Genomic DNA, 140,840 nt, shown 5'->3' with positions numbered 1-140,840 from the left:
AAATGAAGCGAAAAAGAAGCAAAGAAGGGAAAATGGTACTAGAATTACCAACAGTACGAAGCTTGTGCTCGACAACCCATTCTCTGATGGATTCAAAGGAGGATTTAGTGGCAGTTTTAGAGTCAGCAACAGCCATGTCTTCCCTTCTGTTGTTGAACAAGAGATGGCTAATCTGGCTGTTGAGAATTGGGAATCTCTGGTTTGGTGAGCATTTTTATATAGCGGGAAATGGGAAGAAAGAGAAGGCCAAGGCGGATTTCGCAAGCTCTGCCTCTCAGAAACAGTTGGCGCTTATGTATTCCGTGTGAAACTGCTTCCTACGCCGCCAATGTCGATTCCCAATTTAGTACAACTTGCTTATTTGACCATGCATTCAAATTTTGAGAAAAAAAATAAAAGAAGAATAGTAGGAACAATTTTTTTGCATATAAAAAAGAGTAACATCATTGAATGTACAATTGCATTATGTTAACTAATTTGTTAAAAATATTAATATATATAAATAATATATTTTGCATATATTCAATATCTAGCAGTCGGTGAGAGGCACACTTTATATGTATGCATATTTTAGGAAAAAGATAAATAATAAAATAACTATATTGATGTGAAGGTTTAGATAAATATGAAGAAATCAAATGAAAGCAACTCCAGATTTCATATTTTACTTTCTAGACCTCAGTTTTACTAAACTGAATATTTAGTAAGAATGGATCATTTTGCTTACGAAATATTTGAATCTCGTTGCTAACGTGAGGATTGTGTTGGTGGATAATTTGTAAAAACTTCAACGTATAACATTGCTCTGATTTATGGTGGTGATCGAAGCACAACCCACATAAACTTTTCTTTTACCAAAAAAAAATAAAAATAAAAATCTATCTGAGGCATGACACCACCATGCATAATGATACTTATCATGCACCTGTGTTAGCTAAAGTGTGTTTAAGAAATGTGAAAATTACAATAGATTTTGACAACAAAATTAAGGGCATGCGTCTATCAAATTAATGGAGTCCTAAAAATGAGGAGAACAAGGGGTTGAGACGTTTTCTCATCTTATATTTACACTTCAATCTCATAGTCATGCATTACAAACTTCGTCATTTTTCATCAAATTATCACTATCATTTGCACTAAGATGTTCTAAAACGATTCAAGATCTCAATTTGATGGCAGAGCTTACAATTTTAGAGTTGCTAGCAATTTATTTGAGTGCGTCCGAGTGATTTGATATGAGCATCCACATCTTTTGGTAGGAGAAAAGAAGTATTGTGTGTAACATCTATTTTACTATCATACTCTTGAGAATTTACAGCCTAGTTTCTCTTTTTTGGAGCAAGTGATCAAAGTCAAACCAATCTAGCCATGCATGCTCGCACTTCCTGGAAGCAATTTTCAATGCTTTGTGCTAATTCAAAAAGGGGTACCGGCTTGGCATCAAAGCGTGTGTTGCAAATGAGTGTTGAGCAACAGCAAGAAAATTTCTCTATTTGGCAGTACAAGATTGACTTCAAGTTGTAGAGTAGAAAGGAAAGCGGGAATACCAAAAGGTCAGATTAGGCATGTTATGGTGCTCGAGACGATTTTTCATTTTTTTTATGATAACAATAACATTTCTATAACCTAATTTGGAGGGAGGAAATCTAAAAAAGCTATGCATAAGATGGTAATAGGTATGAGAATCTAACTAAAGCAAAATGGTACCTGACACCTCCTCTAGATTTTTTTCACTACAGATAGGTTCAAACCTCCGATCTACAAGTCAAAAAGGGATTTTTAATCCGTTTTTGGTAACCACTGAACTTTGGTTCCGAGATGATTTTTCAAGCCAATATGGATTTAAGGAAGGACAAAGAAGTTGGTCAATTCTGCTATAGTCCATAGTCCAAATCGGTGTGGAACAAATTAGCATTAAAATTCTTTTACATTTTTATAGATTAAATGAGATATGTACGTTAACTTGTTTGGAAAGGTATTTACCTAAAAAATTTCTACATTTTCTATGAGCGCATCTTTCAATTATCTTTTTAACTCACATATATTAAATTATTATAATATATTTTTCTACAAAAACTCTAACAAATAGCAATCCAAACAAGATTGTACTGACAGTGTACACACTTTTACCATTAAATACGTTACACATAATTCGAATTTGATTTTGAAATTTAAATTTTGTGTATCCGTGATTGTGTCTACACTATCAATGTATATAAAATTAACTCATTAAGATAATAAATAACAAAAATTATATCATAAATTTTGTCACTTATTAAAAAATTGCGTCAGCAATCAATCACATTCATCTAAACATCAACCTCATCCAAATCATTATTTGTAATTTTCACTATTTTTTGAGGTTGTAATTTACCCTTAATTTTTCAATTAAAGGGAAGCCTAACCCAATTGCATACTTCAATAAATTTGCAAGTGCATGTCACTGCTAAAATTTTGGTTGGAAAGGTCTGTTATAAACCAGATTTATAAATGTATCAAAATACAAATATGTGGGACTTACAAAAAAAAAGAAGTGTACATGTCTGTATCCAAGTACATCCGTGTATCGAGCCTATAACACAAAAAATCATCTTAGACCAGATCGAATTGTGAAAGATACCCCATGTGTTGCAACTACTGTGGTATCTCATAAATACTTGGGAAATGAGATGACCCGACAAGCAGTGTGATCTGTAATTACCTGTGATTTGTAGAAATTTGATGGTGGAAATTGAATAGATTTCAAATTGGATGAGTCTATAGAGCAGAATTTCTAATGCATTTTCAAATTTTATCCCGTTATTGCACGTTGTGTTGTTGTCTTGACATTTGTTATTTTAATGTGTGAGAAGTTGCATTGCATAGTACACGTAATTGTGTTAAATATTTAATTGATATATTGCATGAATAATTGACATTATTGAAGCCTAAATCTTATATTAGTAATGTACCATTTGGTGCTTGGGATTATGTTACTTTTGCAAAACAAGGAGTGTGTTTGGATGTCAATTATTTTACTTTATTTACACCTTATTTACACACACTGATTTGCTTGCATCATCAACACATTTTTCATCACCTTTTTATCTCACATACATCATATCAAAAAAATATTACAGTACTTTTTCACAAAATTATCTCAAATAATTTTTATTTTGGATGATGAAAGCACTTTCTTTTAAGTATTTGGTAAGTATTATTTTAAAAATTTAGAAGTATAGCACACTTTTAGCACATGCTCATCACTAATGCTTTTAAAATTGACAATATAAATAGAAAATATTGCAACAATGATAATATAAATCGACACCTGCATATCAAGAGCAGAATACTTGTGCTAAATTGCTTGCTTAAACAACCATGATAGAGATAGAGGTTATATACACTGTAGTGGAAAAAGTAGCCCTCATTTCTGGCTACTTTAACATTGAAATGGTTTGTTAGCAATCGAAACTTTTGGCCTCTGGAAGCAACACCAGTCCTAGCCATTAGTAGTCTCTTGGCGTCTGAAAAAAGCAAACATTGATACGGCCAAATATTGATATAATCCATGACTACTATAATAAAAAAAGCAAATTACTTCCTTTTTTGCAAAATACCAGCCAAATCCTCGATAAGCCCCAAGAGCAACAACCAGCTGAGACATTCAGGCAAAACCACAACCAACAATGACAATATAAATAGAAACTATTGCAACACAAATTCACGATTCTTTAGAAGAATGCATTCTCACTAAAAGTTTAATAAATGTATTCTCGTTAAAAGAAATAGAAAAATGTATTCTCGCTAAAAGCCTAAAACAAGCCAAAGAGAAAGGTAGCTCTTTTGAATTGTAATAGTCCTTTCTAGCTTCAAAGGTAAGACAAGAATTCAACCAATTGTGGATTTCAAAAACACAAAACAAAGGAACCAAGCCATCAGCTTCAACATTGAAACACCAAGGCACCACCACTTTCCTCCTCCTTGCAGACCTACGCAGCCTTCATGAACATCAAAAATTCGATGGTGACGTCAAAAAATATAGTCCACAATTGCCTTGGAAAGTTCTTACACAAATATAGTCAGCAAATGCACCAGCAACCTTCCTTTTCCCTGTATGAAATACTCCTGATTTTTTAGGGGGTTTAAGACACAGATGCCCATGCCAGTTCACAATGTTTCCATGTCAGGCAAGGGTGACTGTAAAACTACATAAGCTTAATGCTAAATTAAGACCATTTTCCTTTGACAAATAATCCTTGAATAAGGACACAATGACCATTTTGCTTTAGCTGTAGAGCAAATGTACCGTTTTCACAAGAAAGGAAGCACCTGCCTCTTGCTTCTTAATATCATTCTCATCTAATATTTAGCGCCTTCCAAGAAATTTGACTGGGTCACTAATTTGCTACAACAAGTATACAATAATCTCACATCCTTTAAAGAACAAGACACTGCACCTGGTGTGAAAAGTTAACAAAATAAGAAAGTAGAATTAATAGGCTTAATCATGGGAAATTGCAGTTATATCCAAGGCTTATTTACAGATGTTACTCTACAAGCAATTAGTTTAAGTTCTTGTTCAAGTAGACCAGGCTCTGCTTCATTTAATTGGAGAAAACCTCTCTCCACTACCCTGTAATAAATTCAATCGTGGGATTATTTGTAAAAGTCATTACCGTTTATACCATACCTCGTCGCTAATTTTATCATACACCAACATCGAAATTAAGTTTAAGCTTTGGCATTTATAACATATATACTTCATTGCTCGAGTTTAACTACTATTATACACAAAAGTGAAATTAAGTTGACTAATTTTTACAAAATTTGCCGTAAACTTGACAAGTTTTTCACCATTCAAAAGTTGTGCAAAATTGAAATTAGAACATCTACTTTACAATCATATAATGTTAAACAGTGGTGAAAAACACTACATCGGATTCTTACCCAAAAAAAAAAAACAAAAAACACTACATCATAGATCATATTGGACGTTCATCACCTACTTGACCAGCAGTGAGCTAGCCTTGAATAGTAACTTGATTGGCATAACAAAGTATCTATCCGTGATACTTCTTAGGGGTAAAACAAAATGCGCATAGGCAGTCCTAAAAACAGGAACACCAGCTGCCACAACGAGGCAATGCAAAGTTACATGTTGGTAGCATGCAGTACATTCTTATAGGTGTCCAAGACAAGTGAAAAGGACACAAGTCTGTTGAGTAGAATACAAAAAGAAAAAAGAAATAATCTTCATTCGCTCTTCAGTCCAAAAATTCGCCCACTCAGCTTCTCTAACTTAGTAGAAAACCAGTATACTAGCTTATAGTGCATAAGCAGACTGGTGTTCAAGGTATTCCGAATATTTGTGAATAACTAATGCATGCTTTTACCATAAAGCGTGCAAAAATTGAAGACAAGCAACCATTTTGGGAACAATTAACCAGCACTTAATCAGTAAACGTTGCCACCCATACAAAGTATCTCAGTTTATTGCACCAAACTAATAACTGGATAGTTAGTAATTATTCAAGATATATAGTTACTAATTGACATCAAGAATCCCAATCAACAATAGCTCATACTTATAGAAATAAAGACCATGAAGCAAACAACTCAACATTTTACAAGAGCTGATAAATCAACCAGGAAATTGATTAATATTTAAATTAATGCCACAATATACCATTAGACACAGAAAACACCACAATCTTTTTGAAATAAAATTAACTTTTGATGTATTTGGTTATTAAGCCTTCAGAATTTCTTCTATACAGACTTCACATAATTTCATATTCAACTACAGCTCAGTCAAAGCCCATTTGGAAGCAAGCGCCTCCACTAGAACCTAGAGAGCTACTAATGTAAGAGCAGATATCATTAATTCCTGCTTAAGGGGCCTTAAACCCGTAGTGCATTGCAACAGGAAAAAGAGTAGGGAAACGGGCTATCACATTCATAAGTGGTACCTGCTCACTATTATTGAAATAAAAACCAGAAAACACTACAAACATAAACACTCTTCCAAGACTACCATCTCCATTCTAAAACACAGAGATAACAGAGGATGATAGTCAATTAGCACTCATCATAAGAAAAAATAGACATGAAAACAGAACAAACCATTGCAATGTGTCCAATGAAACAAAGCTATGTAATAAAGCCCATAACCAATGATTAATTGAAAAAATTTCAAAGATAAAGTTACCTTTCACAAGCCCTAAATGTGTCTGAAATTTGGGGAAAGCAGAAGAGCTGAAGGAGAGAGCCCAGAATGTCAGGCTGAGAGGAATAATGGTGATGACAGCAGTAATGGAGGAGTGGCAGAGGCAAGTGTAGAGACGGAGTGACAAAAATTGGACGGAGTAGGTCTTGCGATGGGCAAAGTGATGGGCGGAAGGTGGCGGGATTGGTAAAGGATGGAGGGAGTGGCCAGAGAAACAGAAGGCAGGGGGAAGACAGTGGCAGGAGAGGTTAGCATTGGAGGTGGTAACAATGGTGGAGAAGGAGCAATCGGAACGGGAAGCTATTTCTTGCAACTTATGCTTGACCCGATTTTAATTTTTGACCCATGTTAGATCCGCGTGTAGATCCGGTTTAGTTGTAGAATTGGAATTAGAATTCTTTTGATCCGGTAAAGAATTCAATTTATGGAATTGGACTCCCATAGAATTTAAATTCAATTCTAATTCTTTAAATAGGGCAGAATCTAAACAGCAGAATTGAAATTGAGATCCCAATTTCAATTCTAAACCCCAATTTTACGGGGAACCAAACGTACCCTTAGTGTTTTGGGGTTATTTTTGGATTATGTTACTGTAAATTCCATAAAGAAAAACATGTATTTGGAAAACCCCCTAATGTCCGCAGAGCCTAGGTCTTGTTTAGATTGTTTTATTTTTTTGGGGAAAATTTTTTTCCATTTTTTAGGAAAAAATAAAAATAAAAAAAAACTCAAAAGATGATTAAAAAGTAGTGTTTATATCAAATGCTATTCTTCAGCATTATATATTCTATTGTTTGTATAGATTATTATGACGTGAACGTACCGCGGGCAAACAGCACAAAAGTATCGATCGTGGTCGTGGAAGCCATGAAATGGCCAAAAGGGGTACACATGTCAAACCAGAGTCAGTCACCCTTAAACCGTCCACCCGTACGCGTGTCAGATCAGGTTCCAAAAATCCAACTCTTTCTTTTTCCTCTCTCTATATATTGGTCGCATCTCTCCTCGGACTTTAAATATTTCCCAGACTCTCTCAACCCACCCAAGAAACGAAGTCTCTGGTCGAATTCTTTATCAGGTTAGTGAATTTTTAATAGAAATCGATTTATAAGCTATCTAGAAAATGAATTTTCAATCCAGAAAATTTATTTCCAGTCTACTACGACTAGAAAAGACGCGAATTTATTAACGCTTCATCTATTTGTTATTCTAATCTCCTGTCAATTTTGAACAATCTTGATCCTTTTTTTTTTCCTTTTGGACCTGTAATGGTACTTCAGTTTAGCTTTAGAATTGATCCGAATTTTTTCAACGGCTTTGATTGTTGATTAACTGTAGAAAGGTGGGGAATGAAGAAATTAGGGTTTTGGGAATCTTAGATTCTCATAATTGAAGAGTAAAAGAATCTTTAGAGCTTTTTGCTCTCTTTTTCTCTTTCTGGTATTTGTATATTGTGCAAAAAGGGAAAAAGAAAAGAGAGAGAGAGAGAATTGAGGTTATTGATTTTTGGTGTCCAAATAAGAAATTCTGTGATTGGAATGAATTATAGTGTTATATGGACTTACCTCATGCAGTGTATTTGTAAATATGTTTGCTTTTCTGTTTGGGTTGGGAGTACTGTGTTGTTTGTTGTTTCCATGAATTTTTAGGTATTGATTTTTTGCTTGTTACTCGGTTTTTTTTAAAAAAATTTAATTAATGAGTTCATTGTCTGCCATTTTTTGGGATTTAATAAATTAGTGCAAGGGGTCTTTTGCTCTCATCGATTATGAGTTTTTATCATTAATCACAGTCAGTTTTATTTTAGATCATTGAATTTGTCTAATGTTGATGAATATTTAGTTCTTTTTCCTGGTTGTAGCTTTTATGACAAGTATGTAATGTCACTTTTATGTGTTTTTAAATGCGACCAATTTTATATGATTGCAGGAAGAAATGGGTCGCTCAAGCCGCTCAAGCCGAACCATTTATGTGGGAAATCTCCCCGGAGATATCCGTGAGAGTGAAGTGGAAGACTTGTTTTACAAGGTATTTTATTTTACTTTTATTTTTTTATAAGCATTCCTCAAGATTAGTTGTAGTTAGTGCCTTACTGTCTGAATTTATGTTCTAACCATACAAATATGGTCATATGCTTGTAATTAAGTTGAATTTTGAACTTATATTTTCAAGGCTGCTTGTCTATTCTGCGAGTTAACCTTCCTTTGATGCTATTTTGGGCAAAGAGATACTATGAAAAGCGGAGAAGGGAAATGGAATAAGCTAAACCTTTATTAAAGAACAGAGCCCCTTTTCTTGTTTTCTGTGGTATTAAACCTTATGCTGGAATTAGACTAGCTTGAAGCACAACCATTGGGATTCCAAGGTCGAAACTTTTGCCATTAATCAAATAATTTTTGTGTTAAATTTGAAATTTCGGATGATTTTGTGGCTGAATCATGGGATGCATTCCTATGTTGGAGTAATTTAGTTCTGTTTTCTTCATTGGTGCCTAATATTTAGAAATGACATGTGCATGCATTTGTCATCGGATGTTGAGATTCTCTTGATTGGACCGAATAGAGTATGGCATGAGGTCCTTGGGTCGTGTTTCCTAGTTGGTTAGTATGTGCATGTACAAGTCAATATTTGCTAATTGTTTTTATGTTCTCTCTCTAATGATTTATTGCAGTATGGTCGTATTGTGGATATTGACTTGAAAATTCCTCCTCGACCACCTGGTTATGCATTTGTGGAGGTGAGTTTCTCGATTGATTCAGGATTTGAGTTTTCAATGGATCATTAGTGGTTAGTTATGCCTGGATTATTGACAATCAACAAGGTGAACTCTTTGGTGCAGGCCTTTCTGAAAAAAGAAAATCTACAGTAGCTTTTTTTGTTCTAATTTTGTGTTTCACTATCTATTCTGACTTATGGACTCTTTATACGCTCAGTTTGATGATTACCGTGATGCTGATGATGCTATTCGCGGTCGAGATGGTTATAACTTTGATGGTCACCGATTAAGGGTTAGTTCCCCATCCTTGTTTTGACTATGTTGATTGATGTGTATCAAATTGCTTAATTTTGTCTGTTTACCCCATGTTGTTGCAGGTTGAACTCGCACATGGTGGGCGAGGATCATCATCATCATATGATCGCTACAGCAGTTACAGTAGTGGAGGGAGTCGTGGTGGTGTTTCAAGGCGCTCTGACTATCGTGGTGAGTAATTGCTACGTGTTATTGGTTTGCTTTATGCTAAGGATGTAATACATGTAGAATTTGTTGGTAACACTTCAAACTTGTGCAGTTTTGGTCACAGGGCTGCCACCTTCTGCTTCATGGCAGGACTTGAAGGTGAGAATTCTAGATTTTCTTAGTTAGAGGGCTATCTGATTTTAGTTCTTTCTTTCTTAAAATTGATTAGTTTTATCTCTTTTACTAGGATCACATGCGTCGAGCAGGTGATGTCTGTTTCTCTCAAGTTTTCCGTGATCGTGATGGTGAGTTGTCTAATATTTTTTCTATTTGGAATAAATTTGTGTTTTTGTTTAATATTAAGAGTCTATTGCAAATTTCTGTGGGCTTAAGTGTCACTGGTTTTGTGTTTCAGCACCTTCTGTAGGCTTAGCAAAATACTATACTATATATAAAGTGAAAGGAGGGGGTTGGTGTAAACACATTTTGCCACTTTTTACAGTTACATTGTTATCCTCAGAAAAACTAATTAGTATCATAAATACCCAATCATATATAACCTGCATAATATTCACTCTAACTACCTAAAAACTAATTTTTATTCTAACTACCCAATTATATATAACCAACATAATTTCCAACCTAACTGCCTAAGAACATGTGCCAGCATAATCACTTGTAGGTATAATTATCAAAATAACTATCAATTTAATAAAGAAAAATTCATGTCACATTAATTTATATTAAATTTATTTATTTAAATTGCACAGACATGGGTGTGCCCATAGCACTAGTTGAACTTAGAGGTTTATCTAGCACATCTATGTCAGCCTGGTGTTTGGTTATGTGTATTTTTGTTACATCTGTTTGGTAGCCATTCTCAATGTGGATGAGGGGGCTGATCGATGATTTTTATAAAAAGAATTCTGGCAAATCTTTACTTGTTTGTCGCATACTACTATTCTCTGAGGCCACACTGTGCATCTCAGGACGACGCAAATATTTAGCTTTATGGAGCTGAACTGTACAACTTATTAAACTTCAGTGTAGACTTTTCTGGATCCTCTGATGTGCCAAACCTTTTTGTTGGAAAGTACCTCTACCCATTACTGCTCATAGGAACAATCCCCACGCAGGAATGCCTGTGTGTCTATTCATGTGGATATGCTCAACAATCATCCTATTTTAAAAAATAATAATTTGGGGTGGTTTTTCATTTATCATGATTATAATGACCTTGTAAATAGTAGAGCTTAAAGGGATGTAGAGAGACGTTAACAGTTAAACTAGGATTCTAAATTTATTATTAGTAGCATGAATTTATGTACCAGTTGCAAATATATTTGCTGGGAGAAGAGGTGTAACACACTGCTTATTCGTGGAATAACACTACATTTTTTCCTGGTGCATATTACTTAAATTTTTTTAGGGTGGTCATCTTAGTAAATGTATTTTTTTGGAGCATCTTCTGTGGATGTTAAAATTACTTAATGGTTGTTTTCTAGCTTGTTTGTCTTTTATTTGTTCTTTTTTAAGATTGTCAGCAAACAGTTTATTATGACTGTCCTATTTTTAAATTTTAAGTATCTTAAGTTTGTCATTCTGAGTTTTCTAATATTTGTACTCATTCCCCTGTTAATGCCTTTTGAAGATTTGATTCTTTTATAACACTATATTTGGAATGATAACTGTTTTTATTGTCATGGTTCATGTGTAGGTATGAGAGGGATTATTGATTACACCAACTATGATGATATGAAGTACGCGGTAAGTTAATACTGGACATAGAGTTCCATTTTTATGTTCCAGTATTTTTAAATGTTAGTGATCTTCAATCTTTCCTTTGCAGTGTTTTAGATTTCTGTCCATGATTTTATTTTGATTGCAATTTGCCCCTGATTTGTTGAAAGTTGCCATATGTATCTTTCAATAGTTCTTCATTGTTGAAAAGGAGAAGGAAGGCAGGCTATGATATAATGTTCTTTACTTGTTTGCTCAATTCATTGCAGATACGGAAACTTGATGATTCTCTGTTTCGCAATCAGTATTCCCGGGCTTACATACGGGTATGTAATGATGAACCCTTTATATTCTATCTTGGTGTTATTAGACAGTCGTTTTCATTTTATTTTTTTTTTTTGTCTGTGAAACTTTAGGTGGAGGAGTACGATCTACGAAGAAGCTTCTCCAAAAGTCCTAGTAGGAGTCCTGGCTATTCAAGGAGTAGGAGTCCTGGCTATAGCTACAGCAGCAGGAGCAGGAGGTCTGATGAATTCTAAATTTATCTGCCTTTCTAATTTTTGTCTGAATTACTCTACCCATTGACAGACTTTGCTTTTACATAGTGCTTCTCCAAGGGCCAGATACTCTCGTCGCTCTCCATCTAGATCTCTCTCAAGGTCTGTTTCATCAGGGGCTCTGTCTGACTCCCCTCGTTATGTTTCAAGGTAGATTATTGCTGTGCTTTTTTCTTTGGCTTATCAAACAATTTTTTGGTGCTTGAAGCCTTCCAGTTCTGTTATATTCTGTGTCTGGTATAGCTGTATTGTAGTTTCCTAAATGCATGAGATTTAGATGTGCAGCTACTAGTCTTATCCTTGTCTTGGGGAGATATTTGGCTGGTATTTTTATCAGCAACTGCCAGAGTGAGGTCCTGAGATTTTATATTTTCATGATTTGTTGCGTCAACAAGCTTAACATGAGGTATATGTATTATGAAGCTAAGTCCAAATTGCTATATGATATATACTCTCTTCTCTCTCCTGATTATCACAGGCTTGAAGGGTTAACTGTCATTTTCAGAAGACTACTTCCAAATATGAAATTCTCCATTTTGATTTTAATGGTTGTGCTTTATTGTGTTTTCATCTGAGAAATAATTTGTTCAAAGCTAGTGCCTTTATGCCATTTAAAGTGCTTTTTAAGTGGTTATTATTTTCTCTCCTCTCTGTTTTTTTTTTTTTTTTGGAACAGTGTGTGATCTTTCTTTCATTTTCCTTATTCTTCTTTGCATGCTTCTATTTTGTGGCTTATTACTCGGATTATGATTCTAGTGATGGATGTTTCTTAGTTCTTTGGATATCACTGAACCAATCATTTTCCTTCCTCGTCTTCTTGTTGGATATAAAACCTTTTTATTTTTTTTTGGTCCAGCTTCTGGTTTCTAATGCTAAGCTTGTCATCTATGGATGACTGCTGCATGTTCTGTTACTTATTCTTTAGTAATCTTGAGTTTTTAAGATGAAACCATTAAAGGAGCAAAATGTTTTGCTTCTTATGTTGCTGATATGAGATGGATAGTTTTTGACCACCCAATTTTGTAAATGAAATTAAAAAAAGATGAAAGATACGAAATTTTTGATCTTCTACTTGAAGTTTTCAATTTACATTTATATATTTATGGTCTCTTTTCCTGTAAAACATATGGAATTATCTAGGCTTTTTGTTCTGTTTCACCAGTCAAAAAGGCACCTTAATTTTTTCCAATATCTGGAAAAGGAGATTCACTGCTTCTTTCTAGCATAATGCATTTTAACTTCTAGTTACAGAGAAGTCTGTCCCGTTCAGGCATTTTAATAGTTTGTTCAAAAGGCACCTTAGTAGTTGACAATTTTTGGAAAAAAGAAGAAAATATTTTTCTTCACAAAAGTCAGCACTGTTGGCTTCACTTCTGGGTGAATTTCAGATTAGTAATTCTGATAAGATATGCGTATGCTAGATGTCTTTTGTTCTCAAGTGTCACAATCCATTTTATCCTCGGGGATAGGGGTCAATTCAGAAAGGACTTGCCACCTTTTGTGGTTAATGATACTGTTATGAAGATTGGTTTTTTTGTTTTCTAGATCTGGATTTTCGCGGCGATCTGGGGATTTTGCATGTTAGGGACTTGAGGATTATGGTGCTCAAATATCATGCAACTCTTGGTTGTGGGCCCTGTGGCTGCATGCTGTTTTAGTTGATGAGCACCTGCTGATAGCCTGGATGGTAAATTTTGTTAATACTTTTTTAACTGTGGCAAGTGATGCCCATGGTGCTAACTTCCCTAGTGAAGATGATGGATTCTTTCCTAATGTGGATTCTTGTCTAAGGTGGTTTTTGCAAAAAAGTAACAAAAACTAGAGTAGAATGGCACTTCGTAACTCTGAACCCAAGGTAACGATGACAGCATCATCTTTGTGTGGTTTACAACAGCTTCTTAGCTTTGCTGTTGGTAAAGTAGGAGCGAATTGTCTTACTCTTTGCCCTAGCATTGTGTATCATTGTCCTCCCACGTTGGAGAAGACCAGATTTGAAGAATGGGACAACAGTGAACGTGAAATTATTTTGGATTGGTCTAAAAGAGTGTGTATGTTAAGTGGTGCTAAAGATTGCTGGTAGATATTGTTTCCTTGGTTTGATTATCGACGTCGAGGTAGCATGGATGCATTTGGATCAGAAGTCATATTGGACTGTTCTGGATATTAAAATGGGTTTATTTTGGAAATTTTTGCAGATCTCCAAGGAAATTTAGAAGCCCAATACTATCTGTAAGTCATAAACTCCTCTGGGATTCCTTCTTGTTTTCCATTCGACAAAACTGATCCCATTTAATCTTGTATATTTCACAGCGCCGCAAATATGCAAGCAGAAGTCCAAGCCTTAGTAGGAGCCGCAGCAGGAGCATCTCTGGATCTCTATCTCCTGTATGTATGCTTTCTCCTCCATTTTCTAATTATATTGTACTCGAGGAACTGCCTTTTTGATTGTTGTAATTTACAGGTGAGATCTGATTGAAGCTGATTCAAGCTCTACCTGGCTGACTTTAAATGAGGGTTCTACGGAGCAGACTTAGGACCCAATCATTTGTTCCCTGGGATTTGGATTAGTAATATTGTGTTGCGGCTTTTGCAAGGAACATGCTGTCACCTTCATCCCCCCTTCACAGAACTTACATGACGTATGAATTTGGCCTGATAAATATGTATACCTTATGATGTGGAGATTGATTTTCGCATTAGAACTTCTGATTACTGTGTCCTCTCTTGTCGGCGCTCTCATTTTCCTTCTGCATATCCTATCCTTATATATTATGGTTGTCGTCTTACGCATCAATGGGTATATATAGCGCTGTTGCTTTTATTGATGTAGTGACGTGGTTGTGGTAAAAGTCCCATCACTTTTTACTCTCTTCCCTATTATCATACGAGGATTTTGCTTTGCTTTCTGAAAGAACTTGATCTCGATAAGTAGGCCTCCTGTTAAAGATTTTGCGATAATGATGTTTAACAAACAAGTAAGTAGTGTTCGATGTGAAGAGATTGATGAGGAAGTGGTTTGTTTCTGGGGGAACGCCGACTGATCTTTTGAAAGGGAGGCGCTCTACGGCCATGCTAGAGGGTACTTCAATGGAATTGGTACCTGCCTCGCGAAATTCCGGCGAATAAAGATGTCCTGAAATTTGCAATATGCATCATGCAACGGGAGGATATCATCTTCTATAACCTTTCAAGCCTACAAGTTTAGTAGAGTGCTCTTAAAAAGGAACAAAAATTGCCTTGGGGCCATAGCTGTAGAGGAAAGAATTATATCTCGAGAACACGTTCATGCACATTTGAATCTTTATTAGCATTTGTCGGACTCTCTGTATCCCTAGTGGAAGTTTCAAGGAAGTTACTATATGGTTTTATTGAGAGGCGAGAAGCAGGCAAAAGATAAAAGAACGGGAAGTGAGTTGTCTAAATTGCCAATGGAAGAAAGGCTTCCTTGACAGAAATTTTAACATCAAATTTGGTGTTCATGCTTTAAATATATAAATAATAAAGATGTCGGAAAGCAAAGAGAATAGAACAAGATACTATCACGCAAGTGGCGAAAAAGTTGAGACTGGGGAACATGACAAAATCGCTTAGACGTTTATCCAGTCATGAGTTCGAGTCAAGCGAAGGGTTTATCCAGTCACGAGTTAAGATCCCATGTCTACAAAGAGTCTGCTCTTTTACGAAAGTAAAATTGAGAATGGGCCTTCAGCCAGCGGAGTCGCAAGGCAATTGCTCGCTCTCGGTTTCTTGACCTTAATTCACCTTTAAAATATGAACAGCCAATGAGTGATTTATTCAGAGAATTTCCTGAGAACATGGATGTCATGTTACTCGTTATGAAAACAATTTCAAAGCCAATTTGCTGGAAATGTTTACAACTTTGCCATTGAAGAGTGGATCTCATTGTCCCCCAGGCAAAGACACGAGGAAGGAAGCCAAAATCCATCACACAATCACTTGGCCACCAAACTTTCAAGGCCATCTAACAGTTTTTCGTCTGCCAATCTTGACAGGCTACAACTGTTGTTCATTGTTTCTCAAACATTATATATAAATTGTGTTTCAGTCATAGTTATCATAACGTTTCATCACAACATAATAAGCAGTCTATGACCGATTTTGTGATGGCATCCTCTCAGGTCCATGCCTCTGACGAAAGCTGTTAGTCCTGAGACTACCATCAGCCCCACCAGCTGCTTGATGGAATGGTCCCCAACCCGAGTCTCTATCAATCTGACTCGAGGGAAAGGAAGGCAAGTGTTCTCGCTCCCAACCATGGAAGCGATTGGGCAGGGAATTTTCTGCTTCTTGATAGGTTCTTCCAGATGAACTTGAAGGGATGAAATAAAAAGCACCAGTCTGGTCAGACGATGAAGCAACTGGACCAACTTGTGCCACACTCCTATGAGCACTTGATCTCCGCGATCCAGACATCACTGGATTGCGTATTGATGGTGTATTGCTTGGTTGCTGAAAATATGCCTGAAGAGCTTGAACACGGTCTCGGGTCCGAGCTACACTGCCAGGGTAAGGTGGAATCATTGATGAGACAACTGAGCTCCCAGCTCTGGCAGCAGAACTGTGTCCAAATTCAGAATATCATAATGTTAAAAAAAGGAAACAAAAACAACAAAACAATCGCACAGGAAAAATAGCTAAGGCCTGCTGCTGATAGTGATATTGCCTATAGTTAAACTGGCTGGTGAGAAACTTTCTGAGATGGACTACCTAAAATCAACTTTGCTCGTTCAATATAAAATAAAAGTGTCTAAGATGATGTTTTCCTTCTGAACAATAGAACTCAGTCCTATTCATTAATTCAATCTATTCCCTTTGGGAGACTAGGGACTTTGATCTGGCAATGACTTGTGTACTTTTTGAGGGCTTTGGCCCAGTTACAGGATACATGCATATTCTAGTACAACACTACTTACAAAAGAAGTTGTGACGCCTAATCCAGTAAATGCATATCGGATTACTGATGAACAAATACCAACCTGTGACCAACAATGAAAGGATGCACAAAGGATCCCGATCTCGGAACATCAGAATTCGTTCTAGCTGCTCTTTGAGCCGCGGATGGGATTGAGGGTTGATCAGCACCACCAATGCGACTGCTTGTCGTAGGGAAAGGGGAGGAATGGTGATCCCAACTGTGATAATGAACATCCATGCCAGGGAAAGCATAAGATGCAGGTATCTCATTTGGTACAGATGCACCATTCCAATGATTATTAAAATTAGAACCATCGGAAACGCTAGCATTTGAATTTGATGATGAGGGATGGACTGGTCCAAAGTAGGCAATATATGGGCATGGATGACTCGCAGATGATATAGCTGTATGCTCAGCAAGGATAGCGTGTTGTCCAAAAATTTCATGATCTGCAAAATAGGAAATGCCCTATCAATTACCAAGCTTCACAAGACTTGCAGCTTTAAGTCAGAAGAAAAGACCTTACATGCAGTAGATGAGTATTCTCCTTCTCTGCAAAGTTTAAAAAGATAACATGTCAAAACACTGTAAATGGGAAAGAAACAAAGTAACTCTAAACTTCAAAATGCAATGTGACAACACCATGACCAAATCAAAGCAAGAGAACCTTAATGTGACATCAATTGTCGCCTTAATCAAAAAAACAAAATGCCATAAATAAACATGAAACATCCAGTACAAGTACATTAACAGAATAGTGACTTGCTGGTGGTTGAGCAAGGGTTACAGAAAAATAATCAGTACAGCCCATTCTAATGTTGATAACGAATGGTCAACCTTCACCAAGTTCTCAAACCCAAACTTCCAACCTAAAATCTTCAGTTCAAGGTATCAAGGGCCGACTAGGTTGGCCTGTCACCTTGGATTGCAGTCCTTAACCATTCCCTCACCTCCACAATGGCCAATTATACTGAAACAGACCTTTTTCAAAAAAGGCAATAACTAATGGATCAAAGCTTGAAGACAACAAACCTTGTTAATGTGAACAATTCTTGTATTTTTAACAAAAATAATCAATACAATGTTGAATAGGAAATCTAGGAACTTTAAATTTACATCTCATCCAGAAAACCAGAGTCTCCATAAGCCACTTAGACAAGTATTATGTGCAAAAACTAGCAATTCCCGCACTTAACCAAACACCAAAATTCTGGCACGCCTTAAAAGCTTTCTGCAGTGCTGTGTGTTAGGCTACCACTGGACCTCGTATATCCCTTCCCATCTAACTGAAAACTGAGTGGGTTTCCTTACTGGAATGGATTTAGAACTCTATTTAAGTAGTCACAAAGTAGAAATGGACTGGATGACCTTGAACTTCTCCTTATGCAGAAAACATATCCAATTTCTTCTCTTCCTATTGGCATTTACAGGCAACAGGCATCAAAAATCATGAAGCTTAAATTCTTTAATCCACGAACGCTTCATTTTCTATATCAAAGAGTCAAGCTCTTGGATCTGGTGATTGAACAAGATAGGAGCTTCTCCCCTATTTTTGTGTTTCTCTTAGCTTGAATAAAATATTTGCCTTTCAGCTTTAAGCTTGGCACTACAATGATTAAACTTTCTCCAAATGACTTTTCTGTGTGTTCCTACTATTCTAGGAGCATATAATGCTCTACACAAATAACAAGAGGAGAGAGAATAGATGATTGGAGTGGGAGGCAGACTGATCCTATACTTTAAATCTACTCTGCAACAAGTAGTAGTTCTAAATTCTCAATACATTATTAAACACATATTTGAACAAAAACAGACGAGAGTGCTTTAGTAAAAAATGCAGCTCATAGCTGGGAATTATAAAATCAGGATCTCAAATCCCACCACCCCAAAAAACTCATGATATCATGCACTTAAAAAAAATCCTTTTCAGTATTTCCCCCCAATGGATAGTAGAAATCATTCAATGATGTAAGAACACCACAGTTGTGCTCCACCACATGGTCCTTAATACTTTCTTTACTGCGAGCCCTTGCTATCACATTTGAATATCTTTTGTTTAGAAGAGTTTAGTGGGAAAAAACAAAGCAAAACACAGCTGCATGGAAGAGCAATTTTTTTTGGATTAGAGACAGAGATGCAGGTAAAGTAGGGGCAATTATATATAGGTAAAAAATCTCGATATATAGGTAAAATGTTATAGGTTTAACCCACACTTAAAGGAAATTGCCCCACTGTCCTTCAAAAAAAGTTTATTGGTGTTTCACACTTTTTATGTCCCTACGTCCAAATAAGTCAACACACTTAAAAATTAAAAAAAAATAGAAAATAACACCTTGTCTAAACAGAGAGAGAGAGACTCAATTTTCCATTTATTCTCTTTGTCAGTCTTTTCCAACGTGCTCCAGCAGACAAACCCATTTGAAAAGTTTTTCACTTGCGCAGTGGAGCTCTCTAAGTGCTCATTCTTTTTTTTTTTCATCTTAACAAGAAATCTAGAGAAAATTTATTAGAAGAGAAGAAAACTCCTTTATTAGGAACTTGACATTTGAGAGATACTTTATTTTTTTTTGCTCAATTTTGAATTGACTATGTACATAACTTTTGGCATGTATTGATTACATTGTTAGTTAAACATATATCTTTTGATACCGTTAGTAGTAGAATTTCACATGTTAAGTTTGCCGCCACTGAATCACATTCTAGCTCAGCCCCTTCTCAGAGGTAACAACTAATGAAACACAAATGGCATCTTGGATGTGATATTCAGTTGCAGAAACCAAATCCACCTCAAGGTGAGAATTCAAAAACATAGAAAACTGAGAGATTAGCTGTAGCATTCAAAAGTTCACAAAAGAATGCATCATGAAACGAAAGTCAAATTCATTTAGAAAGTATATTGTGGTTGTACTCACTCAAAAGATGAAGGTAGCCGAGTCAATCCGCTAAATGGACACCAATGAACTCCAATAGACTGCAAAAACTGCTAATATGTAAGAAACTTGAGTTGTCATAAATATTGAAAACATAGAACAAGAAGTATTCTCTACTCTAATAATTTACATACGTGGTTGCAAACAAAAGTATGAGCACATTATTCCACAAGTTGAATTCTAAAACATGTTTTTACAAGTATAGTAGTCCACATTCTGAAAGAGGTGCAGCAGATCCGGGAAAAAACACAAGACAAAATGCACACCATAACTCATAGCTTCAGTTACCAGTAAAAAGTAACACAATCAAGTGCAGTAACATAGCCACCATATGAAACCAATTTCATAGCAAGATATACCATTGCTGCATACTAAATGATTATCCAAACCTGAAGAGCATAAGTGTGTGTAGATTATACTTAAGCATATTGGTTCATACTTCAAAACATCACACGCTAATCAAGAAAAAAGTTTAAGGAACTGATATTCGGGACATGAAAGAAATGTACAAACAATTCCAGTTTCTATCTTCGAGCAATTGCAGGAATGCAGTTAACTCTTGTGCTGATAGATCAAGTAACTTCTCTATAGTTGGCAGTTATCAATAAAATGAAACCTGAAGTCCTTTAACACGTGTAAACATGTAGACGCATCTCCTTCCATAATGACTGTGTATGTGGTCCACAGCTATACTCAGTGTTGTCTTCTCAAACTTACAACCAACAGATTAAACAACCAGTTCTTGCCCAGAACCCTGAGCCACATTCATTACAGAAAAGTGTGAACTTAATTCCTAGAGCCTAAGACACTTCTAGCTCAGAAAAACAACAACAATTGACAATGTACAAGTAAAAATATACTAATTTGGTGATACTTCTTTTCATTAGCTAAAATACTCCTTCAGCACACAACCTTTAATAAGGAAAGCTCTTCACTAATCTTATGTATAGCGACAACCAGCATGAGAGAGAAGGAACAAAATACAAAAGATCGTATGAAACGTCCATTGCTTGCAGTCAGTTTTTTTATTCTTTCTATTTTCTTTTTTTAACAGATGCTGGGGAACAAACTGCATATAGATTATTAGCACAAACTCCAGATGCAGATTCTCAATGAAGAAGATGGCCAAGATTATTAATGGTCCACTTACATTCTTCATAATGTGATTTCGTTCTTGTTCCATCTTGACATTTAACACGTAATTACTAGCAGCCAAACTAGAGCCAGTAGGAAAATCAAAGTGGCAATACATCAGGTCAGCAAACTCAGACAGCACAACGCTTCTTTCTACAAACTCAAAGCTATTTATATATGCTTGTGCGTGTGTCAATGTGACACTCTTTTCCAATCACAGACTATCAGCAAGCTACCATAGTCATAGAATATGAGAAAAATAGAAAACCACAGAAGCCAAAACATAGAAAAACTCTTAACAGAGGATCAACAAGATATATTACCATTTCAGAGTAGCTAAGGTCATAAAGATCTTCATCATGAGCAAATTCATCCATGTTGAACTCAGGTAGCTGTCGACAGCCAGTTGCATACAGCCACTGGCCTTTCTCAATCTTTCGACAATTGGGACACTGCATTGCACCCTTAGCATTAAACGCAGAACCAATGCAATCTGCATGAGAACGAGAGACATACCCATAGGAGAAATGGGAACGGTCAGTCATCGTCAAATCACAGTGAAGTTTGTTTGAGCACAGAAAAAGATGGCTCCCATAGAATTCATTAAAGACATTAATTTTGCTGATTACATTGGCCAAAATTCAAACCTCTTATGCTTAATATGTTCCATAATGACTAGTAGGAAATCAATGCAAGACAGGAACATCCTTGGCAAAAATATATGACAGCACAACCTATCATTCAAGATCATAATAGTTCCAATAATCAAACTGAAGATTCGATGAACCAGAAGCAATACCAAACTGTTAATTCAATGAAAGTTTCGATTTCATATCCATTCACAGAAGTAGCACATGCTAACCCATCTGAAGTAATTCTTCATTTGTCATCCTAAAATGGATAGGGGCACAGTAGAACATAAAGACATAAAAAGGGCACTCTCATCTGCTGGTTGGGAGATAGGTTGGGAGATAGGCTCACCCCTTTTCAACTGCTTTCTGATTGATTGATTTCTTTAGGACTCAAGAAGGTTATGAAGAATATTGTGCAGGTGAAAATATTAATACTGTATGAAGTATCAGATGACCACCGACCACTCTCCTTCAAAATGCACCACATGACATGGAAAGGGAAAGGGAGAGGAAGCACGCTGTCAACTTTAATATTGATACCCATGAACCTCTAGAAATTCTGAAAAGATTGCTACAATAACAAACAGGTGCTCAATTTATGCAACCTGCCAGCTTCTTTCCTAATAAGGGCTAAGCCTATCCTCGTATCCCCTAGATAACCAACTCCTAACATTGCCTCCCAAGCAGGTGTCCTCAAAAAGAGGACATAACATCAGGAGTTTCAAGAGGCCATACAGCTTTGAAAATATATATATATGCCTCCTCAACTCAGTATTCAGCACAATAAAACAAAGGTTGAAAACTCTCCTTGCACTTCAATTTTTTTTGCTTCCTTTCTTAATGAACTCCTGTACCAACTTGTTCAAACATCCTTAAAAGTTGTAGTTAAAACCACATAAGTTCCTCAAGTCATTAGAGGACCTACTAATACATATCTTTTCTACTTCTTAAAAAAAAGGAAATCATTAAATCTTTATCCCTCAATAATACCTCAGCAAGGACAATAGTCTATCACAATTTCCCATCCCTGGCATTGTACTTCAAAAATTCATCCAACGCAAATATTCCCTAATAAAACCGAAGCAATAGGTCAATAGAATCGACTGTTAGCCAGCAAAATTCAACATTCCCATATTATATGTCTATCATATTCCACTTCACAAATGACAAATTCTGAATAGGCTGAAAAAAGCCCCAGCATCCTGAACCACAATCAAAGCGGCAATATTAATGGCAAAAGGGAACATATATTGAGTTGACTATATATTTTCTGGTGAAATGGGACCAAATTTCTGAATTGTACAATACTGTTCCTTTTTAGATGATTTGCTTTTATGTAGTGACATTCCCAAATAGAAAATCAGAGTTCATGAAGCATAAAGCAATAGTTTCAGCAACAGAGAGCAATCACAGCCAAAACATAAGCCTATTGCGTAAAGAAAGCAGAAATCTCAGAAAAGGACAAAGAAGATCAAAAGGTCATATCAAATTTAGCATTTTTGTCACATCATGTTATTCAGAATTTTATCGGATACTAATATTCACTACAGAATCTTTTTTAAAAGGTGTCAACTGAATCAAATTGAAGAATCTAGCGCATAATATAACCCTCAATAAGAATCAAACCGGGTACTATAAGTTTATTATATACAAGTACATAAGAATTGGGTGCTGGGCAATGGTTCAGACTCAGATGATTGTTAGTTTAGACAACTGGATAGTTACACCTGCAGAGCAGCCACATGCAATATGGCATGGTGAAAGACAGGCGTGCCATGGTTAACCATGGTGAAGTTTTCATGTGATCAACAGGTGCTGTTACCCCAGAATTTGAGCCCATGTTAGGTGTATGAACATTGTGCAATAGTATATAAGGCTTCTGGCTGTTGGCTACTAACTACTTAGATTACAAATGTCCAGCCAGCGGTTTTGATTCCAAAAGTTGCCACACAAATCTCAGTCTTCAAACCATTTCTTTTCTTCGTTACTTGCAGATTGCAAAGAAAGTCATCTTTTAGTACACCGGAACACTGTCAAAATTCTCACTAAAAATTCAGACCTAAATATAAAGAAACCTTCACACAATCATCAAGACTCGAGAAAAATGCAATATGATTATAAATAGTAACTAGCCAAATCCTTGGGAAATTATATGATATCTTCAGCTCTTAAAAGGAACAATACAAGGAGCAAAGAATGAATGGGCAAGCAGATGGCATTTAATAACTTTCAAACTTAAAGGGTCTTTTTTCCATTCTTGAAAAATAACGGCCAGCAATCATTCGCATAAATCAAATATTTTTTTTGGTATGAATGATGGATAACTCTCTCCTAGTCTTAAAATGTGCCATCATTTTTTATGAGCATTTGACTAATGCAATCCTACTTGCCTTTACTAAGATTGGAATCTAAATAGTTAGCCCTTCTTTCACAAAGTCAACTGGGAAGTAATAACCTCAGGCTCTTAAGTCCAAGGGAAAGCGGTAATCCATCAATTGAGCACAACAGAAACACAAAGTCTAGCAAGATCAATTGATTGCTCCAAAATTCAAGAAATGAGTGCACCACCTACTGAATTATCCAATACAGGTTACAAAATATCAGCTCACTGTTCAATACACTCAAGGGAAGCAAAAGAATCAGATGTAAGGTTGTCTTTCTGCTTCGTTTTTATCAGATTTTACAGCTAAGAGAAAGTACTAATGCCTTGTATTAATGAGCTTAGACTAATTTGCAGTTAAAAGAAACTGAAAGTTGTGCAAATGTGACGGTATATCTATTTGAGTGGATCCACAGCCATCATTTCTATTCCAATATAATTACACTTGAGAGATAAATCAATACAATCTCTTGGGAAGTTCTTAAAATACATCCGCCCACATCCATAAAAAACACACACACACACAAAAATTATCATCTTTTCTCAAACGCATTTTCCACAAATACCAGTGCTGCAACCAACAAACCATGACTTGACCAAAACCCAAGAAAATTAAGCTTTTACAAACGATCAAGCCACAATTTATCTAGATGTTGTGGAAAACACTAACAACCTGTAGTGGTGGAAGTAGCCAAATCCTAAAGGTCAAACTTTAATCAACCCAACTCACTATAACCCTTCCCTGCCACTATTAGATCGTCAATTCAACATTATTTTCAAAACAAATAATACTAGTAAATATTTCTACAGCTTTCATGCATGTATAACCACACTTGCCCACCTCACCAAGCACATAATTCAGCAAAAATTGAGAAATAAAATAGCAAAAACCGATCAAATTGGAATAATCCAAAACCACAAAAATACAAACTTCAATCCACCCCAACTTAGTAAATTAAACTCAATTGACCACTCTTTCTCGATCATTTTGCAGTTATCTAAAATTAAAGAATCAGATCTCAAAAATTACAAGGGAAATTATACAATCAAAATAACTAAAACCGCGAGAACAAAGCAAATGAAAAAAAAAATCATAACTCACCGAGGTGGAATTGGTGACCGCATTGAAGCTTAGCCCAAGATCTATCCCCATTATCAGTCACAGCATCCAAACAAATCGAACACGGAACGGTGACCAATGCTTCCCCTTCTCCCTCTCCTCCTCCTCCTCCTCCAACTCCATCGCCGTCATCTAGAATATCCCCACCGTCCAATCCCATCTCCAATCAAATTAAATTAAATAAATTAATCAACCACCACCAAAACCCTAAATTATCCCACCTCGATTCCTCCAATTAAATTAACAATTCACCCAAATTAACCAAATCCCAGAAATCCCCTCAATTCCCTCAAGCAGAACCCCCCCAAAAAAAAACAGAGCAAGCATTCAATCTCCAAGTCTAATCCCTTTATATCTTTTTGGGCCTTTTCCTTGATCTTTCTTCCTTTCCTTCTTTCCCCCAAAATTAAAGTCAAAATTCAGAGCCGATTGCTTATGGATATGTCGGTGTAGATATAGATATAGATAAAGATAGCTTGTAAGAGAGAGATGGATAGGGGAAAAGACGGGAAGACGAGAGCTTTTACGATGTGAAGAAGAAAAAACATGTGAGGGGAGGATTGGTTGGGGGAAACGTGTTTTCTCGCTCTCTCTTTTTTTTTTTTTTTGGGATGGGGGCAATTGGGTAGTAGTGGTAGTAGTGTAATTTTTGGCGTCAGCAAGGAGTCAGGGACACCGCCTGTTTTGGGGCCGTTGGATTTGGTAACTATGCAGACAGAACCAGAAAGAAGGGGTGGGACCAAACCAAACCGCCGTATGTGATGGACTACTGATGGTAAGTTGGGAACTCCTACTGCTAAATATTGTATTAATCTGATAATTTCAGAAACCTCCTTGAAGTTTATGACAATTCCACTTAGTTCTTTTTAAGTTTTAAAAATTATACATACCTTTCTTGAGTTTATCGTTTTGGTGACAAAAACTATTTAATAGTCAAAAACCCAAAATGCCGTCATGAAATTATAAAATTCGTTTTACCTTCTTATGCAATTCTTTAAAAAATATGGAACATGTACAAAATCTCAAATAAATTTTGGACTCTTATCTCTACTATTTAAAATCTGTCATACTCCCACATCTTAAATTATACCATTGTCACCATGACCACCACCACTATTAATCCCTAAATTTTTAAACCTCAATCTAAGTTAAAAAAAAAAAAAAAGCAAATCAACGCTATTAAACTCAAAAATTTCACTAATAACATCATATTCCTTAAATGTTGGAGTACCAACACTAGCGCCATTCTTTTTCCTTCACCTTACATCCTCTTCTATTCATCTTTAGATTCCCCAAGCAAAGTCAAAATTAATTTGTATTATGTTAAAATTGTATTTAGGACATAATTAGTTATTTCACGAGAGAATCTTGTTTTTGTTTCCATTAAATGACTAATTGTGTGATGCATTCATATGCACGAGATTATAAGCGAATTGTTTGATTGCATGCAAAATATTAATATATTAAGGTTATTATGATCATTTTATAGGGTCAAAGAAGGTAAGTATAATATTTAAAATTTCAAAAGTATTTGGTGAGCTTTTCAGAAACCTCAAGGGAGGTTTTTGAAATTATCCCTTGTAATACATTTGTAGTTAGGTGAGTATTAATCTTAATACAACGTGTTTGCATAATCTTTTAGTAGAAAAAATAGATTTTTTTTTAACATTAGTATATCTAAATTACACCAAACTTTTAGTATATATAAATGCACATGCTCAGATTAACTATACATCTCATGTGTTTCGATACTTTACCAGAAAAAAGGGAAATGAAACACGTGATTGTTGGATTGAGACTGAATTTATGAGTCTGTTTGACAAGAAATCTAATGGACACGCGTCAGAAGGGTTTGAAGACGTGTAAATGTAATAAAAATGATGAAGATAAATGTATACACTTATAATAAAAAAAATTAGATATATATTAGATGCATTAAAAAGATTGTCTTTTGAGTCGCCTTGAAAAATATTTTTTTTAAATAAAAAATCTCTTGCATTTAGGGAACTTGATCACTCATCTTACAGTGAAGGTTCCCAGATTTCTTTTTATCCTATTTTCCATTTCCAATACTTCTTTCTTTCTATGCTCTCGCCAAATATTAGAAAAAAAAAACAATATTGATTTGCATTTGGATTGAATGATTTGAAAATCTCTCACATTCCTCGAGTTGTTTGGATATTTTGCGAGGTATTTCTGTTTATAATCTACCAATTATTTATAAACTAAGGCGTCGTTTGGATTGAAGGAATGGCAAGGTGAGGAAAAGAGAGGATTCTACTAAAAAAGAAAAGAAAGTAGAGTAGAGAAAACTTGAGTTCATTTGTCTTATTTGAATTACTGAAGGAAAGGAAACTATTATGAATTAATTACATTTTTATCCATCATTTTAAAAGTCTAGTTTGTAAACACCTAATATGTTTTTAGAAAATTTCAAAATTTTCATTAATCTTGATGTCCTTTCCCTTCATTTCCACCCACTTTTGGACAGAAAGTTGACTAAAAAAAATAACTAAATCTTATCCCTCCCTTTCCTTTCTAATCCTTTCTTTCCTTCCTCAAAAACTAATCCAAACAATAAAAATCTTGTCCCTTTATTTCCTTTCCTTTCCCTCCCATTTACTCATAATAAACAATGCCTAAAGTTGATAGATTACAAATTTAGATACCTCTTGAGTCATCCACACGACCTATTTAAGAGAATTTCAAATCTTTTATCAAATCTTTCAATGCAAACATAGCTTTAAAGCTTAGATATTTTCAAAGGCTACTTTCTAAATAAGTATGTGTTATGGTTGGTGGTGCACATGAGTCAAGTTTAATCAAACTACTAACGAGTTTATTCGGTCAAAGCTCACATTGGCCGGTTCGAGCTAACTTCAACCAATTCGAATTGCTTGACAAACTCGAGTTTAAGCCTTGTATTTGATACTTGAAAGCTTGTAGACCTTAATCAAGTTCAATCGATCTTCAATTATAATTATATATTGTAAATTTTTATATTGTTTAGTGTGAAACATCTATCATATCCATTGTTTATAATAATATAAAAATATTGATTTATATCACTTAAGTTTAGCTAATATACAATCAAGCTCAAAACGTAGTTCGAGTAAGCTAAAACCAAATTAAACTCGAACTCCAGTATATTAGCTAGAATCAACCACAATCGAACTCAAGATTAGGGCTACAAATGAATTGAACTGTTCGCGAGTGGATCGAGTCAAAACTCGACTTGAGATCGAGATGGTCAAATCGAACTCAAGTTCAAAAATATTAAGTTCGTCGCGTGCTGGAGTATATATATATTTTTTATTTTTTATTTTAATAATAAAATTACATAAATATCCCTAATATTTTAGTATTTATTAAAAAAATATTATATTATATATATATTTTTAAAAATAATTATTTTTTATTTTTTTGAGTTCGAATTTTAAATTGACAGCTCGTTGAATTTGAGTTCGATAAAATTAAGTTAAGACTCGGCTCGATTAGACTAAAGTTCAACTCGAATCTACTCATTTGCAGCCCTACTCAAGATGCACTATTCAAGTTTGATTCGAGTGATTTCTACTTCTAATAACGGTATCACACGGCATTATATAGTCAAAAACAAATAATTGCCAGCTAGTATGATATTAAGAAAAGATAATGGTAGAACAAAATCAGTAAAATAATCGTCTTATTTTATTGTTTAAGATCTGAATTTTACCATATAAGATTCCCATTTAGGAAAACTCGCACATACATATGTTACGTGTCCTGCATATTACTGTATTATAAACTTTGATATAACAGATCTTTTTTACTAATTTTGATTAATTTGTAAATTCACCACAAAACATTTATTATCGATTTGGCGAAAGTGGAAGGCTAGCATAGAATTTTAACGGGCAATTGGCAAAAACAGTCGTATGAGATGTAACTCATAAATGTAATAATCTACGTGAAAAATGAGTAGGATGAAACTTTTACATATAATTTTTTTTTAATAATGAACTTTTACATATAATTAAGTTGTAGGAGTTGAAAGTTAAAGACGTGGGATAAAGGCCTTAAACCTAGGATGAAGGCTGCAATTTACCTAGAAATAATACACGCATTTAACGAGTGGCATTCGTAGATCCAGGTGATTAATGTATATGAGAGACAAGGTTTAAAGGATGAATCTTCGAGACATTGTTTAAAGGATTAATCTGTTGTATATGTGTATACGAGCAAATTTTACGTACTAGCAGGGTGTTTGCATATCACATATACAAAATTTCAAGTTTTAATCCAAATTGTAATTAGTTATTATACATTTGCACGTACTATTGCATATACTGTCAATGTAGAAAAAAAATAAATATTTTTTACATATGTCAATTCAAATAACAGTTAATATGGGGAAAAAATAGGTTGGATGGTTTGGTGGAAGGGAGTGTAAATGACAGATTTTGAATTCGAACCATCCCGCTTATACTAAAAAAAAAGAAGCTAATGTTTCCTTTGAAAAAATATAACAAGGGTTAGATTTATGAAAAATGCAAACAATACTGGCCTTTTAAGTTGTTGAGCCAAATTGAACTTTCAAGGATATTATTTGTACTTAAAAAATATCAAATTCTGTTAAAGAATAGTAAATTCGCACAATTTGTTTATTACTTCTATGAACTTCACGTAATTTAGATTTTAGACAACACTAGGTAAAAACAAAAAAATGCACATTTTGAAGTACTCATCCAACTAACCAGTTTTAGAGAATTGCATAATAGGAGGGAAAAAAAAGAACTTTTTTTTTTTGAAAAGAAAGAAAAAAAAAAGAACTCTTGTCACAAAATTAGATTTGTATTTTGTTAACGATATCAAGGGCCAGTCAACGGGTCGAAGCCATTGACGCACATGTCAAATGCACCTGAACACGTGCACATAATATGTTGTCCTAACCAACATACGCAGTCAAAGGCGTACTACATGGTCAAGCTTTTCTACGCATACATAAAATTTTCACACTGCTATAATTCTTAATCTTTCTTAAAATTTCCAAAATTGGTGAAGATTAGATGTTGAAATTCTAAACATTAATCATCAAAAAACCGAGCGGCTCCGTTGCAATTGAACAATGTTGTCAAGAAATCGAGTGATTTAGAGATGTAAATGAATGAACCAGCTCCTTGAATATAACTCAAGTTTGAGATATTGATTAGGTATTCGAATAAAACTTGCTGAGTTTGATTGACTATTAATTGTATGCATATACACATAATACTTTTCCTTTTTAAAGAAGCTCAAAGTCATAATTCCGTATTTACTCAAGCTCTACCGCAGCAATTACTCAATACCCTTCAAAATTTTAAGCTTATACAATCAAGCTCATGCTAGTTAAAAGAATCATCAACTTGACCTCGAATTGAGCAAACAAACTTGTTTATGCCCACCCATTGAGTAAGTAAGTGATGGCAGAAGGAGATATTGCATGCCATGTGTGCAGGCGAGGTCTATCAAGTCGAGCTGAGGTCAAACACAAGACGAGCTCACTTGCAAAAGCAGGAAGTGGCTGGGACTAAATCCCGCGGAGTCATTTTGATATTTAAGTCAGTAATTGTTGGAAGTTATATCGGGTGAGTTGGAGCGCGTACCTTTTGAGTGGGTAAAGAATCAATATTTATACTAGATGACTTAGAAAGCAAAATGATGAAGTCTGCAGGTAGTCTGATCTCGTAGGATAGGATAAGACACGATGGCAGTGTCAATAATAAAACTGAATAATAGGGTGATTGACTGTCACATCAATCATGTCAATCATCAATCAATATGAGTATGAGGGTGGGCTGAGGCTTCTGATGACCCCATATAAGTAAGCTATGCCAAGACAAGTCTTTACAAAGGCTCAATATCGGTCGAGGTACCTCCTGGGTTAGACTGGCCAAGATATCCTCTAGGTCGAAGTAGCCGAGCTATCCATTACCATGCAGGTTAATGATTTTAGAAGGTGAAGGAGAAAATGAAGAACCAAAAATGCTTGTAATGGGGAATCGAAATATGTTAAGTAAAATGCCAAATACTCATAATTAGGCCAACCAAGAAAATTGTTTGTCATTGTGTCAATCCTCGTAATTCAGAGACAAAAGCAAGAGGTGCACCAAATCTTTTGCTCGTTGGATTCTCCTCTAGACTAGTTGTCTATTCAGATATTTGTCACCTGTCTCTCTTGTATCTAATTAAAATAGTGGACGTTTCATGATTAGACACAGTGACCTTCGTAGATTATCTTGACATAGTTCAAAATCAAATTTTCTTTCACCAATATTGGAGTAGAAAACTAGGTTCATTAAAACCTTTATCTCGTCCTTTGGGAAATGGAATGTGCATTTGGTCCAAATCCTTGCCAGCTCTTGTGATTTTCTAGTTTAAATTCCTCCATTAACAACTTGCAGGCCAAGTTGGCCTGCATAATCAGCTTTATCATATATATATATCTCTGAACTGAATAGAACTGTGGATGAAGATGTCTCCATAGCCAGGCCTCTTTGTAGTAACGAAATAATGGATTAATTCTGCTTTCATCCCTGAATTTATATTACTTTTCTAGGCTTCAATTTTGGATACTTTGCACCCTAAACTCTTAATTTTGAACATTTTACACTCTAAACTTTTAAGTTTGTCCAATTTAATTAAGTCCAATCAATGACTACATTCTCAAAATTAATGAGATAAAGAACAGTGAAAATTAGTGACAATGTACCGTTTTATTTTAACTACAATTTTTTTTTTAACTTTTTGACCACTTTTAGTACATTGTCATTGATTTATAAGGTCTCAATTACTAATATTATTAGTAAAATTAACAAGATAAAAGATAGTACAAATGAATGATAAAATGTATTGTTTTATTTTTGCTGTGATACTTTGGCATTTTTCGATTGCTTTTGACACATCAGTATTTGATTTGTTTGGTCCCCTATGTTGTTAATTTTACTAAAGTTGTCATTGATTGGACTTAAATACGATAAGCTTGAGAGTTTATGACGCAAAATGTTTAAAATCAAGAGTTTATGGTGTAAAGTATTCAAAATTGAAGTTTAGAGTGCAAAGTAAAAAGTGATATAAGTTCAAGGGTTCAAAGTGGAATTTGTCCTAAAATATTAATTTTGAACACTAACTCATTTCGACTAGCAAGAATTTGGTTGGAGCTAGAAATATTGGTCATGAATCATATGCTCTGCGTGAAGAGTAAAAACAAGACGAAGTACAAAGTATCCCTTGGGAAATTTAAAATAGAACAGCCAGGCTAGGTCGGCCGGGTGTTTTAGTTTGACTTCCTTGAAAGGAAAATCTACTCTTGAGATTCAAAACCTATCCGCATCATACTTTAAAAATGAATATGAATCGGATCAAATCCACTTGAAAAAAGAATGTAATTCGGGTCATATCTTATTTTTTTAAGGATAGAAATAAATATGAATCGAGCCAATTTTTTTTATCTATAAATCAAAAAGTAAATTTTATATACACTGATAGTGTATACATTACCACCGTTGGATCCATGATATATGTACAAAAGTTGAATTTTAAATTCAAATTTTGCATATTTATCATTCATCCAACGTTACCAGTATAGGAAAGATTAATCCTAAATTGAAATACTACAACTTTTTTACCTCAAAAAACTGACCATATACGGTTACGTGATGGATTCAGGATAAAAAGTGATTAAAAATAAAAATTGAATCTAAATTTTATCGACTTAATTTTACAAAAAAAATAAAAGTTACTATTTTAAAAATAAAGGATAAAAACGTTTTGAATGATTTTCTCCAATTAAAAATAGAAAAGCATGGCTGGGTCGGCCGGCTGCTCTAGATTGACTTGCTTGAAAGAAAAATCTACTCCAAGACATTCAAAACCTATAGCGTCATAGCAGGGAATTCTTTGCTTTTCGTCCAATTATGCTCCGAGCCAACGAATATGTATAGCTCCCCTCCCACCTTCGAATATTCTCTCCTTTTATGTCTTCTCCTGCCATACAGAAAAAGTGTTATCTACTTTTGTCGTTATAAACCTTACAATCTAATCACATTCTCATATTCATCATCAGTCCATTATTTGCCGCATATGAGGTGAGGTACATGTAAAGGGTGCCATACTTTCAAATCTTTTAACACCAGCAGATGTGGACCATATGCCTCTTCATAGTCTCCATTTGTAAATATTAGATTAAATTTTAATCACCGGCAATGTTGTGATTTTTTTTTATATTAACAACTATGAATTTATAATACGTATGCGTGATTTGAATTTCAAATTCGAATTCATATTATGTAATACAATATAGATCTGCTAATGTAAAAAAAAATTTTACACTGATAATATATAAAAAAAAAACTTGCCCTTGACTATTTCACCTCTTTTTCTTTTTTTTTTTCTTTTCTAAGTTTTGGATATAAATAATATAACTTAGTGACATTTTCTTTGTCAGTAGGGAAGTTTCTAGGGGTAAATTTTCTCTCTTTTCTTTTTTTTTAAAAAAATTTTATAACAAAAAGCAAATAACAAAAAGCAAAACTATTGAGAACATCACCTCTTGATTAGTTGAACCACCTAAACAAGAGACATCACCCCAACCACATCAAGATGCACCTATCACCTACACATGAGAACACTATAACCTGAAATGTGTAATGCTAGTTATGCTTACATACCTATTTTATCATGTCGGTATCATGGCTTATATATATTATTATTATTATTTAATTAGTCGCAATTGCTTGACATGATTTACATTATCCTTTTCTTTTAATTCATGACACGTGCGACTACTTGGTTGTTTAATTAAGATTGAGTTTCTACTAGTCACCTATTTATTACCTGTGACAAGGTTTTTTTTTTCTCTTAATTATTATTTGAAATCAACTCATATTGAATTAATCGAGTTCAATTCATATTGAGTTAATTGAGTCCAACTTTAAAGAGTGTGTTTTACATGACAAAAATTCGAAACAAGAATGTTATATCAATAACAATAGAAAAATCAGAATGGATGATAATCATAGTTCTGCTTAAAAAAAAAAGAAGAAGAAGATATTCATAGATATAGGGTTAAGTAGAACATACCACTATCCTAAATAAATATCTTAGATCTTTGGTGTAGCCAAATTAATGAATGAGTTAATCTTATATACTGAAAGTGGATATATTATCATGGTTACATGCATGACAGGTATATAAAATTTGAATTACTTATCATGTATTTAATGATGATAATTAGTTTATAGAAAGTTAATTTGAAATGAATATCCAAAATTTCAAATAAAAAATTTACACTGCCTTGTTATTGTTATGGATTTTGGCCTTTGCTGCATTCTGAGATAGGTGTACCAAACATCAATGATGAGCCCTACTTGGAGGCAGCCCAGATGGAAAAGAAATGATCTACTGCGAGGCCCAACTCAAAGACAACTAGCCACCATTGACAAGTTTCATTCGCCGTTGCACTCTAGTGGTTGATTGTGATGCATTGTAGTTGGTTAAATTCATAGAATTAAGGATGTCAATTGGCAGCTTGTTGGCACCAAACCCTCATACCAAGCTCTTAACTGCTGAACATCACTCCTAAATCTGAATTATCCTCCTCCTTAGAATTTTTTTTTTTTTCCTTGCAAGCAAAGCATCGTTCTCCAAGGTTGAAGCATGGTTGATGTTGAATCTAAAAGATATACTGTATGATAGATATGGTAGAGGGGTATCAATCTCGAGTAGTCTCCTTCTCCTTCATGATTATTTTTATTTTTCTTTTTGTGTAGTAAGTATCTCTTAAGGTTACCTAGTAAGAGTTTCTTCTCTTATAAAACTACATAGCGAGAGTTTCTTCCCTTTTAAACTTTTCTAATGAGAATTTTATTCTCCCATGCAGAGATTTTTAGTAAGAGTTTTTAGTTTTTTAATTGCTTTTGTTAGCTTTGAGTTTTATTAAGTTTAGTTAGCAGATATGACATTCGGAGTCTGAAGCAGTTAATTAGCATATGTGGCATAGGCGGTTGAAAATATATATCGAGCCTATACTGTTTTATCTTTGAATATAGGGTAAAAAATAAAAAAGCTCCCTGCGGTAAACCTAATATACAAAAAAGCCCCTCGTGATTTCAAAATATACAACACGACACCCCGTACTTTGAACTAAATTGTAAAGGTGACGGAATCCGTTAAACTTAACGGAAATGGAGGAAATGATCAAAATGCCCTAATATAATTAAGCAAAAGACAACTCAAAAAAATCATTTGTTTTATTCTTTAGATAGAGAGAATTGAGGGTAAGGGATAAAACAGGTATATTTGTTAAAAATTAGGTATAATTTTTTTTTTTTAGGTTTCAATAAGTCATTTCAGAGGATTCCGTCACCTTTACAATTTAGTTCAAAGTACAGGGTGTCGTGTTGTATATTTTAAAACCATAGAGGGTTTTTCTGTGTATTAGGTTTATTACAGGGGGTTTTTTTGTATTTTACCCTTGAATATATCTAAATTTCAAGGCGCAATTTTTATTTTTATTTTTTATTAATTTTTAGCATTCATTCTTTCATATTTAACATCTGTTGGTATATTTGTATACCACTAGATGCGAGTGCAGATTTAATAAAATTATAATATTTTATTTAAAGAAAAAGCTCATTACTTCTTAGATAAGTCTACTAAACCTATTTGCTCACGGGTTAGTACTTAGGTTGACAAAGTAAGGTTCTATTTGATAATTCAATTCAGCACGTAAATTTAATGGATTGAAATCTTAACATATTTAGATGTGTTTAATAATAAAATATGTTACATCTGAATTAATTAAAGGTACGTTTGATAAAACTAAAATTTGAAATATGAAATCTAAAGTCTGAATCCATTAAATTATTGAATTGTTAAGTATTAAATGTAATACATTTGAGCGTATATCACATTCAGTGATAAGTGAATAACTTGTCATTTATTTTTTAGACCAAGTTTTACCTAGAAAATTCAGTGCCATTTAATTAATTCAGATGTTCAATATTTGATTATCAAACATGTCTGAACATGTTAAGATCTGAATCCATTAAATTTAAATGCTAAATTAGGTTATCAAACAGGACCTAAATACACTGAATTTTCTAAACAAAACTACTTTCAAAAATAAATTATAAACTATTCACTTGTCACTTTATATGATATACACTTATATATATTATATTTAGAATTTGTTTGATAACATAAAAAAAAGTGCTAAAATTGAACTTTTTCAGACATTCAGAAGTTTTGGTTGTTTGATAAATAAAAATTTATCTGCTAAATTTGTTAAGTGGTGCTGAATTTGTGTGTGTTTTTTTTCAGTACAAGAATCATAACTGAATGCTTAATTATGATAAGAATCAACATACTTACTTCAACTACCTTATTTTATCTATTAAATCTACTCTTGTTTGTTAATTACGTTCAAAATTCTTATCTAATTAAACAAATATTCTCTATTTAAAATCCTTATCTAATTAAACAATCTAATATTCTCTATTTAAAATCCTTATCTAATTATAAATTTTCTATTTAAAATATTAGATGTTATATGAATTATTGGATTGTAATGTTTCTTTTAATGTTTTCCATAATATATTTCATCTTTTATATTAATTTGATTTTAAAATAAATATTATCAGTTTCGTACCTAACAATTTTAAGTTAATTAAATCATACATTTTATTTCTTTTTTGGATGAAAAGATAGAAGAGCAAAATTGTACAATTTAGCTTATTAAGTATTCAGTTATAAATGTTTATCAAAAAGTATAAATAGGTTCAACATTAAGATTCAGACATTCATATATTTCTTTTTAATATTTAAAATTCAGCAAATTACTTGGTATTTAGATTTCAGAATTTAGATTCAGGTTTATCAAACGGAGTCTTAATACTTAATCATTCAATAACTTAATAAATTCAGACTTCGATTTCAAATTCAGTTTTTAGACTTTAATTTTATCAGACACATCTTAAGTCGCTTGTTAAACGTGATTAACCCTATCAAATTCTTTAGTACTAATCTATTTTGCACTCCTAAAATTGTACACGTTCTCACTCTGCATCCTAAACTTTAATTTTGAATACTTTGCACCATAAATTTGTTCTATTTAATTTCAATCAATAACAACTTTAGTCAAAATTAATGATATAGAGGACCCAACAAATCAATGATAATATGTTGAAAGTTGTCAAAAGGTGCCACATGTCATGACAAAAATAAAACAATATATTGTTGTTAATTTGTGTCATTTTTTATCTCGTAAATTTTATTAATAATATAAATAATTAGGACCTTATAAATCAATGATAATGTATTAAAAGTAGTCAAAAAAGTTAAGAGATCATAGTTAGAATAAAACAGTATATTGTCATTGATTTTCACCGCTCTTTATCTCATTAATTTTGCAAATGTAGTCATCGATTGGACTTAAATTGGACAAGTTTGAGAGTTTAAGGTGCAAAATATTCAAAACTAGGAGTTTAAAGTGCAAAGTATCTAAAATCAAAATTTTAAGACGCAAAGTGGAAAAATGTACAAGTTTGGGGGTGTATTGTGGAATTAGTCCAATTCTTCATGAAACCAAATGAGTTTTTTGGGCTTTTTTTTTTGACAGAATAAATTTTATACCTACTCCTACTCCTACTTTACACTAAGAGGAAGGGGTGGATCCAAGGGGGTCAACTGCTATCGGATTAGATGGATACCTTTGCACCCGCTGATAAATTTTTTCTGAAAATCTTGAAAAAGAATGCAGGCCAAGAGATTTGACCTACACTCAAGGAGAGTCTTATACCTCTCCCTGGTGGCCAACTACTCCAGAGGTAGTTGGTTGAGTTTTTTGGGTATTTGTTTAAAATTTTACTGTAATTTATTATAAAATTTGTAGAAAAACTTTTTGGGGTGAGTAAATTTTTTTCTTTTTTCTTTTCGTTTTCGTTTTCTTTCCTCTCCTCTTCATCTCCCTCACCCACCACTGATCTTATTCCCTCCCTACTGCCGGTTGCCAAAACCTCGACAGATGACCAGCACCGACAATAGATGAAGTTTTTTTTTTAAATATATTTTTTTCTCTCTCTCCTTCTTTTCACTCCTCTCCCATCCTTCTCCTTCTCCCTCCTCCCCTCTCCTCTCCCTCTCTTCACCACCTTTCCCCTCCCCTTTCGCGTGATCTAGTCACTATGACTAGCGATCTGGTCACGCGACTAGATTGTACATGGGAAAGGGAGAGAGGACGAGAGGAGGAGAAGGGGAGAACAAGAGGAAGTGGTAGGGAAGAGGGGATGGGAGGAGGAGAGGGAGGGAGAAAGGAGAAGGAAGGAGGAAAGGGATAAGAGAAAGAAAGAAAAAAAGAAAATCGGTGCTAACATCAACAGAGGTGTCAGTTGGTATTGATTTGCGGCGAAGGCTGTGGTGGGGGAAGGAAGAAAAAAAAAAGGAATGAAAGAAAAAAAATTTTGCGTGTGTTTTTGGTATTTTGAGGTGTAAATTTTAAAAATTTTAGGGAGTTTTTTTTTTTATATATTAATGTAGTTAAAATTGTTAAAAAAAAGTTGGCAAAATTCATTTGCCAAACAACCCCAAATTACATGCATCTAAATGGTTTAAAAACTCTCTAATTTAACTTTTATTAAACCAACAGTTTAGCACATCAAAATAAAAACAGTCATTGCTCAACAATCAATCACATACAAATTGAAACAAAAGAATCGCACCAAAGATGGTGTCTAAATAGTGAGAAAGAAATAAACCCAACAAATGATACCCTTAATAAACCAAACTTATTGGGTTACCCAATTACCCTTCATAAATAAAACTTATGGGATCACCTGTTGATAGTCCATCATCAAAACTAAACTTAATGAATAATCCATAATCTTATTAATCATTATCATTTATTTATTTAACTCAATTCTCGTGAACATAGATTTTTAGTCTAATAGTTGCCATCCCTATGTAATAATTTTCACCCAATTTGAGTGAACCAACGATAGCAAGAGTTGGCTTATTGATTGAAGTTATCATTCTTTAAGTGTCTGTGAGTAATATCCAACTCTCATCACTTCAGTTTAACTAATTCAAAATCAATATATTCTAACCAAAATGGTAAATTTGATATTTCAACTAACTAATGAGAAAATTCACAAGTCTATGATAATACTACAATACCACCAAGTTAATAGTAAGATTTACCAACCATAGAGCTCTAGCTCAGTGGCCACCACCTGTCTTGGTGGGGTGGGAGGTTAGGGGTTCAACCCTTGCCTCTCACCAAATTGCCTGCCCCTCATGGGCAGCTCGGTTGGTCTCAGCAAACCTCCTTAGGAGCTGGTGTTCAGTGCCTGCAAGGATCCGAGTTTCGTGGTTATCGTGTCCGGACACCCACTCCGTCAGAAAAAAAAAAGAAAAAAAAATAGTAAGATTTACCATTTACCATGTAACCGTACTCAAAGCAGATATTCTCTGCCCTTTTTATGGTTTCACTTATTATCTCGTTTTTTCATTTTGAACCATAAAGTGACCCTTCTATATATTTTTAAAATAATATTTTTTCCGGAAATTGATAATAATATCAATCTTTATTGGGGTTGATCCAAAGTCAGAAGAAGTAAATGATGGCAATCCAAATTCAATGCACCGCCAGCAGACATACAAGGATCCGAATTCGGTTGGTCTCAGCAAACCTCCTTAGGAGCTGGTGTTCAGTGCCTGCAAGGATCCGAGTTTCGTGGTTATCGTGTCCGGACACCCACTCCGTCAGAAAAAAAAAAGAAAAAAAAATAGTAAGATTTACCATTTACCATGTAACCGTACTCAAAGCAGATATTCTCTGCCCTTTTTATGGTTTCACTTATTATCTCGTTTTTTCATTTTGAACCATAAAGTGACCCTTCTATATATTTTTAAAATAATATTTTTTCCGGAAATTGATAATAATATCAATCTTTATTGGGGTTGATCCAAAGTCAGAAGAAGTAAATGATGGCAATCCAAATTCAATGCACCGCCAGCAGACATACACAACATACATAAGTGTATATCACTTGCATCCCACTTGTCTAGTGAGGTAGAATAGAAGTGTACAAATGGCACTACTAGTCAAGAAAACAACCGGCCGGAGAAGAAAGGCCCATGTCGGCCATCAGTCAAAAGAGGAGGAGAATCTAATTCCCAAAATCCCATTAATTTGCAAGTTTCTTTGGGATAATTTCAGAAACCTCCCCTGAGATTTTTGATAATTTCACTAAGCACCTAAAGTTTGAAAAATTATACTTACCTCCCTTGATTTGATAGTTTTAGTAACAAAATCTTAAAATGATATTGACTTGGTCAATTTTTTAAATGAATACTCAAAAATGCCCTTGTGTAATGAGTTTTAATTTATTTTTCTATATAATTATAAGATTATCGAGTATAATTATAAGGAAAATGTGTCAAATTTTTCGTGTCCATATCTACTATTTAATAAATAACTATAATAATAATTTTATCATTATGATAGGGTACTTTTGATGGTATTTTATTATGGACTTAGATTTATAAGATAGAAAAGAAAATGTTGAAATAATTTATTTAGAGTTTATGAATTTTTCGAGTAGTGGAATTATCATAATTTGGTAGTGATTTTGGGCCCTTTTTTTATTTATTGTTAATTTTAGTACCACAAAATAGAAAACAAAAATCAGCAAAAACATTGAATTACATATAAAATTAATTCATAAAAAAAAAACACTAGTTCGACGTTTGGTTACAATAGAAACTAGAAGCAAAAGTAATAATTCTACAGTTTTATTGGCAAATAATTAAAAAAAAGGTATAAGAAGGAAAAAGAATGAAAAAATAATTTTAAAACTCATTTTAAATATAAACATACCAAATAAGGGAATTTCATTAAAATATTTAAGGGTAAAATTGTCATTTTAAATGACAAGGGAGGTATGTGTAATTTTTTAAATCTCAAGAGAACTCAATAAAATTGTCAGAAACCTTAGGGGAGGTTTCTGAAATTAGGATTTTCTTTTCCTAAAAACAAATCAAAAGATTATTTAAATTTGAAAGTAAATCCTAATATGAAGTGGTTTTCTTAATTAGGATTTTCCTATTCCTGAAGGGACACCGTCAAATTCTCCACTATAAAAGCTCACCACCCCGGCTTTATTAGGAGGACTACCTTTTCTTTCGTTACCTCTTACTGTACAATTATAGCATAGTACGTCTTCCATAGTGGCTGCAGAAAGAAAAAATCTGACAACCAAGGAAACTTCAAGTCTGCAAACATGTTGGTTTACCAGGATCTTCTTTCTGGTACACTTCTTTTCTTAACCTTTTCTGTCTGAAAACTTTGTTGCATGATACAACCTTAGTTGCTTTTTCTTGTAACAGTTCCTATGTTTTGTTTGCTTAAGAGTTTAATTTAATTCTTTTGTACTTTTTTTTTTGGTTGTCTTCTCGCATGAGTTCATACATGTGAAAACCATGAAAAAAAAAGAAGAAGAAAAACCCTTTAGATTGTATTGTTGGATGTAAACTTGTTATTTATTTGGTTTCTATAATTGGATACCAATTATGTGTTTAACGTTGGGGCTGATCTACCTGTGTGTTTCTTCGGTTATGTATTTCAATTCAAGGAAGAAAATAGTATCGGTGCAGAGTCTTTACTTCTGTCCTTCGTTGATACCAGAATGATTAGAGTTTACCCTGAAGATTATTTTAGGAGCACAAAACTAAGGAATTCTAGATAACCCTTCAAGGGAAACTTGGTCGGAAAATGATATCAAGCATGTTTAATTTCAATTTAGGAGCAATTGACTTGTTAATTGCCACTATTATTTAAGAAAGCACAAGTGCACTGCCTGTGTTGCTGGGGAATCTTCTAATCTCAGAGCATGTTGAGTTTTATGGTGTACACTAGTTGCCAAATTGTCAGTAAAAGTTTGTTGGTACTGATTAATTGGGATCTAAAAATATTTAAAGATGGCTAATTGGTATACCTTTTACATAAGCTTAGCAGTTGCTTCTGTGGCTACCAGATTCATCGTAGCATTCTTGCAGAGTTTCTTGCAATTATGTTTTCCTTCTAATGTAAAGATTGAAACTTCATACTATTTCTCACGGATAGCTTTTTTTAAGCTGTGATTTGTGGCAATCTCTTTCCTGTGTGATCGGGTACTGGTCCTTTTTTAGCTGTCAACTGCATCAACTCCTCCTTTTAGTCTTTATTTATTGCTTCAAGAAAGTAATACTATGATATTTTTTATTATTTCCAGGCGATGAGCTTCTATCCGACTCATTCCCCTATAAGGAAATTGAGAATGGAATGCTGTGGGAAGTAGAAGGGAAGGTAAAGGCTTTCGTCCCTTTTTTTTTATTTCAACTATTTTTTGTTTTGTAGAATTGTTCTGTATCAGGAGGGAAAGAGACATTTTAGGCGATGCTTCACATATTAGCATGAAAAATTTATTTGTGACAAGTCAAATTTGACATTAATTATTGGAATGTTCAATCAGTGGGTCGTTCAAGGTGCTGTGGAGGTGAATATTGGGGCCAATCCTTCTGCTGAAGGTGGAGAAGAAGATGAAGGAGTTGACGACCAAGCTGTCAAGGTTGTCGATATTGTTGATACTTTCAGACTTCAGGTTGGTATACTTTTGCTGCAAAACTACTCCAAATTGGACCTCCTCTTTTATTCTTTCTTGTTATTCAATAAAGAGCATCTTGCCTCTTTGTAGGAGCAACCCCCTTTCGACAAAAAGCAGTTTGTTGCATACATCAAGAAATATATCAAGAATTTAAGTCCAAAGTTGGAGCCTGAGAAGTTGGATGCCTTCAAAAAGAACATTGAAGGAGCAACTAAATACCTCCTGTCAAAGCTGAGCGACCTTCAGTTGTAAGTCCACTCGATCTTTTCCCTGTCTCTGTGTCGACCCTATTTGATGAAACAGGATTCTTTCTCTACTTCCGCATTTGAAATTTTTGGATGAAAACATTCATTGATTGTCTGAATCTTTTTATGTGTTCTGCAGCTTTGTTGGTGAGAGCATGCGTGATGAGGGCTCAATCGTGTTTGCATACTACAAAGAAGGTGCCACCGATCCAACTTTTCTTTACCTTGCACCTGGGCTGAAGGAGGTCAAATGCTAGAAATAAAGCGTGCAATAATCAGGAAGCTGTTTTGTGTAGTGGTCTTTATTAAGTTCAAGTTGTGCTAGTATTTGGCAGTAGAACACGCCTTGCCTTGGCGTTTTAAATTTTGATAGCTACATTTTCTTACATGCTTATATGTTTTAACAGAGGATTTTGAGAATAATATGAGTTCCCTAATGACTTTGCCAACAACTTACATCAGTGTAGTTTTGAGTTGTTATTTTTGGTTCATTGAGTTGCATGAAGTGGATGCCTTCTCAGATTAGTGGATGCCTTCTCAGTAATTATAGAAAAGAGTGCATCTACATGATCATATGAAACTGACCAAAAAGATAAAATGAGGAACTAAGCAATTTGGTAGATCTAAGTACACTGTCTTCACGCTAATTGCTAAAACATCCTACAGTGCACATTCACAACCAAAGAAAGTCCAACCCAGTAATGCGTCGAACAATATTAAAAGCCGGGTTCAAAATCTTGGAGGGACAAGCAAAGAAGTTACACCAGCGACCCAAATATTCCACTGCGTTGTGCATTCAAATACATACAAATCAAAATGTCAACCAGTACGGCTTAGTGTTGGTACAAGAAAAAGATCTACCGCCTGAAACTTGTTTTCCTGATTTAGTTTTAGAACACTCTTTTCTTTCCTCCACTTTTCTCTCTCTTTTGATTTTCCCAAGGGAAAAAAATATGAGTGTGGGTACGAGAATGGCAGCACAGCCAAGTAAATGGAGTTATGACGTGAGCCTACGTTTGCCGTCCACAATGCTTGAAATCACCGAACCCACATGATCTCTATGCATAGTAATTTAAGCTGGCTTTCTTCTTTGCTTGAACTTGGATGATACCTTCATTAAAGTCTTCATGGTTCACCTGGAAAAAGAAGAGAGTTGTTTTAAAAAATGAGCTCAGATGTCTGAAACCCCCTCCATGAAAAAACATTCCAACTTCCATGTGCAGCTTCTTAATCAATTTCTCATATTAATCCCAGCAGAATACGTAATCCCCAAAATATTCTTAAAAAAAAAAGACGACTATTTTGAATCCCCATCTTCTACCCCTATCCCTGCTTTTGGTATCTAAATGTGCAAATACCTTTCACAAATTGTGTCTAACCAAGACGTCGGGAACAGGAAAAAAAAAATATTAAGAAAAAAACAATGCGGAGAGAGAGACAGACATCAGTGGCATCGCGCCGCAGTGCTAGCATGCCTGCTTCTACGCAGACGGCTTTCAGTTGTGCCCCATTGAAATCATCTGTTGAACGAGCCAGCTCCTCAAAGTTCACATCAGGGTGAACATTCATCTTTCTGGAGTGTATCTGCAATACCACCACATCAAGATAAAATGATTAAAAATGATAAGTAAACCCCAGAAAGGTATGGACAATACTAAAGCATGATGATTAAGCAGCAAGAAAAGGATAATCTAAGTTAAGAGATGTACCTGCAAGATCCGAGCCCTGGCCTCCTCAGACGGATGGGGGAACTCGATTTTGCGATCAAGTCGACCAGATCTCATCAAGGCAGGGTCTAGAATGTCAGCTCGATTTGTCGCCGCTATCACCTGCAGATGTTTTACCAAAGCAAAAAAAAAATAAGAACAACCTAACCAAGATACACAAGCACAAAACTGTCAGAAACTAGACATAATTTCATAGAAGCCCACTAAGTAACATAAATGACTAAAATCTAATATCATTGCAAAAAGCACCAAAATAGCACTACACTAGGAAGAACATCTACTGCCTGTGTGTCAAAACCTATCCCAAGTTAACCGCAAAAATCATATGCCAACAAAACGAGAACAAGGAAAAGGGGTGTGAAAAAAAATAAAAAAAGAAACCTTTATCCGATCATCGCTGCTAAAACCATCAAGCTGATTAAGCAGTTCTAACATAGTTCTCTGGACCTCCCTATCCCCACTGACTTCACTGCAAAATGAAAGTATAACTTGATCAGAGAAGGATGGACACCTGCCACAATCTGTATAGGGCTATGCAATGCTTTACTCTTTTTTTCTTTCCAATTTTTAATAAATTACGTCTTATAAACCATGAGAATCCATTAAGCACAAAAAACCCCAGGCTGAATAAAATCAAGCAGTACCCCGAGCGATTTGCTTACCTATCAAAACGCTTTGTACCAATAGCATCAATCTCATCAATAAAGATTATACAAGGAGATTTTTCCTTTGCAAGCTGGAAAGCATCACGGACAAGCTTTGCTCCATCTCCAATGAACATCTGCATCAAAGTATATTTAGTTATATTATATACAAATTGCCTGTCAACTTTATTAAAGAACACCAAATTACAGCGCTCATGCACCACATTGCAGAATCATTTGTCACCTGGAAAACTAAGCTAACCACAACCCTCTCTTTTAAGAATAAATTAAATCTCATATTAAGAATATGGATAGAAGGGAAAAGTTAAAACCATCTAGCAACAAAAGCACCAAAGAGAAATCTGAATACTTCCTCCAAAAAGGCCTAAAATTTAAAGATTAGGCAAATTATTGAATTCTTATGGTGCTCCAAAATCCATGATAAGGTGCAGCAATTAAGTCCTCTGTTTTGATTAGTGAAAACACTAGTAATTCTTCAAAAATAAAGATGAGACTTCTATTTGCCCCTTAAAAGTCAAATTTGTAACTAGTTCTCTGGCATTCGCTAATGCTCATTAACCGAAAAAAAAATTTGAAAAAAAAGGCACGTTGAATGGAAAGAGTATCCTAAGTTTGAAAGCAAAAAGATAATTTTTGCTAGAAACTCCAAGCAGAGCATCCGACCTAAACTCCTACTAGCAGACAAACGAGTGAATATGTGACATGCTTCATTAGAAATTACACCATAGAGTATCCCAGAAGAAACCACAGGAAGTTCCAATAAACAGACTTAGAAGAGACCAAAAATGACAATTAGAGGACCACTTGACAAATTATCCAGGATATCTATGGGGATCATAATCACCTGTACAAGCTGGGGTCCAGCCAGCTTAAGGAAAGTAGCATTTGTTTGGGCAGCACATGCACGAGCCATTAATGTCTTCCCTGTTCCAGGAGGTCCGTACAAAAGGACCCCTTTTGGTGGACGAATTCCCAACTTCTGAAACCGTTCTTTGTGGGTCATAGGCAAAACAATGGCTTCAACAAGTTCTTGGATCTATGACAATGAACACAATTCCATAAGCATGGCCAACTAAATAAGTAAATCCAAGAATGCCACAACAGAAAGCATTCCAAAAAGTAAGAACTTTACCTGTTTCTCCAGACCACCAATGTCATTATAATCTTCAGTTGGTTTTTCATCAACTTCCATCGCCTTGACTCGAGAATCATACTCAGACGGTAGTGTGTCCAAGATCAAGTAACTATCTTTATTTACTCCAACCAAATCCCCAGGCTTTAATTTATCAGGGTCAACAAGGCCAACAACAGGAAGGAAAATTGTCTACAATCAAAATACAAAATGTTTAGAAAAACCAAAAAATGTATGGACTTTATGATGAACTAGACATGATTCTAGAAGCGTGAGCTCATAAACAATCATTAAAGCTTTCTATAAGGCAACTTACTTGGCGAGTGGAAGTTTTCAATACAACACATTTGCCCTTCCTTTGAGAGTCAAGGTCAATATTTGCACCATCTTCCTCAGCCTCTTCCTCTGGGTTCATTTCCAAAATCTGAAAAGTGCAAAGTCATATTAGCTAATATAGCAATCACCAGAAAAATAAATAACATACATTATATGATATGCTGACCCCAAAGGAGGCTTTTGATGAGAACATGGAATCACATGATGAAAAATAAATCCTTTGAAAAACACCTGCTCCTTCACCTAGAACCTCAGCATGGACTCTCCAGCAAAAGTATAATGGAAGATAACTGCCAGAGAAATTGAAACACAACAAAATCCAGAACGAATTTGACTTATGGTCCTAATTTTGTTTTCCCCACCCAAGTCAAATGAAACCCAATGCATTCACTGAGGGGGGGGGGGTAAAAATAGAGAACAAGGCTCAAGCCAAAACGTTTCAAGTTAAAGAAAAGCAAGAAGTAACTAAAAAAGCAATAATGCATACAATTAAAGGGCCCTCCACATCAAAAGCGCCAGTAATAGGTGTGTAGGCTGATGCTGATTCCACCAACAACCCAAAACTTTAAGCTAATGGAAGACGATTAAAAGATTTTGGATACAGAAAAATAGTTATAAATCTCACAGTAAATTTTAAGCGGTACTAAATTCTTCTCCTATCTTCTTTCTCCTCTGAATGTCTCAGGGAAAATCTGGATAAAGTTTAGGTTTTCTTTTATCAAATTAGCATCCTGAACCACAGAAACCTTCACACAATTAGCGTTCTCTTTTAATTTTGTTTATCCCAATAAGTTTCAGAAGTTCAAAATGAAAAAACCATGGTCAAAAGCATGAACGATGGAAATGCTCATCAAATAAACTTATACGCAAAGTTTCTCTCAACATGCACAAAAACTTAAAAAAAAAACTTTCCTTTTGGTCTAAAATTATAAGTGAAATTTACAGCATAAAAGGTCAGAAACGAAACATTGAAACTAAAATACCCTAAAAGTAAAAATCACCTCTACTATATTGCCGACCAAGTAAGGAAGCTGCTTATTGAGCTTAATTTTCTCTTGATTCTCCTTAATCTTCTCCTTGAAGGAATCCAATTCTAGATTCGTCCTCTGCAACTCTTCCTGAATTTCACCAAAATTGCACCATCAACATCAATAATTTAATTTTATCATTTTCCCCAAAAAAATCAACTTCTCATAGCAAACAAATGAAGTCCAAAATCATATTACTAATAATTTATGCAAAAAAAAAAACCTTGAGGATCCGAATCTCGTTATCGAGAAGGCGAGAAGCCCTAACAATGTCGTCAGTCGACATGGAGTTGAGCTGGTCGTCTTCGAAGTTGCTGTCTTCTACCATCGGCGCCGCCATAATGTTCTCCGATCAATTCACCGTCCCCAGATTGTGTGTGTGTCTCTCGTGTGTGTTGTGTGTGAGAGAGAAAGGGATCTGTTCTGAGAGAGTAAAGAGACTTGTGAGCTCCGACTTTTCACGAGAATAAATGAGAAAAACTTCTTCTTCAAGAAAATGAAAGGGGAGACGAAACTTTTTCCCGAGGATTGGAGTGTTCGGTGGTTGAATTGGATCACAACTAGGAAAGCCCATAATGGAGATATTGGATTCCGAGCCCATAATGAAGATATAGATTCAGGAACCGTAACAGTTAACGGAGTTTTTGTCTAGACTAGCCCATTTGGGAATTGGTTGCCTCTAAAAGGTGAATAGAACCCTTTTTTCGCTTTTGGTATGTGTAACCTATGGAGCACTCGTTGAAATATATCTCAGGTATTAAATTTTTTAAAGACGAGATTAATTAAGAAAAGTGTATAAATGTATGGGAGATAATAATTATTAGTATGTATATATACATAATAATTTAGGTGAAATTTATGTGTGTTAACAAGTTCACAATAAATACCCATTAGGAAAACTCCCTTTTTTTTTAATTTTAAAGTATGCAATAGTTTAGGAGGACCAATGTAGCACGCTTGAATTATATTTTTTTTAGAATTGTTAAAATAAATGAACTACTTATAATCAAAGCAATTCAAAAAGAAAAAAAAAGGCGATGCACGGAAATGACCACATAGCACAACAAACAAAAAATTGTGAAAAAGACCTAATTGAAATAAGGAAAGATATTCATTTACCTCAAAATAGTACGTTGTGCACTCTTTTTGTGTATTTAGCTTATTATACATGTTTGTCATTTGACTTGAAATAATTCAAATTGTATGCAAACTATAAATAAGCTAGAGATATAAAATAGAATGCAATCACAGGATATTAGTTGTATCTATAAGTAAGATAATAGTTTTCTTGGAAAAATATAGCGATTGCTATTTTTTTGGAAAAATAGGTTGCTGGGATTGCTATTTTTTGGATTTTCTGTAGAAAAATATACTGTAATAATTTGATGTATGTGAGATAAAAAGGTGATTAAAAAATATGATCACGAAAAATATAAAATTTTTTTTTTGAAAAACTTCAATCCAAACAAGGAAGCTCCGTTTTACTCTTTATTCTCCCTAATCTATAAATCTGATAGCCTGGCATTACCTTGCACCTATTTGAAAATTTAGGAACATTGAAGACAAAGTCAGATATTGTGATAGCTTTTAGTAATTTCTTTTTAAGGTAATATATACAATCAAGTTTTTTCTTTGTCTTCTTCTTCTTTCTGTTTTTCCCCCCCTACGCAAAACAAGTCAACAAAAATGAAAAACGTTCATTTTCATATACTTTGCGCGAATAAAATATACCAATCAGTTTTGCAGTGGACGTTCTTGCACACTTTGCTTCCTATATGATAATGTAATTTTGTCCTACCACAATTAATGGGAAAAAAAACTGATAAGAGCCCAACATGTTCTTGAAGACAATATTATATGGATTCCTCATTCCTATGAAATTAATTTTTGGTTGGAACTCTGTTTTTTTTTTTTTTAGTGTAAATTCCTTAATTTCTAGTGACTGCATTGGACCCCAGCTAATTCGAGTGAGCATCTTAAGCCCCATTTTTCTGATTTGGAGACCTACTGAAAATGTTGAGTTCAGTAACAAATCAGCTTATAAAACCTTACACAGGTAGCAGAAGGTATCAGTTATGATGAAATATGGTGCTATAATTAACAAAGCTAGAAAAGGACCAAAATGCATCAAGCACTGAAACTAAAGCTTCCAGTAAATTCCCAACCGGTGGAAAATGCCAGCAACAATAGCCCAGAACAGTATCTCTGCAAAGATGACATAAAGTAGAATCCCTACTTTTGTTGAATGCCAAACGTCAATGAATATGTGCTTCTGAATCCAATGTACCTATAGAGAATGTTTTGACAGTCAGACACTCATCAAGTATTGCAATTATTGAGCAGTGAAAAATAAACATATTAAGGCTGAATATTTGGCAGCTAAAAGGAGTGGAATACCAGTGTGTTATGAGGGTTGTCGTAATACCACCCGTTAATGAATCCTGCGAAAATGTCTGCAGCTGCCATGACATATACAAGCATGGCGTTCATACCAATCCATTCAAGTGGCAGAAACAGATACCTCAATTTCCAAATGTCAACCTGGAATGGAGTGAGAAATACTTGATTAGATCAAGATTGAGTAAGCAAAAGTATGAGTTTGCTCATTTCAGATACCCCCAATGATATACTATTCATTATTAAGTTAGTATCCACGAGGGCTCGAAGATTCATCTATGCAGATAATAAGGGCACATGGAATTTGTGTCATTGTATGCCTTTAGGAAGCTTTGATATTTACCAGTTTCTGTTTTGATTTGTGCAAGAGAATGGCGCTAGACCCAAAACTTTGAAACTTTCTTTTGCTTCATTTGATTGTCCATTGCATGTAAAGATGGCCTCCTTTGTTACCTGAAGCCTGCTCTAATTATCTTATTTGAAATGATAATTTCTCTTGCAAACTTGACAGTGTGTTCACTGGTGGCATGGTAATCATTTTTTTCCATGTTTCTGCAATTCTCATCTAAGTCCAGTTAAAGAGTATGCCTATCTAGCATAGGAAGTCAGACTCATTTTATACTGAGTGCAACCAATGCCTATGCTTGAAAACATAAAATTTCGGTACTTAATTTAATGGATTCAGATCTTAACATATTCAGACTGTTTGATAACAAAAAATTGAACATCTAAATTAATTAAGTGGCACTAAATTCCTAGGCAAAACTTGCTCTCAAAATTAAGTGATAAGCTATTCACTTATCACTGAATATGATATGCACTCAAATCTAATAGATTTAATACTTAACAATTCAATAATTTAATAGATTCAGACTTCAGATTTCAGACTTCAGACTTCAGACTTCAGTTTTATCAAACGCACCCTTAGCTGTTGAGGTACAAGTCTCAAACAAGACATGTAGTTTCAGTAAAGTATGTCATTTGAAATGCCAAGGGCATTTTAGGGTCAGCACTAGAGGAAGATAAACTCATTATGTGCCAAGTCAAACCAGGCAGGTGCACAATCAAGAAAGCATAGTTTTGTAGCTTTCACTAAGGAACCAGTGTGACTAGAATGTATGCAGGCCAGAAGATTATTCTGCGAGTAGCATACCAGGACATAGAATGCTGAGAACACTAGAGCTGCTGCTCCTGCCGTTACACAAACATAGCTGAGAGTATACAGTTGCTTATTTAAGGGAATAGCTGCATCCAACCAAATCAGTGAGTAAATTGATGTATATGACCAGACGAGCGAGAGATGTAATTTTTTCATCTCATGCTCTACAGATGCTGCCTAATGTCAAATAAAACCAAGTCCGAGGATTTGAAATACGATTTGCTGCTTGATTTGCTCATAGGGAAAGAGAGAACAGTAGAGCTCACCATGTGTAAAATGAAGAGTAATTCCAAAAATCAAAAGAGCTGAACCCATGACAGTCCAGTGCCAAAGTCTGGATGAGTGATCCTGAAATTCAGGAACTAAGGACTTTCAGTGACATTCAGTGAATAACAGTTGTCCCAAACATAAGATATATATATATCTATCAAACCTTCATATGTATAAGAACATGTCCAAAATGAACTCCAATGATTGTAGAGAGGATTGCAGAAATTGAGCTGCAGTCAAAAGACTTTTGTTTAGAATTTCCAAACTGTATCCTGAACATAGATAATAAAAAGAAAGAGGCGCATTGAGCATCGTCTATTTTGGCTTAGCTATACATTTAGTTAGCTGTTGGAACGTGTTAACTAGGACCAGGCTAATATTTCAACTAAAACTAGTGCCAGTTCTCAAATTGAAATGAACTAATGATACATACCTCAGAATTCCTTCTGGTTCAAAAGGTGCTACGCACCATGCTGGAGCATCATCCCGAAAAGGTCCCTCATGAGGAGAACTGTAAGTGCAAGCCTGCAGAACAGAATTACCATGAAAAGTTTCCGAGGGCCGTAAAGCAGAAGCAAACAATGTACGTAGTGATTGATAAGAACTTTTGCATTCAAAAACAGCCCTGCAGACCTTGGATCTCTTCCAAGCTGGATGTTGATACATGTGATTAATACCAAGCACTTTTCTGTCAACATAACCCACTGCATTACAAGGAGGATCCAATTTTCCTCTGACATTGCAGGTTACCTACACAATCAACCAATTAGAATGCATATACAAGTACCAAAGTATCTTTACCTATTCGACTGAAGGTGCTCAGAGAGAAAGAAGCGAGTGGGAAACAGACACCACTTGACAACCACAAGAATGATTAAGAAGCACATTGATCTTTGTTGAGAAATGCAACAATTACACTTGCATGATATGCTTAGATTGCATTGAATGAATGAATTATGTTCATCTTGTGAAGTATTATAATTAGGGGATATGAAGCTGGTCATAGACAATTCAGATTTTCTTAAATGTCCTTAGAATGAATGGCCAACATCGACTAAGTAGCTAAAGCTTATTTTTCCCTGCTTCTGAATCTCCAGCAAAAGTAAACATAACATCAATGGCATCTACAACTGTAAAACAGTGGATCCCGGCAACTGTATTCTTTATATGGCAGAAGCAAAGAACATACAGTTAACATCTTGCCCAAAAGTGTGCTATCTTCATTGTGGACGATGAAGTGCCAATCAGGAACACGAGTTCCGTATAACACAGCCAGGTAAATAATTAAAACAGATGCTCCTAACACCCTGAAGAATATACCAGAATCAGAATACTTTACAATATGATTGATTGTACAAGATCAGAAGAAGAGTGGAGTACAAACCAATGCCAAATATACATCTTGAATATAGAGAACCATTGATGTGAAAGATCCTTAACTTGAGCATTTCTTGTTGAGATTTCAAACAATGCCACTACCAGATAAGCAAGAGCAATTCTCTAGAAATGCAAACCAAAATTGGCTCAGTGTACAGTTTGTTGAACTAAGAAAAAAACTTGTCAACTTCAACAAATAAGAAAAATGTAATTTGGATCACCTGGAGAATGCCACACCATCTTATTCTTTTCATATCGACACCATATGTAAGTTTATCTGGTGCATGAGAGTAACCACCTTCAAATGTTAAAAGGGGTGAGTCAGTATATGGCCAACTATTGAAAGATTACCACCTTGAAGGAAACCTTAATCCATTGAAAGTATGGCTGCCAAATCACTATTGAAACTCAAATGCTTTTTACACAATTCCAAATCATGTGAGCATCTTCATGCAAAGTCATTGTCTTAGCAACATAAATACGTTAAATTTTGACAAAGCCACCCCCTGCAGTCTTCCAGTATCAACTCGGTTCACATATATATATATATATATATATATATATATATATATATATATATTAGTGGGGCTCAAAAGGAGGTCAGGCTACGAATATCTATAATAGCATATAAATAAGTTTCCTAGAGTTCAATACTTTTTGGCCACCATTAACCACAAAAGGCCAATAAAAGAAAGCTATAATACTTTTGCAAGAATTACTTGTTGAATATTGATTCTGAAATGAACTTGAGTTTCTACCACTTAAATTTAAGTGCTACTATATTACTAAATGACATGGTCCCCAACAAAGCAGCACACATCCATTAAATGGGAAGAAAACAGTAAAACAAACCTTGTAAAAGAAGACCCCAGAAGAGAAGTTTGATAGTTCTCCAAATTACCTTTCTAATAGCCATTAACCTTTTTGGTATTCTCTACATATGAAACAGTAGAACTAATCAGAAAGCAATGCAATATTGGTCTCAGCCAAGCATACATTCTATCAAAGGCAGAAAATCAACCTTGAGAGCAAGTGCAATTGCCACTCCGACAATAAATAGGAAAAATGGCATCACAAAATCAGCAAGATTGCAACCATTCCATGGTGCATGCCCAATTACCGGCCATTCTCCTCCAGCATCATCAACCAGTACCATCAACTGTCCACAGGCATTTGCACTTAGAAACTCTTATACAGTCACAACAGTCATAAAGAAGGAATTCCACTGCAGATACTAGTAAGGTTACCATAGTTCTGATATTGCGTTTTTGAAAATATCAATCATTAGTAACTTATGAATAGTTGGTTTATAGGAGTGGAATGCACTGGCAACTACAGATTCAATACTGAACTCGGAGGCAAATTCGTAATTCCATTTTAGCACTCAAATTAGGCAACTTGTCAAAGTAATTCCTATTGTAAGCAATTCTTATTAGAATAGAATTCCCACTTTATTTATATTTTATCATATGCTCATATTTTTTCAGCTCATACCTTTCCTTCAATAAATAAGAAAACCCAACGGTTCTATGTTCAGCAGCTGCTTATAAAGTAATAGAATTTGTTTTGTATGCTGATGCAGCACCATAACAAAACACTTGTTAATGCACCTAAGATTTTCCTGAAAATTATTAATCCTAAAAGCTTCCCAGTAGAGTTTCGAAAACTTTCCGGTGAGGAAGCAAAAGTATCCAACAACAACCAGATAAAAGAAGTTCCTTCACAACTCTGATTTTTCTAGCAACTCTGATAACAAAATATCAAGGTTTCAGATACCTTTAGCATACATAAAGAATACAGTATCCGAATTCAAGAGTTAGAAAGAAAAGGGATTATGAGAAAAATATGCACCGCAACAGTGAGGCCTCTGAAAATATCCAAGGAAGCCACTCGTTTAGTCTTTGTCTTGTTCTGAGGCTTCTCTTCAACTTCTTTTACTTCTTCTCCCTTGTCTTGCAGTGCTTGAGGAGCTTCTATGGTGACATGGTGCTGTTCTTGAGTCATACCTTCTTTGGTGTCTGCCATTTGAAGCCAATTTACAGAAAACCAAAGTTCTATTTACTGTATTTCAACTCTACTAGTCTACTACCACCAAAAGAGAAGAAGCTATGAAAGATAGAGATTCAGTTAATCCTAATGCTAATGCTAGTAGCCAACACAAGATGTGAATAATACTTCACAATGAGGTGGTACCATGAAAACAGTTTGGCTGCTTTGGCTGTTTTCCAGCATTATGAAATTGACTAATACAACCATTTGTTTCATGAATCATTTGATTGGGTTAGTATTCAGTACTATAATGTGGCATTTCAGTCCTAATAAAAAATGCCATTCAAGAGTGCCCTCAAGTATTTCCTAAAAAAAAAAAAAAAAGAGTGTCCTTATCTATTGAAGTAATCATAACTAGTTTCACAACTAAGTTCGAAGTAAGCGTGCAAGAACAACAAATGAAGTACACAACTTACACTACAAAATACTAAGAAAGTTTTTCTTGCTTTAGTTTACTTTCTGTTTCAAGATCCCTCTTCTCAATTCCAAGAAAATGCTTCTTCTTTATAGTTTATCCTCTTTTTTTTCTTTCTTTTTTTATTTCTCTATTTTTTTCTTTGTTTGTTTCCATTTACACTTCAGAGATGAAGCACTGAGTTTAATAGATTAATAAAGTACCAGAAAAACTGATCCATAAAATGATTAGTTATTACCAGATTGATCCATCACAAGTAGATAATTGTCAAATTTGAATGCTATTTTGTTCTTTTACTTGGAGAAAATGGAATCTGGACCCACTGAAAGTAAAATAAACTAGCCCTTTTTTCGGAATTTATTTCTTTATCAATCAGCAAAATTTACACTATTTTTACGTTAATTTATACTAGAAGATCGATCCCTCAAATGCAGCAGAGGGTTACTGGGAAAGAAATTCACTTCTATCCTAGAGAGATGCCATCAAGAAATGCATTCTATAGTTGCCTTGTGGTTGATGACTAGGGTTACGTACGAATCGAGCCGTTCACAAACCAATTACGAATTAATTGTGGACAGTTTGAATCAAAACTCGACTCGAACTTGATCAACACCAAACTTGAGTCGAGCTCGAGCTCGAATTCAAATTCAAAAATACTCAACTCGTTAGCTCGCGAGCCGGTTCGACTTTATATATATGTATTTTTATTTTTATTTTAATAGTGAAATTACATATATATTCCTAATATTTTATTATTTATTAAAAATTTATTATTTTATTTATTTTTAAAAAGTAAATAATTATTTTTTTTAAACTCAAGCTCGAGCTTAATTCGACTTGAATTCGAGGTGGAGTTCGAAGCCGAACTTTATATTGAGAGTTCGAACTCGAGTTTGGTAAATTTAATTTGAGACTCGACTAGATTATATCAAAATTCGAATAGACTCGACTCAATTTACTGCCCTAGCAACTACCTAGTTGATTTGCTAGCCTACTTCTTCGGGATTTAAACTTTGAAAGGAGGGCTTTGTTTATTAGTATCCAGATACGTTCAGCAACCATATTGTGACTTTTTTTCAACATTCTGACGCTGGAAGATCACCAACACAATCGCATTACATAGGAAATTCTTTCACGTCACCACTATTGGTTGTTGCGAGTTATAATACATCTTTATACATCAAGAAACCACTAATAATTGACAATACACCTCCTTTTCAATTGATCAAATACAATAAGAAAATCCAATTATTTTATGTTGAGCTGCTTGCATTATTTTATTAACAACACTCTTTAGCACCATCGAAAATTGGATGTGGACATTCCAATTTTTTTACAGTATTTTGTTTAATCATTGAAGTTAGGAAAACACTTCCTGTTGCACCTCAAATCTGTCCTGGAAAGTATAATTGATTCGCAAATCTTTCGAGTTGACTCATGGGAACTCGTTGATTGCTGAGGAAGTAAACATTACAAGACGGTACCTATAACGTACAAGACAAGTAAAAATTGAAGAGTGACGAGGAAATATACTCCAACAGTGAGGCCTCTGAAATTGTCCGCTCTGGAATTTTTAGAATGCACGATAAGAGATTTGATTCTTTGACCTACACTCAAATAGAGTCTTAAAATTTTTTTGGTGACCAGCTACTCTAGGAGTAATTGATTGACTGCTTTCTTCTTCAATATCTGCCATTGAAAGTTCTTCAAACGTTGATACGCTGTTTACTGTTATTTATTACTACTATAGGGACTAGAACAAGAGAAACATATAACTCTTGAACATTTTTACACGTATCTTTTATTGTTCAAATATGCAATTTGCTTGCAATGAAGTGGATTCACAAGCATGTTTTTTTCACAAAGAATAAAATCATAAATTTCTACGTTTTCTGTGAACAAAATTTTTAATTTCCTTTTTATCTCACATACATCAAATCACTACAGGACATTTTTTCTACAAAATATTCAAAAAATGGCAATCCAAAATTTTCTAAATTCGGCGGCATTTTTTCAAGCATCTCCACCCAATAATGAAAAAAAAACATGTTACTGCAAAATTCTCATTATTTAGCTTTTTTTTTTTTTTTTTAAGCTATCGCTATTTGAGAATTTACAAAAAGTTGCAACGACAAACAATAACAGATTGATTGCAACTTTGCAAGTGGACATTTGTCGGATTCGACTGCTAAACTGACGTTTTGCCTGGACAAATTGGAATCTGGACCCGCTATTACTAAACGAGACTAACCTACTTGCTTGAGCAGCTCGAAAGAGGAGTTTGTTTTATTTGGATATGCCCATTTAGGTTGCTGCTCAACGAGATGATTTTGGGATGATGTTTTCACTTTTCAACAGGCTCTCAATTGGTATAATACTTGTGCGGGCAGGGATCGGCCCTTCCTAAGCTGGTGCAAACGCCGTGGCAACATTCCCTCATTGTAAATCTGATGCTTAAGTTAGCAATCCAAATAGAATGTAAGGGGTTCGGCAGTGAACAAAGAGCAAGTTTTAGACTTATTCAGTTACCTTCAAACGATGGAATGGAGGTATTTATAAGAGGAAAGATGGTACCGCTCATTGGTATCCGAACCCCATAACGCGAGCCGACTTACCCTTCTAGGGCGACGGATGTCAGATAGGCCTGCAAAAAGTCACATCAAGTGATTTTTATCTCATCAATTTTATCACGTCACATCTAGATTATGAAGAGATTGGACTTTTCGAATTGCGAAGAAGAGAGAGAGTTGGGGGAGAAACTCCTTGACATCCTAGAGTCGAGGAGGGTTTTTCGAGATCCCCCAATATATACTAGAATACCGCCGGTTTGGTTAGAGGGTTTAGGAAATAGAGAATGAATATGACCATTAATGATTGTGTTTGATATTATTTGGTACTCTTCAATGACAATGGAAGTCCAAAAAGTCTCTTCAATCATCATTTTAGAGTAAATTGGGCACTTTGCTTGATTACCACCAAATCACAACAAAAATAGAAAAAGAAATCCTTCGACTTGTTTGCACGACTGTCTCTCCACCCACGCTTCCCAGCTCCATCTCCATCCTTGCCACCCATCTCTCCCTTATTCTACATCATGGCCTACACTCTTTGCTATCCCATCGGCCCTCCTCCAACACCCTTAAATTTTTTTTTCCCTTTTTTATGGTGGTTTGTGGTGGTTGATGACTGTATCCATATAGGATAGTTGAGGTTTTTCTGATTTTTTTTTTTGGGCTGACTTGGGTGCTTATGATGAATTGATTCTTTGACTAGCACTTGGTGGTGGGTTTCTAGCTTTATACAAATCCAAAGCAGAGTACTTTGTTCAAATTCAATTGATTTTTTGCTTTTTCATGCAAAATGGATTTGAAGAGTTTGAGATGAAACTTTGATGTTTTGGGGACAATTGGTTCGTAGGGCTGGATATTGGGGCGGTTTTGCAGCTAGGATCTGCCATTTTAGGAAACAAGGAAAAAAAAAGAAGAAGAAGAAATTATTTGTTGTAATTCAAAAAAATATCCAATCGATTCCCATTTCAGCCTGCTACCAAACAAGTGAAAAGGATTCGCCAAAACCTATTACCATCGAGGATCTTTTAATACTCAGTGCCATTGCCATTCCCGAGTCCAAACCAAACCAAACCGCTTCGAATCCTCTGTCTCCAAAGTAGCCTCTGCCCCCTATTTGTACAGCTGCCACGTGTCTTTAACCTTTTATTAACCCAAACTCAAATAAAATTACAAGTTTACTCAAAATCAATTAAAATAGATAACTCAACACTTTATTTTATTTTCTTTTTAACAAAAAAGAGTCTTGTTGATCATAAACATAGAAATCAACTAAAACTCTTCTTTATTTTTTACTCCAAATAATCTTTTTCTTAAACCCTAACAAGACTCCTTTTTGTTAAAAATAAAATAAAAAAAAGTTTTGAGTTATCTGTTTTAATTGATTTTGGATAAACTTGTAATTTTATTTGAGATTGGGTTAACAAAAGACTAGAAATATGTGACAACTGTACAAATAAGGGACAGAGACTACTTTGGGGACAGAGAATTCGAAGCCAAACCAAACGGGTGAATACTCACCATGCAAAAACCTCACCAGATTCTGCAGAATCCAGCAAGAGGAAAGTTGGAGGCTTGCACTGTTGCATAGTCTAACCATGTGATACCTGAGTAATTGATAGAATTGCAGTCAAGAAGTTCTGCCGATGTAATTTCTAATAAGGATTAGAAGTCAATCAAAAACTGAAAATTCCTAAAGATAGAAAGAAAAGATAACGATTCCATAATACTTACATTTCGTTCAGCCAAAAGAAGTACCAACAAAATAATGTATGGAACTATAAAATACATTGCTTGCTTGTTGATTGGACGGAAACAGTTTCCTTACACCTCGGTCCTTTTACAAGAAAGCAGTCATTTTTCTTTAATCCTGTACCTTAACAAATACTATAAAATGCCATATAAAATCGGCAACTCTGCTCCAAGGAAGTTGATTCTGCAGCTAGCTAAAGAATTACAAGCCACGTCCACGCCCACCACCTGCCACCAACATTCAACCAGGAAAATCTTTCAATAAACAAACAAAGGATTTTTTTTCTAACGGGTGCCTAATGAACACTCGTCAACACACCTAAAATTCACCTAACCTAATCATATACATACACATACTAACAATTATTACCTTCCCTTGCATTTATATGCTTTTCCTATTTAATCTTACCTACCCTTCCTTATATTTATTTACTTTTCCTAATTAATCTTACATTTTAAAAAATATGACACCTGAAATATATCTGAACGAGTACCCAATGGGCACCTGTTAGACAGACCTACAAACAAAAATGAGAGAACAATTTTAAGGTATTTAGAAGACAACTCTTTGTTCCCTCATCATTCAAGTCATAACAGAGGCAGAGAAAAAGCAAGTGTAAACTTGCAAAGGTTGTTTGTGACTGTAAGGAGTGAAGGAAAAGTCTTATCTGGGATCATTCAGAAGTCTTAAAATGAGAAATGCTATGTTGAAAGTTCTTAAGACACAGCTCTCTGATGCTTGCTTCTTAATAACCAACAACTTAGACTGCAAATTCATACCTTTACCACCACCAGACCTGCCAGATGGTCCTCCCTTGCCCCTGCCTGCACCTTTGGCAACTCCATCATCCATGCCACGCCCAATTGGTTTTCCCTGTCTCCCAGCAGCACTGTCATCTCTACCTCTTCCTCTTCCACGCCCAACGCCTGGTGGCTTTCTATCTGAAAAGTATGTAAAAGTGGTCAGGATTAGAAACCATTTTTGACCATAAACTAATTTAATGTGCTGAATTCCACATTCAGTACACAGAGAAAAAGCTATTTAACTTCTTTTTTTTTTACATTGATCAGAAATATTGGAATCCAAAAAGTAATGAAACATACAGTACATCTCTTGTACTTTAATCTGTTCAATTCATCAGAAATACTGGAATGCATCTCCAAAAAGTAATGAAACATATAGTAAATCTCTTGTTCTTTAATCTGTTCAATTACATTAATGAAGTTGGAGATTTAACAATAGCTTGGTAACAACAATATATCATTCGCTCAAATGCTATTTTCCATTACTTTCTTTCCTTCTATCCTTGATATTTTTGCCCTCAATAAAATGATTTCTATACAAGCATTACTGTGCTTTTGGAACAATCCAACATCTATAATGTACTCTTTCATTCTCAAACACATCGTAATATACAAGGCAAAATGTCTTTGGACAGGCTGTAATTATTGCAACAAGATTGTTTGTACTTATCTGATTTGCTACTTCCTCCTGGTTGATTGCTGCTTTGAAATGTATTACTTACTCAGAATACAAGACTGATGCAGAAGTAACAAAGGGAAATTTCTGTCTACATCAAAGAACCCATACATACAAGTTTCTATACCACGAGGAACCTACAATTACTTGTGCGCCATCCAATGAATGAAGTAGAAAACAAATTTTATTGTGAATTTCAGATGATTTAGAGAAGGCATCCACAGAAGACATCTTTCTTTGGGCTCAATCATATACAGAAGTAAATCAATACTATAATTAATACCTGAACGGGTTTTTGTTTCTTCTTGAACCTTATCAATCACCTGGAAAAAAAATATTTGAAAAAGGCACAATTATTCAGCAATTTAAAAGAGTTAAGCACATTGACATAATTGAATGACACGATAAAGGCAAAAGATACACAAATAATCAGTATCCTGAGAAAATCAAAATTCATCAATCCAATATATCGTGCAAGGCAAAGAAAAATTGACATGTATTTTCAATGGAACCCAACAATGTAATGTATAGCCATAAAGTCCCACCCAACAGGTTATGCAAATTGATAATCAGTCAGTTGTTTTGCAGGCATACTCCTAAACAAAGGTTTTCAGTCCAATTACAAAGATAGCAAATAACCATTTAAAATGCTCTGTCCTATGGAAACAGAGGTCTCAATCCTGCAGTCAAAAGATCAAAGTTGACCATCTACAACAATAGTGACATCATAAAATCTGAGAAGTGAACAGTGACAAAACCTAATTTCTACATCTTCAAAAGTCTACTCTGTTACAATAAACATTTTTGAACTGGTTAGAAGAAAATGATGTAAGCACAATTAGAATAAGTACCAGCCAACTTAAATTAGGGGTAGAAGGTTTAATGAAACATAAAAGTCTTTACCAAACATGTCAAGTGACAACAATTCCACACAGCATAGAGGAAAGAATGATGCTATCTTGGAATAGAGTAACTGGATATGCAAGAAATAAGCATCATTCTAATGATCCAAACCAAATATGAGCCAACTGCAGGATACAAAGGGACTAGACCAATGATGTATTACCTTGACTTCCTAGTTTTTATAATTCCCTAGTTCCAAACAAGATCCAGTTTTAAAAGAAAACACAGTCGACATATCACCAATCTTTGAAGAGTCATCAAAGGATTCAAAGCATACCAAGGTTCATATAAAAATCTACAAAAAGGAAAAACAGATTAGCCACATTCTTCAACCCTTTACTGCCCCTATCAACTGTAGATGAAATTGACAGTGTGATAAAGTTCCTTCAAGGGGTTGTATAAATCATGTTTTTAAGGATGTGATCTTCACTCATGGTTGAGCTAAACAACTACCTAGGATCTTATAACAAATAGTTCAAGAAATAAAGGCAGGGTTGATTGGAGAGAGACAAGGAAAAAGATCATAAAGAAGAGGCTCTGGTCAGCAAGGAACCCATCTCTGTACTTTTGTCATCACATAGATGCACTTCCACTTTATGTGCCCCAATTAAAGTTTAAACAACTGTATGGAAGCATAACAATAAAATGCCTCCAGATATTACCATTGCTAAAGACTTTAAAAGAAACACTTTAAGGAGCACATCAATGTCTGATTTGGCTAAGCTGCATCACTCCAGAGAGGGAGGGAGAGAGAGAGAGAGAGAGAGAGAGAGAGTGTGTGTGTACATCTGACGCCTAAAAGTATAACTATACTTTTTGAATTTCGTTGCAGGAAGAAGAAAAATTCTAGTTCCTAGAATACTCTCATGACAATATTTTAAGGGCTTACCAAACAGCAGAAAGCTTCACTCTAAAGCTAATTTAATGGATAAACCTATATACAAAACAGTTGTATCTGAGTAGGTGAAACATTCCAATAAAACAAGTTAGCAAGTGGTCCTCCAAAATCAGTGTGCAAAATCAAAAGCCATTCAACGAATGTAAAACATTCCATTTGGAGGAGCATTTTACGTCTGCCAAAATCAATGTGCTCAATGATAAACCATTGCAGCCAAAACCAAGCTAGAACAAGGTGGATGTCTTCCCAATTGGACCATTAACATAAAGAAAAGAAGTGATGCCAGGGCCTCATCTATGATGGATGACATTTAGGTATCAAGTTTTAACTAAGCGTGGCAAAATACAGATAGCACATACGCTTAAAAGAAAATCCTGGCTTTTATTAGTGTTAGCAGATGCCAAACACAAACCAGGAAGAAGCAGAAGCATATAGATGTCAAAACAGAGAAGGAAGAGAACTGAAGCAAACAACAAATCTGCATATTATGACTCTGAAGTGAACATACCTCATCTGGAACTCGTAGATACTTGATTGTATTACCACGAATATAACATTCTGGCATTCTCCAAAATCTGTCTCCATCCTGCATTTACTTTTCATTAAGCTACACCCGTAATACATGAAACACCAATGCATAACAATCAGAGAGATGATAAACAAGTCATGGTAGCAAAAATTCACCTTTGATGTGCAGATGACTTCACGAAGATGGATATTCATCCAAGTGTCACAATTGACAAGGTGTCCATTATATGTTTCCCCATTTTTTAGCTCCACCAACTGTAATAAGAAAACAAATTTTACATGAGCAAGCAAATCCACTAAACAAGAGCATGTACCATCTCAACATTCATCTTGAGATAAACAGCGTAAACAAAAACAAGGTGCCATTGATCAGCTCTTCAGATCATCCAAATATATTTTCAAGCCAAAAAAAATTACAGCAATTTTCCTGGCTGCTCCTCTGAAAATGTGTCAGAGAACACAGAAACAAACTAGAACCTTCTAGGTGTCATTGAGCTCTTAATTATGCTTTCCCACTCTGAGACAACTGCTTTTGACTTATTTCTCCTGTTGTACTTACTGCATGAGTGTAGCTCATACTGTTTTATGTATAAAAACAATCATTATTACTATAATCAAGAAATTACAACCTTAATTCCAAAAACATTCATCGATAAACTCTAAAAAAAGCACACAGAAAACAAGCCTATGCTTGGATCTCTGAGATGTTTGAACTTTTCAAAATGAACTCACACTGATAATGCATAAAAACAAGTCTAAGCACACTAAGCAACTCACAACCCTAATCCCTAGAATACTCACCTATCAAGAAAAATCAAAAAAGCACTTGACAAAAACAACAAATCTAAGAATGACTGCAGCACTTCTTCTGAAAACACGAATCTACCAAGAAACATCTGAAAAGCACGCCACAAACACACCCATAGTTGAACTCTCCACACAAACTTATTATAGCGAAATGCCCCGTAAAACAACAACACTACAAATAAACTTGCATAACAATTAAGGAAAATAAAAAAAGAAAGAAGAATAACGTGTATGAAATTGTTACCATGGGATGCCCTTGAGCAGTCTTAAGCAGAGAAAGTGGCAGCTGAAACAACGAAAAACAGTCACAAAAAGAAAAACCCAAATCAGCTAAAAGAACAATGAAACACCAGGGGCAGTCGTTTAACCCTAATTTTAAAAGCTAATGCCCGAACTTACCATTGCTTCCGATGCCAAAAACCCTACAACAACAATTTACCTGCAAAGAGGAAATAAAAAAAGAAACCCAATTAAGAATCAACAAAATCAAAGCCGAATTAAGTTCCACTACTTGAACAAACACGAATATACAGTTTCTGGGTAGCTCGTAAATTTAAACTACACTAGCACATTGAGTCAAAGCCTCTGGTATACTAAGCATACGAAAAACAAAAGAAGTTTTGGAAAATCATGTTGGAATCTTGAACAAATAAAAGAAATCAAAGACGAAAGAGATAGAAGAAAAGGAGAGAAGAATTACTTGAATTGATCCCCACGAGAAGAAGGGATCGGACAGAGCTCGTTGGTGCCGGAGTGAACTTTAAAACTTTTAAACGAGGCTGGAGAAGGGTTTTGTGATTTGGTAGTCGGCAGTAGAAATGTAGAATATTATTTTATTTGCAAATCTAACCCCCGTAGTTTTCATTTTTCACAACTTTGCCTCCAATTTTCCGTCTTGCTGTTAAACTTCCAATAAAATTCTTAAGTGGAAATGGTTAAATTAAAAGTTGATTTGATCTACAAAATGTTCTTCTACTCAAAATTTAATAGTGTGAGTTTGTTTGGATAAGAATTTATTTGGATGATTTATTTGATCTAGTTACTGTAACACATTTTGTGATGTGATGTATGTGAGATAAAAAGGTGATTGGGAATTGTGTGTATGATGCAAGCAAAACAAAATCTGAAATTTTTACCTCAAATTCTTGTTTACTCGTTAAAAGTGTATTTTACAAAAGGAATAAGAAAATTAGTATTTTACGGCGATATTTTTTCTTTAACAATGGGGATTTAATCATATTCTTCAAGCTTGATTTTGTCTACATAATTGTTTAAGTTTTTTTGTTGGAGCAATTATTTTAAGTTTTACATAGGGATTGGGTACAATGTGAGTTTATCCACTTTCTAAAATAATTTTACAAAATAATGAAAGACATTAATAAGAGAAAAGGCAAATTTTTACCTATAATTTTATTTTACTTTCAAGAACAATTAACTATGTATATTAGAATTGGTAAAACAAGTAAATCAAGCTTTTTTTCTTGGTGAAACATATAATTAGAGGCGGTTTGTTTCCTATTATCTTATCTATTCTGTTTCCCAATTCACATTTGAGAATTGAGACATCCCAACCTGGATTTGGTATTTTGCCAGTAAAAATGCCATTGAACCCATGGATAATAACGAGTTATTATAGATAAAATGATTATTTCTCGCAGCACTCAACAAAAAAATCCGTTATCGTCCAGCGGTTAGGATGTCTGGCTTTCACCCAGGAGACCCGGGTTCGATTCCCGGTAACGGAATGTTTTTAACATTCTTTGAATCTTCACTTTTTAGCCAATCCCCGCCCAAACATTCTTTGAATCTTCACTTTTTAGCCAATCCCCGCCCGAATCCCGGCAATGGAATCTTGTAGCAAATAGCAATGCATCTTTTTCAGCTTTCCGACGAATTTTTCAATTACAGGTGTGATTTTTCTCACAAAATACCATGTCGCACTTTCCTTTTTTTCTTTTTTTTTTTATCACGCTCCTCATAAGAGAACAGTAGAGAAAGGAGATGATTCCATTAAAAGATAAAAAAATTCTATGATCCCTTTTGGGTACTATTTTTTTGACTTGTATCTCTCATTAAAATTGATAGTTTAAATTTAAATATTTAATAATGTTTAATTCAAGGTTCAATAACACTTCATTCTTCATTCAACGATGAATTTTACTTATGACTATAATAATGGGACATAAGTTAAATATAACAAATTAACTAGTAAAAAGGAAAAAAAAGGATAAGCACGTTATAGTCAGTTTGGGAGTTCGGGAAAGAAAAGAAGAGAAAGCCTAAGTTAGAAAAGAAAAGAAAATACAAGAAGAGGTTATTTTATCTCTTCATGTTGCTTGGGAGTTTTTGGAGAGAGACAATGAAAAGATTTTTCTTTATTTGGGAGTAAAGGGCATTGAAAGGAAAAGATTTAATTTTACATAAGCGCCCTTGAAACTTGAAATTCACGTAACATAGAAAAACATTACTATATTACAATCTTTGAAAGGGCAAAATTGATATATTAAAACATTTACTTAACTCACGCTTTCCACCCAATTTTGGCCTGACGATTTTTGTAGTGTGAAAGGAGGGAGTGTGGAATTTCAATTTCTTTCCTGTTAAAATTTCCAAATGCCAGAAAGATTTCACTTTCTTTCTTAGCCCTCTCTTTTCTCACCACATCCGTGCCCCCAAACGGGCAAGGGAAAAAAAGAACTAGAAATGAGAGATGGTTCCATTTTCACTTCGTCATATTATAGAAGAAAGAACATAAACAAACTCGAGGCAACAAGATGCCTACCATCATTTGGAATTAGGTACGATCAGACACAGGCAGAAAAATTTACGAGCACCATGTGACAAAGATACTCAATTTTAGAGGAAGAACAAACAGACTGGTTCCAGCATTTGCATTGCAGCTCAAGGAACTATAACTGGTATTTAGCTCTTCAGCATTTCTGCCCCCGCACCCTCCTTTCCTTAAATCCTCACAATAATCTCAAATTTTTAGAAGGTGAAAAGGTTGTAAAAACAGAATAAAGAATGTTGTATGCAGTCTCGGACGAAAATTTTTGGATCTACATACGCAGAGCAAAAACACTGCTGGATGAAATCTCAAAAATAGATGCCGATTATACCATATCCTATTTTCCAATGCCAAGTTCTTTTGATATATCTCTGGTCAAGCTGAACTGCATAGTGTTGTGCCACGGGAATAGTGTCCGAGTAACTGGAAGCTTTCTTCGAAGGTCCTGCAGCAGGCAAAGGAAAGCAGAAGAAACCTTGTGAACATCTATAAATCAGCATGAGAATTGAGGGTGAAACATATAACTAGCATATATAACCCCTACACTTGTTGGTAGAATTAGACCAACACTCCATCTCAAAAGCATCACATATAAATAGTTAGAAAAACAGTGGTGCAAGAACTGACAGGCAGAACAATTGACAGACACAGGTCCTCTAAGGCTAACAACAAATACCAGCAGATCAAGTTATCAAAAAGGTCACTACACTACTGAGCATAGACTAAAATTCACATAATAGGCATAGAGAGAAACCAGATCCACCAGAAACTTCATTTCATGAAGATGATCCCAGACCAAATGAGAGCCTAGATTTACCTTGAAAGTTGTATCAGGCAGATTCAAATAAGATGTCTGTCAATAAACAAATGTCAGTCATAAACTACTAAGTACAAACACTTCGAAAAAAAATCAGAAATTAAGATTTGCAGGAGTACCAAACCTGAAGAGAATTTAGGTACTCCGTCTCATGATGGCGAATTATATTCATCACAGAAGCAGCACAATCATCAGGTGACTGAAGATATGTAACATACATGTCAGATAGAGATTCAAATAATCTGTTTTTTCGATCATTCAGAACTTTCAAAGCCCCATAAGCCAAACCCAAAGTCTCAACGCTCCCCTACAAAAACTAAGTACATGATTAAATAGATAAATAAACAAATAAAAATATCACACCAACAGTTGCTCTTAACCTTCAGAATCCTCCACAACACATATATAATATCTTGTTATAGTGCCCTATCAGACTCCAAAGTTCTTCCAGAAGTGTCATTGCAACTCGTTAAAAAAAAAAGCATTTGTCATATGTAAAAGAAATAGGCAGCTATATCCAGTATAATGATTGAAGATAACTGTTGGAATCAGATCCAGCACTTTACCAGAAAGTTTAGAAGGTTCCTAAAGTTATTATCCCATATTCTTTTAAGTGTCACAGAAAGCTATCCAAGACACGTGATCATGTTAGACATCCAAAATTTGCTTATGAATCTATATCACAGGTACCATTCTGCAACACCGAATAAGCTATAGAAGTGTTCATGATTTGTGAACTAAAGAAAAGAAACATAATTTCATTCCAGAACAAAATGTACCTTGAATAAGAGAAGAAGATTTAAAACATGCAACAATTATACTAGATGTAATAAAGAAATTTCAGGACAAACATTAGCAAACTCTTGACCTGAAATGCAGTTGAATCCTTGCATTCATGTTTTGCATCTAATTGGACATTTCCCTCTTCAAAATAGTGGGCCCCTACCTTAACAGGAAAACGTAAAATGTTACCAATGACACACGTCTTTCTCGGCATGAGTATACTTAATCTTGGATAGTAAACAGTAAAAGGTAAACAAGGAGATAACTTCAACAAAAGAAATCTTACTGGACACTCATAATACAAAATAACAAATCACACCTCCATTCTGCCTCTCAGTTCCACAATTTGTAGCTCATCCTCGAACACAACATTCCATATTGAGCGCCAACTTCCATTGCTGCACCATTACACAACGAGACAACTATTTAACGAGCAAAACATAAATAGAAGAATGCTGTATCTTACTCCTCTTAATTATAGCTAACCATATCTGGTGAATGCAACAACTCCTAGGTCTTAGCATCAAGATTTCATTTTATAAGTCTTAAATTTTCAGAATGTTGTCATCAATAAAGAGTGTTGGCAACCATGGCCTTGTCTTTCACGCTATTTATTGTACAATCATCCATTTTTAGACTGAAAGTAGGGTAACAAAACTCTCCACTTTCAGACTGAAATCATACACCAATATCAAGTTATAAATTCCTTCCCAAATGCATTCGACCATATAGGATGCTTGTAGCTCTCAAGGTGCATATTATATGGAAAAACCAGCACAGACATCAAGTTCTTAACAGAAAAGTGAGGCTTGAAGATGATCAAGACTTTCTGTATTTATGCATTCCCCTCCCACTGTTTTATCTTGGAATTCCATGCACAGACAGTTTAAGGTTTTTTTTTTTCCTTTTTGGAGGAGGAGGAGGGGGGGGGGGGACGGACGAGAGAGAGAAAGAGAGAATCAACTCCATTGAAGCTGCTATTTCTCAAGAAAAGGACTAAAGGCTTAAGAATGAACTGCCATATATTCGAAAAATGCCAATTTTGCTCTTCCAAATTTCAGAAATTATAGATATCTTTTACCACAATAATTATGCACATGTGATAGCAGATGTTCAAGCCTATATAGGACATTGAAACAATTTTACAGAACCTTCCTTTTGCCAAGCTCAAATGCAAATAAAAGTAGTGATACTTTTCTTTGTAACTCTGGAGCAACTCATGATAAAGCATGCAGAAAAGATTGCAATTCACCAGTAATTAATTTCTTTCCAAACTTCCATCATTCCATGGCAGAGGAAAGCGTAATTAAATTTTTTGCTTGAAGTAATACCACAAAAGTGTAGCCTCACTTGCAAGATTTCATAAGAAATAGCAAATTATAGGTTTGGGATACCCCACAATGACAAGAGACTATGCAACACATAAAATACACAGAAAAGTAAACTAAAATGCCTTGATGGAGTCTCAAGTTCAAATTTGGAATGACACAGCTATTTTTGGTTTTTGTCTAGCAAAAGACAAGCATTAGTGTCTAATTGGTAGTTTCCTAAACCATTTCAAAGTTCCTTAATTCGGAGAAATCACAGCACTTGGGCATTGGCATACCAGAAATTTTGAGGACTATGTCTAGAAGCTAAAACCACCACAACAAGCTCAAAATTAGATCCAGGTTCTTCCACATGCTTTCCTTTGGTAGAGTAGACTGAGCATACACCTTTCGGATAAGCTTCGCCAACGTACTTGCTAATTTCTGCATCCACCGCGCACCTGAAAAGTAACACCATCAAAAGGAACATACTAGAAATCGTGGAAAGCAGTAACTTAGAAAAAGAACAGCATTTCATGAAGTATTATCAAAATTCTGTGACTGAGCTGAAAATAATTGGCTCATTGCAGTCATATAACCAAAACAGTGTGTACAATGACAAAATGCACCACAATTAACACAGATGCTCAAGAATTAGGGTCTTTGGAGAATAGACCAATAGAAGAACATTTATGCTACTAGGTGACTATAATGCAGCTTTCACTGTTGCTCAATATATAATGAAATGTTAACCTCCAAATAAATCAATGTTTGAGAATGCTATATGTCCCTCGCATCCTCCATATGCTATTACTCACTCAGGTAAACACAAACAAACTTTAAGCAATTAGTCCTTGTACTTATATGCCTGCTTAATCATTACAGAGAACCTTCATTTGTGTTTCTATTAAACATATGTAACTCAAAAGTTTTTCCAAGCCTCTGGGATGTTTTAAAAAACGAAACAACTACTTCAATCCTGCAGATGATAGCCAAATAATAAGTTCAACCCTCCTAAATGAACTTCAAGAACATTTGAGCTGGTAAACTGTCTTATATAGAAGCACCTACAAGCACCTAAACCAGTGTAGCTTCTCTTAGAAAAAAAACAGTATGAAGTTTTTTTACCAAAAAGAGGTCCAAAAACATACCGATATTCCTCTACATATGCAGATGGAAGTTCTTCATCACTTGCCGGTCTAACTTCCGTGCAAGCCTGAATAAGCAGTGCACTTTGTCATATATAAGAATCCACAAGCCAATAAGCTTATTTCTCAAAAAAGTGAAAAACTAAGGTACACCTGCTGAAAGGAAACAGCTGTAGAAAAGCCTAAGTTCATTGTCAAGACGTATTCAGGTATTTCATTTACAGACTCCAAGACTCGAGGCGGTACAAAATAAACAGACACCTTACCAAATTAGCAAAATCAGGGCTCTAACATACTAAGTTTTTCAATCAACAGAGTTCACTTAGCAAACCTACAAAGCCTAATGCAATCCCGCTTAATGATCCCTGGAATGAGGAAATGAAGAGCAATTTACTCAGTCTTGTAGCTGAGGGGGGACGAGTGAATACCTGTAATAGAATTTCCCTTATTGACATTAAGGCTACATTGCGTCTCTAAACAATATAAAAAGCCTCAGAAAGCATATTCTATTGGACCTTCCCATTAGTTCAAGACAAACCAAACAGGTACCCTTGCTTCCACCTTGTCAGCATCTTAACTTTATTGCTCGCTTTTTCAGCTTGATGGGGCAAAATCACAGGCACATATAGCCAATTTTTTTTTTTTTCAAAAAGTCAATATCAGTTGGGCTGATAAATGGAAAAACTTTATACTACGTGTATCAAAATAGCAAATTTGACTGGTAAAAAGCACAAGTGTTTCCTACTAGACCAACTCTTTAATCCTCTAGTGGCGCTTCTTGATCACTATGCGTTTCATCACGAAAAGAAAACAGACTATAAATTAATCCAAAGGAAGAGCAGAGAATAATTCAAATCCATAATGAACTGGATGATAAAGAGCAAATTACTTGCTTAACATGGTTAACCACAGCCACTTGGGCAGTCCTAGGATCAAGATATTCATCTTCAGTAATCTCACTAAACGATGTCACCATGACCTGTACGTATAACATCAAAGCAAAATTAAAACACTCAATATTTCATGTACAACATTACAAGCAATTCCAAATTTTAGCAACAATAAATCTTTCCTAAAGGAAAAAAAAAATTGATTTTTATATACAGGAGTAAACTAATCACATGAACCTAACACCATACATTTCAAAAATTAAGGAACCTAAATAAACAAAAACTAGCATTTCTAACAAGATCAACTGCCCATGCAAATGTCTCTCTAGTTGTAGGAAAGTTCCCCCAGGCAAGCACAACATAAACCACACTCTCCACAATAGCAGACATACACTACCAGCAGAAACATGCCTAGACTAAAAAGCACCTCCATCCCTAGCTCTGCACAATTCACATACCATAGCAGCAAAAACCAGCCTTTTGAACTGATCAACGTGAGAACTGGAAGTCCAGTGTTTAGCTAACCAATTAAGCTCCTCCTCCTCCAAGTACACTGACCGATAAAGCTCCTAAAACTCGACTAAAAATTATCAGGCAGTGGATATATAAAACCTATCTCTTTACTCGTAATTGGGTTGCTCCATCAAGACAGCGTACACAGGATGCACTGACTATCTCTTCCTAATGAAGGCTATAACCTTATGTTTATAAGTGGGGTTTATCCACCAGCTGCCCAGTAAGCATTAATTAAATGGGGATTGTCAGTTTCTTGGAGAAGTTCAAGTTAAATTAAGAAAACTGACAAATGCAATGGCAAATTAAGAAGTATGCATTTAATGGTAAAATTCTTAAACTTGCAGGACTTCAATAGAAAGAGAATTATTAAACTCGCATGCCAATAACTGTGCATAAATTATAGAAGCATTTATTTCAGTAGTCCAAAAAATGATTCAGCCTAAAAATCCAACACAATACTGGCCGGAAAAAAAATTCAAAACAAAACAGAAAACGGCATTGGAAAAAGGAAGGAAGCGAAAATTACATCGCCACTTCGGTCAGGAAGTTGTAGGCAAATCATGTGAGATTTGTTGTACAGAGGAAATGCCTCCGCTGCCGCTGCTTCATATACATTTTCATCTTTCAAAACCGCTTTAACATCTGCAGCCGGCGGCCCCCCCAAACATGATAATTGTCAACAAAAATTCCCCAAAAAAAAAAAAAAACCACAAAGTTGTTAGGCGATTAGATTATTGTACCCAAAATAAATAAACATACCTTTGGCTACGTATTGGATTTCGCCAGGGGGAGAATTGATGAGGAACCATTTTGCAATTTCTAGTTTTTGCTTGTGACTCAGCTCTTCCGGCTCTGTACTCGTTTCTTCATCGTCGTCTGACATTTTTGTTTCTTTTTTTTTTTCGGGTACTAAATTTTCACACACAGTCACACCTTCCACTGTGTGTGCTGATCCCGAATTTATTACCAGATTCCAATATTTTGTGATGATCTGTACTGTAACTAGACCTGCCGTGCCGTGGGGTTATGGTTTCCGTTTTGTTTCTCATTTTATTTTAAATGGAAATGTGATATTTTTTTTATCTCCACTTTTGCTGTAAATAGGTAAGTATCACAGTAATTTTAATTTTGTGAATTTTTTTTTTTTCTGAATTCATTCTTTTTACCCTGCACTTTGTTTCCGGTTTAAATATAAGTTACATATCATGTATCGAAACTCATTAGTTTTAAAAAAAAAATTGAATTGTAGCAAATATTAACAATTAAATATAATCTTGTTAATCACCCTGACGATAATACATTGGAAATTTCAAATCTTACAAAGAGGAAATATATTGATAAGTAATTTTCAGATTAATATCATTGCGTTTTTTGACTTATTATTATTCCAAATCAACTCGATTAATAACTGATCAAGTTTAGATATTTCACGTAGCAAAAAAAAAGGGGGGGAATACAATGCTCCGATATGCCAATGGGGCCGGCAGAAATTGAATTATTATTATTATTATTTTGGCTAATTCTCAAGCACCATTTCAGCTTTAACTAATCATACTTCTTTGGACTCAAATGGTTGGTGTGGAGACCATTTGAAATCCACTAGGAGAATTAGAAATGACAAATACTGCATGTTTGCACAAGAGTTATTTGAAAATGATTTTCGGAACAATAAATAATGTATGTGAGATTTTTAAAAGGTGATTAAAATATAAAACAACAATTAAGAAGTGCATCATGATACAATCAAAAAAATTTTGGCAAATAACTTCATATCCAAATAGTTTGATTCCCGATGATCATACAGAAGATGCAAATGAGACCCCTGCTTTGTGCCTTTTAGTCATATGCTCCTACTCACAGGGTAAAAGTTCAAATTTCAGATACAGCTTTAAGGATCTTTTTCTAATAGTGCCTGAGCGCTCGTTAACACACCTAAATTCCATTTAACCTATCATTTATATATATACACACATATTAACAATTATTACTTTCTTTTACATTTATACACTTTTTCTAATTATTCTTTTTACATTTGTATACTTTTTTTTAAATTAATCTTATATTTTTAAAAATTTAACACCTAAAATATATTTTAACGAATGCCAAAAAAGCACTCGCTAGACAGACCATAACTTTAATAAAGGTTTATTAGTTGTTTCCCAGAAATCAATCTACTCCAGGTGCTAATGACTCCAATTGGCTAGACAAGACAAGAAAACAGAAAATTGTTTTTAAAAAAAAATCTATTTTAACCTTAAATTACACAGTTGTCAGCAAAAACTGGGGTTAGCAGGAGTATAGTAGCTTTCATACATTGATTTCCTAAAGTCATTCAAAGCCTTCAATGGATTAACTCCTTGACTATCAACAAAGCCGTCATTAACCCAAGGAGTATTATTCATTAATAAAACTCTAGCTGCAAAACCCATTAACTCGGCGGATTCCATGTAACCATGATTCCTAGAGCCAATTCCACCTTCCCAGAACAAACACATTTTAGAATTCCGACTCTGTAAGCTTCTTTCTTGTAACTGGGTTTGGTCTACTTCTACTTTTTCAGTTGTTAAATTTTTCCTCGGGGATAGATGGTCTTCAAGTCGTGTATAAGTTTCCTTGCCAAGCGAACCCCAATCAACCTGGCGCAAAATTCCAGCTGATTGTTCAGTGACCTTTGTAGGGTAATTCTGAAGTTGAAGTGATTGTTCAATCACTAATCTTTCAACTTGAGCTTTTAACCTCTGCAGTCGATCGCGTATTCTAGCAATCACGGCATCATACAGCTTCCCTCTGGACATATTCTGGTTTTCTTCCAAATTGAGTATATCATCAAATTGAATGGGGTCACCGATAAGTACAGTAACCTGTAGTTGATGATCGATCAGGCCAGATCACAGAAAGATAGCTTATCGGATGAGTGTTCCAAAATTGACTATCCGAAAACAGAAAGCTCAAGATGATGCTTTGAAACTATCACAACTTTCCAAAATAAATAGCACCACTTGGTGAAACAAAAAGTACTTACCGTCTTACCAATCCTGGGAAGCTTGGCTCCTATTGGCATTATATCTTGCATGCCAGTGTGCACAAATGGGAGAACTATTGGTACATTGTCAGCATCTAAGATCAACCTGTTACAGTTATTGTCAAAGTGCAGACATGATCCAGTCAATAGGATAAATTTGGCACAAAGCATGAAAAATCCAGGGTGCAACATTAAGCAAAACAAATGCAACGTCAACTATAAACTACCATATCAGATAACTAGACACCCATCCCCTCCATCAAGCATAATAACCATAACAGATGCATATAAAAAAGAACCTACTCAAAATACTTTGTCATGGTGTCTAAACTAGATTGCGTTCCTCTCAAGTTATTGAGCTCTTGGTTCACTCTGAGCTGCAGTACTTAGTTCTAAACAGATCATAACACATATCTACTTACAGGCCAGATTGAAAAATATATACAAGACATATCACCTGATGCATTTTCTAGCCTGGTAACAGCTTTTAGTTCTTACTGCAAAAGCAAGTAGAACCAATTGCAGAATAAAGACTTTTTTTGACAGCTTATTCAAGCTATAAAAGCTTATGTGAATAGTTTCACAGCTCATCTCGTTTGCAGAAACGGGGACAAATATGGTACTGTAAGAAGTTATCACTATCATATCAAAAGTCATTTAGATAATTTGCACAATTTCAAATCCTCACAATGTCACAATAATTGAGACATTAAAGAAAAGACAGACATCATGTTGCAATACAATCTTGTCCACCTTGCTCAGTCAATCTCATCCCATAATCAAGAAGCAACATCTAAATAAAAGGACAATTGTTTTGCCAATTTCCCTCAGTAACTTAGCCCAGTCCCCCCGAGGCCACCCTCCAACAGGAAAACAATGGTTTTTTTTGTGTTGGGGGGGGGGGGGTGTTTGGGGGCGGGGGGAAAGTCACTAGGCTTGAATCAGCAAACCATGTACCAAAAAGCATATAGGAATAAACCACAATTCTTTAACCTTTTAAAAGGGGATGAATTTCATTCACGAACAAGATTGCTTAAGAGATTTCTCACCTGCCGACACCTCTCTTAATAGGACCTATGGTTTTCCCTCCATCTCGAGAACGGCTGCCTTCGGGGAATATGTGAACCCACTCACCACGATTCAATTTGGATATAGCAACATCCATTCCCTGAATCAAGTTATGAAGAAGAAATTAAGCCAACTTTGAAATGATCAGATTGTAGAGAAATTTGCAGAGATAGATGACATTCAAGCTATTAAGCTGTGAAGAAAAAACAGTTGCATGTACGCTACAAGCTACACCACTGACAAATGTTCACCATGTTCAATTGCTTGACCTATGAAGTGACAAATGGTCGAATACAGGGGGAAGAGAAAACTATTTTCACAAGTTCGAATTGAAAGCGAGGCATTAAAAGAATGCCGAAATAATTTTAAATTAACCTATTTTTATTACAGATTAGTTGACAAAATTAGCATCTTGAGACCAGAACAGGCAAATAAAAATTACAAAGAATTAAAGGTCCTTAGGAGAAGCTGCACCAGCTTTAATATCAGCCACAGTTTAAAAACGAGAGCACCCTCAATTGAGCCCAAATTAAAGCATCTGAAAACTTGACAGCTACACAGAGTTTGGATAATTAAACAAAATATCTGCTTCCTTAGCACAAGCTCACTAAGCACATAGTTTTACACCTTAAAGAAATGAAGTCTGAAAAGTGGAGATGAAAATATGATCCCATGTATACATAATATCTTTAAAAAAGTTGCAAGTTCAAACAATGAAGTACCTTCTGATAAATACCATCACCACGAGAAACTGGAAGCACTTTCACATATTTAAAGAATGCAGATGTCAAAGGGTTACGAAAGCATCGATCAGTTGCACAAAGTGTCCACCTCAAGTTATGAGCATCTAACAGAACATTTCGGGGAAGTAAGGCAGCAAGAACAAAGGGGTCATCTACGGCAGCAACATGGTTGCTAACCTACATATGATTTAAACAGCTTAGCGCAATCAGATGATTATTTTTATGGGCAAGGGAAAATGTAAACCAATTGATATTACTAAAATACAACAATGAATTGGTGTACTTACTGTAACTAAGGGCTTATTTTCTGGTCTACCTAAGACAGCCTGGTGAAGTTTTTCTGCACCATATATCTGTGATGCAAGTCATTTAATTGTTTGTAACATGCCAAAAACACAGAGAGAGAGAATATTAAATTGTATCACCAGAAAAAATTTTCATGCCTGCACTCGATTCAGGCCATGCATGAAAACATGACAAACATTTCCAAAAACAGGAACAGCCACAGCCTGAAGCGCTCGGGTCAGGACTGAATCTGCTTCGAGATCAATGTCTTTACTAACTGCAATTATAAAGTTCACATATTATAAATCCAACTAATACAACTAGAAAAATTTCTCAAAGTCTCTAAATAACTTTCAGATCACATTAGCTAGTGGAGTTAGTTGATAAACTGCCAGCTACGATTCATGCCTGCTTCCCATCCCTACGTACTCTACCACATCCCCTCTTCTTAGAAATAGTTTCTTAAGGAGACACGGAGTACATGTACAAAAAGATGAGGATAGAGGGAAGAGTAGTAGAATTGAGAAGCAAAAACTCTTCTCTGTACATAAGCAAATCATCTTATGTGGAAAATCAGCTCTAAAAGAAGATGATTCCATACAGCGCAGAACGACTCTATCTACAATTTAACCCTTAAGATAAAAAATAGACAGACAGAAGGAAACAATTCCCTTTGAAGACAGAGTTGAATTCCTGGAACAATTAAGTCTATCTCCAATATTTTTGTCTCAGTTTGTTTAATCAACTAGGTCTGGAGATGATAAAATAAATTTGCTTTGCAGAAGGCCAGAGGTATACAGCTCAATGATAAAATTATTTCAGTACTGACTTTTAATATGATCCACCAATATTTGATCCAATGACAGTAAAAATGCAAATAAAATCTCAAAAAAAAAAAAAGGAAAATTTTCAGAAGTAGTTCCTTTTAAATCTCAGGGTATTGTCATCTTCACCCAGAAATGAGCATCAGCTCCCAGAAATATAAAGCATAATATCCTTTGCAGGTATAGTGAGAATGCTACTTGTCTGTTTTTCATTTTACTATTTAGCAAGACTCAAGTGAAATGTAGTTCATTTTACAAGTTGCTTTCATCAAAGATCTTTGAAATCAAGCAACTCATACAACTATTGGCTTGCCGTTTCACACACATATGAGTTGAAATCAATAAAGTTAACCAAGTTTTTTTTTATATCATTTCCTCTTTGGGATGAAAAGGACATTGTTTAAAGAAAAAAAAACACGAATTGACATCTCTTTCAGATAAATGAACAGAACTTCAATCCCAATTATTGTAGAATCTGTATGGTTATTTTCCAAAGCAATTAGAGAAACAAGTTAGGATCACAATGTCGACTCTGCCATACTAGATCTTTCTGCTACCCCTTTCACCCCCTAAAAAAAATTGAGAAACAATAGGTCTGAAAAATTAATTGCTTACTAGAACTGAAGATTCCAAGTTCATCATTTCTCAATTCCATAACATGAAATTACATCAAGATACTTCCTCCATGTCATTCTTATATTGTTATTTTGCAATAAATGACTAGTCACGAATCAAATCCAGAGTGTCAACCATAAATTCCGAATCCTATTTGACGAAAGTGGAAGCACAAGAAATATGCATCAAGGTTTAATTCATACTGGAAAGTTTAAGCTTTGTTTTCCAATACTAAGGGAAAACCTAGGACTTTTTCCACATACAGGTTCTTACAAAGAAAGTAGAGAAAAGAAAAATTCAGGAAAACTTCAATAAAATTGAAGATCAGAATTTCAATACTTAAAGTTTAATCATTACCTACAATCTTGATCTAATTGAATAAGTTGTCCTGTTCAGAGCATTTACAGATAATGATGAGAAGAATAAATCATTTAATGACACTAGGAGTTAGTGAGCATCCATATTAAATTTGTGCGAAGATTCCGGTTCATTAAGCCGAAACAATTTGGCCTTTTCCCATCCTGTTAAATTTCAAGTCTTGGGCTAGTTTACTCCCTGATCAAGTCTTTATCCCAGATTAGTGTAAATAGCTAGACTTCAACATGAACTTTCGCGTTTCTTCCTGGGTATCTATGGAGTATGATTTCTCATCCTTCTAACTTATTTTTGTCCACTTATAAGCTATCAACACATTTCTCCAAAAGGGATACTGCCACTGCCATGCAAAAAATTCAACCAAATCCTCAATTACTATCCATATTTCAATGAGTCAAAAATGCACGCTTCAACAACTTACATTCCATAAAATTCAGACTTCAAAAAACAATCACCAATTTTACGACAGCCAAGTCTCAAACTTCATTAGCGATCATGAATACAAATTATAAGCAGCTCGATCTTAATCAACTCCCGGAACTCCTAATGTAAGAAAAAGTCCACCTCACCACCATCCATAACAAAACTCAATAGCATTAAATTAAAAACTAACCAGAAAATGCACAAAAAGATGTAGATATTATTTATAACGTCAAAACAGCATATACTTAAAAAAAAGGAAAAGAGTTCTATTATAAGAGATTAACCTCGTTTGCGGTAGAACATAGTGGACGAAGGCAGAGAATCCCTACGGAACTCGCTGAATCGCTGAATCAACCGCTGCATTGTCGACGAGAAGTATCCATCGCCGTCGGTGGAGTAGAAACCCGCCATTCTCCGATGGTGATCGACGGCGACTCTGAACCGGTTTTTCAACTTAATCTGTAGCATCCGAGCGCCGTCCTTCAACACATCGCCGACGGCCGTTTCAACCCACCGCTCCACAACCATCCTCAACTCTCTCTCTCTCTCTCTCACGCACTCACACACGAAAATTCTTAATCTTAATTTTTTTTTTAATTTGTGCAATGGAATAAAAAATATTTTTTTCCCATTATTGAAAAACAGGAGTGGGCGGCAGCGCGAGTGTAGCAGCGGAGAAGAAAGGGACTCACTATATATAGTAAGGTAGGGTTGTTGCTAACGTGCGCAGGGTGCTCATTGCGCACGTCTAGTGGATAATGTGGTTGTTTTATTATTAAATAAAAAATCTTTGTGGGGCCATGGGACACGTGTTGATGTAATGTGGACAGAGGACCCACTGGATTTTGCTGGCTCGTTTTACTCATTAAAATGGGCCGAAAGACAAAACCAACCCTGGCCCTGTCCACTAGACCATTCTAGTTTGGTTTCTGTAGAATTTTCAAGAGTAATTGTCAAAGTTAATCAAACACCAAATGATCAGGTTTAAATATTATTAGATTGCAGGTATAAATTTAATCTTCATCTAATTTGGTGTTAAATAGTGATAAATTGATTATTGACATATAATTATTCAATTTTTAGTCTGTGTATGTGATACAATTAAAAAGATATTTAAAAAAACTTTTGTTGAATAAATGTGCTCATTGTAATTGCACGTTTTAGAAGTTGATCTCATTGTTGCAACTCTTAAACAAGATTTCTTTTTAGCTAATGTTTTGGTTCAATAAGACCGGAACGAAATTGGATCTAATCTTTGGGTCTAAAAACAATATAAAAATTGAAGATGTTTTTATTATTTATTCAAAAATGATAACAACTTTTTAGACTTTTAAAAAATTAAAAAAACTATAAAAACTCAAATCTGAATATGCTAAATTACCGAATTATTAAGTACTAAAATTTTAACATTCGAGAGTACTCTGTATTAGGTAATAAGTGAATACCTTATTACTCATTATTTTAAGTAAATTTTGCCTAAATAATTCAAATCTACTTAACTAATAACGTTCTATTTTTCACTATCAAACACATCTAAACATATTAACATCTGAACCCATTAAATTTAAATATTGAGTTGGATTATCAAACAGGACCTTAATCGTGTTAATTTTTCTAAATTTATGTTATTCAATCCCTTTATTCTTATATTTTATACACTTCCATATGTGACTTTTAGATATTTTCATGAATATTTTTAAAATCCCATGTGATACAAGCATAGATTACACCGTCATGTGCACCCTTCTACTTCCTACTCGATCATTCCATCATCGTAAAAGTAAACAGAAAAATGATCAAACAAAAAAGAAACTACAGCTTGGTGAATGCCTGGTACTGTATTTTATCTGACTCTAACCTGGTCAAATGAATCAGAACACTTTAAAGAGAAAAGATATTAGAAACTAATTTGCTTATATGCCAATTCCCATTTTCTACATTATTTGATCATGGTAGAAGTAGTAGAGAAATTGATAAGAAAAATTGTAATTTAGCTTGCCTGCCTTTTTCTGGCTCTGGCTTGGTCAAGTGATCAGAAACTTGCGGCAAGCCAAGTAAAAGAAAACAAGTTATCATGGCAGAATTAAACAAGTTATTGTAGAACCAAAAAAATTTCGCAAAAAATCTAGAGGAGATAAACTACACTTTTGCACTTTTTGTTAACAAAAATACTCTTAAATGACTTTATTTACTCCATTAAAAATGCTCACCGCCTGTTTATATAGACGACAATAGAGTCTTGATAAAAATCTAGCCTTTCATTTCAACGGTTAGATTCCAAAGCCACATTTTTAAAAAAAAAATTTAACCATCACACAGCCCGATAGTAGACTACACATCCCGGTAGTGGACAACAATCTGCACAGCAAAAGAAAAAAAAATTTGATCGGTCACGAGATTCTGAAAAAGATTCCAGCCAAAGCTGGAATCTTACCCTGACAAATCTGCTACGGCCAGTTTTTTTTTTTTTTTTTTTTTTTTACTTTTTCATAATGCTGCTGGGCTGCCAGCATTTTTTTAAAAAAAATATATATATTTCTTTGTTGCCGGGTTTAATCAGCCTGGTAGTCATAATTTGGCACCGGTCCGATGTTAGAACAATATTGTTCCGATTTATTCTTTTTTCAACAGTAATTAGCCGAGAGATTCTGTGTAATTTGATACGCGCCATGCATGATTTAAACGCTCAAATCACAGTACACAGTTGAAGTCACTGTCATCATTTCATGCATTCAACATACCCGCTCAACAGCCAAAAACATCTCTTCCTTTGATCTTTTCTGTTGAACTTGTTGGCCGAAATCTGGGACTCTTAACACACTTAACGCTTTTCAATCCAACCAAATTTAATGCAATTGATAAAAGTTCCTTTGATTGTTGCAACCAAATCTAGGACAGTTTCGGCCAGCTCACATCTTACACCTCTTCCAACTTTCTCTCCATTTTCTAACCATAAATCTCTTATATAATACATAAACACAACAATCAAACATTTTAATCCTCAAGTCAGCTACCTATAATCCACCTCAAGACCGCTAGTCTAGAGATTAAAGTAAGAAATGAAACTCCTCAAGTCCGCTAGCCTATTCCTTGCGTAGGGTTGTAAACCCATGCAAACCAACCATGATTCTTGAAGAAATTAGAAGGATTGAAGAAGGTAATGGGTTACCTCTTGAACCCTTGAAGAAACCAGAATTTTTCACCCAAAAACTCTCCAAGAAACACCACAAGGGGTTGCCTTTCTTCAAGCCAAGATGAATCTCCAAGTGGTATGTGATTTGGGTGAGGATTTTCAAGTGAATTGGAAGCAAACATTGGAGCAAGTGAAGAGCTTTCTTCCTTCCCTCTTTCTTCTAGTTTCGGCAGACCAAAGAGAGGAGAGAGAGAGTGGTTTGAGTTGTGTGAAGCTTTCCTTGGAAGATTGAAGAAATTGTGGTCAAAAGCTTTGCAAAAGTCAACTGTAAATAGTGTTTGAATAGTGTCCTGTATACCACTTTTCTCTTTTGTTTGTTTCACTTGTGCACTAATAAATAATGTACATTTTATATATTTTAACGAGTATTTATTGGACACCTTTATTAATAATGCATATATGCTTTGATTGATTACCATTAATCCGCCCACAATGTATATTCTCCACAAGATTTGCTAACATGGCCCACTTCAGGTAGCCACTCAATTTCTACGATGACTTGAATGGCACAAAAAGGTTTTTTGAATACCGGAATCGGATGAAATTTGAGACTGTCAAACATCAAAATCTATTTATAGCAAAACGTTACAGAGTATTAATCACTTTATTTGATTCAAAGCATAATTCCTATTTTGCGTATATGCCAATTCCTATATTCTACATTATTTATTTGATCATGGTAAAAGTGGTAGAGAAATTGCTAAGAAAAATTGTAATTTAGCTGGCCTGCCTTTTTCTGGCTTTAGCTTGGTCAAGTGATCAGAAACTTGCAGCAAGCCAAGTAAAAGAAAACAAGTTATCATGGCAGAATTAAACAAGTTATTGTACAACCCAAAAATTTTCACAAAAAATCTATAGGAGATAAACTACACTTTTGCACTTTTTGTTAACAAAAATACTCATAAATGACTTTATTTACTCCATTAAAAATGCTCACCGCCTGTTTATATAGGCAAGAATAAAGTTTTGGTGAAACCTGTTTGGAAGGTAAGTTCTTTGGGAGTTTGTCTAAAACTTTACTATAACTTATTATAGAAGTTTTTAAAAAATTTTTGAAATGTGTAGATTTTTTAATATTTTGAAATGTATAGTTTAAAAACTTTAAAATTTTTTTTGAGGTTACTGTAGTTAAAGTTTTTAAAAAACTTGTAGCAGACAAACTTGGCAAAAAACTTGGGTTTCACACAAGGTCAAATCATTTCAACTGCTAGATTCCAAAGCCACATTTATTTATGAGATTCTGGAAAAGATTCCAATCAAAGTTAGAATCTGACCCTACCTTTTTTTTTTTTTTTACTTTTTCATGATGCTGTCGGGCTGCCAGCATTTTTTTTAATATGTATATATATATATAGGACGGATGGCAACAAGGCCTATTGGAAAGAAAAATTGGACGAGGGGTTAGCCCCTTAAACCAGGAACAAGTAAAGAATTAAGAGGAGGAAAGCACAAAAGTTATGAAGTGGGTCGCAGCCGGACTACCACTAGTTAGTATAGGCGGTTGAACCAGCCATGTATAAAACAGAATGTAAATAAAATGTAAAAACAAGTTAGAGTGTTAGATCAAGCGGTATAACCAGCCATGTATGGTTAGTATAATCAAAACAAATAAAAATAAAGTAAATGAATATGAATGTAGGTGGCTCAGCCAACCATTTGATTGAATGTAAGAATTACAGAATGTAAAGAAGACTTACAAGGATATGAAGCTTCAAGCTCCTTTGTTTGATTCTAAACTAAAAATCTAAAAACTAGTTTGTAAAGAGAGGGAGGAGAGTTTCTTCAAATTAGAGAGAGAAGTAGTCTTGAAGAAATGGTGTAAGAATGGTGTAGAAATGGTGTGTGGAATGTGTTGGATTTGAGGGGTATTTATAGCAAAATTTCCGTAGTGCTACAGTACCCGCTATAGTGATTTGATACAGTGCGCGCTACAGTGCAACGTTTGTCTTTTGTTGCCGTGTTTGCACAGTAACTTGCCGGATTGCTACAGTGCTTCCAGTGCTACAGTAAAAATGATTTTTTTCTGTATTTTGTTCTGTTTGAACCAGCTTGAATATCCGATTGAGCCAGCTTGAATATTTCTGAAGCATTTGTTCAGCAAATTATTGCTGATAATTCCTCTGATGCTTCTTTGATCCATTGCTTGTAATATCGTGCATTGATCCCTTGTTTTTCAAGCAGATATTTGTTGAGAATCATTCTTTGAATGTTTCTCCTTTGTATGAAACATTGTACTGAATAGTTTGAGTTTACTGATCCGATGTGATTATACCTGTGGATGTTGTAGCAAGGGATTCTTTCACCAGTATCCCTGTTGAAATATATAATATCAAAGTTTTTGATTCTGGATTCTTTTCTTTCATTCTCGAGATAATGATACTCCATCCAGAGATGTGAGAAGGCATCATCCCTGAGTTTGATTTGAAAAGGTTGAGTTGGATCTCCAGAAATGGATTTTCTTCTTCTTCAGTTTTCTGAATCCAATTTATTGTTGAAGTCTCATCAATTGCTTGGAATTGATTTGAGATTGTTTCATTGGGTACCCAATTTGAAGTAGATTCCGCAGGCATCCAGTTTGAAAATGATTCCTCGGGGATCCACTCCCAATTAGCTTGATTTTGATTTGATGATGTTTGGCACTCATTAGTTTGAATGCTGGACATTTCTTCGTGGGATGTTTGTTCCCAAGTAGAGTATCCATCGAAGAGAGTATTTTTCTCTTCTGAATTGTATGATGAGCTTCCTTCTCCTGCCATGTTTCTGCACAAGAAAGTAGTTAGTTCAAATAATATAGGTTTAAAAAGTTGGGATATTATCCCTTTACAGGAATTTTGGAAAGGAGCCAATTGATTGAGAAATGATGCTCCTAAGAAGGTATTCGAGAATTGGTTTTGTATATTTGGGAATTCGAATTTGATATCAAGTTTAGGATTATTGGCTATTGTAAGGAATTCTAAAAGTTGAATTGGAATAAGATTTTCAGAAATAGAGTTTTGATCTGACCCTGTATCAACTAGGGCTTTTGTTTCGATTACATAATTACCAACAATTAGTAATCGTATTTGGATCGAATATTCTTGAAATAACTGAGAATTGTTATTCAGGTTCTCAGGGTTAATGGTTTCTTTTTGTAAGGTCATGGGTTGAATGAAGAATTTGTCAAGAATATCTTAGAAACCATCAGGATTTTGTCTAGGAATTTTTTCTAGAATGTCAAAGAAAAGACCTTTCAAAGGATCCGGAATTTGGTTTAAGAATGATTCGAAATTTGGTTTAAGAATATCTTTAATGATGTTGAAAAGAAGGTTCTGATTTTTGGTCATCATATGTCCTTCTTTTTCATTTCATCACTAATGATTGGGAAAGAAGATATTGATATGTAATTGTCAAAATCTTCCTTTCGTTCAGATTTGACGAGGGGTTAGCCCCTTAAACCAGGAACAAGTAAAGAATTAAGAGGAGGAAAGCATAAAAGTTAGGAAGTGGGTCGCAGCCGGACTGTCACTAGTTAGTATAGGCGGTTGAACCAGCCATATATAAACAGAATGTAAATAAAATGTAAAAATAAGTTAGAGTGTTAAATCAAACGGTATAACCAGCCATGTATGGTTAGTATATTAAAAAACAAATAAAAACAAGTAAATGAATATGAATATAGGTGGCTCAACCAACCATTTGATTGAATATAAGAATACAAAAGAAAAGAAAGAAAAACTTACAAGATATGAAGCTTGCCCAAGGCTTGCTCCTTTGTTTGAATCTAAACTAAAAATCTAAAAACTAGTTTGTAGAGAGAGGGAGGAGAGTTTCTTCAAGTTAGAGAGAGAATGAGACTTGAAGAAATGGTGTAAGAATGGTGTAGAAATGGTGTTAGAATGGTGTGTGGAATGTGTTGGGTTTGAGGGGTATTTATAGCAAATTTTTCGTAGTGCTACAGTACCCACTACAGTGTTTGCTACAGTGTCGCTACAGTACAGATACAGTGCGCGCTACAGTGCGACGTTTGTCTTTTGTTGCCGTGTTTGTACAGTAACTTGCCGGATTGCTACAGTGCTTTCGATGCTATAGTAAAATGATTATTTTTTTTCTGAATTTTGTTCCGATTGAGCCAGCTTGAATATCTTGTTTTTAGAAGATAGTTGTGGATAGCTCTTGTTTTGTTTCTTGAATCATTTTGTCAATCTCAGGTGCTTGTGTTCCCCCTTGATGCTTGATCCAATGTTTGTGAAGAATTAGTCTCTGAATTTTTCTTCGCCTCATGAAGCTTTGATCCTTCAGGCTGCGAACTGTATTGTTTGTTGGTTTTGCAACAATGTTGTTATGTTGATACCGAAGATAGGGAGGAATGCTTTGTCCAGTTTCAAAGTTGTAATATACAACATTGAAGAATCTGATCCTATCTTCCCTGCATTGATGTTTGTGAGAATAATATTCTTTTGCGATAGAATTATTGACAAGGTATTGTGGTATCCATTCGTCGACTGTTGGTGAATTTGATATTCTTCCTGCAAAATAAAATTTGTTAGTTTTTTAGAAAAAGGCAGGAGGGCATTTGAATCAAGAAGTTGGGGTATTATGCCCTCGTTTGTAGTAAGACAAGGAACAAGTTTTTTAATAAAAGGTGTTCCAAGAATAACATTGTTGGATAGTTTTTTGGCTAGAAGAAATGTATTTGGAATAGATAGGGAGGAGAATTGGATTTGAACATTTGTTAACTTGAAGTTAATTTCAAGTTTGGATCCATTAGCTCCTCTGAGAATTTTTTTCTTTTGTTCAAAGAATTGAGATGGGATAAGGCTTTCAAGAATACAATTTTGGTCTGCCTCAGTATCAAATAGGGCTTCAGTTTCGATCACATAATTATTATTAATTAGTAATCGAATCTAGACCAAATAATCCTTGTCTTCCTTGGATTTTTTCGAAAGTTGTTCTAGGAATTCAGAATCCTCCTGGTTGATAGGTTCCTCAATTGGTGTTAGGTTTTGAAGAACAAGGTTGCTAAGGTCTTGTTTGGCTCTAATTGATCTAATCTCCTCTTTGAGCAGATCAATTTCTGTTTGAAGGTGTTGTAGGGTCAAAGGTTTAACAGGTTTGGAGGGAAACCTATCAAGAATGTCTGTGAGATTATAGGTTTTAAGAATTCTAGGATCTGTGGCTAAGGGATTTGAAGAATTTGTGACTTGGTTAAGGGATTCTTTGAATTTGTCTAAATAGAGTTGTCTCTTCTCTATTTCAGGAGTATCTTCAATGATGTCAAGAAGAAGGTTTTGGTCTTTTGTTAAGACATTGATGGTAGGGCCTTCTCCTTCTTTGTCACTGACGATTTGTGAGGAAGTAGATGTTGAAATATCATCTTCTAATTGATTAAGATAATCTTCTACTTCTTTTCAGAATCAGTTTCTGAATCAATTAGAAGGTTTGATATTTGAATTTTGACTTGGTCATCTAGTCCCAAAGTATTAATCCTTTAGTTGAGTTTGCAATATCGAGCTATATGCCCGAGTTTATGGCATTTGTAGCAAACTGGAGAGGAGTTTGTTATTTGAGGAGACTGTATGGGTAGAGACTATATGGGTAAAGGTTGTTTGGGCTGATATTTCTTTTTGTATATAGGTGATTTTTCAAAATATTTTGTGGGTTTGGGTCGTTTGTGAGGTTTTTTGTAGTAACTGGGTAACCCAAACTGTTCACAAAATGATCCAAGGTCTTTTCGCCTTTGGGCTCGATCCTTTGCTGGTTGTCTGAGCATCTTGTCTTGTCTGCACACTTTGAGTGCCACTTGTTGAATTTGATTGGTTAACTGTCCATAGGTTATTTCTTCCCATGGTACAGTTTCATTGTATTGAGTCCTTAATTCTTCTCGAACAAAATCTCTTAATGATTTTGGAAGACCATCAAGGAATTTTTCTTTCCAATAGGCCTTGTTGCCATCCGTCCTAGAATATATCCTGGTTAAGAATGTATCCTTGTACCATTGGAAGTCTGAAAGACTCTTACATTTGAGATTGTTTAGTAGCTCTGATGATTTTTTCCTGAATATCCCTGGATCACCGACGAATATTTTTGCAATGATGAATATCAAGGTTGCCACCACATCTGAGATAGTATCTCCATCTCGAAGAATTGGTTCACCATTAGTATCCACCTTGATAGCATTAAGAATGCTATCTTTGTCTTCTGTGGTGAGGTGTTCATCCCACCAACCTTTGAGCTGTCCTGTAAATCCTGTAATAAGAATATGAGCAGCTAATTGGTCAGTACAGCCATGTGATGTCTGATAGGCTGTTGCCACCATTGTCATTTGCTGAAGAATTGTGAGAATGTTGTATTCAGAAATCCCATCTATGCTCCATTCATATATGTTGTTAGCATTATATGAATTTTGCAGGATGTTGGATTTTTCTTCAAGAAGGATATCTGGATAAGTGACTCTGGAATAGTATTGTTTTTGTGGATTTTTCCAGTTGGTAATCTGGTTTTGTGAAGAAAAAGGTTGATGTAATTTGTTTAAGGTCAAAGACTCTTGAGATTCTTCTTTGGTAATGGTATAAGCTGTTTGACTAACACTTGCAGAACCTTGGTTATTTGACCCTTGTTTGGACATTGGGGTAGAAAAGGATTGTTCTATTTTGGCTATTCATTTTTTCAATTGGGTTAAGGGTTTGTTTTGGTGTTCTTTTTGAAATTTGGTTGGTATTTCATGAGGTTTGAAAATTGGGTTTGATGAAGAAGTGGTTATAGAAGGAATTTTGGGAATAGGTTGGTTTAAGAGATATTCTCCAAGAGTTTGGAGATACTTGTTGGTGTAGTTGTTTTGCTCATAGATTCCTTGGATGTCCTTGCTATTAATTGCTCCTTCATCCTGGATGTTCTTGAGCTTGAATAGCTTAGCATTAATCTCCGTTGATTTGTATGTGAAGATGATTGACTTTGGTGGTAGAAGCTGTGCTTGAATTTCTCCTTCAGCTGTCTGTCACCTTGTCACCACATTTGTTGTTTGCGAAAAAGGATAATTAATTCCTTTTCTTTGTGAATATACTTCAAACCAATCGAAGAACTGAATATGTTGTTTCGTTCTTCTGAGAAACCCATAGAAATCTTCTTGTATTTTTTGTCGATGTTGTCCCTTATATTTATCAAAGAACCACATCCTTTTTGGATAATTGTTGTCGGTATAAAATTCTGTCTTGATATTTTGTTTATCAGAGGAAATTACCCTTAACTCATCAAGTTGAGGACGACTTTCTGTTATTGAAGAATATGTAGGAGATCTCGGAAGTCCTTCTTGATCCACATCATCAGAGGATTCATCTTGGACCTCTGAAGGAGTAGGTTTGCTGGCTGCATACCTTGCCTGTGGAATCTTAGAAGAAAGATCTAGATCTTGTAGTCTGGTTGAAATGGAAGGAGCCAGTGGTCTGTCTGAAACTGATCTTCTTCCTGTTGAGTATCTAGGCATATCTATATCAGTTGTTGATGAAGATGATGCCCTAAAACTCATAGATCTGTCAAATTTGATTTGAACAGCTCCAGAAGCAAATTGTTGGATGCTTGAAACTGTTGTATTTTGTATTGGATCTGCTGGAGCTACTTCCGGAAGAACCCAACTTTCTGGCAATGAGATCTGGTTCCAGGTGATAGATCTTGGAACTGTAATCCTTGATCTGGCCAAATCTGTCTGGAACAGGACTGTTTCTCCTTTTTGTAATATTTTTAGGGCTCCTGTCCTGAATGCTGAATTCATAACCTTGTATTGAATTCTATAAATAATAGCTACAGGAAGGGTCCCAGTTTTTACTCTATAGTTAGCAGTTTTTATGTTTAATGTTAAAGTATCTAGAATATTTTTATCTTTTAAAGAGACTGTGAAGTTTGGAAAACAATCAAAATATGTTGGTCCTCCACAAAGGCTTGTTTCTGCCATACCTAGGAGGGAATCATTGAATTCTAAGAATCTGCTATCTCTAAGACAAAGGAGTAGGGATGTATCTAATCCTTCTCTTGTCAAAGGTTTAGCTGCAATTTGTACTAATCCAAAATGAATATAATTGTATTTTTCCTTATGTTTTTCTATTGTTCTTTTGAATAATAGTTTGATTTCTTCATGATCAGCATCTAATGCTATAGTTTGTTCTACTGTTTTAATTGTATAATCTGATGCAGAAAACATCCACTTTCTGTCTCTTTCATAAATATCAGTTTGAGTATATTTAGAAATTTTTCAATTGTCTATGTCTTGATTGATATCTTATATATGAACTTCTTCTTTTAGTTTGGTGTTTGAAGAGGAACTAGAAGAGGTAGAGTTGGTTCTAAAAAAGGAATCCATGAAAAGAAACAATAAATCAATTTGAATAAACAAATTTTATATTCCTCTTCCCTTTGGCACAGAATCCTTCGGGATCCATGGAGAATAAACCATTTTTCTAAACAGATTGTAAATGATAGTGTGAAAATTTACAAGAAAATATCTAACCTTTTGAGAAGAATTAACTATACATGACGACCATATTTCTATCATAATAAAGATAGTAAAAATAAACCTACGAGAATAGATCTAAATCTTTTGAGAAAGATTAACTATGCATGACGATTATATTTCCAAACAAAATCATAAAATTGATAGTAAAAATTCATTTTTTCTGGATCTGATCTCTTGACACTTCCCCGTCCTGGAGTATGTCCCAAGAACCTTAACACCCCAATAGATCCAAATCCCATGGTCTTACCTGGACCGGATGCTAGCACTTACTGGTTCCATGTCCTTTAATCAGATCCAAAGTCGTGAAATTTAGACTACAAAAATTATAATATAGCTTGAATACATTAGATAGTAATCACGAAATTAACCAGTCTCATCTAATCAGATCTAAACTTGTAGATCTACACTATCAGTAGTATAAATAAAGAAAGATGGTAATCACGAAATTAATAAATCTCATCAGGAAGATTTAATCTTGTAGATCTACACTACCAACATCATAATAAGTAAAGAAAGGTAGCCATCTCTCCACTTCCCCCTCTGGCTCTGATACCAGACGGGATCTTCAACAATTTAAAGATCTACAAGATTATTGCTGATCTACAACAAATATATATATATATATATATATATATATACTAGAATGGTTCTGGCTGTGCAAGGCACAGCCAATGCCCAATCTATTGTGTAACAAATATTGAAAAATTCCTTGCCACTCTTATTTTTAAATTTGGGTACAATTGTATCTAATTCTTATTCTAAATTAGAAATAAATTACCCATTTGAAAAGGTTCAAAATTCTCATCAGACTAAATAATCATTCATCTAAATCCAATAGCACAACCAATTCCCAACCTATTGTGTAGAAAATATAATTTAGAGCACCTAAATTGTAAGTAGTGACAATTCTTATGTAGATGTATCTAATGTAATAAGGTGTTTACCATAGCTCACGCCTACCTATTAAAATTGAAGAAATGTTGATCCTAACAATATTGGATATGAACATTATTTTTTTATTTTTATTAATTGAAATACCAACCTAAATACTGTTATTATTTGTTGTTCTTTTTTTTAAGTTTAAAAAATTTTTAAAAGCATTTTTAGGCTAGAAGATTAAAGTTTTAGCTGAAAAGAAATCCGATATTAGAGATTCTTGTAGAAAATTTTATTAAGTTCAGTGATTTTGTGATATAATTAAAAAACTTTTGTGGATTGCTTGTATCATTGGTCATCAAGTTGTAAACATAGCATGCCAGATACATTTACTGGCAAGATGTGGAAAATATTAAGTGCGTAAATTATTGCTTTCTAGCAATAGCATCTCTCCAATGAAAATCAAAATATCCTATACTATGTAGTTTATGTTGCATCTATAAATGTTCAAAAGATCCTATACTATGTAGTTTATGTTGCATCTATAAATGTTCAAAAGATCCTATACTATGTTGCATTTGTAAATGTTTAATCAATAAGAGTAAGAATAAAGAAGCAAAGGTAGAACCTTACTTCTTAAATGAAATTACATAATATCCTTTCCATTTAAAAAGTACAAAATTCATACACCTTTACAATGAAGATACCAGTTTCTGGGGATTACATTTATTCACCTTCTGCTTATAATATTATTTTTTACATGAAAGAAAAGGAACATTTGTACAACAGAGAAGAAAATGTAAAAATTGCTTTCAGTAGAATGATTGCTTCCATGGCAGCTAGCCATCTGTAAAACAGAGAACAAAGAACAGAAATTGGTTTTAGTAGAATGGTTGTCCCCATAAAGAGAGAAAGGGGGAAATTTGTTGATAGCTCTTGAGATTGTACTGTTTTGTGAGAGATATTTGGGCTCCCTTTTAGTGAAGCCTGAGTATTGTAGCATTCATTAAACCACTCATCTACTAAACTAAAACTTTTACTTGTATTCCTTTTTCTTTTCATCTTAATGAAAGTAGTCGTAAGAAAATGAAAGTAATATTAGGCCTGAGTACTATTTTGTTCTCCATCAATGCACCACGCATAATATGATAACTAAATCTATGCAGTCAAGGAACAGAAGAAATGACCTTGAAGTAAAGCAATTCCTTAGCATGAATCCATCAACCCCAAATATGCTGAACTAGTGAACGGAGCTGGTAATGTAAATTGGATGTAGAAGAATGCTATCAGTCAACGCAAAACTATGCAAACTATCTAATAATATTAATACTGACAGAGGAAGAAATAAAACAAAAAGAAAGGAGTAATTAGTTTTAGTAGGAAAGATTGCAAATGTGCAATTATTTTTAGCCATATTCAGTCAATAAGTGAAACCAAATGAACTTACAACCTAAAAACTACAGTCATTTAAGCTACAAAAGAACATAGTATTGTTTCTTACCAAACAATCTGACTTTATTAGGTTTGTGCATTTTTTAGTGCAAATATTAGGGTGTATGGTTCAAAGTTAGTGAGCAAACATATTTCATCAAGAAAACCTCATTTTTTTAATGTTCCAGCTTTATAGATACTCGGATTTAGAGAAACTATCACAGATTCTGTAATCTTTAATTGGGTGTAATAGTATTCATAGAAGAGATTATGCATCACTCACTACATTCAAAATATGTGAATGCATAAAACAGCCAACATATTGTGGTTTTAACATTTGATAGTTCTGTGGAACCAAACACGTTGCCTTTACAAATAGCTTTGAGGAATTAATATTCTACACTTCTAAGCCAGCTACAACAAATCCCAGAAACTCAATATTAGGATTATCTGTTTTAAGTTTTGTTTATTCTATTGCCTACCTGATTTCTGTGCATAATACCTTTAACGTGGGGCAAAACCTTAATATATAAGACTCTATCTTTTATTCTCATTTTCATCAGTGAGATTTTGGCACTTTTTCCTCATATCTGTAAGACATGCACATCACTACTCATTCTGATGCTTTCACATAAGGCTGGAACTTTAGTTTAAACTTTAGGTTGAGAATTTAACTTGTTTTAGCTTGATTATCTGTATTCAATAAACGGTGACAACCCTTAATTGGTAATTACTTGTACTATATTCTTAACAGGAAAAGAAAAAGCAAGAAATTGAAGGACTAAAGAGAGTGACCTGAAATTGAAACAACTACTTGCTAGAAATCGTGCATGCTAAATCAGAAGTTTTTCTGCACCAATTGTTTCAAACTGCAATTAACCTCTTGAAGAAATTTGGTAACTAAAATAAAAAGTAGACAGATTATCCAATCTCTTAAATACTGGTAGGGGAACAAATTAGACAAAGAAAAGTAGTAGTTACCTTTAGCACGAAAGGTTGCAGAAAACAAAGTAGAAGAAGGGTGTAGTTTTTTGTGACCAGTACTTCTGTTTCTAATATAAAGGCACAAGCTTTCCTTCATTCTTGATAATTTGGCAATTGGTCAACAATATCAGGAAAACAGAAGGACAAACCTATATCTCTAGCAATAGTATTACCCATCATGAATAGAGCAGATAAAGATGCAAACTTGATAAATTGTCAGAGATTTTTCTTTTGAGTCTGGGTGATTTCTCAACCAGGCAAGAAATGAAAATGAATACAAAAGGACAAACCACATTCTCATGGTTGGGTATAATAATAAAGAGTACAGATGTAAAAAAACTTGGATGGATAGCCATAATTTAGCGAAGAAAATCATGAAATTTTTGACCGAGTGATCTGGAAACAACAGGAGGGGGAAAGTAAAGAACAAAAAACAGAAAAAAAGAGACAAAGCAAGAGGAAAAGAATGACTGGGGAATAAAAAGGAATAGATAAGGACTAACGAAAAAATCCGATGAGCAGCCGTAATTTAGCGAAGCCAATCCTGATATTGTTGACCAATTGTTGGAGGAAGCAGGCGGACAACCCATTTCTTGGCCACTGTTTCTAAAAGCTATTCAGCTGCTTCTCTACTTCTCTTTTTCCACCGAAGAGAAGAATAGTCCAAGAAACTGGAACAATGAAAAGGAAAGGAGGATTATCATCTTTTGTGGAACAATCCCACAGTTGGGATATGGATGGGCAGCCATAATTGACTCTTTGTGGGAGAAAAGAAAGCTGAAAGGAAAATTAAGAAACGGGAAACAGAGAGAGTGAGAGAGAGAAAGGAAGAAGAAAATAAAAGATAATGGGCTAAAGTTGTAAAATGAAGTGCAAAGGGAGTGTTTTGCTTTCCAGCCACATCGGTGCATTTCCATAATTTTGTTTGACTTTTTGACTTCTTATCTTTCATAACGGAGACAAAGAAAAAGTGGAGAACAACAGATCTAATGCCAACTACCGCTTTCTTTGGTCTAAAAAAAGAGGGCAAGAGACGGGAAAGACTGAGAAATAAAGCAAAAGATTATTAATAAAAAGTCAAAAATAGCCCTCAACAGTTAGTTACTGTTTTGGGGCTAGTTATTTTTCTCTAGGCAAGATAGTAATTTTATGTAACAAGACAAAAATGACCTCACCAGTGATACACTCTTCGGAGAACTAATCAATATTCTTAGGGCATAAACGGAAGAAAATTTTTCTCCTCCCCTCATCCCGCCACGTGGCTAAACCTGGGAGTAGAAATCTTAAGTCTTTCTATATATGTAAGACTAAGAGGTTATCAGCTGTGCTAAGCACAGCCTAGGCCCCCTATAATCTGTTGTCATATATTTTCGTATAAAATAAGATTAACAGTAATGTTTGTGAAATAGCATTCTTAAAATTATAAATTACCAATCAAGTATGCAGCTAACATCAATGTAGTGTACTTATTATGTCTCTTTTTTTGGACACATAGTATTGGTTCAAAAATCTTTGTCCAAATCATGATGAATAGGGGACTAACTTTATAAACGGAATTTCTTTTCATAGCAAATTTTAATTGTCGTGATACTCAAATTTTCTCCTATATTTACCAAAAAGATTTATTTGCTCTGTGCGTACAAAGCTTTGTGTCTAAGATGAAGTGTAGATTATCCAAGTAACAAAACACAAGGAAAAAGAAATATCAGGGAAAGAACATGAACAAAAAAGGGTAAAGAAAAACAACAAAATAGGTGTATACATAATTCGAACTTTAGAGGCAAACACAGCAAGAGCAATGATGCACTATAAACAAAACAAAGTAATTTTAATAGGATATTAGCGGACACCTAAAACCACAACTGAGCCGAATGCCAAGTTAATAACCTTTATTTTTCTTTAGAAATGTTGATTACATTTGATGCCTTTGGAGCCCAGTTTTTGGCTAGACTACAACAAGTACCACCATTCAAATCTCCGTTCTTAAGAAGTAATCATCAGGTTTTTCATTCTCCTAAGGTTGTGTCTAGATTAGACAAAACAGCAAGCATATTACATGCAACTTGGGGTAAAACAGACACAATAACCTAAGTTGCTTAACTGATAGTCATATAAAGGAGTGAACGAGTTTTGCCTAAAAGGGCTACAATGAATAACAGCCGAAGGATGCTCTATATACAATATCCTTAAGAGGTAACCATCAAGCGTTTCATTGCCCTAGACAAGTCTAGACTAAATGAAATAGCAAACAAGGCACACACTAGATAATCAATTAGAAACAAGAAGTACAAAGTCTTAAGTTGTTTAACCAATAGTCACTTAGATGACTAAACAAGCTTTGCCAATAACAACCTCTCTGCATTGACCTTAAAGTTCTCTAAAAAATAGATAATCACTCTTATTCCTTATTTAGAACAACAATAGGTCACATATTTTAGATATGTATATTATAATTAAAGACAAAAGCACCAGTAGCAGGAGATTGAAATTAGTTAAAAATGAACTTATCATGTAATAATAACTTTAGCATAGCAGCCACAACCCCAAAATCAACACAAGCAAAAGTTTGTCTCACAAAATATATTGTGCTAATGATTTTGGCTCACAAAATATGTTATTGTTGTCCATTGTTATAATATTTTTTCTAGTATATATAGCAATTTGGCTGTTTGATAGAACATTGACCATATGCAAACCAATAGGACAGTTCAGTTGGCCATAATCACATTAGCAAATGGATCTCTCTTTTTTGTAGGTATGCCACTAATAATATGTATATTCAAGAATTCACCAAATTTCAAAATAAGGATTATTGAACTGGGAGCTGGGTTCATATCTTCTTTTTTGGCTTGTTTTTTCAGGTGAATGGGTTGCAGCAGCACAATTGGATTGAGAAAATATTAACACAATTACCTACTCAAATAAAAACTATTTGTTTCATAAAGGATCACACAAAACAAATAGCACTAGCAAACTTAAAATAAATGAACTAGAAACTGAAGAAAAACTACTAAAAAGAAAAGGGAACGCTGAAATTTCACTTTTGAAAATATAGTCACATAAATGAAGAAAAGCTGCTCATAGATTCAAGAAAGACAACAAGCTGACCTTCAAGTTAAAGGATTCCTTGACTGATGATATGAACCACAGCAGAAAGAATCTATCAATTGAAGCATATGTGTATATTAGAATTTATTAATCCGTGTATTACTCATACGGGAAAAATTTAACAAAAAAAAGGGAAAGACTTTTTCTCAACAAAGAGACTCCAAAGAAGGTGTAAAGATCAAGACGCTTCTTCTTGCAGTTCATAAGACAGAGGAGCCAGCACCATGCACTGATAAATACCTCTATTCCATTTTTTGATTTCGTAATTCACTGGAAAATTTACAGGCTAAATGAATAGGAAACCTATTTCTTATCATAACTAGAACAAGGGAAAAATCACATCTGAAAAGATATTTCTCATCATAATCGTAAGGCTGAATGGAAAACTAATGAGAATAGAAAGCCGTACCTAATCTAACAAAAAGCTCCCAATTTCCCTCCTTTGAAGTACAATTATCATGTGACTGCCCCACAATTCTTACAACATGAAATCAATAGAAAGAGAAATGGGTTAACATGAAATCAATTCTTGCAACATGAAATGGGTTAATTTGATATTAGAGAAAGAGGAAACCACGGCAAGTGTAGGCAAAGCAGTTCACCTGCTCCTAATTTTCCTTCTTTGAAGTACAAACACCATGTGAGTGAGCAGCAATTTCTGCAACATGAAATCAAGTGTCTGGAGTGGCAGTTGACCTACTGGCTTCAACGGCAATTTCTGAAAGAAGGAACTCGCAAAACCCATCTCCCAAATCACGTAAAAATCCCAACGTTTCCGATTGGGTTTAGTAGAATAGCCGTTTGGAATTGGATTTGCTTAGAATAGGTGCGCCGAATTTTTGGTTAGAATAGCCGTCTGGTCAAAATAGCCGTCTGGTAGAGAGAAAGGAAGAAAAGGCTTCACCGGCAATTTGAGAAAGAAAGAGTTCAATGCCAAAAGAAAGAACAGGTTTTGTACAATTTGGAAGGAATATTTGACTTTTCCACATGGCTAAAGAAAAGGAAAGCACTAATACCAAAAAAAAAGAGAAGGCTTCAGTCAATTTGAAAGAAATATTAAGAGAAGGCTTCAATAATTTGCAAGAAATATTTGGTCTTGCCACTTGTCAAATAATTGAGAAGCCACTTGGCAAAAGTAAAGGAAAGCACTAAACCTTCCTCCTTTCTTATATACAAGGTAGATATTTCTTTGCTGCAGGGTTTAATCAGCCCGACAGGCGACAACCATAGTTTGATACCTGTCCGATGTCAGAACAATAATGTTCCGATTTATTCTTTTTCAACAGTAATCAGAGTAATTAACCGAATGATTCTGGGTAATTGGATACACGCCATGCATGATTTAAACGCTCAAATCACAGTACACAGTTGAAGTCACTGTCATCATTTCATGCATTCAACATACCCGCTCAACAGCCAAAAACATCTCTTCCTTTGATCTTTTCTGTTGAACTTGTTGGCATAAATCTGGGACTCTTAACACACTTAACGCTTTTCAATCCAACCAAATTTAATGCAACTGATTAAGAGTTCAGATAATTGTTGGATTGCTTTTCATGCATGGGATACTGGGATTATCTTACTTCATACTTCACGCAGAAAACAAAGAAAAGGATACTGTATTAATGTATTATACTTGCATTGCTTAAACCGGTAACCAATTCTCTGGATTAGAAATGCACTCTAGGTAAAGAGATGCATCATACTGAAGTTTCAAGGGAGGGAGAAGAGGAAAACTTTGCACTTTAAATTGTACAATTCACACTACAGAGACGTTCAAAATACACCATCCAGAAAAAGTGGAACTGTTATGGAGACATCAGACATGAACAATTGGATTCAAGTACGCCTATTCTTTCATGCAATGTCCAATGAGAGAACTAATCATCAATGGATTTGGATTTGTTCTCATTTTAACAAGAAGAGGCAAGAAACGCTTGCTGCACCCGCATCATAAATGACAGAGACTTTGAAGGACAGTAACACATTCACCAGCCATGATCTGGACGCATGGAAGGCGTATAATTTTGTTTCATTATTCAGAAACAACAGAAAGATATGCGTAGATAGTCATCCAGTGAAATGGGGTGGGAGGTTGCTAGTCCATCACATTCTGAAGCAATTGAACTTGCAAACAGGAAGCTTGATCATTTTCTTTGGTATGCAGAATTTAATACTGCGGTGGAAGATGGAGAAAATGTCACACGAGTGCGAAACTAGTTATATAGCATGAAGATCAGTCACATCTACAAATGCACACAACGATTCATCTGTTCTCTGCCAACAAATTTGACATGACACCAAGGAAAGGAGCTTTCTACCTTCAGAAGGTGTCAGCACATGAAGAGTTGATATTTTGGCACTTCAGCTCCCACATTTAGGTAGTTAACATCAACTACAACTTCCCCAAAATCCTCTGACAGACAAATATTAATCACATTAGACTTCTTATTAACTCTTCTAAACAATGAGGTTTAATAAGTCTAGAAAAAGGAGTTAGAACCTTCATATAGAGTCCTTGCAAACTTAACATATTCAGGAATGAGGTCCTGATAAATGATTCCTTCTGGATGGGCATCTAATACCACAAGGACTCCTGGGAATAGCAACCAAGCAAAATATTAGTAAAACTTTCGGATAAAATGTAATAGTCAATGATCGTCCATCGGAACTCAAAAAACTATTTTATGTAAGGATTCAAGAAAATGTCCAACACATAAACTAGCGACTTTGCTATACAATGCCATGTCCTTTTTTATAAGATTTTGTTCCTGGTACTTGAAAAGAAAAATAAGAAAACTAGTGACTTTGCTATATAATGCCATATACATTTTGATGAGATTTTGTTCCTGGTACTCGAAAATAAGAAAACCAAATTCAGAGAAATATCTCACTAGTTAGGGAAAGCAGTAGGGGTGAAGGCCATGCTCCAGTCAAAGAGCAATATAAGCCAGTTGTATGTAATAAGCCCAGCAATTATTGTCTCCATTCTTTTTGTTTTATGGTGGTCCTTATATGTCCACCTTGGAAATGAGTTTTCTCTCTTATGAATGTTGAGATGACAATGTCACTCTTTGATGTAAGACTTCGTTTGCAGTCATTGGTCACTCGACTATCAAAGTGCATTTGTTGAAAGCTCCACCAAATTTAGTGATAGAAAAGAAGGGAAGAAATGAAAGAAAGCAGACGGTAGTTTTCCTTTCAACTTGAGGTGGTTTGAATCTTACAGCTTACATAACAGCTTTGAAAACTTAACCCATATGTAGCTTTCTCTAGGCTTCATATGCTAACTTCTTTCAAAGTTGACAAAACCAGTCTATGAAAGTCAAATATTTCAAAATGCAATCAAAACATACACTACATTATATGTCTCATCCGGTCACATACATGGAAACCAGTTTTAGGGAATGCAAAATCATAAGCACCCCACAGCTGGAAGATCTAATAATTGAAGCAGCAAAAACAGGACAAGCATACCAGCATATAACTTTTGAACTTGAAGCAGAAACTGTTGATACAACGTTAAACTTTGTCCACTAAGGTAAAATGAGAAGAAATACCAGGCGCCAACCACGTTTTTGTGGAATTACTTGGCAAAGGGGCTAGCCACAGGATGTTACGCAAATTCATTGAATCGTCATAAGTGACATTAGAACCTGACAATAATAACCAAAGACAATTATTGTAGAAAAAAACTGCAGAAGATGGTACTTTCACAATTTCTTTGAGCCATGAGTTCAATTTGATACGAGCAATTGCAATTTTGCAATGTAGATTTAGTAAGTATTTGCAAACAATGAAAGGTGATATAACAGACAATTATTTTGCTTTCGCAATTCATTTTTTCATAATTCAGTTACTCATGGAGGAAACCAACTAAGCCCTTGGGTTCCAAATTACATATCCAAGTCTGATTGGGAAAAAAGTTTCATATTCAGACGGGGGCAGAACTGTCCACCTAGAAAGGGACCTGGTAGAACCATTAGATGCTTTTCGGATTCCAAAACTGTTTACCATATTGTTTGTCATGGTCCACATTCCATATTAGCACTTATTACGCATTCCATCCAAGAAAATTGGAGATTGTTACAAGATAACTAACTAAAATTATGCAGAATATTCTTTCAAATCAAATCTATCAAGAAAGAAAAATAATCTCACAGAACTGGAAATAACAGAAAACAAAGAAAATGCATTTTCTAAGTATGTATGACATTACTCCAGATCAACTTACCAATCTGGCAATAACCCATGTTGTAAGGAAACACCTCTTTCTCGTAGGCTGGGTATTCTTTGGCATGGAACCTTTAAAAATGATGAACACCAATATCATAAGCACCTTGTGACTTTATGAGATTTACTTTCCAAAATAGACAAAGAACTAGTGTTGTGTTGAGAAACAACCTAAAGAATTCATCTAATTATTGTACATGATTATCACTCATCATTTTATAAACAGTAAGAAAATTCTCAGTAGATCACCGTTTGACCTTTCTCTGAGATAAGAAAACGAGTCTACAAACCATTTAGCTTACCATCAGTAGAAATTTCATCTTGTATCACAATGACAACTTTTTCACATAATGTTTCTTTCCATTGTAAGAAATTGTCAAAACAATTTTAGTTGTAAATGGCCTGGCTGAAGTTGACTCAAAAGTAGATGTTTGTTAACTTACAAAATCCCAAGTCTTCCAGAGTCCACAGCAATAAAAAGGTGGCCGTGAAAGAAGTCATAGCGGTTTAATGAGACATTCAGTCCTACGTTCGGACCCCGAGCAGCAATCATTTCAAATAAAAATTTTAGGTATGAATTCAACTCCTACATAATGGAAATTAAACAAAAAAAAATCAATCAAGAGAACAAGACAAAAACATGACAATACAAACTCATGATAACAATACTTTCCCATTCTGTTTCTCTAAGACGCAGGGCCTGCCAAGCCTTGCCTCTTTGAGCAGAGAAATTACTATCTCTGTTTATTGAACAATTAACCTCCCAAATTGCAAATGGTAACCTAACCATTACTTGGGCTTTTAATGCAAAACAAATTGAAGTTATGGCAATGTGTTGAGAAATACTTTCCCATCCCCTAATAAACAAATTATTACCTCATTTATAAAGCGCCAACCATAAGGAGTTCTTGTGAGCTCACATTTATCTTCTTTTGATCCTTCAACATCTGGTACCTGTAAGTTGGAATAAGTAAGACATTGCATCCACCAATTATGCTCAAAGCCAAACAATAATGCTTACATTCAGACCCAATAAGGGACACATTACAGAGCTGAGACAGGACGTAATTTTGAAACCAAATTCAATGGATTTTTCTTGTTTGGTCTCTTACCAAAAACTGATCTTCGAAGAACTTAACTCTGTAGAAAACCGCATAATTTTAACTTTGATTGGTTAGTTCAAGAACTAAGGATGCAATTGCATCCAAGGCATCTGGGAACCTACCACTATGTTCCCAAATCCAAGCCCCAACCACAAATTAGGGGGGCCAATTGATGGTTTGAATGCATTGGCATTGGAATAATGTGTTTATGGTGTAACTCAGGCAACATTTTTGTTCTTGTATATCCATGCAGCAAATTCCGCAATGTGACTTCAGCCTGGATGGACAATAACTGCACTAAAATGCAAGGAGGCAATGTAAAATACATGAACCCCTGCATTTGGGTGCAGGAGTTGCGTCCAAGTGGCATCTGCGAAGCTTCCAGGAGAGAATTTCCCCCAAATGTACATAAAAATTGTTGCTTTTGTAACATACCCAGGTCTCCTCATCAACTGGTCCAATCAATAATTTGTTCGGCTCCATATTCGGATGTTACAACAATTCAAAGGCAGAGTGTTGTAAGTACAAACTCTTAACTGTTAAGGATATATTACGGAGATAATCACTTGAAAGTTGCACGCGTATTGTAAATTGATGGAGAAGGAGAGTGAGGAGTGGAAAAAGAACCGATAATACTTTGAGAAGAAAAGGAAGAGAGAACGCAGAAAGAAGAAATCAATTTCCAAGAAATCCTCTTTACAAGAATTTTTAAGAAATGGCTTTCCCTATTCTGGCACTACAGAATATAACTAACAATATCATTTGTAATTTCAAATTAATAAAATATCAATGTCGTAGCAAACAACCATGAAAGATACTCTGTTTTCAACAATTTTACTAATTCTAATGCTCTTCCATTATTACTAATTGAAAGCAGCTTTATTTAGCTAAAAACTACACTCTGAAAACATATTGCTAATTTACATGGGTGATAATACGCATTTCAGACAAATAAAAGAGGGAAAAAACCTTCAGAAAAGAAATCGGAGGTTAAAAAAAAAACTTCACCTTGATAGGAGTAGGATCAAGAGCTCTATGAATAGCACCGGGATCGCCACCAGAGTCAACAGCAAGACGAGCAAGCTCCATAACCGGGGCTGGCGGCCACCATATTAGCTCATTATCGCGTTCCCAGTCTCTCACTCCTCTTCCGCTATGATCACTGCTCAAAGATTTACGAGAATTGAGCGAACGTCGAAAAGGGTCGTTAATGCCGGGTCTAGCGGGAGGCGAAAACGGTACCAGGAACTTGAAACAAGATTTCAGTTTCTGAGCTTCTTCGGCATTGACAGAAGCAGCCTGTTGGGGAGAGCCCAGAAGAGCCAGCAAGTCTTTGGTGTTGGCTTTGGGTATAGAGACGGTAGAATGCTTTTGGGGCTTGGGTCTGGGGAAGAAGAGTGACGTGGACGAGGCGGTAGCGGCGAGAGAAAAGGAGAGAACCACGGCGAATTTAAGCGACAGAAATGGCGGCTTGCCCATCATCAAAGATGATAAGAGTGACGGGAAGCTGTTAGCCGTGTCCGTGTCATTCTTCAACCGTTCAACGCAACGCGGCCGCGGCACAGCTCGCTCCTCCGATGATGAAGGCGGCGTGACGGTGGTGGTAATGGTGGCCGAAACTTGTAGCAGTAATCATATTTTGACTCGGGAAAACGGATATGATCATTAATGCTTCATCAAAGTCTTCTCATAATGGGATTTGATATTCAAAAAATCTATATTCAATTTATCCCAGTAGTTTTGTTTTTATATTCAATAAATAAATCCGGTCAGATGAATCAAAAAAAAAATCCGGTCAGAAATTGTTTTTATTTAACAGTCTATATCTCGATCAATAGATCATTGCTTAAAAATCAGTACAAAGATTACATGAGCAGGTTCACATTTCACTGTTTTAGATTTTCACTTTGTTTTCCCTAAATCAATTTAAGTCATCGGCTAATTATTTGCTTTTAATAATAAGAGTTGAACTTTTGAATAAATCTCATATACACTGACCGATGTATACACTATCACGGTTGAACATATAATACATATGTAAAATTTGAGTTTTAAATTCAAATTCAAATTATGTATCATGTATCTAATAATAAAAGTGTATACAAAGATTAATCCAAAGTTTTAATGAAGAAATATAGATAGAAACTAGATACTTGATGCTGTTAATCTAATCATCCAATCCCTTCTGGCTTATGCATTTGAAGGCTTTAATTTTAATTTCTGCTATTTCAAAATGCAGTTCCCCCAGCAATGTGCAATAGAGTACCCAGAATTTGAAGGTGAAAAGTAGAATCACATTTCCTTCCATCATAAATGAAATCGGAAGCCATGAATAGGGGCCATTCTGTCTGAGGACAAAGTGTTTGTTGCTTGAACAACTGAGGATTTTGGACAAAAGAATTGCAAATCCTCTGCACAAATTCATACTTTTGCAGCCAGCAAAGGGTAAAGTTCAAGGCAAGCTTGTGTACAAGTATCAATAATGAATTACACTAGATAAAGCAGCAACCTAATGTGAGATTATGACATTTTATGATACACAAAAGATGATAAGAAAAATCGGCGGTACATTTCAGCCAAAAGCCTGTACAGCTTTGGAAGTCTATACTGTTATCCATAGGCCAAAAACATTACTGTAAGCCTCAGAAACGTATGATACTGTTAAAATTTACCCATGATCCACTATCCACTAATACTTGAAATTTGTGTACACGAACAAACTTGAACCAGCTAACGCATTCGCTTTGAATCCTTGCTTTCAGCAGACAGTTCCTTCGTCCGATTTAAATCCTTCAGGTGACACAAGCTTTTCATCTCTCTAGTGGAATAGATGTGCTTTCAGCCAGACAACAGGTTCTCTCAAATCACCAATCCTAAACAAAAGCAATCATAATTCATTTGACCTATACAGAGGATCAACACTGCCATGCACAATGTGCAGCATGTATGATTTTTTTGGTTTTGGAAGAGATTTTTTTTTTTAAAGGGGGTGGGGGGGGTGGGTTGGTGGTGCGGGCACTGGATACATGGAACTTGTGAATTTAGATTCCTTAACAATGTACACTTCAAAAACTCCCACTTTAACTCTCTACGTTGAAGATAAGCATCTTGAATTTGCTTGACATCAGAATACTAATGTAAAAAGATGACTAGTGGAGTAGCGCAGTTAAATAGACAGCTCAAAGATATAGGATCTATAACTATTTCACCGTTGGACGGTGAAATAAGTATTTTGGACCCTTAAATTGTATTAAGCATTTAAAATGTAAACCACTATTATCACTAAGGGATAGAAGGGAAAGATTAAAGGACCATAAAATTCTGCCCAAGGGCGTTGTAATTTCCCATAAAATGACTATTCAGAGCTTGCTGGGATTGCAGTGCTTTTGCTTAAACTGCTTTTGGGTGGTAGAAGCACTTTTACGCTTCATTTAGCAGTTGAGGATTTGGACAGAAAAGAAAGGGAAAGAAGAGAAAATTTATAGTTTTCCTTTGTTTGTTAGTTTTTAGTAAGAAAGAAAAGAAAGGAAATGGGAGGATTCACAAAGATGAACGGTAGGCAAAACTTTTCCTCCCAAATTTGAAGGAAATGGAGAGAAACTTTGAGGATGCTTCTCAAATTTTTTTGAAATGCCTATTTTATCCTTAAAAAGGTCTTGAACAAATATTTAATGACTTTCATATCCATAATCATTCCATTAATTCTCAAAACTCCCAAACAACATAATAATCCCTTCTCTTCTCTTCTCTCCTCTCCTCTTCTCTTATAACTTCAGTTTTCCCTTCTTTTCTTCTCTATCCTAAACTCCCAAACTAAGCCTTAAAGTGCTTGGTAAGTGTTATTTCATAAATTTAGAAGTAGAATTTTTGGTCTGAAAAACACTTTCAGCAGAAGTTCAAGAAAACAAAAAATCTGGGCATTTGATCATAAACTCCTAATTGAATAAAGAGATAGATACAAACCAAATACAAGCAGCACTTATGCACCGAAACAATACAATCGAGCACTTAATAAGTACTTCTACTCAACACTCTACTAAGCGAAGTGCTTTTTGATAACCCACCGCAATCCTAAATGTGCATTAAACTCTGTCAAATCATGTTAAAGTTCATTTGAAAGTTTTTGCTTTCTCTAAATGATTTGTATTCATCTATATCAATGATGGATAAAGTCCATTTGAAATTCAAGCCAGAATTAAGACGAACGTTTTCAACTTTATGGTCAACAAAGGATGTTGCAGCACCCGCATGAATCAAAGGAGCTGCAAGCTCCAGTCACCAGAGCCTCTAATCAAGTTCAGTATTCCACTACTCCTGTATTTAAGAGAAAAATTTATACTGCATGTAATTACCTGGAGAAAATGTTAAATTGCATCAAAGGCTTTAATTCCAGCATTCTTGTCCCAGTCCTCTGGAGCGGCAACATCTGCCATAATTTGTTCCTGACCACGCCAGAGTATCTGAACCACAAGTTGCTGTTGATTAATACTAGCGTAATTCAAGGTTTTCCCCATATCAAATTGTATAAAAATCAAATGAGTCTGAATCCCAAGAATAAAAAATCGTAGGGGTGACTCAGATCAACAAATGACCTTGTCAATGACGCCAAATTCTTTAGCTCTGGTTGAGTCCATGTAAAATGGCCTTCTCATCACATCAGCAACTGCCTCTATTGACTGTTAATATAAGATTTCAACAATTAATCTGCATGAACTGCTTGCTACTAAATCAAAGCCGGAGAGAGATAAATCTGATGTTGGATACTCACATTTCCAGTATGCTTAGCTAAAAGTTCAACAAGGGTGTCTCTGTTAATTATTACCTGCAATAAAAATAAAGTTAGGACAAACATTCCCTAAATGTTAATAGTGTGCCAAAATTCTAATAGCACCAAACAACAAGTGCTTAGCTTGTCACGTTTGAGAAGAAGATGAAATAAGCTCCTATAAGAAGATGATGCGAGGATTAGGCACAAATTTGCATTGAGTAGCTTTTTACCGGGTAGATGACAAAGTGAAACTCTAAATCATGATAATGCATGAGGACAGTCCTCATTTTTCAAGCTGTACATCCATTCATACTCATTTCAAGGAACCCTCAAGCTACTTCACATGAGTATCCACCATAAAATCTATATCAGCAGGATTTAAAGCAAAAAATGCCACCAAAAGCTTGAACTAACCTCCTTTGCACGTATAAAAACATCACTGGCTGGCATTAACCCAGATGATGGTGCACGAGGCTGCTGAATCATAGCTGGAGCAGAAACCAAAATTCATGTCAAATTTCTAAATGCATGGAGTCAGAGGACATGAAATATTGCACATGAAACCAGATTTGATTAATGCAGCATACCTTTTGCATGCGGCATCATAAACCTTTTCCCCTTGGTTCCTGCAGCAAGCAAGAGACATGCCTGACCTATAGCAGCTCCAACGGCCACAGTATGTATCTGAATTTCACATTATAATAAGAGGATAGAAAATAACAAGAAACTGTCAAAGCATTCAATACTACTCTCCAGTAGCAACAGTAACCATTTGAGGAAATTGCCTCAATGTAGATCACTCAGTATGTTTAGTTATTCAATCAAAATCCACAGAATGACTTCATTCAATCCAAAGCTGCGCATTGTATTAAAATTGGAGAAATATTAAGCAAACGTGTATTTTAGCAGCACTGGATAGAGACACCATATCTCAATTTGTTATCCAATACAGATACCTCTCCATTCATGCACAGAAAAAAACTTGACCAAGGACGAAACAAAGATATCAGGAGTCAACAATAGGGATAATCTAGTCATAGCCTCATTAAGCTTGAACAAGGAAAAGATTTTTCACCTAATTCGTATCTGACAACATAACTAAACTGCTTTTTAAAAACTGGACTAGGCTTACTGTTTCAATCTAGATAGATTGAAAAGTCAACAACATGCAAGGTTTGGCTAATGAATCTAACTCTCATCTACTTTATGCAAGCTATAAAATTTAAATTCTAAGAAGGATAGACATTAAATTAGCCTAAATGCTCCAATAAAATGCCAGATGTCACATCTTTATTAACATAAAATATAACCGATAGGAGAAGCTCACCTCATTCTTCAACTGCATCAATGCATCATAGATTGCAAAACCCTCCGTTTCCATGCCAACCTAAGACACAGAAGGTTTCATAAAAATAGCTTAATTGAAAATTAATAGTATACTAGACACAGAAAAGTACGCAAAAATCAGTATGTAGCTAAAAAGATTAATATAAAAAGATTAACCCTTGAGAAAACTGGTCCCTACAGTGTTGACTGGTATAAAAGTAAGTTCGCAGACAGCCCCCAAGGCATACATTTAGCAATAAATAGAAAGTGCCAAAAAGTTTCCAAGGAGAAGACAGACGCACACAGGATGGCAATTAGTAACAAACCACACTCAGGTTATTAACGAGAAGTATATCTCTTACTATCCATTCAGCAACATAACTTGCATTCTTGCTTTCTGTGTAGTCAATTCTTCAATTGCATTGTAAGTTCTCGGTCCGTTACTGGTCCACTTTGTCTTCAAATCTCATCTCAATCTACAACTGGTTATTTAAACATGTCTAAACTCCTATGTGTTTTTTTTTTAATTTCTAGGCATCTCTTTCAGTATATTGCATCTGTAATTTCCTTGTAGCTTTTCACCTTTTTCAGAAGGCCCAATGTGCACTCAAGATCAAACTTGACAAACAACTAACTGCATTCGAGGTTAAGATGCATGTATGAAAAATGACGCAGAAACGACAGTTAGTTCCAAACTAACATTACAAGACAGCCAACTAACAGCAAGTTCCGCAACAACAGCTAAGTACTCAGACAGAACTAATCTGCAACACGAAGGCTCACCGTTTCACCATCATCACGAGTAGTTCCAGTAGAATTTATGTACAGAAAAATTGGCTCTTTTGGATCCATCCACTGTAAATACATTAATTCTGCAACTACAAGCTCAGTGACCGCTGCCACCAACTGAAAAGAAACAGGTTTGATTATCACATCATACAACATAACTGGTAAAACAAATCAGCACTAGACAAGTCTTTGGGGAATAATTCATGCAGCAAGGCAATAATACCAAAAACTTACCAAAACGAGTTAGTTTACAAGAATGAAAGTACCACATGGCCACAGGTAGCATCCCAGACAATCGATCTATTAGTTTTTATGTTCAGAAAGAGCAGAAAGTGAGCTTGTGCTTTTAATTTATGAATTTTGTGGATGACCAACAAACAGCATCCTATATATGTATGAATGCCTTTGATAGTCTATTTCCCTTACCGTTACAATACTGGCATAGTACAAGAAGTTTATGGAACTGGAAAGCAACTAAATTCCTTTCCTTGTGATGGCATCTATTGTCCTCTCATTCATGAACTACTTAACCGTCGAGAATGAAATGATCTACCAAGCATTAACCACAAGATGTGCTCCTATGTAAGTAAATTTCAAAGACTAGTCTGTTTGAAAATGAGGTGCAACCTATCCTTGATTTTACTTCGAAAATACACCTATTTTGCCTCCTGCATTCTTACGCAAATGTCTATCCACTTCTCTCCTCAAAAAGACATGGAAAAAGTTGCCAGAAATTCCTATTGGCAGTAAGAAATTTTACCCAACAGCAGGAAATTATAGCCTAAAATTATATCGGATAACGTTAAGCAATCTGAACAGGCTGGTACTTTATGCTGTTTAATCCTGTCCTTTAAAACAATTATCATACCAATGCCATTGAAATGTGCCAGAAAGGCATAAGGTGCAGGCTGCCCTCTCGATCCCATTCTTGAATCAAGGCAGCCCCTTCGCTAATGAAATCAAGAAGCTAGAAAAACATCTTCCCAGGTACCAGCTATAAGCCAAGCCACCTTCAAACAATTTACCGCATTGGCTTCAAAAGATCGAGTTTACCAACAAAACTTTGGAAGTCAAAGTTTGATCCAGAACTGGTATGCTATAAAAAGAGAGATCTTCTAACACTAGAAAACACAACTCGGAAATCAAAATCAGCACATCACACACACCTTCTGTTCCCTGATACCAAGGTCACGACAACCAAAAAACCCCTTCTACCACAATACGTTATCCATCCTATACAAATTTAGCCAGCTAGATTAAAATTTTCCATGAATGCAATCAAATTCATAGATAGTTGACATTGAAAACCCATATACTTGTTTATCAAAATCCTCAGAAACTCAAGTTTGCTCCTGCCACTTTCAAAAGCTTTTGAATTTTGTAGCTGATACACAACTTCACTTCTGCCATCATCTTCTTCAACCTAAGAAGTATGAATATTTGTAGCAATATCTATTCAATACAGTTTTGTGTGTTGGCCTTTGTAACACTGATGCTTTTATTTATTTATTTATTTTTTGCTATCACCTTATCTTGTTGTTCGATATCAACAAAACAACGCAGGTAAACAAATTGTCTTCTAAAGATCCAAACTGCATTTAAATCACCACTGTGTAGGCCTACATTGAGTCGCCAACTCTCCAATTTGTTATATTTGACCATATTAAGGTTTTCAAGAATATTCACCAAAAAAGTGTCGCAGCAAATTCCAATCCATTAGCACAAACCTAAGCATTTCCTTCACTTTTGAGTATTTTTTTAACCAACATATGATAACTAAACCACCAGGCAGGAGCCCACCAGCGTTTAACAGACAAAAGCAACAACTTTACTGCATTGCTGATCGCTGAAGCCATATTTTGTCAAATATTGGCAGTAAAGTAGTTAAAGATTTAGGGCTCTTTACCGGCATCCCAATGTACACTATCCTACCATGGAGCAACAACGATGGCAAGTCTGGCGGTGGCCGCCTCGGCCGGTGTTCATTATATGAAACAGACCTCTCCACCTGAAAAACGTTGCACCAATTCTCTTCAAAATTTAAAAAATATATATAGGTAACAGTTTTTCCAGATATATATATATATAGGAAACAATCATAATATAATTAATAATTAGCAATACTTTATCTTCAATTGCATTGCAAAATTAAAAACAGAAAGTCCAGTGATGAAGAAAAATAGCTCGGACCGTGGCGGGGGTGGCCATGAGCTTCGGCGAGTCGAATATATCCAAATACGGCGGCGTGTCGGAGTTCGGAGGCCGATTGAGGAGTACTTCCGGCGACGAGGCGGCAACCGAAGCAAGCTTCGATAGAAAAGGGTCCTTAGGGTTTATTGGAGGTACTGGAATTTTAGCACTACTAGTTGTGGAGACTGTTCTGCTGAAGATACGTCGTTTTAGGGACGATGATGAAGACGAGAAGCAGGGAAACGACGACGTAACTGGCACTTGCAAGATGCTCGCCATTTTTGCTTCAGTTGGAAAAATACAGGCGTGCTCTGGAAATTTCATCGGAAAAAGAAAAAGGATAGTGAAATTTGTATTGGGTAATGCCGAACTGGGATATGGACGGCCCATTATGTATGCTGGACTTAAGCCTGTTTGCAAATATTAGGCTCTAGGTTGATGGAATGGGTAAAATTCAAAGGTTTTTGAGACGAGATTTTGTGTTAGTTCCCATACCCAATATGTGCTACTGCTAGAACAATTCTTTGGGCCTAAAGTTTTTTTAAACCCATTGGGCCGTTTCTACTTTTCTTTTTTTAATTTGGAGGAATTTTGACCTTCCTGTCGGATGGAAAGAAAGAGAAGGAATAAAGAAGTGAAATAGGAGGCTATGGGGAAAATAAAGAGGCCACGTAATTGTTTCTCCAAATTTTTGCATAAATGTGGAGGAGATGCTAGCTGGATATAGCTAAACAAAAGCTTTTCAAAACGTCAAATAAAATTTTAGTACACAAAAGGGTAAATAAGTAACTAAATTTAATCAACCGATTTATTTGTAAAATTCCCGTAAAGAAAACTTATTAACTCTATCTTTGATTTTCCCTTAGCGTTACACGACTTCGTTCTTCCTCTTCAAAATCCTTGAAATTAGGCCTTAATATAATTTGATTTGAGATTCTAGTAGTCGATTCACAATTTAACTTTTCCTAATTAATAACTCATTGCAGTTAAATAAAAACGAGGGGAGTTACCTATCAAGTTTAGCGAAATCATATTAGCACTCCTCCAAAAATCTCAGACACTCTTTCCTTTCTTTTGCATTTGATGAAGTTTAAGAAGTTTTTAAGATTTTTTTTAGAAGTGCTAATATCATTATATTTTAGGCCTCATTTGGGATTGCAGTACTTTTGATAAAAAAAGACACTTTTAGGTGCTAAAAATACTTTTAAAGTGTTTGGTGAATATCATTCCATAAAATTATGAGTAGAGCTTTTAGTGTTAAAAGCACTTTTAGCAAAAACTCAAATTTGATGCTTTTAGAATAACTTTTATGATTTAAAAAATAAAGTATCAAATTTAATCATTTTATCCTGTATTATGAACCAAATAAAGAGGTAAACACTTTTAAAACTTTTCAAATTACACATTATCCAATACAATAAGTAATTATTAAACTATGTCTCTAATTAATATATTTAAGAGCACTATTACTAATTCGCTCCTATTACTAATTCATATGAACCACTATTACTAATTCGTTAATATGACTAATTCATATGAACCACTATTAGCTGCCGTTAGGGTAGGTTAGGTGACTTGCATTGATATTGGAATTGGTTAGCCTCTTTTCTTCCTGGATTTTTTGTTACCTAACTAGAAAATAAGAAGAACTACCTCGTCAAAACACGTTGGACAAACATATCCTTTGACGAGAGAAGCATACCATTGTCGGGGGAAAAAGTTGATTGAGAATTGAGACTGCAAATTGCAAAAGTTTCAAAGATTTTCAGTTGCAGATTGGGTTAAAAAAACAAAAAACACGTACAATTAGCTTGCAAGGAGCTATAGCTTGTGAAGAAAAAAGCGCGAGGCTGTGAATTGTCCAACAAAGATTCAAGATTGACGGCCCTACGGCTAAGAATGACAAAAAATAGTCTCGCATTGTCGGACGGAAAACAACTGGACAAAAACTACTTCTTCCACTCTGGGGTACCACTTTTACAATCCTACAAGAGGGCATGAAGGTTTTGCATTATTATTCTTTTTCTTTTTCCTGCAGAGGAAAGAAACACTGAAAAGGAAGGGTAACATAAACTGATCAACTTCAAATTTAGGTCTCATATGAGATTGTGGTGTTTTTTTTTTGTTTTGTAAAAGAGTACTTTTCAATGCTAAAAGTACTTTTGAGACCTTTGGTGGACGTCGTTTCATAAAATTAGAAGTTGAACTTTTAGTGCTAAAACTAAAAGCTCTTTTAACACAAGCTCAAATTTGTGTTTTTATAATAGCTTTTGTATTTTAAAAATAAAATATTAGATTTAATCATTTTATCCTATATTATGAATTAAATAAAAAGTAAATGCATTTAAAAATTTTTAAATTACACATTATCCAATATACTAAAACTTATTGAATTATGTATCCAAGCAGCATACTTAAAAGTACTTAATAAGTGTTTTTGTCAATAACTCCAACGGTAAACTACTTTTCAATAAGTTACCGAACCAAAACTCGTCCTTCGTGCTTTGATACTCCAAATCTTCTAGTAGTCTTTATCTTATCATATGTCGTTTCGGAAAACTGACCAATAGTTTCTTTAGATTCCACTAGTTGCTCGTAATCCGCCAGGTATTTGGTCATTTCGACCAAAAGTGATTTGGCATCAACTGCAGAAGCTCATCTATTGATTTTGGAAGTAATACAGGACAAGTTCAACTTGCCTTTAAAGTTTCGACCAAATGATCGACCACATTCACTTAATTGATCGACCAAATGAACCTTTTTGTGCCTTTAAAGTTTCGGTCCACAATCACTTAATTGATCGACAAATGAACTTTTTTGTCAACAAAAACAAGAATGATACTTCGTTATTGTTAACTAACCGTCGCTTGGACTATTAGCCACCACAAACCCCTTTAATTCTCTTTGTGGGGTCTCATTATTTTTCAGTAATATATGATTTCTTCAAATTCAAATGGGTGTGTAGTAAATCCGTCTGATCTAACGATACTTCAGTCTCCATAAGTGGAGTAGTGTAGAAATTATTGGTTGACAAAAAAAAAAAACTTCATTATTATTAAGGAGGTAATCATTAACATTTACAATAAATTGATCAGTAGCCTATGTGTACCGATCCACAAGTATTGAATGATGATATCAAGCTATAACAAATTGATCAATATCCTACATGTACCGATCCACAATTATTGGATGATGATCTCGAACTGTATGTATATATTTTCTTTTATACGGTAACATGTTTAATCTATTCTATCCTAATCTAATAGAAAGAAAGTTATATGAGGGGTTAGAAGAAAAGGATAATCTAGATCAGAAGAGTGTAGTACTACACATCCTCTCTCTGTGAGTGTAGGGTTTCAAACATCCTATCTATGGTGAGAAAGAAAGAAAATTTTCATAATAAGTAGTTTTACTTTTAAGGGATTAAAAGAAAGAAAAAAAAATCCTTATTCAAAGACACCCCAAGTTCTATGGTGGCATTCTAAAATGCCTGCTGGAAGGGTCTCCTTGCTAACCTGTTATATTCCAATCTGCAAAGCCTTTCAGATTTAAGGACCACAACTACAAAGCACTGAACAGATGATTATAGGATTGACCAGTCCATCATGTATTTTTCCATTTTTGATGTGGGTAGGAATTGTACTTGAGAGTGGACATAAAGCCAACTTTGGGAAGGAGAGTTCCAACAAGCCATTTCTTATAAAATTTGAGATGAAGCCAGTGCAACACAAAAATTAGGGAGGGGTGTTCAAAGGCCTAGTTGATTTTTTTTTTTTTTTGGGTTTGAAGTGCTAATAAATGGTTTTCAGGTTTGTCAATCTTTGGATTTTTAAGTTAATTTTATTTTCAGTTTACGGATTAGACAATGTGAAATGGTGAAATTTAATTAGTTTATAACTTTTGACTGTAATGATGATAGGCCCATAGCAAAAGCTCCAATCTACCAACTTTTAGTAACCAAACCGACAGATCCAATAATTACAAGAGATCAAATACATTTCCCCACAAAAATAATTACATAGACTTAACAATCAACACCATATACTTGTGCGGTGGGTTGGATAGTATGAAAGGAAGGAGTGTAAACATAAGATTTCGAGTTCGAATTTTCTTACTTACACTAAAAAAAACATTATATGCTTGTTCTCGAGCTACTGAGTCCTTTCTAAACATGGCAGTTGAAGGAGAGAAGGATATAGGGGATGTAGGGAGCCCTTTCTAAATATGGCGGTTTATGATTTGGATTCTAAACATGACATTTGGAGGTGAGAAGAATGTAGGAAGGGGTGTGAGATTAAAAAAAATCATATACTTGTTTGGATTGACTTAGTAAGCACATTCAATGAAAATCGTATCCCATGATCCCTTAAAGAAAAAAAAAAATCAGAGAGAGAAGAATTAGCTGCTTGTTGATGATAATGTTGCAGAATTCCTTTATCTGGCAATCGACCATATATATCCAGTTCGGACGAGGGGCCTGGACGGTTGTCCCAGGCAGTTCACGGCCTGGATGAGGCCTCAAAAATTTGTGCGGCTCAGATCACGTCTTGCAACTCGATTTTCACGCCGTGTGAGACCCACAAAAATGTTGTTCTATTGTTACTCGCTATTATTCTATTGTTACACCTTGTACAGATGATGTTACACCATGTACAAATGATGTTACACCTTCCGGAGCGGTTGTTCCAGCCCCGCGTCCATCCAGTTCAATATGTTCAAATAAGGAATGAGGTACCAAATCTTTAAGGTGTACCTGACAACAAAAAGCGGTTCACTATGCAGGTGGATTTCTCAATGGTACGATAATTCGGGAGATAATTTCAGAAACCTCCCTCGAGGTTTCTAGCAATTTTACTTAGTGCCCTTGAGATTTTTAATATTATTACCTCCTTTAATCCTATAAAATGACCATAATAACCTTAACATATTAATATTTGTCATGCAATTAAATGATTCGCTCCTAATCTTATACATATCAATGCATCACAAAATTAGAAATTTAATGTAAATAAAAACAAGATTCACTCGTGGAATAACCAATTATCTCTTGGATACAATTTTAATATATTATAAATTAATTTTAGCTTTGCTTGGGGGATCCGGAGATGAATAAAAAAAGATGTAAGCTACAGGTTTAAAAAGAACGGAGTTGGTGTTGGTACTCCAACATTTGCAAGATATGATGTTATATTCATGCAATTGGTAAAATTTTTTGAGTTTAACAGTACTAATCTTTTTTTTTTTCCTTTTTAACTTAAACGAGGTTTTAAAATTTAGGGGCTGATGGTAATAGTGGTCATGGTGATAATGGTACTAATTTGAAACATGAAAATATGAAAGGTTTAAATAGTAGAGATGAGGTTTTGAAAGTGGATATGAGATCTTGTGCATGTTTCATATTTTTTAAAGAATTTTATAACAAAGTAAAATAAATTCCATAATTTCATGACGGCATTTTGGGTTATTAGAGAGAAAGGTTTATATGATTTTGTTGCTAATGGCTTTTAAAAGAATGAATATAAATATTTTGTCTAATCTAAAGTTCCTACAAAAGTAAATTGGATACAATAACTGCAAATACCGGAATTTGATTGAATTACTAGAATGTCGAAAATCAATTAAGTAATACATCGAAAATCAATTAAGCAATACGATTGTCTAAGTATTTGATTAGAAAAAAAATTATAATAGAGAGAAAAGCAATAGTGAGGAGCTCAATAGCTCCTTGCACGAAATTCAAATAATTTAACTTAGACAAATCAAATCCCTTTTCAAACGTAAGCGTAACCATTACTTCTCTGACGCAAAAAGTACGATATGATTTTGATTGCAACTCTTTCGCCTGATAGATTACGTGCAAGGAATTTCATGATCGTAAGAGAATGGAGTGATGGCTTCTTGTTGAAAAAAATGAATACAAACAAATCTTGGGATAATTTCAGAAACCTCCTTGAGATTTTTAACAATTTCACTTGGGCTCTATTTAGATTGCTATTTTTAAGAATTTTTTATAGAAAAATATACAGTAACGATTTGATATACATGAGGTAAAAAGATGATTGAAAAATGTGTTTGCAAAAAATCGCAATCCAAAGAAAGCCTTAGTTCTTTTAAAGTTTTAAAAATTACATATACCTCTCTTAAATTTATTATTTTTGTAACAAAAACTATCCAATGATCAAAATTTTGATTGAATAACCAAAAATGCCCTCATGAAATTTTTGAAGTTCATTTTACCTTCTTATAAAATTCTTAAAAAAAAATATGAAATATACATAAAATCTCAAACTCACTTTCAACCATCATCTCTACTATTTTATACCTTTCATATTCATACATCTCAAATTAGTACCATTATCACCATGACCACCACTACCACCATTAGTCCCTAAATTCTAAAAGTTCAATCTAAGTTACAAAAGAAAAAAATTAGTACTGCTAAGCTCAATAAATTTCACCAATTGTATTAATATAACATCATATCCTTCAAATGTTAAAGTACCAACACATGCCTTGTCCTTTTTAAACTTTTAGTTTACATCTTCTTCTATTCATTTTCAAATCCTCCAAGCAAAGCTAAAATTAATTTGTAATATGTTAGAATTATGTTATGACATAATTAGTTATTCTATGAGTGAATCTTGTTTTTGTTTCCATTAAATGTTTAATTGTGTGGTGCATTCCTATGCACAAGATTAGGAACATATTGTTTAATTGAATGAAAAATATTAATATATTAAGATTATTATGATCATATTACGGGGTCAAGGGAGATATGTGTAATATTAAAAATCTCAAGATTGCTAGTGAAATTATTAGAGACCCTCGAGGGAAGTTCTGAAATTCTCCCCAAATCTTATCGTTTTCATCATTGAAACTCGGAGACGATTATGTGCGGAAAGTCGCTACTCGCTGCTAGTGGGTGGATGCAGGAGGCTCCCTGGCTGGGAATAGAAACAAGTAAAGTTTCAGAAGGTCAGATGCTTATAACGACCACACAAGGATCGCCACTGGGCTGATGGATCCGTTTCTCTATTAAGAAACAAGGAAATTGTCCAGCACGCTTTATATGGCGTTGCTAGTGATTACATGCTGGCCAGACGTGATTGTTTCCATGCGGCGAAGCTCAAGGAAGTGTTTTAGAATCCGGCCATATATAGATGATTTGACCAAGAATTAAAGGCCAATTAGATGATGTGTTTTTTAGGTGCTTGTATAAAATTTTATTGTAATTTAATGTAAATTTTGGAAAAAAAATTTTTATAGAAAAAGGAAAAAAAAGAAAGAAAGAAGTGGACATGAGTGTCCGATGGTATTGGGTGGCGGTGGATTGGCATGCGGCGATAGCGATGAAAGTGGAAATGGTTAGGAGGTGGTGATAGAGGAGAGGAATGAGTGTGTAATTTTAAAGCGTTTTGAGGTGCGTATCTTAAAAATTTTATGATATTTTTTAGAGTTAGTGTAGACAGTTATTAAAAATTTTATCTAACAAAAACATCCCAAAAATTGGGGTGCCAAACAGGTCCCAAACTCGTAAGCACGTTGTTGACGAGTGGCATTGCTGAATTCATAATGTTAAAAAGGGTGTCTTTGGATAGAAAATTATTTGAAATAATTACTATAATATTTTTTATAATATGATGTATGTAAAATAAAAAAGTAATTAAAAAGATTTAAAAAAAATTGATTGACAGTCGTGTTTAAACACAAGCAAATAATTACTTGCAAATAACTTGTATCCAGATGTTTTTGAATAATAACTGTATGACCAAAAAATGTACCCATGTGGCATAACAATGTGTAGCGAGTATTAGATGATAATGTGTTGACGACATATATCATATTATTTACTTAAAAAACTCTTCATCAGATTTGATCTCAACTCCTAGTTACCTAATTAAGCTGGTAAATCTTTTACTTATGAAGCTTATTTCAGATTTGATTTTGGGTAATCTCTGATCCTTTCTTTGATACGGCAAAACCTGGGCAGAATTGAAGGGGCATACCCTTGAACAAATACAAGAAAAAAATAGGTTTCTAAAAACTGAAATCTTCTTCGAACAGTACAACATTACCACAATCTACACCAAACTATATGCAGCATTGTCATGATGAAACTTGCCAGAAAGAAAATGGAAAAGTTGCAGACAGTGCGATTTTGGAAGCTACCATTAATTTTCTTAAGTCTTTCACTATTCAATCTCTTTATTTCTAAATTTTAGGTACCTCTATGCTTACATTTTAGTCATCCACCGCAAATTTTTAAAAGACTCTGTCTAATAGGTGCCTATACAGCACTCGTTAAAATATATTTCAGATATCATATTTTTGAAAATGTAAGATTGATTAGAAAAAATTAATAAATACAAGAGAGGGTAGACAAAATTAAATAGGAAAAATATATTAATACTAAAGAGGGTAATGATTGTTAATATATGTATATATATATAATATATTAGATAAATGTTTAAGTGTATTAACAAATGTTCGGTGGGCATCCATTAGAAAAATCATTTTAAAATATCAAGTGGTGAAAAGTACTAATCGGTAGAGTTTTATATTTTTCTTCAGTGCACCCAAAGGTATACTTTACAAATCCAAGAAGTTTCATATTCAGAATCTGGCGCACACTTAATTGGACGCAAGCATAAAGGCCGGCTTCTTTATCACCATCACAAGCATGTACTAACAAGTAGGGCAAACCAATAAGGAGGTCAGGCCAATTCTCTCAAATCTATTGCTATATATTCTATCTCTTTATTCTTAAAGTTTTAAATTTTAGGATTCTCCACCTCTATTATTTAGATACATAAATTTTTAAGCCTTGTGCGATCAAACATACCGATTGAGAGAGTTTAATACTTGTAACTTCCAAAACTTCTAGAAAGCCCCATTTGGATAGCTATTTTCCACCGGAAAATTACGTCGTTTTCCATGATCATATTTCTCTATTACCTTTTTTCCTCACATACATCAAATAATTACAATAATTTTTTTACAAAAAATCCTAGAAAATGCAATCCAAACAAAACCACTCTATGACCTCAAGTCTCTGCGATGTAAAGTATAACCACACCTCTAGTCCTTGATACTTTATGAACCTTTTTTTTTTTTTGGTTGAGAGTGCAGACTGCCTTTCCATGCGCATGGTTTGACTGAATTGACCATTCTTGAATTTAAAGTCATTATCAGTAGGAAACAAGTTATCGTTTTCCTGTACCACATTGCCCTATATTAGTCACAACGATTTCTCTCCTCTATCATGTATTAGGAATCTTTTTTTTTTTTTTTGATAAAGACCAAATTTCATTGACGAATTACTGGAAATTGTCCAGCATGATTTCATTTATATCGTTGCTTTAATGGCATATTAAAATGTACATTAAATAATGGATTGCATCTGCAATTTAATAGATGCAATAGATTTGAAAAATATAAAAAATTTTAAATTGTTTTCTAATAAGATAAATCACTGCAACTCCCTTCTGTGCATATTGCAATCATCAAATTTGCTGATCAAAGGATTCAACTCTAATAATGATGATGAGACATATTGAGAGCTTTCTTCTTTGTATGTTGCAATCGTCAAATCTACTAATTGACAGTTTTCAACTCCAATAATGATAATGAAGCCTATCGAGAGAGGTCGAAAACCCAAAAAAGTCAAATCTAAAATAAATTTGAATCTAACAATAAAAGAAGAAAACAATTGAAAATTCTTACTATGAACTCAAAGAGAAATAGAAATTTCTTATTAGGAAACTTTAGAGAGAACTCTAGCTAAGAAACTTAGGAGAGATTTTATTAAAAAAATAAAATAAAATGAAATATATGGGACCCCTTGAAAAGGAAGGTCTTATGAAAAGAGGAGGAAAAGCAGAGAAGTTGAAGTAAAAGAAAGGAGGGAAGTCGCGAAGTCTCGTGCGTCGCCGATTTTGGAATAATCTTGAAGGCATATTAATTATTAAGTGCAAGTCAAGTCATGGTGAGAAGATAATGTGATAATGGCCTTTGCGATGTAACCTCCTCACAAGTTTTTCTACAAGAATGGTTTCCATCTCGGAGATTTTTTTTTTTTGAAAAGCATCTTCGACAATTCAAGTCTAATTTTTCCAAAAGCGATCCAATAAAGAGAGAAGACTACACTAGGCGCAGTTTGAAATCCATTCCAATCTAAAGACACGTTATATAAGCCTTAATCTAAATGGTAATGATCATTACCGCAGAAAATGTGTCAATATAAGATTAAAAGTGGTAAATAAAAAAAATTCCTTATTTGTCTCTCTGATAAAGAAAAAATAAGCACTCAAATTAGTGATTTTGTACATTTTTGGCTTGTTGAAAACGTTATTAAGGCCCTATTTGATAACATTTAAATTTAATGAATTCAGATCTTAATATGTTCAGAAACGTTTGATAATAAAAAATTGAACATTTAAATTAATTAAGTGATACTGAATTTTTCAGATAAAATTTATTCTAAAAAATAAGTGATAAACTACTCACTTATCTGAATGTGTATCATTAAATGTGATATATACTCAAATTTATTCGATTTAATATTTAATAATTTAATAAATTCAAATTCATATTTTAGATTTTAAATTTCAATTTTCACACTTTAATTTTATCAAATGTACCCTAAGATATTCATCATGATTCATGAGTAAGAGAGAAGACTTGACCTGTAAAGTGTGAAAGCAACCGATAGTGTCTATTCTGGTTAAAAAAAAAAAGAAAGAAAAATCTAGAGCTGCTGCAGATATAGAGATTTATTCTTCAAGACCCAGGCGCCATCCTATTTAGACTTTTGTGGTTGCTTTTCTGACACGATAGCACGCAAGAATTTGAAACCTTTACAAATTTATTACTGTCTCCGTCCCATTTATTTGGTTGTGTTTGAAGAATCCAATTTTTTAAAAGTAGTGATTTGATTGTGATGTTTGTACTTTTCTTTCCAATTTTACCACTCAAATTCAAATTTTAAATTTGAATGTATGATTAAAAAGAAGGGTTATATTGGAAAGAGAGTGTAAAAGTTGCTTTGACTTTTCTAACATGATAATTGTTTTGGGACATCTCAAATTGGAAAGTATAACCAAATGAATGGGACGGAGGGAGTCTATAGAGTATATATCATGGAAGTTTGATTTTATGGGCACCCCAAACTGCAGGCTGCCTCTTCATTTTGCCCATAATGGGATACTGAGGAAAAACGGAGAAAATAGAGATCCGAAAAGGAGACAAAAGGGAAGATGGTGAAATGCAAAGAAAAGGGAACAAGAAAACGAATGGAAAAATGAAGTTGGAAATACATTGGGAGATAATCAAGAAACTAGTTATTGAAGGGAGAGTTTGATTCTCGCTTTACATTATGTACTATAATGTTGGTTAAACAAGTTAATAATGCATGGAAAACGTAAATCCAGGTCCGTGGGAGTATTGATTTAGTCCCTCCTCCCCAGTAATCTTACAAACTTGTGATGTAGAATCAAGATGATGGTACCATCAAGTTAAACTAATCAAAACGACCATATATTTTTTTTCTTTCTCAAAAATAGGTTTATCTAGAAAAGAAAACTAGTGGATTCTCATGCATGGACGTTTGTGTACTTAAAAGCGGATTGCATGATATGATCACTCCGTTCATATTGGAAAAACTATCTTTAAATACTGTATCAGTGAAATGAATTACGTATGTAGCCTCTTTATCACCTAATCAAATGGTCAAAAAAAAAAAAAAACTCAACTAAATTGGAGAAGTAGGTAGAATTTATGTTTGGAGTCAAGACACGACAAGAAGAGCATATCTTAATATATTGCTAATGCACAGAAGGAAACACGTTTTCCCTGCTACAAATATTGCTATCGATTAAAGTAGGCGGACAAGCAAATCTGTTGATGAATTAATTGGCTAGTTGGGTATCAATAATAAGGATATCAATTCTAGAGGTGGCAAAATGGGCGGGATGGGCGGGATTTGCTTGGGTTTGTGATGGAACCGAGTCATATGGGTTTGGGCCCAACCTTACCCATATGTGTTTTGGGACTAACTTGGGCGGGATCACTTTGGGATGGGTTTAGATTGATCCCGCCCAATACCCAAATCTATTTTCTACATATTTTTTTTCCTTTAATTCATTTTTATTTTTTATATAATTTTAATATTTTTTATTTATATAATTTTTTTTAGTTTTATTAAATAAACATGCAAGTGCTTTATACTCAGGATACCTATCAAAAATTGGATTAACAAATAAAAAAAAATAGATATACAGTCATATTCCAACATATATCAAGATGGCCAAGGTACTTAAGGTGTTGAATATTTATCCTTATCATTGTCCAAAGACGACAGGTCTAAATTGACTGAAATGTTGAAAATTCTTGTGGATAATGACTAGGAAAACTACTAGATTATATTCTCTAGTATGACTATAAAAATTGTTAAAGATAATTTTTGAATCTAACACTCCGTTTGGATTGGCTATTTTTTCAAAAAATAAGTTTTTCAAATACAATGTTATAGTAATATACAATAACTCAAAAAACATCCCATCCATATTAGTATATCAAATATTTCAAAAAAATTTTATAGTAAAAATTTTTCATATACACTGCTATAATAAAATATTTCAAAAATACCCCTCAAAAATAGCTAAACCAAACAGAGCCCTTGTTATTTGAGCCCAATGGATACCCAAGTATTTCCCAAGTATTCCCATCAATTAATGGGTACAATTGGGATTTGTCCCATTTTAAACCCAATATCAAAATCCAATACCCATCCCGCCCAAAGTCCCCATGGGCATGGGTAACCCATTGGGACTTGGGACAAATTGCCACCTCTAATCAATTCTAATGATTATGCATGTTATGTTTTTGCTTCAATTATTGAGTAAATTAGGTTCCCACCTGAATCTGTGTAAAAAAAAAAAAAAGTCCCCTATAATTGCCTTTCCATGTCTGCGTTTTCACCTTACTTGAGCCGGTTAATCATTACTTGGTAACAGAAATAAAAAACTTCGAAAGCAAAACGAAGAAAAAAAAGTTATGGGTAAATCCTAAATAAAATTTTCCCATATAAGGCAGCAAATCCATTGATGCGGGATTGGAATAGTTGTGCATCGATAATAACGTAGGCGTGGTGTTTTTCATTGATTAACTTTACAGGCTATGTCCCAACTGCAGCTAAGTGCGAAACAAATTAAACACTTCTTTTTAATTCCTTTTTGACTTTTCACAGAAAATTGCATATCCACATATCTTCATACTTGAATCGATTAACCACAGTTGCCCTTTTTTCATTTGGGGTGTTGAATAATCACATGGCATACATAGATGCTTGGTAACATAAGCGAAAAACTTCAAAAAAGAAAGAAAGAAAGGAAAGTCTAAACACTAAGTCTCTAATTGAATAATTTGGAGGACTTGTTAATAAAAAATTTGTTTCCTTTGTTTTAATTAACTTGTGAGATCAAACTTCACTTTTTTTTTTTTTCAAAAAGGCAACATTAAATTGAGATTCCAGTTCATAAACCAGTTACATAAACCCTTCCCAAGTAAGCTAGCTTCAAAGTGCAACATTATGCTGGGCCCTGACTATAATTCATAGTTTTTGCACAGTTAGTAAGGGGTTGTGGGGAATAAGGTGCGGGAGAGAAGATGCACTCCCTTGTTTGAGGAATTGCCGAAAGAAGCTTATATAAATTAGGCACAAACAAATACTGCAAATCCAAGAAAGTTGCATTGCTAGGTGGTCCTGTGGATAAGAACTCAACATTTGTGAAGCATGGGGTTCATGCAAGTATCTTACCAACTTGTTTATGCATACTCTAAATAATCTTACTAGCTAAAATGAGATAGCTGGACGGTCATATATCCTGCATGGCTGGTCAGACGACTCACAGAAGTCCCAACGCTCCAGAATTCTAAAGTTTTAAACATCTGTCCCTTGAATAGTTCTTCCACTACCAACCCAATATCGAGCAAATATTTTATCTTGTCATGGTGCCAAGTTAGCACATGCGAGGACTACCCCCTAAAATCAATCATAGGTGACATGCATATATTGTATGTAGCTCATATATTGGTTGGTGTTAGGACCGTAAATGAATCGAATCGAATGGAAGTTTTCATAGTTTGAGCTCAACTTGAAATTTTGGATTCGAATTTGAATTTGAATTTGAATCCTCTACGAGTTCAAAATCTAAACTCGAGTTCGATTCGATTTAAAACTCTAATGAATGAGAACTCGATCTGAGAGTTCAAAAATTTATTTAATTCTTCAATTTTAATATTGAATTTACACTAATATACATATAATATCTATATAATAAAATAATAAATACAGAATTGATATAAAATATTGACAGAAGCGGTTGTCAACACTTGTTCGATGGCTGCAAATCCGAACTGTTCCTTAAGGGTTCAATTTGTTTACAACGCAGGAGTTATGCGTTTCCGCTCCATTCTTTACCCTCTGCACTCCACTGAAGGAGGCTCCAACCTTATATTTGAGCGCGAAGGGCTGCTTTTGAAGCGCTTATATAAAACTCCGGATTTTATGCCTTCTCCCAATAATTGTTCTTTACTTACCACCTCTATATAAGATGCCAAAAACTTCTTTTCTTGATTGAGAAGCCCTTAGCAGCAGGAGTGTTGAAACTTGAAAGAGGTGAGGTTCCCTCATCTTGCTAGGAGCTCTTTTTTCTGACAACATTTCATTATCTTAGGTTGGGTTTTGCTCTTGTCTAAATGTTCTGCCCCTTTTGTTTTCTGTAAATGGCCATTTTGCAGAAATTTGACATCTTTTCAAGTAGTCTTTGTTGATGGATAATTCAGCGAGCTCGTGGTTTTCTCAACTGGTAACAGATTTCAGTCATGCGAAATAATACTATTGATGTCTTCCCTTTCTTTATCTTTGACAAGTTTTCTTTCTCCATTATCAGTCCTGTGAAGATATTTAATATATCTCCTCCTCTTTCCTTCTTCGTCATTTCTGTTCGTGTTTACTACGAATGGTGAAGTGTAGTAGAAAGGTCATAGTATGACCGAGGGAGAATATTGAATCCAAGAGCAAAGAGACTACACGACAAATAGATAAATACATGCAGAGATGGACCTTCAGGGTGCACGAAAGAGCAGCTGTCCCCAAAAATATAAGATATTGTATGATTTTGGCATAATGGCATAGCTTTAATTTCAACTTAGAAATACAGAGTGGATGTTAGATGGCAAATTGCTTTATTCGTTGTGTAGCGTCTAGATTCTTTGGTCAAGCTTAAAATGGTTATACTAGATTCCAACCCAACGGATTCTCAGAAAGGCAAACCAAATTTTGCTGAAAGAGACCTGACACAATATTTTGGCTTATCTTCTTTTTTATTTGAAGTTTGAACTAAGACAAGCCAAGCTTAACTTGACCATTACTAGGCAAAAACATATGAAAACAAAATTTATGAACACCATCGGAATCGATTGTCGGTTAAATGAACTGCAGACTCTTCTGTTTAATTCTGTTGCATTTGCTTTTCCTTTTATTTTATTTCTAGTTGTGGCTTTCGCAAAGTATAGATCACATCAGAGGAAGAAGCTTTCATTTATTGAATAAACGATTCTTACATGACATGCTGCCTTATCTTATTATTAACAGGGAATGGAGGATCCATTGTCTAATGATGACTTTAATATCATGGACTTCTTGAACGATGAATTATCTGCTGCGCTTGCCGACGACTTCCAAAACTCTTCTTTTCCAGAAGGGAATCCGTCTTTCTCCAATATCTTTCCAAGCTGCAACTCCACTCCTGCATTGTGTGAACCTTCAGTGATGGAAGCTCATCCTGTTGGTTTCGAAACACCAGCCAAACAGCACAAGACTAATGGCTACAACTCGTCGAACATCCACAACATGCCAAATTTTGGTCAAGCTTCTTCTTCTCCAATGATTCTCACTTTTGGGAATCCAAATATGCCAGAAATAAATCCTCATCAAGTGACTCTAGTAACCTTGAACCCTGAGGATGATGCAGTGTCTGAGGTTTTGACATCCCATGGTTCATTTGCAAAACTTGATGAGGCTGCTAAAACTACCGTCCAAACAAAAGCAAAGAAACCTGGTGGTCGTGTTAGGCCACCATCACAAACCTATGATCACATAATAGCAGAAAGAAAGCGACGCGAGCAGCTCAGCCAGAGATTCATGGCTCTTTCCGCCATAGTTCCTGGCCTCAAGAAGGTGAGCAGTACCATCTATTTTCTCCAAAAACAAAAAAGAAAAGGAAAATAATCCATAACTAAGGTTTAAGAGAAAGTCATTTTTCATGTCATTGTCATGCAGCCTAATTACGGTTACCACAATAGCATCCCCATGAAATTTTATTTGACTACAACTTCATTCATATGCCAAATACGTGCCTATATTTTGCTTTCTACTTGACACTCTGCTCTTTACCGAATCAAGAAAACATTATAGATAGCGGACAATGATAACCGCACTGACTTTACTTCGCACATGCATAGACATTTCACTACATAACTTACACATCAAAATCGTGACAAAGTTTTTTTCTGAGAAGAACTTATAATGGTGCAGATGGATAAAAGTTCTATTCTTGGAGATGCCATCGAGTACCTAAAACATCTTCAGGAGAGAGTAAAGACACTGGAGGAGAAAGCTGCTAGGCAAACCATGGAGTCTGTGGTGCTTGTGAAGAGATCACAACTCTTACTTGAAGATGAAGGATCTTCAGATGAGGTGGCTGGCCCGAATGAGCAGCCACTGCCCGAATTTGAAGCTAAAGTGTGCGACAAGAATGTTCTTTTAAGAATACATTGCAAAAATTATAAAGGGGTGCTCATCAAAATTCTCTCTCAGATAGACAAGCTCAATCTTGCTGTAGTGAATACTTGTGTTTCCCCATTTGGGAATTTTGCTCTTGACATTACAATTATCGCAGAGGTGAGCTTCTTATATATGGGTCTAGGAACGAATTTAAAGTTCGATATCTTTTTAATCAATTTTCTTCTTATAGATTTTTCTACTATTTAATGATCCCTCGTGGTAATCTTTTCCAGGCGGAGAAAGAAGTCAACCTGACAACAAAAGAACTGGTCGATACTCTTCGATCTGTCCTCCAACAAGGCAAGCATGCCGCTTAGTCTTAAGTAAAAGATCCCAACAAACATTATGTATTAAGACTACAGTTTGCGAGTGCAAAATCCCTATATTTTATCTTATTTCATTTTCTTTTGGAGTGACGTTACTGGTAATAATGCCTCTCGTGGGGCTCGTGGGCTCAATATGTACTGATTTTGCATAATATATGGTGCTCGTTGTATATGTTTTCTTTAATAATGATTATTCTTCATTCCTAGGGCCCATTGATCTGAAAATGCCCTGGACTACCAGTACCTTATTTTTCTTCTCACAGTTCAACTTTAATTGCTTTGAGAATTCAACTCTCGTCGCTCGTACCTCATCCTTTTCCTGTTCCCATTAGAATAAAGAGATGATACACTAAAAAAGTTCAACTTCAATCATCATGTACGAAAAATATGTAACTAAACTTGGTACCTCAAGGATGATGAGCAGAAAATAACTTGGCCTCTAATGCATGATGCATTTGTACCACAGGAAGTAGGGAGAAGAAAATCAAGCGGGGAGATTAAACGCGTTGATCGTCATCTAAACATTTGAGCTTTACTAAAGAGTATGATAACATGCTACATTGAAACTTACGATAGGCTTATAAATTATGCTATGTGCATCTCACTTTGGGGGTTCAATTAGTTTAGTTCCAAACTTAAAATAAAGGGCAAATTATATTTTACCCCCTTGTGGTTTAGCATTTTTTACATAACCCCCCTATAATTTCAAAAGTTATACATAACCCCTTCATGATTTAGATTAAAGTGTCAAAGTGACGGAAATAGTCAATTGTAACGAAACTTTTAAAATGTCAAAATTATCCTTATAAATACATGATACATAAACCCCGTATGATTTTTATATTTTATCATATAAACCCCTTATGGTTTAATATTTTATCATATAACCCCCTTATGATTTTCAAAATATATACATAACCCTCCTTGGTTAATAAATAATTTTCAACTTTACATAAGGGTATTTTTGACATTTTAGGTGACTCTGTTACGAATGATCTTTCCCGTCATTTTGACACTTTAATCCAACCATAAGGGGGTTATGTATAGCTTTTGAAACCATAGGGGGGTTATGTAAAAAAATGCTAAATCACAGGGGGTAAAGTGAAATTTGCCCTAAAATAAATTCCAAGGCAAAGCTGATTAGCTCATAACCAACTCTTTTTTGCCAACTTTGAAAACTAAACAACTTTGATGCGGAAGGAGCTAGGGTGAGATTTTTATATGGTTTGGGAATTTTATGGTATGATTTCCATGTGCAACAAACAGTTCTCAATTCTCACCTTCATATGCCGAGTTATAGCCAATTTCCTCAACTTGTAATGGTTCAACTTCTTTGAAATATCCAATAGCTATACGGAGTATTCACTAGTATATGTACTTTTGGTCAAGGAATAAAGCCACTTTAATTTCATCATCTAAATTTATGATATTAGTGCCTAAAAAACCGCCTACTGCTGGAGGGTAGTTCCAAAGCTACCTTGAAAGTTTATTTTCATCTTCTAATCTGATCTCTCTGTAATTTTCAAAGTTGATTTTCATCTCGATACACAAGTGCGGCTTTTGGCTTCCTTGAGAAGAATAAAATTTTCTTGCTCTTTACTCTTAACCCTTGGCTTAATTCCTTGGGTGAATTCTAGTGGCAAGTTTAGTTAGTTTGATTGTGTTTCTTGCATTCCCTCCTATTTCCTCACTCAGTTTGTTACCAAGGCATCTTGGTAAGAAGTTTCTGGTAAGGTTCTTGCAAATGGTACGTCGATTGGCATTGGTGAAACAATAGAGCTCAGAAGAAAGTCGAACATAAATTTGTGGGGCAGATTAGATTAGAAAATTAGCATTGACCACTTATGTGTGGAAAGTTGCGGAAAAGGTTGTATTTTGTTGAAGATTGTTGCGGGTGTTGGGGACAAAGTTGTTCGTTGGAAAGGGATACTTGTGGCAAGCTGGAAACGAGGCTAAATACCTTTATTGGTGACTTTGTGCTATTTCCTTGTAGTTGCATGCGTTAGGATTATTCTAGCCAGTTTTACATAATCTAATAAAAGCTTGAATAGTTACTAAAAAGTTTTGCCATCTGGGACTTTAAGTTTAGAGAAGCTTAATTGTTATCATTACTAGTTTTGCATCATTGGAAATTTGGCAGCAAACATTAGAATTACGAATTAATTTTTCCTACGTCGACGATATGCATATTTTTTTATACATAGTGTTATATAAAATAAGATTTCAATTTAGAAGCAATGAAGTGTCATGCATCTAAACAACTGGTAAAATAAAGAATTTATACTATCAATATTGAAAAAATTAATCTAATATATAATGCTGAGGTAAGCTTCTTGTACATAGATCTAGGGACAGATTTAACTTGATCTCTTTTAATTAGTAATTTTTTTACAAAATTTTGATATAATTAATGTCCCTTGCATTCTTTCTTTTATTTTTCCCCATAATGGAGAAAGAATTAAACCTGACATTTTCGTTCTGCCCTCCAACAAGTAAAGCGGGCCGCTTTTATGCCGAATAGACAGGAAAATAAATTCGGGTCTGTTTGATTCGACATAAAAAGGTTTTCTTTGGGAAAATAATTTCAGTAGAAGTCATTTTTCAGAAAATATTTTATTTTTCCCCTAATTTTCTTGTGTTTGGTCACTGTTTTGGAAATAAATTTTCAGTAGTAATATAGCCATTACAATATATATCCACTACACTATTCTTCAGTGCCTGCAATCAATGCATCACAACCACCACAAAAACCCTCTTCCACCATCAAATGAAATGTGATCAAAGGTAAATAATAGCAAGAACATAAAAAGCAGGTGTTACAAGAATAGTTTTATAGCCAAAATTTGTTCATAAAGACCTAATAGATTTCATCATTGATTCCTATTGTCAAAGCAAAAGATGGAAATTCTATTTGATCAGCGAAACTGTCAAGCTCTCTCATGTATAATCAATTTGAAAACATCTTTACCCCTTTGTAAAAGTTTTAGAGTTGTATTCTCTCTTTTCTACTAGAAATCTTCTCTTTTTGTCCAATCCACGCTGTTTCTATAGACCTAATTCCTTTGCACTAGTCTTCCATGACTTTGGCTCATGATGATGCAGGCTAATGTGCAAGGGAAGAGGAATGCGGGTTGAATAGAGCTGTGGAGGAGACAACTAATGCGTAATGTGCTGGGGACAAGATAGAGGTAGCAAACAAGGGCCAAAGAGAGGGGGTGGTGGCTGGAAAATAACTTCAATAAGCTTATGATTGAAGTCGTTTTACATCCGCTGAAGTAAAATATATATTTTACAAGGGGAGTGATTTTCCCCGGGTTAAAATGGAACCAAACACTGGAAATTAAGGCAATTACTTTCTCGGAAGATGTTTTCGATAAAAAACAAACAGACCCTTCTTAACGTCTGTTTTTAGCAAGATTTTAGATTGGGAGGGCAAAATTCTGTAGATTTTTGCCAACATTTTTTTTTTCGTTTATTTTAAAGATTTTTGTGTGACGCTCTTCTTTTGGTGGTGGTTCATGATGGCATAAACAATTCCTCTCGCGGGTCTCGTTGGCTTTTGAATTATTATATGTATTTCTATAAATAGTAATGCTACTTTATGATGTATGATGCTGATTGACATTGATTTCTTTCTTTTGAAATATTGTCATTCCATTACTACTGCCCACATATTTGAGAATTTCGAAGCTGCCACAACCCCTTCCCTCATTTTTATATTAGAGGACCCTAACCTAAAGTTGAGAGAAAGAGTTAAAACAGGTCACAGAAGTAACTTTTCTAAGAACCAATGCAGTATGGGCAAAATGCAGTGCAGTTTTTGTCTCTAATAAGTGGCATATAATGGTCCTTTATGTTTTATCCACAAGAAAATGGGCCTGGGTTTCCAAAGTTTCTGATTCTATGCATATATATATATATATATATATATATTCGTTAATAAATTTATCATTAATAATTTTTTTTTTTTGCAGACTCAACGTCTTTTTTTGGAATTATGTGATACATTCTAATTTTAGGTGTGATGTCTAAAGATTCCTAGAAGTGATTCTTAAAGTTACTAATCAGATTTTCATTTTCTTAACGAGAAAAAAGAAAAATAGAGAGTGATTTCAATCATGTAAAAAAGAAAAACAAACAAAATAAATGAAAGAATTACGTATGTTATTTAACCAGTAAAAGTAAATCAATGAAAGAGAGATTTTATTTCCTCCATTTTTGTCCACTTTTGACCTATCATTCCCTTTCTCTGCCTATCATTTTCTTTCCCTTTTAAAAAAATGAATCAAACACAAAAAGCCAAAGGTTCAAAATCCATAAATTAGACCGCACCTTAACTTGCTCGAACTAGATTGTGAGTAAATTCGCACTCATGGTTCAAGCCAATCACGTAAGACATGCGACACCATTTGAACCACAAATTACTTCTTGGCTCTTTCGATTGTTTTCACCAACATCAAGAATAAGTTGCCCCTTTATAGGTGAATAATTGAAAGGAATTCGCGTAAATACTTTTCAAGTGTATATAATCGGACCAAAGGGTAATGCTAGCTACAATGTACTAGTTAAGTGGATATTGCAAAGTTTCTCTTGAGAAAGCAAGTACCATTGCCATGACTACTACTATTTTGAAAATTGGATTAGACTAGTCGGTTCAATTAATGGAAGAACAAATTGATTATACTTCTAATTCGATTCAATAGTTAATTCAAAAATTCAATGAAATCAACTAAACTTGATCAAGAATCGATTGGAGTGGTAAAAATGGGTAGAAACAGAGAGATTTTGAACTGAAATTCGCTAAATTTTTATCTTTACAAATATTTCAATTTTATTAAAATTATTAATACTAGAATAAATAAAAAATTATTAAACCTTTATACCGGAGTTGAATCAATCAAACCGGTTGAATCGTGAACTGAAAGCTCCTTCAATTCCCTCTCCCATCTGGTTTTAAAAACATTGATGGCTAGTAGAGTAGAGTTAGATGTATTAGTGACCCCAACAAATTACTGCAATAGTTCCGCACAGGTGCCTATAAATCCTACCACAATACTGGATTACTGGTTGCTTCGTACGCATAATCCTCAATCACCAGCCATCCATTCCATTCGTTTCAGTTATATGCCACACCCTATTCCATTTTCAACCGCTTTCAATATGTAACTGGAATAAAGATAATGTTGAATGCAAGAGCATTGATAGTTCAAACATGGCTATTCAAACTTGTATAGTTCTTGGTAATTGAAATATATTAGCAAGTATTTGGCTACTCAAGATTCATCATGCAAAAACATCTCATTGCTGTTGTGGGCATCAAAGTGTACTTTAACACGTTGTAGCACCCGATAATATCACATGATGTCGAAGAGTACTGTCCACACGACTTGTGAGATTCATCAATCAATGACCAGAATGCAGACTTTGTCAATTCTTGCTAATCATCAGACATCAGCTAATAATGGCTTTTCTAAACACGTGGATTGACTAAGTCGTTAATCATAAGCCGTGTATTATTGTAAAGAACATCTCATGTTTTGATTTTGATTGAACATTAGGAAATAAAAGAAACAATTATTCTTTTTCTTGATTATGAAGGGAATAAAAAAAAAAAATAAGAAAACCTTTCATCATCAAATTAATGGGCCCTAATAAGTGGAATATCAACCGAAGAAAATTCCTTGACAGGATATGCTAACAGTGCTACAATCATTTTTTGCTTTTGTACCACCTTTTTTTCTTATTATTATTATTGTCTGGCATACAACTATACATTAAATCATAACAAGTGTTACAATGTCTACATCAAAAGCTTCTAAAGCTACTCAAAATAGTCGATACAAATCAAAATTTGTGAAAACATCAAAAAAAAAAAAAAATCTAAACAAACCCAAAAATTTACCAAAATACTTCATAGTAATCTAAAGGGAACCAGTAACATTTTGTACATTTGTATCATCTACGTGCAATGCCAAATAGCTACACACGAAAATCAATTGAAAGCTCACGAGACCCTCGAGGAGGTAGGCCTTTTATTTATTTTTTAGTGATAGTAATTTTCATTCCTGATCATTAAAACGGGGCAAGTACTAATATGCACCATATGTTGTCAATCTCAAAGCATGGCCCGTGAACGTCGTCTGTCTTCTTCACCATCAGTCATCAACAGCTTGATTTCTTGGGGTCCATACTCTATATCAGGAATTCTTTATATAAACTTCTTATCAGGAATTCCGTACCCCATAGGATATGGAACAGTTCTCTTGGCGGTCCAACCGGGGGCTCTTAATCGGCCACCGTCCCCCGATGGAGAGCGGATCCAAGAATTTTAACTAATTCTTGTATCGTCAGGCTGAATTCTTTTTCCATCTGGAAAGATTTAATGAAATCAATACTTAGAACATATTGTAAACATTGAAAATTACTAATAGAGTATCTAAAATAAAAATTGGTGACTAGCTCTCTCGGGTGTGAGATTTGCTGGTTCAAAACTTCAAATCCCCCAGCAACAATATCTCTTTTTCAATATTTTTACCTTGCTTCTAGCATGTGGAAGTCTACCTCACGTCTGCTGCAATTCTTTATGTATAACCATGTATCATCACATTAAATATTCATGTCAACAAAATCCCAAGGGAAAAAATTTCTTTTGACTGCTAAACTCACCTCAGTAATTATGGTAATATCAAGAGCCAAATTTCCGAACGGAGCCACGCACGTGTTCATGACAGCAAGATTGTGTTTCTCTACCTCGGAAAGAATTTGAACCAGAACCCCTTTATGCTTTTCGCAGTGAATCCTGAGAAGAATGTTCCTATTGCACATTTTTGCCTCTATTTCCGGGAGTGGCTGCTCATCAGGGCCGCCCGTATCATCAGAAGATCCTTCATCTTCAACTAAAAGCTGTGATCTCTTCACAAGAACGACAGATTGCATGGTTTGTTGCGCAACTTGCTCCTCGAGCGTCTTCACTCTTTCCTGAAGATGTTTCAAGTAAATGATAGCATCTCCAAGAACAGAAGTTTTATCCATCTGCAATAAGAATAAGATCTTGGTAACCAAAACTATGTGAAGCTCCAAAAAAAAAAGCAAAATTAAGCCTAGTGGCTAAAAACAACTACTAATAGAGTAGTTGTGTATAACAGAGAGAGAGAGAGAGAGAGAGAGAGAGAGAGAGCAATGATAGAAGGTTATGCTGTTTCTTTATAGTAATCGCGATCCGGAAAATCAACAGCACACTTTACATTTAAATAACTTGTCGTGGGATTAATTAAATTAGCCCCCTTTGACGTGTGACATGACATCACAAAATTTGGTTGCATTAAACATTTGAAACATCACAATGATAGAAAAATTTTTGTCTGTTTATTTTCTTTATTTCAAAATTTGGATTCTTGGAAATATTACAAACCTTCTTGAGGCCGGGAACAATGGCCGATAGAGCTACAAATCCCTGGCTGAGCTGCTCGCGGCGCTTTCTTTCTGCTAAAATGTGACATGAATCTGCGATGCTGGCCTAACCCGGCCGCCTGTTTTCTTTTTCTTCCTTGCATTTTGGGCTTCCTCCTCAAGATTTACAAATGAACCATGGGATGTCAAAACCTCAGGCACGACTCTATCATCCTCTAGATTTAATGGTTGAGGATTTATTTCTGGCGTGCTTGGATTCCCAAAAGTAAGGATGATTGGCTGATTATGATGATTTGGCATGTTTTCAAGGGTGGCTGCCGAGTTACAGCGATTAGAACTCTGCTGTGGTGCTGGGATTTCAATACTGATTGGAGGAGCTTCCATGACTGAAACAGCAGACAAATTGCTTTCCGGATCTTCTCCAAGTCCAGCAGTGAAATCTTCATCAAAATAGTCCATGATATCACATTGATCATCGACAAATGGATCCTCCATTTCCTGTAGTTAAAGCGAAAGATTGAATATTCTACAAGCATTTGATAGATAATCATGATTCATAGCCCTTAAAACTCGATCAACATTTTTATTGGATCATTAGTAGGAAGTCCATTGCTTGTAAGAGTGTGTGTGTGTGTGTGTGTGGACCTAGAGATTGGTGATTATGCACTAACTGATTTCTTGGCAACATCTCAGAAATGCAAAAGAAAACAGAGGACTTAATACACTTGTTGAATTGGTATTAACCACTCTCGTTATTCCCTTCCCTATGCATTTCCTTTTTTTTTTTTTTTACTTTTTTGAGATACATGGACACATTATAATTTTACAGTATCAGAAAATCAAAGCAATGCCCAACTGGAAATTACTAATGACACTGAACTTTATTTGAGTACTTAGTCCACCAAGTAATCTAGATTAAAGGTATTTGATGAAACACTTGGACCCTTCTTGACCACATATTTGGTTCATAATTTGAGCTTAATGCTAGCTAGATCATGAAGTGTAGTAAATTATATTTATATTTAATTTATTCCTTAGCTAATAATTTGAAGCAGTAACTAAGGCAACTTATACCTACCTCCATGTTTGTCTTTTATTTTTCATATTTTTTATCCTCCACCCCCTGTATCTAATTCTCTCAGCACTTGGCTCCTAACCAGTCGTATTTGTAGAAAACTAAATGAGCGATAATTTCCTAGTTTTGCAATGTATTGAAAAAATGTTACAACAAAACTATTTGTCAAGACAACAAAATCTGTTATGCATTCTTATTTTTTCTTTTTTCTTTTTTTTGGTTTTGTTGGGCAGAAAACTTTTAGCTTGTAAGGCAAGGGAAATTCGAGCTAGTAATAAGACAAAGTGCCTAAATAATCAGGGGATTGGGAGACAATTAAGCTCATGGATGTCAAGTTCACAGGCAAGCTATTTGTTTTAACCCACAATACTTGAAAGAAGCAAGGAGAGCCCTGTGGTGGTCAATGCATTCGCGGGCCGGAGCTGTACTTCTTAGTTTTTCAATGTCTATAATTGATGGGGCAAAAAAGAAGTCATCATAATCAGTGAAAGTTGGAAATTTTTACCAATTCAGAGAACCACGAATTCATTGAATTGTCCATCAACTTGGATCTGCAGAAGGATCTTCAAGAAACAGGGATTTTAATGTATTGGCATAATGAAGTATGAGATACAAATGTAAATGGGGAAGGAAAGAATAACGGGAAAACAATTAAAATGGGTGAAAAGAGAGGGAAGCTCACCACTATCAACTTCCCCGGCTAGGAGCTTTCCCTGACAAAACTAGGTAGTTTTGGCATCATATATATAGAGACGGCGAATAGAAAGAACAATGATTGAGGCACATTAAAATGTACAAGAAATCATCAATCTATGGATTGATATCGGCCCTTCGAAAAGGGCTTTATACCCTCCATTGTAGTGTTTGAGCTGCCTTCAAAGGAGTGCAGAAGGTGAAAGCAAAGTGGAAGGCAAGACATGTACACGATCAGTTTTTAACTCATTAAACTTTTGGTATTGCCTCCTTATTACACCATATATTAAGATCACGTCTTTTCTCATTTGACATCCTAATAATGATTGCTGTCATATGTAATTGTTGAGGTTTTTGATTTCTTCTGCACTTTTAACATTACATTTTCTATCATAATTTACATCATGTATCAAGGCAACGCATGTCCCTGTATTTAATATCTACAAATGGTCGTTGGAAAATGAATAACAAGTGTAGTTAAAACATGGTATAAGACTTAGAGTGCATTTGATAAAATTAAAATCTAAAATATGAAGTTTGAATTCATTAAGTTATTGAACTATTAAATACTAAATCTGATATATTTGAGTGTATATTACATTAAGTGATAAATGAATAGTTTATCACTAATTTTATTTAAAAAATTTAGTACCACTTAATTAATTCAAATATTCATGATAGGTTACAATTTTATCATTTATTTTATTATTAATTTACCCTATTACCTGACCCGATGTGGATTAATTGTTAGATTCTACTTACTTTTGGAAATTTGAGTTTATTACAGAGAGTAGAACGAAAATACCATAACAAGTGCTAATGTGACAGTCATCAGAAAAGGAGTTCAAGTAGCAGCCCTTATCCCAGGGGCATTTTTGGAAAAGGGGAACTTTTCCCCTTTTGGTACATTTCCAAAACAGAAATTAACCCACACACACCCAAACAAATGTTGAAGCTAAAGGCAAACGCAGGAAGACCTAACGGCTACCTAAGGGGGACCCACAGGGAGACCACATCCAGCCAATTGGTGACAGGAGAGGTCCCTTGAGGACCTTAAGCACAGGTTGAAGAACCCACATCCTAGCGATGTGGGAAGGATGCCCCTCCCCCCCAGCTCACGGACAAGCACTCAAATGGTGTTTGTTTTTTCCGAAATAGAAATTAACCCACACACACCCAAACAAATGTTGAAGCTGAAGGCAAACGCAGGAAGACCTAACGGTTACCTAAGGGGGACCCACAGGGAGACCACATCCAGCCAATTGGTGACAGGAGAGGTCCCCTGAGGACCTTAAGCACAGGTTGAAGAACCCACATCCTAGCGATGTGGGAAGGACCCTTTTGGTACTTGCCGAAGAAGAAAGAGACGGAACAAGGCTGGACTCTCTCTTTTTCTTCCTCTGGGCAGCCACAAAAGCAGGAGGCATTAGATAGAAAAATGGAAGGAGACAGGGGGCACTACTTTTTAGCTTAGTTTTTGACTTTTCCTTCTTTGCTTTTTGGAGTAGTTCTCCCTCGTATGTCAGGGCCATAGGAAGACTAAATCATCCTCTGTAACTTTGCTATCTTTTGAATATTCGGATGAATTGAGCTTTCTTCAATCGAAGGACAATGGTGGCTGCTTTCTCTTCAACTTTGTGTGGGTCTTTCGTATCCGAGATGAACTAAATCCTCTTTTCTAGCCGAGAAACAACGGAGGTTTTAGTTCGTCTAAAAATTGTGAGATCGATTTAATTTTATATTTTCCTCTTATTTATTGGTATTTGCATATTCTCCGATTGCAGTGCTCATGGATATGCAATTGATTGACTATCTTGGATCCGGATAGTGAATTGATTTAGTAACCTATTGTCAATTAGGGCATTAAATTCTTAATTATTTAATTGCCTTGAAATAGTGACAATTGGCATGATTGGGTTTGTACAAGGGGAATATACGGGCTAATTTAAAATAACCCTGGTAGTGCGTTATTTGGTTAGAATAGGGCTTCTCTAATACGTAAGGTAATTAGGGAATTAAATCTTACGGGCATACCTAAAATTATTTCTCAATTAGAGCAGTGATTAACGGGCGTTCCTTAATCACCGACACAATAAGGAGAGGTTGATTGTCATCGCTTGTTTGCCAGTTATAACCTATTTATTAGTAAATAATTGAAATTGCCTTTGCATCGATGATCAATTAGATGAATCA

The 140,840-nt window shown here is 34.8% G+C and overlaps 13 protein-coding genes, 1 long non-coding RNA gene and 2 other non-coding genes across 21 annotated transcripts in view; 4 read left to right on the top strand and 12 right to left on the bottom strand.

The window, feature by feature from the left end:
• The window catches only part of LOC113762807, a 2,821-nt gene extending 2,536 nt beyond the window's left edge, over positions 1–285 (bottom strand). The window contains exon 1 of the mRNA XM_027306408.1: positions 49–285. Within this exon, the coding sequence (XP_027162209.1) occupies positions 49–136 (88 nt within the window). The 5' untranslated portion in view covers positions 137–285. The remainder of the gene's footprint in view (positions 1–48) is intronic.
• A 6,886-nt stretch (positions 286–7,171) lies between these two features.
• LOC113761574 (serine/arginine-rich splicing factor SR30) lies at positions 7,172–14,508 on the top strand. Of its 2 annotated transcripts, none has more exons than XR_003467150.1 (14): positions 7,172–7,286; positions 8,138–8,236; positions 8,880–8,945; positions 9,142–9,216; positions 9,302–9,410; positions 9,499–9,545; positions 9,634–9,691; positions 11,104–11,153; positions 11,396–11,452; positions 11,543–11,649; positions 11,732–11,833; positions 13,229–13,370; positions 13,879–13,912; positions 13,994–14,046. XR_003467150.1 is itself a non-coding variant. In XM_027304634.1 (14 exons), the coding sequence occupies exons 2-14, from the start codon at positions 8,144–8,146 to the stop codon at positions 14,157–14,159; spliced, it is 888 nt and encodes a 295-aa protein (XP_027160435.1). In that variant the 5' UTR covers positions 7,172–7,286; positions 8,138–8,143; the 3' UTR covers positions 14,160–14,508. The 2 variants fall into 2 exon arrangements, 1 of the variants encoding a protein (XP_027160435.1); XM_027304634.1 differs by lacking the exon at positions 13,229–13,370 and adding an exon at positions 14,145–14,508 and having other exon boundaries at positions 13,994–14,068.
• Positions 14,509–15,453: 945 nt separating this feature from the next.
• On the bottom strand, positions 15,454–25,417 carry LOC113760755 (E3 ubiquitin-protein ligase RFI2). 2 transcript variants are annotated; one of them, XM_027303462.1, is made up of 6 exons: positions 24,798–25,417; positions 21,007–21,176; positions 19,532–19,599; positions 17,146–17,171; positions 16,681–17,068; positions 15,454–16,262 (listed from the first exon to the last, which is right to left on the bottom strand). In XM_027303462.1, exons 1-6 carry the CDS (start codon positions 24,973–24,975, stop codon positions 15,791–15,793), a joined length of 1,302 nt encoding a protein of 433 aa, XP_027159263.1. In that variant the 5' UTR covers positions 24,976–25,417; the 3' UTR covers positions 15,454–15,790. The 2 variants fall into 2 exon arrangements, with proteins under 2 accessions (XP_027159263.1, XP_027159264.1); XM_027303463.1 differs by having other exon boundaries at positions 19,532–19,590.
• Positions 25,418–41,004: 15,587 nt separating this feature from the next.
• On the top strand, positions 41,005–43,176 carry LOC113762075 (translationally-controlled tumor protein homolog). Its single transcript, XM_027305329.1, has 5 exons — positions 41,005–41,141; positions 42,104–42,177; positions 42,344–42,472; positions 42,566–42,723; positions 42,860–43,176. The coding sequence occupies exons 1-5, from the start codon at positions 41,114–41,116 to the stop codon at positions 42,975–42,977; spliced, it is 507 nt and encodes a 168-aa protein (XP_027161130.1). The 5' UTR covers positions 41,005–41,113; the 3' UTR covers positions 42,978–43,176.
• Positions 43,177–43,326: 150 nt separating this feature from the next.
• Positions 43,327–48,093, bottom strand: LOC113760975 (26S proteasome regulatory subunit 6A homolog). The gene is made up of 10 exons (XM_027303749.1): positions 47,832–48,093; positions 47,582–47,698; positions 46,561–46,668; positions 46,245–46,436; positions 45,957–46,148; positions 45,110–45,228; positions 44,829–44,916; positions 44,430–44,549; positions 44,164–44,304; positions 43,327–43,856 (listed from the first exon to the last, which is right to left on the bottom strand). Exons 1-10 carry the CDS (start codon positions 47,946–47,948, stop codon positions 43,779–43,781), a joined length of 1,272 nt encoding a protein of 423 aa, XP_027159550.1. The 5' UTR covers positions 47,949–48,093; the 3' UTR covers positions 43,327–43,778.
• Positions 48,094–49,624: 1,531 nt separating this feature from the next.
• Positions 49,625–55,055, bottom strand: LOC113762490 (heparan-alpha-glucosaminide N-acetyltransferase). The gene is made up of 13 exons (XM_027305963.1): positions 54,663–55,055; positions 53,833–53,970; positions 53,664–53,745; positions 53,033–53,109; positions 52,819–52,934; positions 52,624–52,741; positions 52,068–52,184; positions 51,868–51,959; positions 51,598–51,664; positions 51,431–51,512; positions 51,159–51,250; positions 50,006–50,149; positions 49,625–49,895 (listed from the first exon to the last, which is right to left on the bottom strand). The coding sequence occupies exons 1-13, from the start codon at positions 54,834–54,836 to the stop codon at positions 49,749–49,751; spliced, it is 1,446 nt and encodes a 481-aa protein (XP_027161764.1). The 5' UTR covers positions 54,837–55,055; the 3' UTR covers positions 49,625–49,748.
• Positions 55,056–59,514: 4,459 nt separating this feature from the next.
• On the bottom strand, positions 59,515–64,998 carry LOC113761771 (probable U6 snRNA-associated Sm-like protein LSm4). Of its 2 annotated transcripts, none has more exons than XM_027304899.1 (8): positions 64,911–64,998; positions 64,610–64,649; positions 64,455–64,496; positions 63,560–63,658; positions 63,384–63,461; positions 61,358–61,397; positions 60,375–60,536; positions 59,515–59,822 (listed from the first exon to the last, which is right to left on the bottom strand). In XM_027304899.1, the coding sequence occupies exons 2-8, from the start codon at positions 64,610–64,612 to the stop codon at positions 59,797–59,799; spliced, it is 450 nt and encodes a 149-aa protein (XP_027160700.1). In that variant the 5' UTR covers positions 64,613–64,649; positions 64,911–64,998; the 3' UTR covers positions 59,515–59,796. The 2 variants fall into 2 exon arrangements, with proteins under 2 accessions (XP_027160700.1, XP_027160701.1); XM_027304900.1 differs by having other exon boundaries at positions 60,375–60,541; positions 61,363–61,397.
• Positions 62,628–62,714, bottom strand: LOC113764293. Its single transcript, XR_003467571.1, has one exon. It is a non-coding gene; the product is annotated as a small nucleolar RNA snoR127 (small nucleolar RNA).
• Positions 64,999–65,883: 885 nt separating the features above from the next.
• Positions 65,884–65,955, top strand: TRNAE-UUC. The gene has a single exon. It is a non-coding gene; the product is annotated as a tRNA-Glu (tRNA).
• A 1,007-nt stretch (positions 65,956–66,962) lies between these two features.
• LOC113761980 (F-actin-capping protein subunit alpha) lies at positions 66,963–73,450 on the bottom strand. The gene is made up of 10 exons (XM_027305199.1): positions 73,219–73,450; positions 72,986–73,101; positions 71,943–72,032; positions 71,057–71,121; positions 70,205–70,366; positions 68,918–68,996; positions 68,684–68,761; positions 67,940–68,014; positions 67,816–67,851; positions 66,963–67,443 (listed from the first exon to the last, which is right to left on the bottom strand). Exons 1-10 carry the CDS (start codon positions 73,340–73,342, stop codon positions 67,336–67,338), a joined length of 933 nt encoding a protein of 310 aa, XP_027161000.1. The 5' UTR covers positions 73,343–73,450; the 3' UTR covers positions 66,963–67,335.
• Positions 73,451–74,652: 1,202 nt separating this feature from the next.
• Positions 74,653–80,462, bottom strand: LOC113762349. Its single transcript, XM_027305749.1, has 7 exons — positions 80,099–80,462; positions 77,736–77,854; positions 77,580–77,645; positions 77,272–77,469; positions 76,531–76,649; positions 75,482–75,587; positions 74,653–75,320 (listed from the first exon to the last, which is right to left on the bottom strand). Exons 1-7 carry the CDS (start codon positions 80,340–80,342, stop codon positions 74,730–74,732), a joined length of 1,443 nt encoding a protein of 480 aa, XP_027161550.1. The 5' UTR covers positions 80,343–80,462; the 3' UTR covers positions 74,653–74,729.
• A 12,600-nt stretch (positions 80,463–93,062) lies between these two features.
• On the bottom strand, positions 93,063–94,905 carry LOC113764101. Its single transcript, XR_003467476.1, has 4 exons — positions 94,778–94,905; positions 94,592–94,646; positions 93,553–93,618; positions 93,063–93,212 (listed from the first exon to the last, which is right to left on the bottom strand). It is a non-coding gene; the product is annotated as an uncharacterized LOC113764101 (long non-coding RNA).
• A 4,653-nt stretch (positions 94,906–99,558) lies between these two features.
• LOC113762577 lies at positions 99,559–104,909 on the bottom strand. 3 transcript variants are annotated; one of them, XM_027306087.1, is made up of 8 exons: positions 104,233–104,909; positions 102,998–103,075; positions 102,565–102,707; positions 102,123–102,193; positions 101,449–101,544; positions 100,392–100,484; positions 100,210–100,304; positions 99,559–100,134 (listed from the first exon to the last, which is right to left on the bottom strand). In XM_027306087.1, exons 1-7 carry the CDS (start codon positions 104,704–104,706, stop codon positions 100,222–100,224), a joined length of 1,038 nt encoding a protein of 345 aa, XP_027161888.1. In that variant the 5' UTR covers positions 104,707–104,909; the 3' UTR covers positions 99,559–100,134; positions 100,210–100,221. The 3 variants fall into 3 exon arrangements, with proteins under 3 accessions (XP_027161888.1, XP_027161887.1, XP_027161885.1); XM_027306086.1 differs by having other exon boundaries at positions 99,559–100,064; XM_027306084.1 differs by having other exon boundaries at positions 99,559–100,304.
• A 700-nt stretch (positions 104,910–105,609) lies between these two features.
• LOC113762026 (ATP-dependent Clp protease proteolytic subunit-related protein 3, chloroplastic) lies at positions 105,610–112,630 on the bottom strand. The gene is made up of 10 exons (XM_027305263.1): positions 112,298–112,630; positions 112,014–112,115; positions 110,102–110,224; positions 109,320–109,379; positions 108,580–108,676; positions 108,407–108,480; positions 107,993–108,046; positions 107,817–107,900; positions 107,577–107,684; positions 105,610–106,097 (listed from the first exon to the last, which is right to left on the bottom strand). The coding sequence occupies exons 1-9, from the start codon at positions 112,619–112,621 to the stop codon at positions 107,589–107,591; spliced, it is 1,014 nt and encodes a 337-aa protein (XP_027161064.1). The 5' UTR covers positions 112,622–112,630; the 3' UTR covers positions 105,610–106,097; positions 107,577–107,588.
• Positions 112,631–127,949: 15,319 nt separating this feature from the next.
• LOC113763971 (transcription factor bHLH18-like) lies at positions 127,950–129,474 on the top strand. Its single transcript, XM_027307977.1, has 3 exons — positions 127,950–128,537; positions 128,895–129,260; positions 129,377–129,474. The coding sequence occupies exons 1-3, from the start codon at positions 127,956–127,958 to the stop codon at positions 129,458–129,460; spliced, it is 1,032 nt and encodes a 343-aa protein (XP_027163778.1). The 5' UTR covers positions 127,950–127,955; the 3' UTR covers positions 129,461–129,474.
• Positions 129,475–135,644: 6,170 nt separating this feature from the next.
• Positions 135,645–137,374, bottom strand: LOC113760239 (transcription factor bHLH18-like). Its single transcript, XM_027302800.1, has 4 exons — positions 137,056–137,374; positions 136,881–136,972; positions 136,136–136,501; positions 135,645–135,838 (listed from the first exon to the last, which is right to left on the bottom strand). The coding sequence occupies exons 1-4, from the start codon at positions 137,372–137,374 to the stop codon at positions 135,755–135,757; spliced, it is 861 nt and encodes a 286-aa protein (XP_027158601.1). The 3' UTR covers positions 135,645–135,754.
• Positions 137,375–140,840: the final 3,466 nt, after the last annotated feature.

This window comes from Coffea eugenioides, chromosome 2 (genome assembly GCF_003713205.1).
Source record: "Coffea eugenioides isolate CCC68of chromosome 2, Ceug_1.0, whole genome shotgun sequence".
NCBI lineage: Eukaryota > Viridiplantae > Streptophyta > Magnoliopsida > Gentianales > Rubiaceae > Coffea > Coffea eugenioides.
Note: the sequence above shows the minus strand (reverse complement) of the source record. Positions and strands in the feature narration are given on the sequence as shown.

What these genes read in the sequence shown, in the direction of transcription:
- LOC113760755 (XM_027303462.1), bottom strand. Translation starts at nt 24,975, where the DNA reads ATGGGATTGGACGGTGGGGATATTCTAGATGACGGCGATGGAGTTGGA. An exon ending in CGGCTACCTTCATCTTTTGA is followed by an intron (nt 17,172 to 19,531) that starts GTGAGTACAACC and finishes TAAACTTTGCAG; the next exon opens with AGAAGGAGAATACTCATCTA. An exon ending in AGAATACTCATCTACTGCAT is followed by an intron (nt 17,069 to 17,145) that starts GTAAGGTCTTTT and finishes CCTATTTTGCAG; the next exon opens with ATCATGAAATTTTTGGACAA.
- LOC113761574 (XM_027304634.1), top strand. Translation starts at nt 8,144, where the DNA reads ATGGGTCGCTCAAGCCGCTCAAGCCGAACCATTTATGTGGGAAATCTC. An exon ending in AAGGCGCTCTGACTATCGTG is followed by an intron (nt 9,411 to 9,498) that starts GTGAGTAATTGC and finishes AAACTTGTGCAG; the next exon opens with TTTTGGTCACAGGGCTGCCA. An exon ending in AGTTTTCCGTGATCGTGATG is followed by an intron (nt 9,692 to 11,103) that starts GTGAGTTGTCTA and finishes GTTCATGTGTAG; the next exon opens with GTATGAGAGGGATTATTGAT.
- LOC113763971 (XM_027307977.1), top strand. Translation starts at nt 127,956, where the DNA reads ATGGAGGATCCATTGTCTAATGATGACTTTAATATCATGGACTTCTTG. An exon ending in TAGTTCCTGGCCTCAAGAAG is followed by an intron (nt 128,538 to 128,894) that starts GTGAGCAGTACC and finishes ATAATGGTGCAG; the next exon opens with ATGGATAAAAGTTCTATTCT. An exon ending in ACATTACAATTATCGCAGAG is followed by an intron (nt 129,261 to 129,376) that starts GTGAGCTTCTTA and finishes AATCTTTTCCAG; the next exon opens with GCGGAGAAAGAAGTCAACCT.
- LOC113762490 (XM_027305963.1), bottom strand. Translation starts at nt 54,836, where the DNA reads ATGGCAGACACCAAAGAAGGTATGACTCAAGAACAGCACCATGTCACC. An exon ending in CTGGGGTCTTCTTTTACAAG is followed by an intron (nt 53,110 to 53,663) that starts GTTTGTTTTACT and finishes TAACATTTGAAG; the next exon opens with GTGGTTACTCTCATGCACCA. An exon ending in AAGATGTATATTTGGCATTG is followed by an intron (nt 52,742 to 52,818) that starts GTTTGTACTCCA and finishes TATATTCTTCAG; the next exon opens with GGTGTTAGGAGCATCTGTTT.
- LOC113762075 (XM_027305329.1), top strand. Translation starts at nt 41,114, where the DNA reads ATGTTGGTTTACCAGGATCTTCTTTCTG. An exon ending in TTACCAGGATCTTCTTTCTG is followed by an intron (nt 41,142 to 42,103) that starts GTACACTTCTTT and finishes TATTATTTCCAG; the next exon opens with GCGATGAGCTTCTATCCGAC. An exon ending in AAGCTGAGCGACCTTCAGTT is followed by an intron (nt 42,724 to 42,859) that starts GTAAGTCCACTC and finishes TGTGTTCTGCAG; the next exon opens with CTTTGTTGGTGAGAGCATGC.
- LOC113762026 (XM_027305263.1), bottom strand. Translation starts at nt 112,621, where the DNA reads ATGAAATTTCCAGAGCACGCCTGTATTTTTCCAACTGAAGCAAAAATG. An exon ending in TAGTGTACATTGGGATGCCG is followed by an intron (nt 110,225 to 112,013) that starts GTAAAGAGCCCT and finishes GTTTCTTTTCAG; the next exon opens with TTGGTGGCAGCGGTCACTGA. An exon ending in TGATGCAGTTGAAGAATGAG is followed by an intron (nt 108,677 to 109,319) that starts GTGAGCTTCTCC and finishes TGTGAAATTCAG; the next exon opens with ATACATACTGTGGCCGTTGG.
- LOC113762577 (XM_027306084.1), bottom strand. Translation starts at nt 104,706, where the DNA reads ATGATGGGCAAGCCGCCATTTCTGTCGCTTAAATTCGCCGTGGTTCTC. An exon ending in TTGATCCTACTCCTATCAAG is followed by an intron (nt 103,076 to 104,232) that starts GTGAAGTTTTTT and finishes TCCAACTTACAG; the next exon opens with GTACCAGATGTTGAAGGATC. An exon ending in TGCAAGGACTCTATATGAAG is followed by an intron (nt 100,305 to 100,391) that starts GTTCTAACTCCT and finishes TTTGTCTGTCAG; the next exon opens with AGGATTTTGGGGAAGTTGTA.
- LOC113760975 (XM_027303749.1), bottom strand. Translation starts at nt 47,948, where the DNA reads ATGGCGGCGCCGATGGTAGAAGACAGCAACTTCGAAGACGACCAGCTC. An exon ending in TGGTCGGCAATATAGTAGAG is followed by an intron (nt 46,669 to 47,581) that starts GTGATTTTTACT and finishes TGCACTTTTCAG; the next exon opens with ATTTTGGAAATGAACCCAGA. An exon ending in CCAGGGCTCGGATCTTGCAG is followed by an intron (nt 44,305 to 44,429) that starts GTACATCTCTTA and finishes GTGGTATTGCAG; the next exon opens with ATACACTCCAGAAAGATGAA.
- LOC113761980 (XM_027305199.1), bottom strand. Translation starts at nt 73,342, where the DNA reads ATGTCAGACGACGATGAAGAAACGAGTACAGAGCCGGAAGAGCTGAGT. An exon ending in CATAGTCCTCAAAATTTCTG is followed by an intron (nt 68,997 to 70,204) that starts GTATGCCAATGC and finishes GTAATGGTGCAG; the next exon opens with CAATGGAAGTTGGCGCTCAA. An exon ending in AACTGAGAGGCAGAATGGAG is followed by an intron (nt 68,762 to 68,917) that starts GTGTGATTTGTT and finishes TTTCCTGTTAAG; the next exon opens with GTAGGGGCCCACTATTTTGA.
- LOC113761771 (XM_027304899.1), bottom strand. An exon ending in CTGCTCAAGGGCATCCCATG is followed by an intron (nt 63,659 to 64,454) that starts GTAACAATTTCA and finishes TTCTTATTACAG; the next exon opens with TTGGTGGAGCTAAAAAATGG. An exon ending in AAGTCATCTGCACATCAAAG is followed by an intron (nt 63,462 to 63,559) that starts GTGAATTTTTGC and finishes AAGTAAATGCAG; the next exon opens with GATGGAGACAGATTTTGGAG.
- LOC113762349 (XM_027305749.1), bottom strand. Translation starts at nt 80,342, where the DNA reads ATGGTTGTGGAGCGGTGGGTTGAAACGGCCGTCGGCGATGTGTTGAAG. An exon ending in ATTAAGAGAGGTGTCGGCAG is followed by an intron (nt 75,588 to 76,530) that starts GTGAGAAATCTC and finishes TAACTGTAACAG; the next exon opens with GTTGATCTTAGATGCTGACA. An exon ending in TTCCCAGGATTGGTAAGACG is followed by an intron (nt 75,321 to 75,481) that starts GTAAGTACTTTT and finishes CATCAACTACAG; the next exon opens with GTTACTGTACTTATCGGTGA.
- LOC113760239 (XM_027302800.1), bottom strand. Translation starts at nt 137,374, where the DNA reads ATGGAGGATCCATTTGTCGATGATCAATGTGATATCATGGACTATTTT. An exon ending in TGAGGTTTTGACATCCCATG is followed by an intron (nt 136,973 to 137,055) that starts GTTCATTTGTAA and finishes CCAGCATCGCAG; the next exon opens with ATTCATGTCACATTTTAGCA. An exon ending in TTGTTCCCGGCCTCAAGAAG is followed by an intron (nt 136,502 to 136,880) that starts GTTTGTAATATT and finishes TTCTTATTGCAG; the next exon opens with ATGGATAAAACTTCTGTTCT.